At 38.1% G+C, this 119,174-nt stretch overlaps 2 protein-coding genes and 1 long non-coding RNA gene across 8 annotated transcripts; 1 reads left to right on the forward strand and 2 right to left on the reverse strand.

Moving 5' to 3' along the window:
• The first annotated feature begins 4,177 nt into the window (after positions 1 to 4,177).
• LOC127435151 (6-phosphofructo-2-kinase/fructose-2,6-bisphosphatase 3-like) lies at positions 4,178 to 13,278 on the forward strand. Of its 3 annotated transcripts, XM_051688372.1 has the most exons (17): positions 4,178 to 4,439; positions 5,477 to 5,605; positions 6,452 to 6,548; positions 6,632 to 6,698; positions 6,790 to 6,864; positions 6,947 to 7,003; positions 7,340 to 7,464; positions 7,559 to 7,766; positions 8,239 to 8,385; positions 8,462 to 8,566; positions 8,653 to 8,782; positions 8,993 to 9,055; positions 9,340 to 9,404; positions 9,495 to 9,674; positions 9,837 to 9,859; positions 10,515 to 10,565; positions 11,669 to 13,278. In XM_051688372.1, exons 1-17 carry the CDS (start codon positions 4,358 to 4,360, stop codon positions 11,673 to 11,675), a joined length of 1,611 nt encoding a protein of 536 aa, XP_051544332.1. In that variant the 5' UTR covers positions 4,178 to 4,357; the 3' UTR covers positions 11,676 to 13,278. The 3 variants fall into 3 exon arrangements, with proteins under 3 accessions (XP_051544332.1, XP_051544334.1, XP_051544333.1); XM_051688374.1 differs by lacking the exon at positions 10,515 to 10,565; XM_051688373.1 differs by lacking the exons at positions 9,837 to 9,859; positions 10,515 to 10,565.
• Positions 13,279 to 27,406: 14,128 nt separating this feature from the next.
• Positions 27,407 to 28,907, reverse strand: LOC127435243 (uncharacterized). Of its 3 annotated transcripts, none has more exons than XR_007896159.1 (3): positions 28,767 to 28,907; positions 27,725 to 28,391; positions 27,407 to 27,543 (listed from the first exon to the last, which is right to left on the reverse strand). It is a non-coding gene; the product is annotated as an uncharacterized LOC127435243 (long non-coding RNA). The 3 variants fall into 3 exon arrangements; XR_007896160.1 differs by having other exon boundaries at positions 27,725 to 28,387; positions 28,767 to 28,860; XR_007896161.1 differs by having other exon boundaries at positions 27,725 to 28,139; positions 28,767 to 28,858.
• A 33,596-nt stretch (positions 28,908 to 62,503) lies between these two features.
• On the reverse strand, positions 62,504 to 94,850 carry LOC127435032 (protein kinase C theta type-like). 2 transcript variants are annotated; one of them, XM_051688154.1, is made up of 19 exons: positions 94,732 to 94,850; positions 87,217 to 87,240; positions 85,284 to 85,807; positions 80,836 to 81,035; positions 80,592 to 80,652; positions 79,286 to 79,466; positions 77,559 to 77,590; positions 77,371 to 77,456; positions 76,168 to 76,297; positions 75,001 to 75,110; positions 74,490 to 74,625; positions 72,301 to 72,461; positions 71,580 to 71,753; positions 70,123 to 70,214; positions 69,939 to 70,001; positions 69,700 to 69,838; positions 65,577 to 65,765; positions 65,297 to 65,425; positions 62,504 to 65,191 (listed from the first exon to the last, which is right to left on the reverse strand). In XM_051688154.1, the coding sequence occupies exons 3-19, from the start codon at positions 85,399 to 85,401 to the stop codon at positions 65,033 to 65,035; spliced, it is 2,160 nt and encodes a 719-aa protein (XP_051544114.1). In that variant the 5' UTR covers positions 85,402 to 85,807; positions 87,217 to 87,240; positions 94,732 to 94,850; the 3' UTR covers positions 62,504 to 65,032. The 2 variants fall into 2 exon arrangements, with proteins under 2 accessions (XP_051544114.1, XP_051544115.1); XM_051688155.1 differs by having other exon boundaries at positions 87,217 to 87,237; positions 94,732 to 94,808.
• Between the last annotated feature and the right edge of the window lie 24,324 nt (positions 94,851 to 119,174).

The following is a 119,174-nucleotide window of genomic DNA, read 5'->3' on the forward strand; positions in this document are numbered from 1 at the left end:
AATACGGTAATGCAAGGGTGTTTTGGTTGGTTGCCAGGCCATTGCTTTGTGGTTGCTTAGGTGTTCCGAGTTCATTTTAGTGAGTTACTATGCAGTTGCTACGGTGTTCTGTGAGGTTGCTAGGGTATTTCTAGGTGGTTGCTGTATTCTGTGTGGTTGCTCACTTAGCCCAAGTCAAAGTATCTTTGATTCTAGTCCCAAAATTTGGCCCAGGTCCCTCCTTCAATGTAAGTCACCCTGTAAAGTGTTTTTTATGTGCATTTAAGATTTAATATTGTTTGTTCAAATCCCTAACCCTATGTTTGAAAAATAATTACTTTTACTGTGTGTATACACTGAGAATGCCAGTCTGATATTCAGTTCAGTTGAATCTGTGCGCCCCAAATAACACCCAACTAAAAAAATCTTTGAGAACTGAACCCGACAGCTGGCTGAAACTGGGTCAGCACAGCACCCTGATGGAAAACAGGTTCACCCTGCAATCACAAAAGCTTCAAAGAGGGGAAAATAGATACCTGGAAGCACAAGAAAATGGCATAATGCTTGGGAAACAGAAACTACTCACACATGACTCATTGTGTTTCATGTTGCGCTTTTCAGTAAGAGTTTTCCTGATAGTTTACACTCACTGAGCACTTTATTAGTAACACTGTGGTCCTAATAAGGTTCCCGATGTGGCTATTGTAGCCCATCCGCATCGAGTTTCAACATGTTGTGCATTCTGAGATGCTATTCTGCTCACAACAATTGTACAGAGTGGTTATCTGAGTTACTGTAGCCTTTCTGTCAGCTCCAACCAGTCTAGCCATTCTCCATTGTCCTCTCTCATCAACAAGGCATTTCAGTCTGCAGAACTGCCGTTCACTGGATGTTTTTTTGTTTTGGGCAGCATTCGGAGTAAATTCTAGAGACTGTTGTGTGTGAAACTCCCAGAAGATCAGCAGTTACAAGAATCCTCAAACCAGCCCATCTGGCTACAACAATCATGCCACAGTCCAAATCACTGAGATCAATTCCCCATTCTGATGGTTGATGTGAACATTAACTGACGCTCTTGACCCATATCTGCATGATTTTATGCAGTGCAATGCTGCCACACGATTGGCTGAATAAGTAGGTGTACAGGTGTTCCTAATAAACTGCTCAGTGAGTGTATATGGCCATTAGAAGATATAAATTAAACCTTTTAATGCATTCAAATAAGTGCGTGAATAAACTAACTTACATGAGAAAACGTTTTAAACACAAAAATGAAAAATGTGGTTTCTTCTTTATTGGTTTTAACACTGATGAATAGAATAAGCAGATACAAACTCGTTTTCTGTTGATTATTTCATTTTCTATTTTAAAGGGAATAAAGAGAAAAGGGGAAATGGCTCAATTTACATTTTCTTTCATTGTTTAAAAAATTTATTTACTGCTTGAATATTTGATATGCACTGAAACGCCCCTTTTATCTGATTGGTGAACCCGTCCCGTGTTCTATACTGCCTTAATCCTATCAAACAGAATTAGAGTTGGGATTGCTCTGCAAATTTGTCTCAATTTTCATCAAATATTGTCCCGAACCACCGCTAACTGTAAACTATGCATGCCATATGTATTAGAATCTTGCTGCTTGGCACATCATGGTGTGGTCTATTATATATTATTTTTATTTTTATTAACATTGTATGATTTTGTAGTACCTGTGTATTCGTGTCCCATTGATAAATGTAATGTTGCTTTGGATAAAAGAGAATGATACATTAATGTTTAGGCATCATGAACATGGATTGGAGTGGACATCAAATTCTAAAGCTAAGACTATTCGGACACAAGGCGTCCCGACTGTATGTCCGTCGGGACGTGGGACACGGCGTGTAAAATCAGGACTCTCCCTGTTATTGGGACGTCTAGTCACCCTATCTCCATAAGTGCAATGTTAATTTCTGCAAGCCGTAGACTGCTGATAGAGTGTTCTGCCGACATAATTGCCTCAGCCTGGATGAACATTTAGTAAATATATTATTAAATGTCACAAATAAATTTGTGGGGCTTTTATACAATGTGACGCAACCTTTTTCTTACATTTATCAATGGGACGCGGCACTACAGTCACTACAAAATCATACAATGTTATTAAAAAAAAAAAAAAAAAATCATATATAATAGACCAACTCCCAGTCAGCATGCCAAGTGATGTGGCTTGTGATCTCTCACGCATCGTCCATTAGAGGCACCTTGCAACAACACTATGATGTGCCCAGCAGCAAGATTTTAATACATATGGCATGCATAGTAAACAGTTAGTGGTGGTTCGGGACAATAGGCCTATATAATAAAAATTGAGACAAATTTGCAGAGCGATCCCAACTCTAATTCTAGCTGAAGGCAGTAGGTTACAGAAGACGGGGCAAGTTGACCAATCAGATGAAAGGGGCGTTTCAGTGCCGCTCACATGTGCATATCAAATATTCAAGCCGAAAATTAATTTTGAACATAAAAACACTGAAGGAAAACAAAAACTGAGCATTTCCCCCTAATCTCTTTATTCCTTTTTAAATATAAAATGAAATGGTCAACAGGAAATGAGTTTGTATCTACTTATTTTATTAATCAGTGTTAAAACCAATAAATAAAAAAAAAAATAAAAAAAAACATTAGTTTTTCATTTTTGGGTTAAAAACAGAAAAAAGAATGGACGCAAAAGTACACGGACCCGGACGAACTGGTTGTTGTTTTTCTTCTGCTGGAATAGTCTGAACAGTGAAACATTTGGTCAAGAGAAAGTATGAGGTGAGGTTGACACAGTGATGTCACGCCCTCAGTTTTCATCCCGTACGTGCAGATGTAAGAGTCACCAACAGCAATGAGCATTCACATGAAAACCATTCAACTTCTTATTTAAACTTCTTAAATAGAGGATCAAATGCATCGTATCTTATTTCTTAATAAATGCGTTTATGTTACATCTTTATCGCTGTATGCAACCTATTTGTAGCAAAAAATAAAATTAATAAATAAAATTAATTAAGATATGAACGTTCAGTATAATCATCGGAGCAAACCGTGAAATATTGTCTTGTAACGTTAGTCAGCAAAAGTGCAATGCTCCAATTTTTTTTTTTTTTTATTATTATTTTTTTTTTTTTACAGACATCTAATATTTAAAACACATAAATGGAATATATGTTCATCAGTGATTTTCGCTGATACACACACACACACACACACACACACACACACACACACACACACACACACACACACATTTATATATAGCCTATATTTCAAAATGCTACACACGTTGCCATTTTCGTATGTTGCAACATATGTTGCCAAATACAGTGGAATTGAATATCTGCACATATGCTCAAATATGAAATATAATTTTAAATATATATATTCATGCATGGCCACATATCAGATTTCTGTGGAGGACAGGCTGTATATATATATATATATATATCGGTAGTTCTTTTGTTCTTTCATATTTGTCAAACAAAAGCCTAACAACGTGACCGGTGGGATATCCATTAACCTAAATCAATATACACTCGAAATTAATAGAACACATTTGTTCTCTTAATCATGCATCTAACTTTAAAACCTTAAAACCAAACATCTCATATTATTTGCATGTAATAATTGACCAAACCGTGGCATTAAGTTTTATTACTACTTTTATTACAAGAGATATGCCTAAAAATCAACAAAAAAAGGAAACGATTTATAGTTTGATAGGATTCTTACTGTTATTTCTGATTTATTGAGCACTGATGATGGATGTGTGAATTTTCTATCCGAGTGTGATGGAGTGACTCCCCGCACGTAGGCATTTGTGGGGATGCCCACTCCAGGCGTGACCTGCATCTTTAATGCTCTTCTATTGTCCATCATTCTCATTTATAATCTCAGAACGGCTATTTGTGTATTCCGAGCATGCACAAATATCGTATAATAGCAGAATAAGGATGAATTGGTTTATGAATAAAAATATATCAATCCAAATGATGAATATATTAGCTTTTTATGTCAAAATTTTAAATGGACCAGTGTTTTGTATTCGACCACAGGGTGGCGATGCGCTCAGTCTGAAGTGTTAGACACGCCCATTTGCTGTTGCGTCACTGTCACGTTGCCGGCTCCGTATATAAAGCGCTGCCTGATCAGAGACGTGATGTTAAAGATTACAGAAGCGGATTCTTGAAAATCAGCGAACATCTTTAAACAGCAAGAACACATTTCTAATACGTGAATTTACCGAGAAGAACATCTGAAGTCTTACGTTTATTGATTTTTTTAAATTTCTGCATAAGTCTGGGAATTCCCGAAACCAGCAGTTTTCACACTGATATTTTCACATCTTCAAGGAATGCCAAGGGAACTAAAACAAAACAAGATCCAAAAGATCTGGATTCCCTCTAAGGATGATAAACCTTCAATGCCCCGCGCATGTAAGTGACTATAGAGAATATACAGGTTTATATTGTCATATATATAGGCTACATGAGATTGTTTATGCTTATAGGCTACTTTTCTTCACTCTTTCATTTTCGATTATTTTATTTTATTCTATTATCTTAAGTAGCCTAGTATTTTATATTATTATTATTATTATTATTATTATTATTAATAGCCTACTATCATAATACGGATTATTTTGTAACAATAAAAATTAAATAAAACAAAGTGCAGTCCACATATACAATTAAGTGAAATATATGGTAACAGTCATCTTGTAATATGATGGTCATTGGTAACCATAGCAACCCAATCTTTTGGCACGCTCTCGAAACGCCGGCAGAAAACTCTCAAGTGATTCAGTTGTCATGGTAACCGACGGGCATCGCCTTTGTAAAGACTTTCGCATTGAATGACCCTTAAGCATAATGGACAATTACAATATATTGTGGCAACTCGTATGAAATGTTAAACATGCACACAAACATATACTTTGTATTAGGTTTAACTGTCTTGGTGAGAAAGCTAGACTTATCTGCGTCTGACCCGGTTAACGTCTTGCTGGCAGCGGTGTGGAAATTGCATTTTATTGCATTATATGTTTAGTTTTGAAAGTGCATCTGCGTGCACATGACCGGATCACGGCTGGCTGGGTGGGAGGGGAGATTCGCGGACAGACTTCCCAGGCACGTGCTGAAGTATCACGTGGGCAACCGCAGGAGCGAGTGAAACTGAAAGGGAAAAAAAGCCAATAAGATTTCAATGAAACATCACGATGCACACTTTTAGGCTACATACGTATACAGGCAGTGACCTAATTCTACATGTTAGGTGTCTCGTGTTTGGAAGGATAGCAGTTACACTTATGTAAACATAGAAATCCTTTCTGGGCCATGCGCCTGATTTATAGCACATAAAATAGGCTAATGGCATCCCGTGATTCTGTTTATACACATTTTTATCTAAGAATGTATGTTTGATGTACATCTTTTTTTTAAAATTTATTTATTGTTTTTTTTTTACATTTCAGCAAGTGGAGGCCCCCACCTGGCAAATCCCCCAACGGTCATAGTGATGGTTGGGCTTCCTGCTCGGGGGAAAACCTATATATCAAGGAAACTGACACGCTACCTCAACTGGATTGGTATTCCCACAAAAGGTACAAAATTAAACAAAGTTCAGATATAAAAAATAAAATCATTACAATCGTTATGTACAAATATTTAATTAGTATATTTTTAACAATGTATTTATTGGTGGTTGAAATGACAATAATAATGGACAAAAAACAATATTGTTTAATTAACCTCAATAATAGACAAAATCAAATAAAAAATAAAATACATATATATATATATATATATATATATATATATATATATATATTATATATGTTTTTTTTTCTTTCTTTTTTTTCTCACTAATTTGGAATGCCCAATTCCCAGTGCACTCTAAGTCCTCATGGTGGCGTAGTGACTCGCCTCAATCCAGGTGGTGGAGGATGAATCTCAGTTGCCTCTGCATCTGAGACCTCAATCTGCGCATCTATCATGTGGCTTGTTGAGCGCGTTACCGCGGAGACGTAGCGCGTGTGGAGGCCCACGCTATTCTCCGCGGCATCCACCCACATCTCACCATGCGCCCCACCGAGAGCGAGAACCACACATTATAGTGACCACGAGGAGGTTACCCCATGTGACTGTACCCTCCCTAGCAACCGGGTCAATTTGGTTGCCCAGGAGACCTGGCTGGAGTCACTCAGCATGCCCTGGATTCCAGGGGTGTGGTAGTCAGCATCAATACTCGCTGAGCTACCCAGGCCCCCAATACATTAAATAAATAAATAAATCATTTAAATAAATGTTTTCATAAACAAATAATTGAAAATAAGTTATTGTATTTAAATAAGAAAAAAAAATATCCATTTATCCATTCCCTGCCTAAACACAATTGAACCCTTTTGCAAGAAGGATAATTTAAACATGTTGCATGTGTGTATTTCTAGTCTTTAACGTTGGAGAGTATCGCAGAGAAGCGGTGAAACGCTACAGCTCCTTTGATTTCTTCAAATCGGACAATGAAGATGCCGTCAAAATCAGACAGTGAGTTGTGTGTTTAAACTACACAGTGTCATAATATAAAATGATCATATATGGGAGTAATTAATTATTTTGTTTGTCCTCAGTCAGTGTGCCTTGGCTGCTCTGAGAGATGTCAAGATTTACCTCACTGAAGAAGAAGGTCAAGTGGCTGTAAGTATCTGCTTTAAACATCTAGACATTTTGCGGAAGACTTAAATCATTGCAGAGAAGTGCAGATCATCACCGACTTATCTTCCCGTAGGTTTTTGATGCCACAAACACAACCAGAGAGCGTCGGGACATGATCCTGGAGTTTGGTGCTGAAAATGACTTTAAGGTTAGTCATATTATCTTGATGATCACATTTGATGAAGTTCACAGTGAAGAGAACCACTATTACAAACTTGCATCTTTCGCAGGTCTTCTTTATTGAGTCTGTTTGTGATGACCCAAATGTAATCGCCTGTAATATCTTGGTAAGTTTAACGATAACTTTATTTATTCCGAATATTTGATTCTGATTGGTCAATACAGCCATTCTGTGGTCATTTATTTTTGCATAATGACTATTAAACTGTGTAATTGACGGTTGTTCCAGGCAACCGCTTTCCTACATGTCTCTCTTATCACTGCGTAGTCTTTTGCTTCTGACATAATTTCAGATCAAATCAATATTTCATCAAATATGTCCTTGGAAAGTCATTTTCCTCATATATATTTTAGGACATAACTACTAAAAATCAAGAAATTGTTTGATCTACATGATGATAATGGCTACAAGACTTCTGAATATTATTTTCATGCCTGAACAGGAAGTGAAAGTGTCATGCCCTGACTACCAAGACTGCAACAAGACAGATGCTATGGAGGACTTCAAGAAAAGAATCGAATGCTACAAAGTACAGTATCAGCCCCTTGACCCTGACCAATATGACAGGTACAAAAACCGACATACTCAAATCCACATTCTTCATCACCTAGATATATTTAATATTACAGCATTAACCAATTTTCCTTGTTTGTCCTCACAGAAATTTGTCCTTTGTCAAAGTGATTGACGTCGGTCGCAGATTCCTGGTGAACCAGATTCAGGACCATATCCAAAGTCGGATTGTCTACTACCTGATGAACATCCATGTGCAGCCGAGGTCTATCTACTTGTGTCGCCATGGCGAGAGCCAGCATAACTTACAGGGCCGTCTGGGTGGAGATTCTGGTCTTTCTACACGTGGACGAAAGGTACTGAGATCTTAAACTTGTGAGGTTGGGAAATTGCTTTATAAAGGTGAAGTGTGTTATTTTTTCAGATTATACTAAAAACACTTTTTCGCATCCTTGCTTAATATGCAGAGTCAACTGTAAGTAAGCCTTTCATGGTTGATTTCCTCCAAAAGTGGATATCTCAACCAGCCCGACATTGCAACATTGGCCCAACCAATAATGTGAGTTTGGGGTGAAACTATCAGTATTTTTGTAATTTAGTTTGGTGACGCTAATGGCGCAAAAACTACACACTTCACCTTTACTGCCACTTGCCTCATTTAAATGACATATTCCTTTGTGAGCCTTGATAAATAGGCCAGATTTTCCAAGAAGCTCAATTTGATGCCAAGGACTGTATTAGTAAAACTCGAAACAGTGTGTGCTAGCCAAGGGTCCTAAATTACTCTTGTCTAAACTCTGAAGAATAACAAATTGTCCTGCTCTGCAGTTTGCAGGAGCTCTTGCGAACTTCGTGGAGGAGCAAAACCTGAAGGACTTGAAAGTTTGGACCAGTCAGCTGCGTCGCAGTATCCAAACTGCCGAGGCCCTCAATGTGCCGTATGAGCACTGGAAGGCCCTGAACGAGATTGATGCTGTAAGTTCCCCAGTATGCATCTCTGGTTTGGTTTCCCTGCAACTGTCTCCCTAACACTTGTGTGTGCTCTCTACAGGGTGTGTGTGAGGAGATGACCTATGAAGAAGTCAGGGAGAGGTTTCCAGAAGAGTTTGCTCTAAGAGATCAAGACAAGTACTACTACCGCTATCCTTCTGGAGAGGTATGAACAGTTAAAACTACTTTGTTTTACTATGACAAAGCAGACCATCGAAGTGTCCTTCATAAATTGCATCTGTCTTTCTCTAGTCATATCAGGACTTGGTTCAGCGTGTGGAACCTGTCATCATGGAAATGGAGAGACAGGAGAACGTTCTGGTCATCTGTCACCAGGCTGTGATGCGCTGTCTTCTCGCCTACTTCCTGGACAAGAGTGCTGGTGAGATTCTAAAAGAATTATTTTTTTAACCAAAAAAATAAAACTTCTGTCATTATTTACTTACTATTTATTGTCTTTCCATGTGGGTGAGTAAACAATGACAGAATTTTTGTGTAAACTAATCCTTTACATTCCCAATTAATTGAGCATTTGCATGCACTTTTCCATCCTGAGTAGCATTGTAACCTTTCTTACAACTTATTTTTTCAGATGAGATGCCGTACCTGAAATGTCCACTGCATACAGTACTGAAGCTGACCCCTGTGGCTTATGGTAAGAGTATTATATATTATTTCAGCCATGTATAGAAGGGAGCTCTCGCTTCAGGAAAGCCTTGCTGCTAAGTAATTTTAGGGTTAGGTTCAGGGGTAGGGTTAAGTTTATGGATAGGGTTAGGGATAGGGTTATACTAAGTGGTAGGGGTAGTTGTAGGATTTCTAGGGTTGGGGTTAGGGTTAGGTTATGGTTTTGTTTAGGTTGACAAACACAATCTGAAAGATATCAACAAGTTTAATGTGATGCAATTGTGAGATTTGTTATATTTTGCTGTTTGAAAGGGTGCAAGGTGGAATCGATCTCTCTGAATGTTGAGGCAGTGAACACACACAGAGACAGACTAGAGGTAAATACAAACTGACACACTTGCGTACTTTACACAAAATCTGTATTTCAGGGTCTGATCACTTGTTCTGTCTTATCTCTATGTTTATAGGAGATAAAGAGAGGCCCAAGCACTCTGATCAGAAGAAACAGTGTTACACCTCTCACTAGCCCTGAACCCAATAAGAAGCCTCGTATTGAGGGTCTAGATGAACCAATCATCAGAGAGCTGACGCCCACTCCGCTCACCCTATGCTCAAATTCACACACCACTCTCACCCTCTCCACACAGGTTAGTCAAAGTTAATGAATATGTATCTGATTCCTGTGTCATTTCTCCACTCTCACAACCATATAGTCAAATACTTACCATTATACGCTCCGCCCAGTCAAAATGTCCTTTTTCTCTGTTCCTTTCCATTTCTCCTTTCTTGTTCATCTTAATGTGCTACAGCACTGGCTTAGTGAAGCTTGTCTGTAAGTATTTCCTCAAACATTTTTACTTCACGTACTTACCCATCTTGCCCGACTTTTATTATTTCAACACCTTTAAAGGGGCTATATCATAGAAAGCAGGATTTTTCTTGCTTCCTTTGAAATAAAAATGGTCCACTCAGACCTTTTATTGAAACTAAGCTGTAAAATGGGCCAATCATAAATCTTTATGGTTATGACATCACAACCATTGGCTTATTAGCAAATGAACACCCACATTTACATATCCATGCCTTTTCAGTATTCCACAACTTGCTGATGAATGATGTTGTGAAGTACACTTCTATGCAGAGGTTAACCAATCATAGCCAAGGTTATTTACATACTGCATGTGAGTCTTAAAGGTGCAGTAGCAAAAATTGGCATTATAATTCTTAGAGTGAAAACAATAATGTAAAACTTTGTATTTTGGTGCCAGAAACCGTATATTTTAAGCAGACATTCAGGAAAAGAGAATGGCCCTTTTAAAGGTGATACTGCTGGAGATATGTATACACAAATATTACAGGTAGTTATAGTGTAGCTATACTACAAATTATTTGTGTATCTTTAACTTACCTAGATTAATTCCCCCCTTTGTGGTTTGTTCTTCAAATGGTCTTTCTCTGTCTCTCGCTCATCTTTTGCATGTTTAAAGACGCACTTTTTTGCATTACCTGCAAGTGGTGTCAGTGCTGCTCTTTCAGAGGTAACACTCATAGATCCTTTAATCTAATAAATATTGTGAATTAGATTAGCTAATTAATATTGTACAATAGCTAACAAGAATGGTGAAGTATTAATAATGGAATGTAAGAATGAAGATGAATATGGTATAAAACGTGTTGTTCGTTTGGCTGTGTAATACATTTTCGATTTTCCGATATTGATCGCGATCTTCATTGGGAAGATCCTGATATAAATTCTTTAAATCTCAAGATTGACCTTTGCTTTTATTTTCAGGTTTACTTCAGTTTTGATTGTGTTGATTATTGTATATGTTAAATAAAAAAGCAATTGGTCTGCATAGTTAATTTTTTAAGGTTCCCTGTATAATTTACGGCATTAACTGTGTAAGAAATTTCTTTTAGATGAAAACAAAATGGACATTATAACTAAAATATACCAAAATTAATCAGAATTTAATCAAATCGTATAGAAATCAAGAAATCTGTATCGATATCCAGCCCTAGTTGTTCAGCAACTAATCCAGCTCTCAACCAAACCAATGACCTGGCCCTGGTGGAAACAGAAAATGTCCGCATTTTGCCTCCGCTTCTGAGACCGTCAGTCCATGCATTTTATCACGTGGCTCGCTGTGCATGACACCACGGAGACTCACAGCACGTGGAGGCTCATGCTACTCTCTGCGATCTACGCACAACTCACCACGCGCCCCATTGAAAACGAGATCCCCTAACCACTACCACGAAGAGAGGTTACCCCATGTGACTCTACCCTCCTTAGCAGCTAGGCCAATTTGGTTGCTTAGGAGACCTGGCTGGAGTCACTCAGCACGCCCTGGATTCGAACTCACGACTCCAGGAGTGTAGTCAATAACACATCATTTTTAATAAACTAACATACAAGGGTTGGGGAAGTTCTTTAGAAAACTTTGGAATTCTGCCGGCACAATTTTCATGTGGGCCTGCCAATCCACAAGCATGTAGATGTTAAAGTATTTGTAAACTATTCTAACAATTTCCTGAAAAAAGAAAATTAGAATCGTCTGCTTTCCTGCTAGCTAGAGGTACCTTACCGACTAGAACTATTTTGATCATTAACCAACCGGTCTACGTTCTTTTCCAACAGAACCTGAAGAAATGCTCCATGGAGTGCCATGAAGTCCCCCAGCTCTGCCTGTGAGATTATTCGGCTGTATTGCTTTATTCACCATGGAAGCATTTCCTGCAAGCTGCTTCCGCTTTCCTCATGCAGAGGAGTCCATCTAACAAAAAACAAAACATAAAAGGGACACTAAGTGCCACCTGGGCTTTTCTGTTCATCCTTCATGCATTTGTAATGAATGTATGTGCAGTGCAGTTTGTACGAGTATGGAGTTATGCTGTTCGTATTTGTATAAGTGTATGAAGGGAAATCTGAGCCTTGCAGCAGGGATTAAACATTCAGCTAAATCATATTTTCACTCACCCCTACATTTTTGGACACTATTTCCATTTTTACGTAAGAGGATTCAATCTAGATCCTTTTATTCTGGTCTAAGCCAGTTTTTAACACTGACTTGGTAAGGACATGCCCCTGAACTTTAAAGGATTGACCTGAACACCTGCTGTTATTTGTGGGTTGATTCTTGTATATTTTGCACTGTCTTTAAAATACATGCTGCAAACAATTAGCACATTATAATTGCACATTTAGACAATTTGCATATATATGTCTTAATTTCTGCAGGCAATAATGATTCGTACCAATTTTGAACACTGCTGGCAGTTTTGAAGGCTGTTTAAAAGTTCTCATGTTCTTCATTTCAATTGCAGAATCATTTGTGTTATGGCTATGGATTGTAAAATATGGATTGTAAAATATGGATTGTGAATGTGTTATTTATGAAATTGTGTGTTTCGAAGACCTAATGACTAGGTCAGTGTGCAAGGTTGTAAACACAGGGTGTTTTATGTGTGTTTGGATGGGACGAAGTGAAACAGTGTTTATATTTGTTGTTATTTGATGTTGTTTATGGTGTGTTGGAGATGAGATGAATTTTTTACATTATTCATTTATTAAATCCCTAGAGTGCCTAGTGCTTGAGCAATCAGGCCAGTGCTGCTTTTTTACGTTTTAATATAAACATTTAACATTTCAATTTAATTGTAGTTTTATAATAAAAATTTGGACTTTTTTGTTAGCATGTCTTGTTGTGTGTTGTCTTGCTGCCTGATCAAGAGATTATAGGATTTGATATTGTATGCAGAGATGCGTTTACTGTAGAGATACGTTTACTCTTGTAAACCAAATGTTTACAGTTTGAATTCTTAAGAGATTTCCGGTAACGTGTAGAAAAGAAGTAAAACTTTAACGCGGTAAAACAAAGGGTTTCTTTTATTTAATTTACCAGCTTTAACTATTAACACTCGCGCTGTGTGACATGAAATGTATGGGATTAAGTAGACATCAATGTTATTATGCTTTGTAAAACATTTTATTCATCACATGACTACATGCAGTGTTGTACATTGGCTCTTAACGGTAATTCATTGGTTTGCATCTGATACTTGAACCATATTTTGTAATACCTTTTTTGTTAAAATATTTATTTATTTGTACTAGATTGTGTATCCCTTTGTGTTTCAAGCACTTTGTTCACTGAGATTGTAGAGCATATCAACAAGCCTAATTGTCTCTTTCTGAAGAAAGTAAGCCATTTATATTGCATTTATTGGATCAATAAACAGTCTAAATGAGTAGTTGTGGGTGTGTATTTGCTTCCCCAGAACTGCATTTCCTTGTATTTCCATTGTCCATGTATGGTCAGAACTAGGCCAGCAGTTTCCTATCCTACTGAGCATCCTTTAACATTTGGTCAGTTTGCCATTTTTATTAGGTCAAACAGTCAGTCCCTATCCACTTCACCCTCAAACACATCCGTATTACTTCTAATGAGCTATATCTATAGTTTTATGGCCCTTCTATCACACGTAGGACTAAATATTATCTATTGCTGTCAATGTAAATTCTTTGTATAAACAGAAAGCCATTCATTTACCATTCAAATGAATGTAAAATGATGCAATTTACATGTAACACATGGTCACATTGCATACCAGCTCTTCCATGCAACAAGAGGCAATATTAGATTAGACTTGAAATCATCTGATTTGTAGAAACATTTTAATTGCCAATGCAAACAAAGACACAATTAAATAAAATTCCTAAAAAAACAAACACATTTGCAAGAAGTTAACCAATTATTGGTTGCGTGACTAGTAGGTATGAGAGTTTAATTCTTTATACAGCGATGATCATGCATGGCCAGGATGTACTCTAGTCCCTGTTTCGTCTAACATACAGTTTTCTGTTGAAAAAGGGTTACATTTGAAAATAGCTAGAGATATATAAATATAAAAGAGAGGTATGTGGAGATGTAAAAGAGATAGAGATATATATCTGGGTCATTCTCTGATAATGGTGCCATTTGTGTGCTGTGTGCCCCCATGACTTACAACTGATATAATTAACATGATACTGAACTTAGTCACATTATTTGATGGATTTGTCTATGTCTGGCATATAATGCAAAATAATGTTATAAGCATACTTTTTATTTAAATTTTTTTGTTTGTAATTGGAATATCAGCCAATTTTTATGTCCCCATTCATCACCATTATATTTAAGTGGGTTCTATAAAATAAAATAAAAACAATGATTAAATTTAGCTTTTATATATATATATATATATATATATATATATATAAATCAGACATACATTTTTTACCAATTAATTGCATCTATCAATATTTGAATAAAATATTGATAGATGATAATAAAGATAACTCAATACTGTATAAAATAATCAAAGTAATTATAAATATTAAATAATACATATTATAATATTAATTTAAAATATTATTAATAATATCAGATCATTAAAAGACATTACATTATTGTGGCAGACGAGTAAAGCACTGATTAAAAAAAAAAAAAGAACTCGCTATAGAAGTCATAAATAATAAAGAAGTTTGGTTTATTACTATATCATTGAACCTAAGGCCTATCTCTGTCCACCTATAGTCCACAGTGATCCATTTTTCGATTGAGTTCATCAATCTATCAGAGGTAGACTTAAAAAAATTCTTGCAGTTCTTGCATTCCGTCTAAACACATGCATCAAACGGACACTTTTGGTATGTCTCACTGCGATTGCATCACATTTCACTGGTTTTCATAATCTCTAGCCAGAAACGTTGCATTCTGGACAGTGTGTCAAGTTAAATGTAGTTTCACTGTACATCTGGTGTGGCGCTCACTGCCCCATGCTGACTGAGACTCACAAAAAACATTGAGGTGCGACTTCAAGCTCGAATTTCTCTGTTAGTAGAAAAATTCCTTATTACAGTGGTGTGATTATTTGTTTACATTTTAACACTTAATTTGTTTTATAATTAATCGCACTGAAGTAACGTGTTAAATCGACAGCTTAACAAAAAACAAAAACAAAAACAATTCTTAGTACAAAGCACAATAATATTAACTGTAGGTAATGCATTGTGCAATGATATTTGCTAATAGAGGCAATCATTAGCCATTTTTGGGCTGATCTTCAACCCCATAACATTCAACCCTGAAACATTTTGAATGCAACACGGCTGAAATCATTTGCAGCACTTCAGGGTTATGGAGTTATTAACAATAAATAACTATTGGTAGGCCTACTTTGCAAAGCTGTTACCACACATTAGAATTAGGGTTTTTAGTTTAGCAATACAGTAGGCAAATGAAAAACCCAACTGTTGACCACTAATCTAAATATTGTTAGGGATGCGTCTCCTTAAGGCGCAGTCACACAAACTTTCGCAAGGCGAAATTCCGCAGCTAAAATACAGTCATCTCAATGTGAATCCGCAATCATGAATTTCGTGCGATGGACTTTCTGTGGCGAAGAATTTCCCCTCGCGGATTTTGCATGGAGTTCAAGTTTGGTGAATTTTGACAGGCGAATTTTGCTGTGTTGACCAATATGTAAAAGTTGGTTGGTTTGGCAGTGACCACTGTGTGGGCGATGCTTCGTACACAGCTACACTGAATATTCACAATGGACAAGGATATCATTTTAGCGGTGAGTTTCTTTTTAGCTTAAGTCTCACTGAGTATAAAGTGCAGCATTAAAAATAGGCTACTTGACAATTATATTTTTGCTGGTTTCACACGCGCTCATCGTCTGCCCACACCATCTTCGCCTGCGGGATTTCGGTATGTGTGACTGTGACTTTAGGTGAGGTAGTATGTATAAGTATGTATACCTTCGCCTGGTGAAATTTTGCAGGCGAAATACAGTCATCTTAATGAGAATCCACGTGGTCGTGAATTTCGCGCAATAGACTTCCGGTGGCAAAGAATTTCCCCTCGCGGATTTCGTGTGGAGCTCAAGTTTGGTGAACTTTGACAGGTGAATTTCGCCACGTTGACCAACATGGGAAGTTGCTTGGTTTGGCAGTGACCTCTGTGTGGGCGGTGCTTCATACACAGCTACAATGAATATTCACAATGGACAAGGATGTTATTTTAGCGGTGAGTTTCTTTTTAACTATAATAAAGTGCAGCATTAAAAAGAGTCTTTTTTTTAAAAAACTTGGCAATTATATTTTTGCTGGTTTCACACCCAATGTCTGCCCATGCCATCTTCAACCGCAGAATTTCGCCCAGTGTATTTGGTGGTTACTGCCTTGATCCTTTGGGTGTGAACTGGAAAAATATTATTTCTTAGAATTTTTTTTTACAAAAATAATCATTTTTAGGCAAAAATGGCACTGCTTCCTGAGAATGACCCATTGACAGTACCAAAAGAAGTTATTGCACAGAGATTAAATAAATCAGAATATCCCTGAATTTTATTTTAACTTATGGACTTCATTATACCTCTTTATTGAAAATAAACTTGTAAATAATATAATATGCCACATGATTAACTGAGTGCATTGGATTCTCCATTGGTAGTTCAGTGTATGTGACTTGGATCAGGCATGCCATCATGAGCTCTGGTGGTTATTTATAGCTCAGTGCTGAGTCTAAGCTCCAGGCCAAAGAAATGCAGAACACATCGGCACACTGCAATCAGATCAGTATAATGTCAATCAGGTCATCAATGTTACAGCTCATCACGTGAGATGAACCCAGTGCACTCAGTTAATCATCCAGAGATACAGTCGGGTTGTACTGCAAAGGATGGAAAAATTCCACCAGCTGTGTCCTTTTGTTTTGGAAATGTCTACAACATCTGTGGGAATGATTGTGGAATGTGGCACATATTTAAAATGAAAGTAGCATGTTATTATTGAGCATTAAACTGTCTCATTTTGACCAAATGGTAACTGAAAGGAGTCATATTTTCTTAGAACTAGAAGATGTGCTTTGAGTGAAGGAAATTAGCTCATGATCATGATAATAATAACGAAACCACAAAGCTTCCTGTGGGCAGAACTGGCAAGAAACTCAACCTTTTTTCCGAAAACAAAGACGTAATTTCTTAAGTAATTACTTTGGCACTTTTTGCTTGTTAATTTATCTCATAATTTCTGCCCACGGCACTACATTTTTCCAAATTTGCACAGAGAGATGTTAGGAAGTCTGAGTTCCTGTGTGGTGGTTGTTTGGAATATTTTGGTCTATGTCTACATGGACTCCGGAAAACATTCATAAACTGTAATATTCAGTATGCAAGTGGTGGAATGTGAGAGACAGGGAATAGATGGAAAGAGCTAAAGGGAAAATATAGAGGTTAGTTGCTACTTAGCCATCTGGAGCATTTACAGAGCAATGGTGCTTTATTCTGTAAAGGTTGTTGAAAGCCTGAGCCATCCATCTATAATTATGTATGTGTATGTGGTCTTGTTTGTATATCGATGTGTGAAAAATTTGGTCTACAGGAGGAAAGCACCTTAATAAAGGTAATAAAGGGGTTGGGGGAAGTATACAGTAACTAATAATGCAATTTATCACAAGAGGATGTGCATATCTACATAAAATAAACCTCAGTAACAAAGTGGATCCATTTTGGAATTATGAGTGTTGCCGTAAGATCAAATTGTTTCAGAGTCAGCTGATGTGCGGTCACTTGTGTTTATATATTAGCAATTTATATTGCCTTTAAATGTGACCCATCCCATCAGAATTTAAAGTTAGAACTATTTGTTTCATAAAATAAATCTAAAAACAATATGTCAATAAGAGGTCCACCCAGATATAAAACTTGTGTGCAGGTGACATGAATTTCTGTCTTTTCTTATTGCATTTTGAATTTCCTCTTTTTGCATGTAACTTCCTTATAGTGTTTTATTTTATTGCATTATGTTTGTGTAGCATGGACAGCTTTCTGCAAAAGAAAAACCACTAGCTAACTGAGCACACTCAGAAAAAAGGAACCGTTTAACTTTAAGGTACTGTATAAGGTACATCACTGGGGTGGTACCCTAAAGGGGAATTTTCTGTACCTCTAGTTAAAATGTAAAACTAATTTCAGGTTCGTAATTTGTAAAAGGACCAATTGTGTACCTTCAAAGGTAAATTTGTATGTTTTGTTCCTCTGGGAACTAAAAAAACTATACTTTTTGTCTCCCTAAAGGGATAGTTCACCCTAAAATCTAAATTCTCTGATCATTTAGCTACTGACTTTCACACATCCCAGATGTGTATGACTTCCTTTTTTCTTCTTTTCTGAAGAATTTCTCTGCTCTGTAGGTCCATACAATGCAAGAGAATGGTGACCAGACCTTTCAAGCTCCAAAAATCACAGAAATGACCCCAGTGGTTTAATATATGTTTTTTAAGCGATGCAATTACTTTGGGTGAGAAACAAATCAATATTTAAGTAAATTTTTACTATAAATCTCCACTTTCACATCCTGAAAGTGAAAGTGGAGATATATAGTAAAAATGGACTTAAATATTTATTTGTTTCTCACGCACACCTATTTTATCGCTTATGAAGACATTTGACCACTGGAGTCATATGCTACCTTTATGTGATTTTTGGAGCTTAAAAGTTCTGGTCACCATTCACTTGCATTGTGAGGACACACAGAGCTGAAAAATTCTTCTAAAAATCTTTGCTTGTGTTCTGCAGAAGAAAGAAAGTCATACACATCTGGGATGGCATGAGGTTGAGTAAATGATGAGAGAATTTTTATTTTTGGGTGAACTGTCCCTTTAAGGGTACAAATATATACCCAAAACAAGGGTACTACCCAGTGACGGCTTGTCGGCTTCTCACACGTGTCATTGTCAATGTAAGTCTCTAAGCTCTTAAAAAAACTCTTTCTGTCTGGTGCAGCTGAAATAAACATATAGCAGCTCCAATTGCTTATTTGACATGATCCCGCTAAGCTCTCTGTGTCTTTATATAGAGCCATAATTCTCTAGCAGCAGATTAGTTCACTGAGGTGACTTAGCACAGCTGGCCAACAACGCATTTACAAAATACCCATGGACCCATTCCCACGGTATCCCATTTAGTACCACAATGCTTGATCACATAATCAATTAGCATCAATTATAAAATGAATAGTTCCAGTCTTGGATGCTGATTGGCTAATACAGTGATCTAGTTGTACTAAAATACATTATATAGTAACAGCTGTTTACCTACAGGTAGCTACTGTTTATATCACTGCAAAGCACCTATAGATGCAAACATTAACTTACGTTTACATGCCAGGAAATATATCATCTACCGTAGTGGTTCTCAAATGGTTTTGAATGCATGTATTTTTTTATATTTTATTTTTGCAGCACAAGGTGCCAATGCTAATCTTTAAACACAGACAGCTGGGTACATTCACATCTCACCGTGATGGTTTGGGTCAGTTGTTCTCGTAAAACCCTGAGTCAGTTCTTTTGTCCCCATGCCGATTAGTTCTCATGAGGACAGGAAGAGCAGTTTCTAATCTTGTCAGTCAAAGCTGACCCAGGTACAGATTTACCTGCGTCACAGACCTAAAAAGACAACAATGCTACGTGCTCCGTAAGGCCTCTCAGGAGAGACAGAAAGCGACCTGACTACAATTTTATCTTGATAGAGACTGAATTGCACCTTGAACTCTACACAAAACTCCTCTGTGCCACAGGGTCTGTTAAAGGAATGGTTCAGACTCAATGCAAGTTCTATTACCTCAATGACAAAACAATTGCATTGCACTTTCAATGGAAGTCTATGAGGCAAAGCATTCCAGAGGGCCTTAAAGACCAAAATGTGAAGCTTGTATTTTTGTTAAAGCATTTGTATTATTTCTTATGAACAAAAATTTTGTTATTTGAGCTAAAAAAGTCATCCTTTTATTTATTAATGATCTACATTTTGATGTTGTCAATACGTCAGTATTGTACGTTTGCAAACAACAAAAGCTATAGCAAATGTATGTTTGCAACAACCACATTTAAAATAAGAATATATATGAAAACTCAAGAGATAGCATTGTCATATAATCATGATTAATTATCATGATGGCGCCGCGGATGGCTGCCTCGGTGTGGAGCTCCTCAGTTCTTTTGTTGTTTTTGTTTGTTTGTCCTGTGTTTAGTAATCTTTTTCCAGTCAGTTTTAACAGAGACGAACTGCTGAACATTCAACAGCATATATCAGACAATCTTTTCCCGGTTTTCGAATATTCAGACGTTTTGCTAGACATCTTAGTTGGAGGCGCAGCTCTGCTATTCAAGAGACGCAGGCAAGGGAGACGAGCCGGTGCGCTGGTCAAACTCTGTCGGCACGGATTTCGAACAGCGCTGCCGAGTATTCACTTAGCGAATCTCCGCTCTCTTCCTAACAAAACAGACGAACTATATCTCCTCACCCGCACAAACAAGGACTTTTCAATCTCTGCTGCCTTGTGCTTCACAGAAACCTGGCTGAGTGAAGCCATTCCGGACAGCGCGTTACATCTGCCGGGCTTTTAGCTGTTCAGAGCGGATCGCATCGTGGAGTTAACGGGGAAAACGAGAGGCGGTGGAACATGCTTTTATATCAATGAAAGTTGGTGTACAGATGTAACAACGTTAAAGAGGATGTGCTGTCCTAATTTGGAAGCATTCTTTATTAACTGTAAGCCTTTCTACTCGCCACGGGAGTTTTCCTCGTTTAGCCTGGTGAGTGTGTATATCGAACCAAACGCGTGTTTGAACACAGCGCTACAAAAGCTGACTGATCAAATCACAGACTTGGAACAACAATACCCGGACTCAGTTATTATTATTCTTGGGGATTTTAACAAAGCAAATCACACACGTGAACTGACCAAATACAAACAGCACATCACATGCCCCACCAGAGACAGGAACATACTGGATCATTGTTACACAACAAAAAAGGATGCATAATGCTCCATCCCTAGAGCAGCTTTGGGACTCTCTGATCACTGTCTGGTTCATCTTATTCCAACCTACAGGCAGAAATTAAAATCAACCAAGCCAGTAGTAAGGACTGTAAAGAGATGGACCAATGAAGCAGAGTGGGAACTACAAGCCTGCTTTGATTGCATGGATTGGAGTATTTTTGAGGCTGCAGCCACAGACCTGGATGAGCTCACATGTGCATTCCTACTAGGACTTATTTAAAGTTCAACAATGACAAACCGTGGTTTACAGCAGAGCTCAGGCAGCTTCATCAGGCCAAAGAGGATGCTTATAGGGGTGGGGATAAAGTCTTGTACAATCAGGCCAGGAACACACTGAACAGGGAAATCAGAGTGGCTAAACGAACCTGCATCAGTGTGGAGTGGCATGAAACAACTCACAAATTACAGGACTCCTACCCCCAACCCTGTAGGGAACCAACAACTGGCTGATGACCTGAAAGTGTTCTACTGCAGATTTGAAAGGCCCAATCTCACACCCCACACCCATTCTGACCTTCACTTCACACAAACACCAACACCTCCTGCAACCCCCCTCCTCCCCCCTCCAGCTACTCAACCTGCACTTAAGATCTGTGAAGATGATGTGAGCCACGTCTTTCTGAAATAAAAGACGAGGAAGTCTTCAGGCCCAGATGGCGTCTCACCAGTGTGTCTTCGATCCTGTGCTAATCAGCTGGCCCCCATCTTCACACAGATCTTCAATAGATCACTGGAGCAGTGTAAAGTCCCATGCTACTTCAAATGCTCAATCATTATTCCTGTCCCAAAGAAACCAAAAATCACAGGACTTAATGACTACAGACCTGTCGCCCTGATGTCTGTGGTCATGAAATCATTTGAGAGACTGGTGTTGGCCCACCTGAAGAACATCACTGGACCCTTTCTAGATGTCCTTCAATTTGCTTATTGAGCAAACAGGTCTGTGGATGATGCAGTCAACATAGGATTGCATTATATCCTGCAACATCTGGACAGACCAGGGACATATGCAAGGATCCTTTTTGTGGACTTCAGTTCGGCTTTCAACACCATCATCCCAGCTATACTCCAGAATAAATTACACCAACTCTCTGTTCCCATGTCTATCTGTCAGTGGATTACCAGCTTTCTGACGGACAGGCAGCAGCTTGTGAGACAGGGGAAATTCACTTCTAGCACCTGTACAATCAGCATTGGTGCCCCCCAGGGATGTGTGCTCTCCACACTTCTCTTCTCCCTCTACACCAATGACTGCATCGCCAAGGATCCCTCTGTCAAGCTCCTGAAGTTTGCAGACGACACCACTGTCATCGGCCTCATCCGAGATGACGATGAGTCTGCATACAGAAGGGAGGTTGAACAGCTGGCTGTCTGGTGCAGTCAAAACAACCTTGAGCTGAACACGCTCAAAATGGTGGAGATCATTGTGGACTTTAGGAGAAACACCCCAACACTGACCCCCCTCATCATTCTAAACAGCACTGTGGCAGCAGTGGAGTCATTCAGGTTCCTGGGCACTACCATCTCACAGGACTTGAAGTGGGAGACCCACATTGACTCCATTGTGAAAAAGGCCCAGCAGAGGTTGTACTTCCTTCGCCAGCTGAGGAAATTCAACCTGCCACAGGTGCTGCTGATACAGTTTTACTCAGCAGTCATTAAGTCTGTCCTCTGCATGTCAATAACTGTCTGATTTGGTTCAGCTATGAAATCAGACATCAGAAGACTACAAAGGACAGTTCAGACTGCTGAGAGGATTATTGGTTGCCCCCTGCCCCCCCCCCCCTTCAAGAACTATACACTTCCAGAGTGAGGAAAAAGGCTGGAAAAATCACTCTGGACCCCACTCACCCTGCCCACTACCTTTTTGAACTGTTGCCTTCTGGCCGACACTTCAGAGCTCTGAGCACTAGAACCATCAGGCACAGGAACAGTTTTTAGTCTTTCTGATATTTATCCAACACATCCAACCACTTCTGCCATTTCATTCCTCTGAAAAAAAAAAAAACATTTGCACTGTACATAACAGATTTGTATTTGCACTGTACATAACAGATTGTATTATATTTGCACTACCCATGTGTATGTGTGTATGTATGTATGTATGTATGTGTGTGTCTGTACGTATGTGTATAATTATTTTTTATTTTTTATTATTATCTATGTCTTGCTGCTGTTTTTGTATTGTTTTTGTATTATTGTACACTGGAAGCTCCTGTCACCAAGACAAATTCCTTGTATGTGTAAGCATACTTAGCAATAAAGCTGATTCTGATTCTGATAAAAGGAGGAAAAACATTGAATGTAGCATTGCACAGCCACAGGAAAGGCTAGTAAGCGAGTTTATCACAAGTCTCATGTTAGCGCGTATAACGTGGCTATATTTTTCAATACGGTGTGTATTTTAATGTTTATCCTGCTGCAATGTCTTGCGCCATAGACCTCCATCATAAGTGCATTACTGTAAATACTATCTGCTTGTTTTCACAAACTGGAAAGTGTCAAAATGATTGTCTATGGTATTCAACAGCATGTCACAAATACGATCGATAGAGAGTAATTTCATTCCAGGTACTGAACTCAGAAAATTCATTTATTCAAATTCAGGTCAGAGGGTGCAGAAATGTGTCAGAGGGAACATGACAAAGAGTGAGAGGCCACCAGCATCAACTGCGTATGACTCCATTATCAGCTAGAAGATGACATCTTTTATGTCTTTATGGTCTGTTATGAGGTACCTATAGAGGTACTAATTATTGGACCAAAAACCTCTAAAAATAAGCCGCTAAAATATAATTTGACTCTCGATGAATGTACTGTTTCATAGTCTTCAACAGCGAAGAACTTAGGTGTTATATTTGATACCAATCTGTCCTTTGAAGATCAGATTACCAATGTTTGTAGAACAGCATTCGTCCTCTCGGTCGCTGATGCCGAAAAACTAATTCATACGTACATGACCTCAAGATTAGATTATTGTAATGCATTACTGGGAGGATGTCCAGCAAGATCAATAAATAAACTTCAATTGGTTCAAAATGCAGCAGCCAGAGTGCTGACTAGAACCAAGAAATATGATCATATTAGCCCCATTTTATTAGTGTTACATTGGCTACCAGTTCAATTTCGTATTAATTTTAAAATTCTGTTAATTACGTACAAAGTTTTGAATGGTCTAGCTCCACAGTACTTAAGCAACCTTCTGACACGCTATATTCCATCACGTTCATTACGATCGCAAAATTCTGGCCTGTTAAATGTTCCTAGAATATCAAAATCCACAAAAGGAGGTAGATCCTTTTCATATTTGGTTCCTTAACTATGGAATAGTCTCTCTAACACTGTTCGAGATGCAGACACACTCACTCAGTTTAAGTCTAGACTAAAGACTCATCTATTTGGCCAGGCATACACCTAATTTATCCTTCAACTCACAATTAGGCTGCTTTAGTTAGGTCTGCCGGAACCAGAAACCAGAAACATTGATCGTGATCTATAACTCTGCATTAAATTGAATGGCATTGTCATGTGTATTTTGTTGACTCATGTCTTTTATTTTGAAAAGTATAGTTCCTATTCCCTTGTCATGTGATTTCATGACTCCCCTCCATGTTCATGTGTCATGTTTTCAATGGTTTATTGTTTAATTATCTTGTTATCAGTTCTGTTTGTTCATTGGTTTATGATCCCTCATGTCCATGTATTTAAGCCTCATGTTTTCGGTTGTGTCTTTGTCAAGTATTAAATGTGTATGTGCATAGTAACATTGTTTATAGTCGAGTCATGTTATAGTCAAGTTCATGTTTATGTTTTATGTTTCACGTTTGTAGTTAGGGTTACTGGTTAGCATTTTTGTACATAAACTGCACTTGGGTTCTTTATCTTCACGTCTTCGTCATTGCCAGTGCCAGCACACGTTACAGGCATCTACGCTAATATTATTCTGTTTGTTTCCCTGTCTCAACCTTGGGACTCCTATCCTGAGGTAACCAGAACCAGCTGGATCCAGCTCCATTCCTGCTTCGTGTTGGACTCCACTGCTACGTGTCACTGAGTGATGATGACTAATAGCAGCCGGTGCCAGCCAAACATCACTTCAGTCTATTACGATGGACTTCAGAGGATGAACTGATGCCATCTCCAACCATAAGACATGGGATACTTCATATGCCATTGCCTGAACCTTGGACTTAGGATAGACCTCACTGAAATTACCAGCCAGGTTGAACTGCGATGCACCTAACTGATCTCTACTTACATCACCTCGGTCTAATGATGGACTACACTCTTAAAATGGAATACATAGACTATCAATTAATTGCCAACAAAACACTTCATCAGCCAACTAACAAGGACAATTGCTTGTATGTGAATTTCTGCAGTTAATCCAGGATGGACTTCAAAGACATTAGTCATTAATCTTACAGTTCATACAAAATCTTTGTTTAAACACTGACCCTTAACACTTACTTTAGTTTAATCATTTTAAACCATGACTTGCACTGTACATATATAATATTGGCATTATATTCATGATGTTAGCCAGAGGGGAACTGGCCCCCACAGTGAGCCTGGTTTCTCCCAAGGTTATTTTTCTCCATTAACCAACATCTTATGGAGTGTTGTGTTCCTTGCCACAGTCACCTTCGGCTTGCTCACTGGGGTTATAAATACAATTATTATTTAATTACTTATTTTTAAACACAATTCACAATTGTATTTTATCAAACTACACAATGACAACTCTAAGACATTAGATATTACAGTTTCATTTTCTGTTAATGCATGATCTTCTGTAAAGCTACTTTGAAACGATGTGTGTTGTAAAAGGCGCTATACAGATGAAAGTGACTTGACTTGCTATGGCCAAATAAGGAAGCCTCAGTTCAGTTACACAGCATTTGTGACAAGCATGAGTCAAAAATGAAACCAATATGATTAAGAGATTAAAGGTTGTGCATTCAATAAAGAGATAATCTAACATCCGTCACACGCTACTGCGGCCACCTCGTACTATACTGTAAAACAATAAATTCAAAACAAGATGCACAGTATGAAAAAAAGATGCAGTGGACAGATGCATAAATGTGTTTATTTAATTTTTTTTTTTTTATCTATGGGCACTTTTAGCCCTATGCACTTTAGAAAATAACATCTCACACTTTTCACAATCTCACTAGTTTATTTAATTTGTCTACTAAAAGTGTCCAACAGTGGATTTACATGCATCAGGAAAATTTTTCATTTTTGTTTATTTCCATAACATCTCAAATTATGTATGTTGTTGGATAACTTTTTGCAATGCAAATGACATAGTAAACATTATTTGGAATAAAATGATGTTGTGGTGAAAATTACACAACAACTGAGGCACAGTTTTGTCATAATTTGTAAAAAAAAACAAAAAAAAACTTTTTCACACAATACAAAGTAAATTTGGTTTATATTCATTTCACTTGTGTAGATTATTATAGTTTTACAAAATGCAATATTTTTTAATGATTTTCATATTTTAAGATTGAAAGTATGGGTGGGACAAGGGTAAGACAATAAAATCAAATCAATACATAAAAAAATCTGAAAAGCTGCAAAAATGATGAAGGCAACTGCAAAAAGTTTCCAGACAGTTTAAATTTACATTTATTCATTTAGCAGACACTTTTATACAAAATGACTTACAAATGAGGAATACAGCAAAAGCTCTTTGTCATAAAGGAGGCAATAACATGAACAGTACTGCAAAACAACATTTCAAAGAGAAGTACAAGTAAGAACATACGAGACAGTGGTGAAAAAGTGAGTTTTTTTCTTTCTTTTTTTTTTTACGAAAAAACTAGACAGTGCATTAGTAGGATTTGGCCAAGTGCTCACGAAACAGATGCTTCTTTATATGTTTCTTGAAAATAGTTAAAGGAACCAGCTGCCCAGGCGGAGTTCGAATGGTCATTCTACCAGCGAGGAATGGTGGAAGTGAAAGTTGAGAAAGCCACTGTGAGATGACACCATGAGGCCCCGTTCACCCACCAGTTGCAAGCTTCTGGAGGGTACATAGACTTGAAGTAGTGAGTGTACATAAAGTGGTGTCACACCAGTGGTTGTTCTGTAAGACGAGCTTCAATGCCTTGAACTCGATGCTAAGAACCAATGGTAGCCAGTGCAGTTTGATGAAGAGAGCTGGGAGATGATAAACCAAAAGCGACGCAACATTCTGGATTAATTGCAGAGGTTTAACTGTACATGCAGGAAGCCCAGCCAGAAGAGCATTGCAGTAGTCTAGATATGACAAGAGCTTAGACAAGAAGTTGTGTAGCATGCTCAAATAGGAAAGGTCTGATCTTTCTAATGTTGTACAGTGCAATTCTGCATGATCGAGCTGTCTGTGCAATGTGGTCTGTGAACTTCAACTGATTGTCAAACACAACACCAAGATTTATGGTTGTCCTGGATGGTGGAATCATTGACTAGTCTAGCTGAATGGTGAAGTTATGTTGTATAGCTGGGCTCGCTGTAACAACGACAAGTTCCATCTTTGCTCGGTTCAGTTGGAGCTGGTGTTTTTCCATCCAGTACGAGATGTCTACCAGGCAGGCTGAGATCCGTGCAGCAACCATAGGATCATCAGGCTGGAATGAGAGGTAGAGTTGTGTGTCATCAGCAAAGCAATGACAGAAAAAGCCACATGTCTGAATGACAGGTCCCAGTGATGTCATGTAAATGGAGAAGAGGACTGGCCTAAGCACTGAACCCTGTGGTATGCCGGTAGCTAGTCTGTGTGACTTGGACAAGACACCCTGAAGGACCTACCTGTGAGCTAAGACTCAAACCAGCGGAGTGTGGTTCCCGTAATGCCCATGGTTGAGAAGGTGGAAAGGACGATCTGGTGGTGTACCATGTCGAAAGGAGCAGACAAATCTAGCAGAATGAGAACAGACTATTTGGATTCTGCTCTTGCCAGCCGTAGAGCTTCGTTGACAAACAGCTATTTTTTAAGCCAGATTGGTTGCTGTCTAGCAGATTGTTCTGGATGAGAAAAGAGGAGACCTGGTTGAACACGGCTTGTTCAAGTGCTTTTGCTATGAAGGGGAGGAGAGAAACTGGTCTGTAATGTTCAAAGAGTGCATGGTTCAGCATGGGTTTCTTAACCAGTGGGGTTACTCAAGCCTGCTGTAAGGTGGGTTTTTCAACTACAGTGGTTCAAGCTGTAGGAATGCCATGGTGCCTGCGGAAATGTTAACAGCAAGATGGTATAAAACTGTGCATTTCTTGTCTATTACCACCTTCTGCTATATCAATGGCAGAAATAAGTGCAGTTTGAATAGGTAATTATTTGGGAAAGCACTGTTTAGAACTAAAAAGTAAATGTTTAATACCAGTAAAGTCTCACAAGTTTACATCAGATGGTTAAAATTTAGATATAATAGTTACAAATTGGATGTATGAAATATGTATATGAAACCAGTGTGTATACTACCTGAGTGAGAATGAATGGAGGATAGAAAGAGAGAGAGAGAGAAGGTAGAGAGAAATATGCCAATGTTAGATGCCTAGGCCACACATGAGCATAAATGCACACTTTGATAACACTAAAACATTAAACATTAAAACATTTTGTTTTGTTTACACCATTTACTTCTGCATTTGTGCGTACTTTTGTCAGTGCATCCTCAAATGTTTGTGAAAGACAGGTTCGGATGTTTTGTAACTCAGTTAAATCAGTTTTGCTTGTGCAATTGTAGTTATGACAACTGTACATCATTTAAACACAGTTAACCTGGGGTCAGTGCTTCATAATCAAATACCCGTTCTTATTTTCATCCATTAGCACGGCTGATAAGTTTGCACTCACCTGAGTTTTGACAGCTCAGGACTCCAGGGACAGTTGTTAAATGACATTCAGAGACTGGTTTGGATTTACTGATGCACACAGTCACTCCTTTGAGGCTGGATGTGAAGTCAGACAGAAAAAAAGGAGGAACTAAACCAAGCCTCATCTAGTGAATGTGAGAAGTGTCACGTCCACCTGAATGCTTGTACTCCACTCCTTTCTCCATCCCTCTCTTTCACTCCTCCCAGCTTATTCTTCCTCCACTGTAAAAATGTAGTCACTTATCGAGAGAACTGGTAAAGCTTTGGAGCTAATGAGACCCAAACGTCATCTTTTTTTCCCTCAGCACTGTAAAGAAATAAAGAAAAAGAACAAACTTTGTTGTTGGCATGGCAAAAACTTTAAACAGTAGATGGATGGATGGATCTTCCATGGAAACCCTGAAAGATGGCAAGTTATTACTATACTATACATATAGCCCCTTGTGAATAAAAAAGGATGCTGACTAAGCTTTTCTGTTTCATTTGTGTGTTTTCATTGGCAACGTGCAGTTGAAAGCGGGTTTACATTGAGGCGGAGAGACAGAGAGTGAGTACGTGAGTCTGAACACTCTGGGATTAATTATTCAGCCATGAATGACGGATAAAGAGAAAAAAGGAAGGGCAAACGTGAAAGAGAGCAGCATGCCACACGAGGACAGTTGTGCCAGCTTGCCATCTCTGACTGTATCTTAATACCCAATGAACCCAGTGATCTATTAATCCTTATAGACTGAGGGAAAACAAGGATTCTGTACATTTCAGTGTATTACACATACATTATTTATACTGTTTTCAGACTATTTTTTTTTTAAACTACAGGCACTTTTATTTACCAGGGGTTGATTTTTATTAAAACTAAAAGATTTTAACGTTTAGTTATACACTGTAAAAAGTGGAAGCATGCAATTGTTCCCTTAAGGATGTTTTTATTACCTGATCTAACCCTCTAAAAATGACTTGGCCTAATTTACCTTGATTAAGTCATATTAAATGATGTTTTTAAATATTTTAAGAAATTATCCAGTTTTTGAAAATAAAATAAATTCAAGAAATTTAACAAAATCACCATTAAACCATGTTACCACATGAAGCACATTTTTAGGTTTCTGAACAAAACTTTTTTTCTAACATTGTAATGTTACATTTACAATGGGCACCTCTTTTATTAACCTCTATTAGGTCACATTTCATCTCAGCCCTCCTCCTCCTCCTCCCACATCCTCTCTATCAGCTGATGGCTTTGCCACTTTTTTCACAGACTAAATAACATACATTAGTTCAGTAGTTCGTATGTTAATGTAATCTTGTGTAAAAGCAGTAAACATATTTGGCTTGCTGTCTGTATACTGGAGGGCTCGGAGCTCGAGACTCAACTCGAGTCCTGATTACCCCCCTGGACTTTACTTATTTAGATAATGAATCTAGAGAATAGGTGGAGATGGGGTGGAGGTGGGATGTCAGGAGAGTTGTCACAGGAAGCAGGTAAGCAGCAGCTTATATACTCCTGCTCGTTGGCTGTGATTTGTCAGATTAAAATTAAAATGCTCCTCCCGAACCTCTGTTAATTAACTCCATTTCAGTAGTTCGTATATTAATGTAATCTTGTGTTAAAGCAGTAAACGTATTTGGCTTGCTGTCCGTATATTGGATGGCTCGGAGCTCAAGACTCGACTCGAGTCCTGATTACCCCCAGAAGGCATTAAGATGAAAGAACTATACCATGACTATGGCAGGAAGTATTTAGGACAGCAAGCCAGCAACAATTCTATTTGGTAAATTGGCTTGGCGGATGCTTCTGAATTGTTCTTTCCCCCAAAATCTGTATAGAGGGAGTGCTTTACACGTTTGTTTGAAGATGCATTCTTGTACGATGGCTGGTCGAGAGGGCTACGCTGCAATTCGAACAAGAGACCACCACTCATCGTAGAAGTGGATGGGCTCACGGTATGCGAACAGGGAAGGTGAAAATGAGAGTTGGCTTGTGCTGCGTTCGAAAGGGAGGGTTCACACTGTGATTCAAATGGGAGACTGTTCTAAGAGAGAGAGCTTTAGCTCACAGCATTTGAACAGGTAAGCCCAGCATGCATTCGAATGGGGAAGGTGAGAATGAGAGTTGGCTCGCACTGCATTCAAAAGGGAGGGCTCACACTGCGATTCAAATGGGAGACTGCTGTATGGAAAGAGAGAGCTCAAGGCATTCGAACGGGTAAGCACAGCAAGCAATCAAATGGGGAAAATTGGAACGAGAGTTGGTTTGCACTGCATTCGAAAGGGAGGGCTCACACTGCGATTCGAATGGGAGACTCTTCTATGGAGAGAGCGAGCTCACGGCATTCGAACGCGTAAGCCCAGCAAGCAGTCGAATGGGAAAAATGAGAGCGAGAGTTGGCTTGCACTGTGTTCGAAAGGGAGGGCTCACACTGCGATTTGAATGGGAGACTGTTCTATTGGGAGAGAGAGCTCACAGCATTCGAATGGGTAAGCCCAGCAAGCAGTCGAACGGGGAAAATGAGCACGAGAGTTGGTCACGCTGCATTCGAAAGGGAGGGCTCACACTGTGATTCGAATGGGAGACTGCTCTATAGACAGAGAGAGCTCACTGCATTCGAACGGGTAAGCCCAGCAAGCAATCGAACTGGGAAAATGAGCACGAGAGTTGGTCACGCTGCGTTCAAAAGAGAGGGCTCACACTGCGACTCAAATGGGAGACTGCTCTATAGAGAGAGAGAGCTCACTGCATTCGAACGTGTAAGCCCAGCAAGCAATCAAACTAGGAAAATGAGCACGAGAGTTGGTAGCGCTGTGTTCGAAAGGGAGGGCTCACAATGCGATTCCAATGGGAGACTGCTCTATAGAGAGAGAGCTCACTGCATTCGAATGGGTAAGCCCAGCAAGCAATCAAACCGGTGCCACTCTGCGTCTAAAATGGAAAGCCAATCGATAGCCTCGGAGGGGAGAGCCCGTGATACAAGGACGTGGATGAGTTTGTGTGGCATTTGATGGAGAGGGCTATGCTGTGATTCAAATGGGAGGACTTCTAATTTAAACATATATACACATACATACACATACATATATGCATATATACACACGCACATATACATACATACACACGCACATACATGTGCACACGCGCCCACGCACACACATGCACGCACAACCGCGCCTATACGTATGTGTGCGCGTATGCACGTGTGCATATAGAATACATCGACACGGCGGCGGGTGGTGACGTGTGATGGTGACAGGTGGTACTGATAAGGAATTTAGCTGATTAGTGATTGATGAGCTTTCCTGATGTTCCTGATAATTCGTACAGGGCTGAGGAAGCTGCTGATTGTGGCAAGCTGGTGAGCTCTGGGGACCAGGTGGAGGCAAACTAGCGACCTTGGTAGAATCCCCCGAAGCCTACAGATGGAGCAGCATTGGTGAAAAGTTGTATGTCTCCAGGCAATGAGAGGCAGTCCTCGTAAAAGAAGGTAAGTCTGTTCCATTGTTTAAGGAATGTTAACCATAACTGGAGGTCGGCACGGCAGTATGGGTTTAGGGTTATTGTGTCATTTAATGCAGCAATGGATGAGGCGAGGGTGAGGAGGTCCAAGATGAAGATTTTCTAAAGGATTCAGGGCTGGGCTCTGGCTGGGCCATTCCAAAACATTAATCTTTTTTTGCTGAAGCCATTCTTTTGTTGATTTGGATGTGTGCTTTGGATCATTGTCATGTGGAAAGGTGAAAGATCTCTTCATTTTCAGCTTTTTAGCAGATGCCAGAAGATTCTATGCCAAAATTGACTGGTACTTGGAGCTATTCGTGATTCTCTCCACCTTCACTAAAACCCCAGTTCCAGCTGAAGAAAAGCAGCCCCAAAGCATGATGCAGCCACCACCTTGCTTCACCGTGAGTATGGTGTTCTTTTGCTGTGTTGTTTTTGCAGAAAAGTCTTGGTCTTGCCACCCTGCCTCATAGCCCAGACAGATGAAGAATACGAGATAGTTGTCACATGCAGGGAGCAACCAGTACTTGCCAGAAAGAACTGCAGCTCCTTTAATGTTGCTGTAGGCCTCTTGAAAGCCTCCCTGACCAGTTTTCTCTTTGTCTTCTCATCAATTTTGGAGGGAGGTCCTGTTCTTGATAATGTCACTGTTGTGCCATACTTTCTCCACTTGTTGATGACTGTCTTCACTGTGTCCATGGTATATTTAATGCCTTGGAAATTTTTTTGTAGCCCTCACCTGAGCGATACATTCCGTTGATGCTCTGTATGCTCTTTGTGGCCCATGGCACTTGTAGTAGCATGCAACCAAGAAGATGTCAGAAAAATCCTACAGGTACAGCTGAGATTTATTTGGAGTTAATCAGAGTCATTTCAGGTGAAGACAGGTGTGTATTATTTCACATGAGCTTGATGATTGGTTGATTCTGAACACAGCCACATACCCAATTATAAAAGAGTGTGCACACTTATGCAGTTAAGTTATTCTAAGTTTTTATTTTTATTTTTTTTCTCTGAAATGTGTCACTTTGGTTTTGAGTGGCATTGCATAGGTTGTAATTTTTACATTAAAGGTGCAAAAAGTCTGATATGATTTATCTTTGTTTCATTTTTTACATCACAAAAACCTGTTGTTTTAAAAGGGGTGAGTAGACTTCTTATATCCACTGTATAGACATCTCCTGTCAATCAATTTGAAAATGCGAATGCATTCACTAGTCGGGAAATTGCGTTTTTTAGCATTATCAGCATACTGATTCCCCGCAGCGCTTTGGCAGGGTTTGTGTATCCTTACAAAGCAACTGTATGTATATTGTTTGATATAAATATAAATATATATATGTGCTCACGTCTTTTTTAAGATGTCGTTCCGTAAGTGTTCCTTGTGCGAAAGGGCATATCCTGCCGTCAGATCAGCATGAGAGCTGCGTTTAATGTCTGGGCTGTACCCATGCAGAGACAGCTCTCATGGAGACAGACTGTCCTCACTGTGAGGGCATGAGTCTCAAAATGCTTTGGTCATGAATCACCCTCGTTCTGGGGGACGATTCAGCCTCACGCACCCTCCCACCCGAGAATTCACACGAGGAGGCACGGCGGGGCTGCAAGGTCGAGCAGGATGACTTTGAGGTGGTCCTCGTGGCGGCACATGCCCCACGAGCTCCTGAATCTCAACAAAGCACGTTTTCTGATACGCTATGTGCGAGACGAGCTCTGGCCTTCTGAAAGAGCAGGTAGCCTCGTCTCGTTCAGCGGTTCTGACACTGGGGATTATAATGATGATGTCATGTCTCTCGCTGCATCAGGCGAGTGGTCAGTGGATGATGCTGCTGCCCCTCCCCCAGGCGAGGGCGAGGAACGTGCATGTGCCACTGACAGGGAGATGCTCTGCATCCTTACAAGGGAGGTAGAAGAGCTTCACCTTCGAAGAGCTTCATCAGCTTCATGGCAAACCTCTGCCTAACGAGTAACAGGCCGTGGAAATCCCGCCCCATACATCCTTCCAAATGTCCGCACTGGTGGGAAAAGCTTACTCAGTGGCAGGACAAGCTGGATCAGCACTCCACGCAATAGCGGTGTTCCAGGTATTTCAAGCCAAGCTCCTCAAGCAAATGGACAAGCATGGCTTCGATCCAGAGACATTCAAAGGGCTTTGCACCACTACAGACTTAGCGCTGCATGCCACAAAAGTCACTGCGCAGGCCATCGGCAAGTCCACGGGCAACCTGGCAGTTCTGGATCGACATATATGGCTGACCATCACAGAAATTAGTGATAAGGAAAAAGCCACTCTGTTGGATGCTCCAGCATCTCCAGCCGACCTCTTTGGTGGCTCTGTGAATACGTTTGCTGGGTGTTACATCGTGACTCAGCAGCAGTCACAGGCTATGAAACACTTACACCCAAACAAAGTACATCACAGCCGGTTCGCCCTCGCTCTGTTTCGAGCCAGCGCCTGATTAAAAGCCCCATACCTGCTGCCTCACCGGCACCAGCGTATCAGAACGCACAGCAAAAGCACTCCTGACAGGCACAACCCTTTGAAGCAGAAAACAGCCTGCGGTTCCCTCCGGGTCTGCTCCAAAAAGGCTCGAGTGGAGACACAAAACACTGTTCCCCATCTCCCCACTACTCGTTGGTCCTTTGTTGGGAAAGGAATATTGTTGTTCACAATATTGTTCGAAATGTTGTTTCTGTGTCTTGCACTCAAATAAATGCAATAAAAAATGCAATAAGTGTAAAAAAGAATACAGCATTCGTTGCAAATTCTCGAGATGCTCACATATTCTCAATAAAGAGCCTTTTTCCTTTTTCCATAATGGGTGAAAATAAATGATCGAACATGGTTATATGATCCAATTTGCATGCTGGCCACCCTGTTTCAACAGCGTTCTGCCTTCCACGGTTTTGTCCGAAGATGCGCCAGTGTTACGAGCCGAAATACACAATCTCCTTGTAAAAAGTACGATAGAGATTGTGCCAAATTGTCAAACCCAAAAAGGGTTCTTTTCTTGTCCCAAAGACGGCAGGCTTTGGCTGATCCTGGATTTGAGACATTTAAATCACACACTCACAAAGCGCCCATTCAAAATTATTACTCAGAAATGGATCTTATTGCATGTACGCCCATACGATTGGTTTGCGTCTATAGATCTAAAGGATGCGTAATTTCATATCCAAATTGTACGACATCACAGGATGTTTTTGAGATTCACGTTCAAGGGAACAGAGCATCAGTTCAAGGTCCTGCCCTTTGGACTGTCTCTGGCTCCTCGCACATTCACAAAGTGCATCGATATGGTTCTCGCCCCTCTGAGACTGAGAGGCGTGCTCATCTTGAACTACCTTGACGATTGGCTGTTACTGGCGCAATCAGAGCCTCTGTTATGCCAGCACAGAGACTTACTGCTTCAGCATCTAAACAGCTTGGGCCTCAATGTGAACTGGGCGAAGAGCACGCTCTCCCCCAGCCAACAAATCTCCTTTTTGGGAGTCCGCCTTGACTCCACAAGCGGCCACATGCACCTCACAAGTGAGTGCATTCAGGCCATTCTACAGTGTCTGTCTCAGTTCAAACTGGGGAGAACACTTCCACTGAAGCTGTTTCAGAAAGCATTGGGATTTATGGCAGCGGCATCCGCCATCATTTCATTAAGTCTCTTACACATGAGAGCTCTTCAGTGCTGGCTGAAGCACCGTGTGCCACGACATGCTTGGGGCCAAGAGCTGGGGCAAGTTGTCAGGCAGAAAGTGGTGATTATGGATGCTTCCAACACAGGTTGGGGGGCAGTATGCGATGGACGCCTGACTTTTGGCACCTGTACAGGGTGAAGAAAGTGTGGCACATCAACCGCCTAGAGCTATCGGCTGTATTTCTAGCCATAAAAGCTTTTCAGTCAGAAATAGCAAACTGTCATGTCCTGGTTCACTCAGACAACATGACAGTTGTGGCATATATAAACCACCAAGGTGGAATTCATTCACCGCCACTGTTGAGACTGACGTGCCACCTCCTCCTATGGAGCGAGGGTCATCTCATCTCCCTGAGAGTGATATATGTCCCAGGCCACCTGAATTGCAGTACGGACCTAAATCACGCCAAGGGGTGATACTGGGCAAATGGAGACTTCATCCTCAAACTGTATTGAGGATTTGGGAAATATTCGGCAAAGCAGAAATTGATATATTTGCCTCAGTGGGGAATACCCACTGTCCCCTCTGGTACTCGAAGTCACAAGCCCTGCTGGGAGTGGACGCAATGGCACACAAATGGCCAGTGAAATGCAAAAATGCGCTTCCCCTGGTATGCCTGATTCGCTCTGTCATATGTAAAGTCTGAGAGGACAAGGAAGCGATTCTATTGGTTGTGCCGAAATGGCCCAACCAACCATGGTTTCCGGAAATGATAGAGATGCTGTACAGCTCACTATGGGAAATACTGCTGAGGAGGGAACTCCTCTCTCAGGAGCAAGGCATAATCTGGCATACCCAGCCCCTGCTGTGGAGCCTGCATGTGTGGCCCCTGAACGGAGCGCGCTAAACATGTCAGAACTGACACATTCAGTCATGAACACCATTTTACAGGCCAGACCGCCATCCACGAGACACCTTTACACGCTAAAATGGAAGGTGTTCACTGATTGGTGTCTCTCACATGGCAAAGACCCAGTAAACTGCCCCATACATGAAATTCTCAAGCCGGTGCCTCTATAGACAAGCATGATTTAATCATAAAGTTCCTTAAAGGAGCAAGATGATAACCCCCCCTTGGCCGGCTACAGTCCCGACTTGGGACTTAACTTTAGTCCTAAAAGCTCTCGCAGGGCCCCCCTTCGAGCCTTTGGACTCTGTTGATTTGTGCATGCTCTCCATTAAGACTGCACTACTGCTGGCTCTGGCCTCAGGAAAACGGGTCGGTGACTTACATGCACTATCAATCGACAGTTCATGCCTGGAGTTTGGCCCCGGTCTTTCAAGAGCCACTGTCAAACCCAAAAAAGGCTATGTGCCTAAGGTCCTAACCACTCCCTTCAGAGCACAGGTGATTCACCTTCAGGCCTTCTTCCCCCCTCCATTTAAATCTGATGAGGAACAATCATTGCAATTGTTATGCCCTGTGCGGGCACTACACACATACACATGCCAGTTCAGACTGTCTGATCAGCTCTTTGTATGCTATGGAGGACGCACAAAAGGGATGTCCATCTCTAAGCAAAGACTTTCTCACTGGATTGTCGATGCAATTGCCCTGGCTTATGAGTCGCAGGGCAAGATTTGCCCAATTGGTGTTAAAGCACACTCAACTAGAGGCATGGCCTCCACATGGGTATGGACGAATGGTGTGTCCTTAAAAGACATATGTTTTGCAGCAGGATGCTCCTCTCAAAACACATTCACAAGGTTTACAACCTAGACATATGTCTCTCTCTTCACAATTCCTCTCTATTTAGAGCGCTTGCTATCCATTGGCCAAATATATATATACTTATGCTCCTCCCTTTTAGGATGAGCTCCCCATCATTTACACAACCACCTGCATTAGGCCGTTGTAATTTACCATAAGTCACAAGCACTTACATTATAAATAAACTCCATTCCCGACTGGGTTTGTGAAGGAATGAATTCATACTATATGATTATAGTTCATATATTCGTCCTGAGTGCTCCCCTCCTGGCCCAACAAGAGGGTTACTCTCTGCGGCATACTCATGTAGGTCATCATCCCACGAGACTGTGGCGTCATGCTTCATTTCTGGGAGTTTATGTCATGTAATGCAGCGTGATGGGATTCTGTTCCCCATATGCATTAATTAACGAAACCTCGGTTCCCTGAGATGAAGGGAACGAGTCATTACGAATGCTAGCCGCACTACAAGACTCAGAGTTCTTGAGGTACGAGTGATGCGCTCCTTGTTATCAGTCAGAAATTCTGAAGAAAGATAGCAGACAGCTTGGCACCAAAACGGGCAGGGCTCAAACACCATAGCCAATATTAGAATACTGGTGTTATTGTAGAGAGTTTTCAACTAGGTCGTGTGGAAGGCACTCCCCATATTCGTCAATAAACATGGTGTCTCATTCCCTTTATCTCAGGGAACCGAGGTTACATATGTAACCAGGACGTTCTTTGATCTTAATCTTGACCAACCGTTTTGGAGACAGTCTTTCCCATTCAAGCAGATTGGAGCTGCACTTTTATGCCACTTGTTTACATAGAAAAATAATTGCCCGGGAGTGTTCCAAAGATCGCCTACAGTGGACTGACTTGCTAGAAAGACTTTGCTAACACCTAGTAGAGCTTTCAATTAACATCCACAAAACCTGGTAAAAACCTTCAGACTGTTCTGGAATAGTGAGCTCTGTCTTTTCTAACTGATGATTAAGGTTTTTGCACAGCATTACATTGGCAGAATGTTCAAAGTACACAACGGAATGCTTGTTAATTCAAACTTCAACTGTCAAAATTCAAAAATAAACAAACCCACAAAAGGACTTTAATCTGCTTTGCTCTGTCTCTCTCTCTTTCTCTGTCTATTTGATAGCTTATCTGACTAACTAGCTAGTTCGCAGTTTGTCTTACTGTAATGTCTGTATAACCATTAAACTGGAAACTATTAAAACTAGTTTAACTCTGGCCCGGCTCTAGCTCTAAGATGTAAGGTGGTCCGTAGGACTCACTGGGTGGGCCGGACTGTTGGGGATGTTGTTGGTGGGTGGTTGTCAGAGTGGGCCAACCTCATTATAGGGTGGGCCAGGTCCACCCAGTCCCTTCTGTGGAGCCAGGCCTGGTTTCACTTTCAGACAAGGCTTTGTCAAACCAACATCAAAGTTTGTCTAAAAGAAAAAAAATATTTTCAATTACGATTTTGGCTTCCAACGATTATGAAAACAAGATAATCGAGATAAAACTATTATTGTGCCGCATTCCGTTTCTCATTGAAACACCCCAGCATCATATCTTTAAAGCATCCTTTATTAAAGTTCAAATAATAAGGAAGCGTGTTATGAAAAACGCAGAAACTGGCATTTCTCTGTGAAGTGCCGCATCTATGAGTTGCATGAAGTGACTGGGGAAGAGATTTAATTTTCTCCTGGCTGATGCACACTCTGGCATGGGGAGGCTCGTCACTCGTATGTGTTTGCTGCAGCTAGATTATAACGTGATGGCTCGCAATTTAGTGAATCATAATATATGTGTCACGTTCACTGTGTGTATCTTATCATGAAGAAAATCGGTGATATGCTCTATTAAGAAGAGAACGTTTATTTTTTGTGAGTTAAAGATGGATCGACGTTAACATAAAGGTGAGAGAGTGTAGTCTTAGCCCATTATACACTGGAACAAAATACATTTTTGATTAGTCTTTTTTGGCTTGTTTTGCAAAATATTATCGAAAACTCCTTTAAAACAACGTACATTTACTTTAGGAGCTATACTGCAGAAGAAAAAATTGTTATCAGAGCATGTTGAATACAATAATTAATCAGGGCTCAACACTAATGCTTGCCAGAACAAGTGGACTTTTGAAGGGGAAAGTGAAAGAGAATTTTACTTGCCCAACCGGACATCAGAATGATTAAAATATCAATAACGAAGAAATAACCGGCTATATTTGTGATAGCCTAGGTCTGTCTCACTTATTAGAAAGTTCATATTCCTATTCTGCTGTTGAAAGTAATCCAGAGCACATAATTGTATAATTCACTAGCGATCTAGTAACAGCTGCGCCCTGTTTAATTGACAGGCGGCGTATGTGTGTGTGCTGAACATGCGCGTATTCTGAAACTGATCTAATGCGCACCTGAACAGTCATATACATTTCAAAATTCTGCTAAAATGCCCGTCTTGGTGAGGTATTCATGTGAACATAGAAAGTGATGTCCAAAGTGAATGTAAACAGCGAAGAAAAAAGCAGATTTGTATTAAAATGTCGGACTTGTAAGTATAAATGTAAATTAATAGACCTGCTGCTGTCTAGTGTGTCATCATAATAATCAAACAACCATAACAAGAAAACATTCACTGCTCTTGACTGGGTAACTTTAGTAGCTTTAAAAAGTATTAATGTATTACAATCATACAGTGAAAACCAGTAGTAGTTTTATGTTGCATTTCATTCTGAATGTTACATGAATACTTGATAGCCTACTGCTGTTAAAAACTTTTAAAGCTGTTAATAAAACACTGATTTTTTTTATTTGTATTTTTTGTTCTATTATTTATAATCTAATTCAATTCATTGCTGTTTTTATTGTTATTTTATTACTGACTGTTTACTAGTCTTGAATAATTACTTAAGAACTTGAAACTAGAGTTGGGGTACTCGAGCTTGGACTCGGACTCGAGTCTATTAAAATTGGATTTGGACTTGTCATGGACTCGGATGCATTTTTACTCGGACTTGACTTGGACTAGAGTCTTTGGGACTCTGGATTTTTTTGCGAGTCCAGCCGAGTCCATGACATATGTGATGCAATTAAAAATAAAAATAAATAAATAACAAAACAGAAATGAATGAACGCATCTCTGTCTGCATGCAGCTGTATTAGCCCCTGAAGTCATAGACGTAGCCAGAGTTGTTTCACTGCAAACACACATACACACACATACGCACATGTACAGGCACACTCATCAGTCAACCAATACGCTTGAATGTTACTACAGAGACTACTGTATAACATCGACTACCGAGGTGGCTGGCACGACGAAAACATAAAGATGGGTACGTATCCAATGTAATAGAAACTAAACAGTTTCACACAACATGGGACCTGACAACTGGTAAAATTGCGTGTGGCATTTGTGCAGCCAAAACGGTGCTCGCATTGCGGTTCTATTGTGGTTAAAAACTTAAAATCAAGAACTTCATTGAGTCACTCACATCATGTCTCTCACAGTTTACTAAGAACAGCATATCGAAATAAAAATACATAAAAATAGTATTAATATTGGATATTAAGTCTTTTTAGGTATAATGTATCTACACATGTATGCTTCTGTAGTCTCTTGTGGTTCACGCAGTGTTGTCAGCTTGAACTGGTCCATAATAGCTTGATGAATTAACTGTGTAACTTTTTAAATAGTCTGGGGAATAAAGCGTTATTGCTAAAGCAGACAGCAACTCTAAACAGATAATCAGCACCTATTTATTACTGATTGACTATTTTCAAAGCATTCAAAGCAAAATACATTCTTTTACAGCATTTGTCCACCATTCACCACATTCAACCATGCACAATAAAATATTAGGTATTTTGGGCAGTGAAATGTTTTTTATTTTTGTTTATAATTTTATAATTTTATATAGACTATAAAATTAATGTATTATTCGATGACAGAGTTTGTGTATGAAGCTAAACTTCATGATACGAGATTAATTTAATTGGTTATGATGTTTTTATTTTAAATGTTTATTTTATTTTTATTGTAAACCACCGGGTAACTTATGCACGTCTTTTTTTAGCCTATATCTCTGACACTTTTGAAGGATAATTCTGTTAAATTTATGACTCAAAATTATTATTCTCCATGATTTTGTGGTTAAAGAAGAGCTCAATAAATTTTCTTTGCTTGGTATGTAAAGATTTCAGACTGATTGCAGACCAACACAGCTGCCGCTCAAGAAAATATCAATTATAATTATTTTTTTTATCTTTTGTGGCAGCTGCTGCGAGATGTACATGGACACATCAGGGATTGAGGTAAATATTAAATGAAACAAATGACAATAAAATGCAAAGTAATCTCTTCAGTAATCAAAAAACTTTTTGAATGTAACTGTATTCTAATGACCAATTATTTAAATTGTAACTGCATTGGAATACAGTTACTTATATTTTGTATTTTAAGTATGTATTCCCTTTACATGTATTTCGTTACTCCCCAACCCTGCCCGCAAATGAAATAGAAAATCATATCTGTGATGACATGGCGCTAATATTATCAGTGGGCTTTTCCAGTGTTTTTTGATGTAGCATTTGCAGTCAAATCGTGAGATGTAACTTCTCAGCGAGTGCTAATTAATACTGTGTTGACTCATTTGTATGTACTGTATTTTCCCAAATCAGTCTGCAGAAATCTCAGTATAGACTATTATTTCTTTAGATAGGGATCATTTTAAATTAAACTAAATTAAATTGAATTGACAAATTGAAAATGAATTAAAATAAAAACTAAATTAAAATTTGGAACATTATAACCTTGGTTGTAATGACTAACGCAGCTTTCACTTTCTTTAATCGATGTTTGAGTGGAGGAGAAAAACCAACAAATAATTGAAATGTCAACAGAACGCAATAAGAAGTGTGCTGAAGGACAGTTTTGTCTTCATACACCTAAAGCATATGCTTTCATTCTGAAACCACTTTGAAGTCTGTTCAGCAGGATACTAATCATAAAATGTATATATAAAATGCAACGGAAATGCTTTTGTTACATTTATATTGACAATTAAAATATTGATGTTGAGTTTACGGTTACAATTTTAATTCAGATTCATGAACAGATTCATTCGGACTCTGACTTGACTCAGAATTGGCCTGTTATGCACTCGATCTTGAGTCCGACTCGGCCCCTTTTGGACTTGGACTCAACTCTGACTCGATTGTTTAAAATCTCGGACTTGACTCGGACTCGAACCCAACACTACTTGAAACCATTCTTCCATAATTAACATATTAGTTAGTGTTATTATTTGTTGTGGTATTGTATGTTGAGAATCATCAAATTCCACAATTTTGGAATTGTGATAACGTTTAGCCTTTATTGTACATGGTAGATCTTGCTGCAATAACATGATGAAAAAGTAGATCTCATCCCATAGAAGTGTGAGCAACCCTGCTGTAAATGGTGGCAGTGGAGGCTTTCATTTCATTGACTACCATACGCAACATAAAATAACTTTCAATAGCCTCCTCCCCTACAGTGCATGTTCAAAGAAATCCACTGTTAAAAAGCCACGTTTTTTAAAGTTCAATAAATGCATGATGTTTCCAAAGTCAATGAGTAATCATGTTAAATAATCGTGATCTCAGTATTGACCAAAATAATTGTGATTATGATTTTTGCCATAATCATGCAGCCCTAGTACCTATCTAGTTTTATTTTTTTCTTGTATCATAGAGAGCAGAAGCAACATTGATGTGAATATGCGAGTTTGTTGGTGAGCTCATTAGACAGCTAGTAAATTTCTTTGCCCTCTTTTAAGATAATGTCATTGGCATGCAGAGAAAAGGAGGAAAATAAACAAACACTGCATCTTCCAAACTATTACATCACAATCACAAGATTACAGGCACTATTGTGCCAGATATGGTATGGCAATATCTGTAACAAGATATTTCTTAATACACTGGAGTTTGCAATAAAAAAATATCAGAAATGACGGAAATTACTTGATGTATAGAAAGTAAGTAGACATTCAGCTTTGAACATTTTTAAGATTTTAAAATGTTAAAACTCCTTCACTGTAAGTGTATGTGAGATTATTGTTTAATTTTTTGCCAGGTGAAAATAGTATGATTGATTAGAAATAGTATCATTCATGCCAAATGATGTGGGACAAGTTAGGATGCAACATTTATAAATTAGGGTTGGGGTCTGTTCAAATCCCTCACCTTAATTATGAGCAATAGTAATAGTGTTGCTTGCCTTAACAGTAAATTTGTTTTGTAATCAAGTAAGCAAATAACATTTTTGCAGTACTTTCCAGACAAAGCAGATATAAAGCAAGAGATAACCAAAAGTTAAAGGTCACATCATGAGACTAGCAGGACCTTTTTCAATATTACAAAAAGCACTGTAGGAAATTCCTGGGTTCAGTCCTGGGTTAAACCGATGTTCCTGAATACTGACTCCTAAAGCTGCTGTTATTGGTGTCTGTTTGTCCAGAGTTGCCACACTGACAAACTTGAAGCAGATGTTTGACAGTTTCGTATACATCCCATCAACTAATTTTTACAACAAGATGAAAGCACATTGTGTGTGGTAACAACCATCTAAACTTCCTGTTTCTACTTTTCTCACTTTCTCAGGGCATCACATTTCTCACACTTCCTTTTGAACCTTCAATCAACATTGAGAGTTTTAACAGTGACCCTAAATGGCCTTCTGGCAATGCAAGTGTGTTAAGTAGGGCTAGGGAAAAATATAGATTTTCTTGAAAAATTGCGATCATCATGTAAACAATCCCAATAAAGTTTCTTTAAATCAATCTTTTACTTTAAAATTTACTTCAGTTTTGGTTGTGCTGATTATTATATCTGTTAAATAAATAGTAACTGAACTGCAAAATTTGGGGCTGCTTCATATTTCCGTCATGTACCAAGTTAGAAGTTTCCCTGTATAATTTACAGCACAGTTTTAGTCTAGAGAGAATTTCTTTCATAAGTAAGCAAAATGGACATAATACTGAAATATACCCAAATGAATCAGAATCGAAGAAAATTGTTTTTCTAAACACTTTAGAAAAACAAAAAAGAATTATAGCAAAATATGTATCAAAGCTGTTTCCTTAATAGCACATAACTTGTAAGTCAGAATTTGTAACTGCAGACACTCTTCATTAATTTAACTAGTCACTACTCACTTGGCTCAACTAGATTAAGTGGACAAAACGTTAGTCAATATCTCTGAAGAGTGGAAAAAAAAATTGATACTTAAAATGTTTTAGATTTACTGACAGTTGTTGAGGGGAGAAAGAGCTCTGTTTTTCATGTTGTGCTACTATATTTTAGCATTATAATTGTTAATTTAACGTAATTTATTTAAAATTAATTAAGACATTTTGGAAGTTTACAAAAATTTCAAAGTGAATTCGGTGACAGAAGGTTGAAAATTCTTCAGCTAAGACTGGTCTATGCTTACCAAAATTCAAACCACTGCCCCCAGTGGCTGAAGCTGGAAGTGTTTTTGAACATATGGGCACTTGTGAGCTCTAGTTTCCAAGTGAAATGTTCACAGAGTGGTGCCAAAAGCAGGTTGTAAAGCAAGTTGTTTTTAGTTGTAAATGATGTATAAAGTGAACAGGAATACATATTTTAACATATGTCCTAACCCAAATGTTTTTTTTTGTTTTTTTTTTTTTTGAGGTGGCTTAACCCTAACAATGTGTGGAGGGGTGTCCGCTGAAACATAAAAGCTAGAAGTGGGGGTATTGGGGAGACGTTTACCGGAGATCGCTGATGTAAGCATGTCCAGTGGGAGACGCTGTGACGGTGCACAGCAGTGAAACTTGTCCATGTAGCACATAGTTATAGAGTAACAATGTTCCCCCTGGTGTGACGGCTGGCAGGACCCAGTGAAACTGTATGCCCCTGGGCCCCGGAGTACCTTAATGCGGAGCAAGGTGCATGTGCGCTTAAAACAGTGCAGCTCTAGACGAATATAGTGGAAGTTCTGATGTATCACAGACTGGGACATTTTCTTTCTTGGAATTGGATGTGCCAGAAAGCAATGCCAAGGTGCCAAAATGCAAATGCAGGCTGTTCCTCCGCAGTTTAACCCCTGGCTATCAGTATAGCACCAAAGGAAAAGCTAAACATTCCTAAATTGATGCAAAAATATCTGATGGGAGATGGCACTTATCAGTGATTTGGCAGAATGGGGCCGTTGTCAAGGTACAGGAACATTCAAGCAACATGTCGATTTTCCATGTGATCATGTTGCGTGGATCACAGCCGCCCAAGTAGAGAACCAGTATGCTATGAGGTGCTGACGCTTTAGGCCAGCACATATCCTTTAGTTCAGCTGACACATAGTTATCCTCCCTGTTAACCTTGTATCATGCCAACTCAACCTTAACCCCAAACCCGTTACTGGATCAAAAGAGTAATGGATCACTTCCTATACATTTCATGTCATGCTGTTGGCTGTTGACCAGTATTTCAGCCTAACAACAAAGACCCCATAATATCAGTTTATTTTCTATCTGTGTAATTTCTAAATGTATAATCCCATTAATGTACTGACTGCAGTATACAGTATCTGGTATATTTTGTAATGTTACTTTTCTAAATGGTCGAATTTTGCCTGGTGCACGATATAATAAAATCCCATAAACTTCCATTAAAGTATGGATGCAAGTCATATCTAGAGAACAGAAAATCATAGATTTAAGCCAAAATTACACTTAGCGGTCAAATACTAGCCTTTTAAAGTATACTTCATTTGACTGTGCACACATACACAGGCAGTCTGCGCATGTGCGCTATGACTGCTATGACAGACTGGACTATTAATCTTCAATTGTTTAGGCCCATAAAGATGTCTTTATATTCTTTCAGAATTGAGTAATACAAATGCAGATGTCTCCTGACCTCCTCACACATGAGCTCTTGACATGCATACCCACTGTTGTTTCTACATTCATCTCCTGATGTTTAGCAGCAGATATGTCTTCTAGCGCTTATTCGTGACAGCAATGGCTCAAATGTGAGTGTTGCAACCTTGTGGACATACTAATTAGTGCAAATAATTCCAGGCACATGCGCATACTGGGCATTCAGAGTACGCCCTGTTAAAACATCAGGCCGCTCAGGTTTAGTGCTCCAGCACTCTGCTGATGGCAAAATTTGCATCATGTGTCCTGTATGCAGACACTTAGTGATCGCGTCTGATCGAAGTTTACTTTGGGCTTTAGGTGTGGGCTCTTTAGCCAGTAAGCAACCATCCAGAGCACACTAGTAACTGCATAGAAACATGCTAACAACCACAACCACTCAGAACATCTTAGCAACCACATATACAGTGCATTCAGAAAGTATACAGACCACTTAATTTTTTCACATTTTGTTATGTTGCAGCCTTATGCTAAGATGCTTTAAATTATTATTTTTCTACATCAATCTACACTCCATACCCCAGGGGTGGGGAACCCTGCTCCTGGAGGGCCACTGTCCTGCAGAGTTTAGCTCCAATCCTAATCAAACACACCTGCCCTTAATTTCTTTCAAGTAGTCCTGGAGACCTTGATTAGTTTGCTCAGGTTTGTTTGATTAGGGTTGGAGCTAAACACTGCAGGACAGTGGCCCTTCAGGAGCAGGGTTCCTCACCCCTGCCATAACCCATAATGACATGGCAAAAAAAAAAAAAAAAATATATATATATATATATTTTTGATAAATGTGCAAATTTATTCAAAAGAAAAAAACTTAAATATCACATTGACATAGGTATGCAGACCCTTAACTTAGAACTTAGTTGAAGCACTTTTGGCAGCTATTACAGCCTCAAGTCTTTTGGGGTATGATGTGACAAGCTTTGCACACCTGGATTTGGGGGTTTTCTGCCATTCTTCTCTGCAGATCATCTCAAGCTCTGTCAGGTTGGATGGGGACCATCGGTGGACAGCCATTTTCAGGTCTCTCCAGAGATGTTCGATTGGGTTCAAGTCCAGGCTCTGGCTGGGCCACTCAAGGACATGTGTCTTGCACTGAGGAGAGGCTTACATCTAGCCACTCTGCCATAAAGCCCAGATCGGTGGAGTGTTGCAGTGATGGTTGTCCTTCTGCAAGTTTCTCCCATCTCCACACATGATCTCTGGAGCTCAACCAGAGTGACCATCGGGTTCTTGGTCACCTCTCTTACCAAGGCCCTTCTCCCCTGATTGCTCAGTTTGGCTGGGCGGTCAGCTCTAGGAAGAGTCCTGGTTGTTCCAAACTTCTTCCATTTAAGAATTATGGAGGCCACTGTGCTCTTGGGAACCTTCAATGTATCTGACATTTTTGTGTAGCCTTCCCCAGATCTGTGCCTCAACATAATCCTGTCTCTGAGCTCTGCAGGCAGTTCATTTGACCTCATGGCTTGGTTTTTACTCTGATATGCATTTTCAGCTGTGAGACCTTATATAGATAAGTGTGTGCCTTTCCAAATGATGTCCAATCAATTGAATTTGCCACAGGTGAACTCCAGTCAAAGTGTAGAAACATCTCAAAGATGATCCAGAGAAATAGGATGCACCTGAGCTAAATTTCAAGTGTCATAGCAAAGGGTCTGAATACTTCTGTCAATCTTTTTAATACATTTGCAAAGTTATCAAAAATCAGTTTTTTGCTTTGTCATTATGGGTATGGAGTGTAGATTGATGTGAAAAAAAATAAATACAGTAATTTAAAGCATTTTAGCATAAGGCTGCAACATAACAAAATGTGAAAAAATTAAGGGGTCTGAATACTTTCTGAATGCACTGTAAACGCTCAGGCAACCACCCAGGACACCCTAGCATTGTGGCAGTGAGCTTTGCACGGCCAAGCACCACATTTAAAAAAATGTTAAATATACTTATTTTCCATTTGGTGCAACTAACGGTGAAGAAATTACACAAACACAGAAAAATCACCATTAAAAATTGGAATGTTAGATAAAGAAAATGTGGCTTAGGCATACCTCCAAAGCCCACTGTCAGGTCAGTTTAGACTGTCAGTCATACATCATCTGGAGCCGCTTACCCAAGTGTAAGAAAGCATGACAGACTAATTAGGACAGCGGATCACTAAGGTACTTTGACAGGACTCTTCAATGGCATCTTAGTGTTAAACACGTAGCAAGGCTAATCTTGAATGTCTGTAGGCTGGATGTGTGTGATTGTTTCCTGCTCTTGAACCCTGTTCCCTTTAGATCCCATTACTTTGCACAGTGACCCTGACCCCCATCCAGATTAATTTACGCTCAACACTGCACTGTCAGACAGGCACGTTGACCACATTCGAGAGGAGAAACACAAGCCTACGTTAAGCTACACTCAAACGCGCACAAACACTGAGAATGTTGTTTGTGAATTGTGTATGTGACATATTCATGTGAACACTAAAAGACACCAACCTACATGCACTGAATCAAGCAACATCCCAAATTATTGCTGCCCATATATCTTTATATCCTTGACCAAAGTAACTCCTATGTGCATGTGTACATGTTTTAGAGTCATTGAATATACAGTTTATATGTGACCTGCAGGCTGCTCCAGCATTTTGCGTTTTAAGCACTAAAGTAAAAAGTAAAGTCTCTTCCAACATATAAATGATTATATCTTATCCAACATAATAATTATATCATTAGAAAGTTGAGACTTTGATTGGAATTTAAAGTTCACAATAAACACCATTAACTAAAAGGCAATTCATTTGTAATAACCGATACAGGAGTAATTGTCATAATGATCAATGTATTGTGGTGACATGGTTAGTTTCTTTATCCTTCACCAAAGAAGCTCCTGTGTGCATGTGTATATGTTTTTGGAATCTTTGAATATCTATCTGTAGGCTGAATTTTTAGAATGAGAAATAAAGCTGAGATATGTATGTAGAGGAGTTGAATATCAAAGTGCTCAAAATACAACTACTGAATGGTGATATGGTTACTTAACCTTTGAACGAAATATCTTGTGTGTGCATGTGTATATCTTACTTCGAATATACAAACTGCTCAATTGGCCCACACTGAAATGAGTCATTTAATTCTGTTACTCTTTTTACATGTGATGCAGGCTAAAGAGTTGAGATGCAAGGAGGCAAAGAGAGTTTGCATGAATGCTGTTGCGTATAATATGTTTTTTGTCATTACAATTTGTATATAATAGTATAACAATTTGAATGAAATTCGAATTGAAAAATTTCACAATATATATAGTATTTGGTATGATCCTTTTTTTTTCTTTTTCTTGCAATTTTGATTTCATTTCTCACATCTGCAAGAAATAAAGTCGCAATTGTGTGACATAAACTTGTAAAGTTTATACTGTATCATGCAGTTGCGAAAAATACTCGCAATTGCAAGTTTTTATAATGCAAATGCAACTTGATTTCTCACAATTTCAACTATTTCTCACAATTACAAGAAATAAAGTCACAACTGCGTGATATAAACTGGCATTTGTATAACATGAACTCGCAACTGAGTGACAAACTCGCAATTGTGACTATTTCTTGCGATTGCGAGTTTGTCACTTTACGCAAAAGTATTACTATTACGCAAATGCGAGTTTACATCATGTAGTTGTGACTATTTATATAGTTATGACTCGCATTTGCGTAGTATGAACTCGCAATTGAGTGACAAACTTGCAATCACGAGAAATAGTTGCAATTGCGAGTTATCACGTAATTATGACTTTATTTCTCACAAATTTGACTAGGCTATATCATGCAATTGCAACTTTATTTCAAACAATTTCGACTATTTCTCACAATTGCAAGAAATAGCCACAACTACATAATATAAACTTGTATTTGCATAATATGAACTCGCAATTGAGTGACAAAAACTCGCAATCGCATGAAATAGTCGTTATTGTGAGATTAAATCACGCAAATGCAATTTTATATATTGCATTTACGAGTTTGTCAAACAATTGCGACTTTATTTCTCAGAATTGTGAGTTGTAAAGTTGCAATTGTAAGAAATAAAGTCAGAATTTCCTTTTTATACTTTTTTATTCCATTGCAGGATTAAAGCACCATATGTATAAACTCCACAAGTTTGTGTAAAACTTGTGATCCATGTTATCCAGCCTGATTTGAGAATCTTCCAAAGTGTAAATATGGTCACAAATATAAAATATGGAGCAAAATATTAATTTCTTCTTATTTATTTCATGTTATAATGTTTCTATTTCAAAATTTCACAGTCCAAAAACCTTTAGTTTATTTTCAGGTTAGTAAATTAGTTTTGAATCCTGAATTTTCAATGTAGACTACTAAATAATGAGTCCACTAAACTATACATACTGTAGATAAAGCTTTACAGTTGTGTGCATGCATGTAGTTAAGTAGAGAGAAAAATTAGGCCAACAAATATTTGTTGGGGGAAAAAGGTACATAGGCTAGCAAATGTTAACATCGTACAAGCATGTATCATTGCAAAATTGCAGACTGAGAGCACGGGAGAGACATTTGCAGTGAATAACAACCATTTAAGGTCTTACACCTGCATAACCATCATTATCATAAATATGACTGTGTGGTGCAAAGGGTGTGATGTAGGGGAAGTGTCAAACGGAAGTGTACTAATATACAGTACACCTGAGTATATAAACTCAAGGTGATGAAATATGTCATCTGAAGGTGAAAGATAATGTAGTCTGTCTGGTCAGGGCATTTGCCGAGACGGTTCAGACAATAATCTCTCACTGGGCCAGGCTCATACTGAATATGCCCGTCTCTTTAGGCTTTAGCTATGCAAAACCACACAAATAGGCCTACTTCAGTCAGTTGAAGAAATCCAAGACTGCTTTGTTCTTGTGCAAGATGGACAGAAAATCACATGGGCAAGTGTAGTTATATAACATTAATATGGGACACTTACTCATTTCCCTTGGCTTTGATGACTCAGTCGGCAGTCATGTGCACTAAAGCTTTGTCCTTGTGTTTCCTGTGGCCCTGAGAGGATTCGGAAGGAAATACTGGCCTCTAGCAGACAAATAGTGAAGTTGCCCATTTTGTACCTGAGGATGCAAAAAAATGCAAGGTTTTCTTCATGTACTAAAAAGTATGCAAGTTTGAAGCTTAAAGATTTCAAGTCATTGTTCTACAGAAAATGTGACATGCAAGTAACTTTCACTGTCATGCAGCTTTTCAGATTTGGTAAGTTTGAATGTAATTTCCTTTATAAGTAATTATCCATTTTATTACTTATTAGAGACAAGCTGACATAAATTTACCTTTGGAACTCTATTTATTTGGTCCTCTGTAGAAAACAAATTGGCTATTTAGTTAGTAGTTAACTAAATTTCCTTTTGTCAGCCGTGTTCAGTGAAGGAAACTTGATCCACTCTGTGGATCAACGAAATTATCACGAAGGGCCTCGTTTTGAAAATGTAGCTCAAATCTGGTTTATGTTTTAGCAGAACAATAATTTACAGGCCCAAACTGACTTTAACGGGAGAACAACTCAAGGCAAAACAGGTGAAGGTCCTACCGGACCGGCTTTTCAATTCGATGAGTCGGTTAGAGAAAAATGGCTCGTGATTGATTCGTTTGAATCATTTCTCGGTGTTCTCAAATGCTTGCGTCACTTGTTATGCTGTTTTCTATTTAAATATACAGTATGTATTTTATGTAAAGTAGGTATGTTTATCAGTGTTTCGTTGGAATAGTTAAAATGTGCGACTAGTGTAAATTCGTGTGTCATGAAACTAGAGTTTGTGAAAATGGAACTTAAAGGAATAGTTCACCCAAAAAATGAAAATTCTTTCATGACTGACTCATCTTTACGCCACCCCAGATGTGTATGTCTTTCCTTCTTTAGCTGAAGCGAAATGCAGATTTTTATCAGCACATTTAAGTTCTGTATGTCCATACAATGCAAGTGAATGGGTGCCATCAGGCTGCTGGCTGTTTGACAGTCAAAAATTCATATTTAGGCAGTATAAAAGTAATCCACATGACTCCAGTCGATCAATTAATGTCTTCTGAAGCAAATCGATAGGTTTGTGTAAAAAATAAATCGATAATTAAAACCTTATTAACTTGTTAAAAAACGCTTCCTGCTAGGAGTCGACGCATCACGGAGCTGTTGCGTGACATAAGCGTGATAGCTCGTTCATACGAGAAGTCGGAAGTGCGCTCTTTGTTTACAAAAGAGGAACGAATGTCACGTGAGAGTTAGGTCATTTCAAACAGCATCCCAGCGCTGGCCGGAAGTAAAGATTTAAAGTTAAAACCATTTTAATTATTGATTTGTTTCTTACACAAACCTATCAATTTGCTTCAGAAGACATTAATTGATCAACTGGAGTTGTGTGGATTACTTTTATGATGCCTAAATATGACTTTTGGACCATCAAACAGCCAGCAGCCTGATGGCACCCATTCACTTACATTGTATGGACATATAGAACTTAAATGTGCTTATAAAAATTTTGAACTATTGAACTATTCCTTTAATGGTCGGGTACGATGGGTACATTATTTAGGTGTTAACGCATATAGATGGTGTGGTCAATTGGTACCTTGGTGGTAACTTTTCTTAACGCTGGGTAGGATGGACCAAACGTCATTTTTGTGTAAAAATCTGACTTTATGTATTTATTCACACATTTCTGCGGCGGATTTACTTTTGTAGGTCAGATACAAATGCTTAGGATTATAGATGTAAATTATTATTACTTATTAGTGCATAAGCATCTCTAATAATAAAAAAAAAAGTAACAAGTTTTGAATGCAGATGTGTCATTATATTACTCACCCCTGTTGTTGATTCAAAAGCATTTGCTGTTATTTTATTTTCATGGAACATAAAAGAAGAAATTTTGAAGAATCTTTACAGAGTCCTTTTCCATGCAATGGCATGGCTGTCAATAACAAAAACACACAATAAAAGCACCTCAAAGCAGTGGTGGCTGGTCGGGGGCACTGAGGCGCCACCCCCTTCAAGTTATCCAGAGAATTTTTCCCCTTTTTCACCCAATTTGGAATGCCCAATTCCCAATGTGCTTTTAAGTCCTTGTGGTTGCGTAGTTATTTGCCTCAATCCGGTCTCCCAGCTGCCTCCGCGTCTGAGACCATCAACCCGCGCAACTTATCATGTAGACATAGCGCGTGTGGAGGCTTCACGCCATCCACCGCGGCATCCACGCTCAACTCACTACGCGCCCCACGAGAACGAACCGCATTATAGCGACCACAAGGAGGTTACCCCATGTGACTCTTACTCTCCCTAGCAACCGGGCCAATTTGGTTGCTTAGGAGACCTGGCTGGAGTCACTCAGCACACCCTGGGATTCGAACTAGCGAACTCCAGGGGTGGTAGCCAGCGTCTTTTACTACTGAGCTACCCAGGCCCCATGTTAAACATAAGTTAATTATATATTTCAAAATAATTATGAAATACAATTGTGGCAGTGGGGGCGTGGTCAAGTGTCCGTCCGGAGAGAGAGAAAGCGGTAAGGGTGCTTGCACCTGAGCTAGATTATGTCTAACACCTGTCTCTAATTCCAGTGACCTTGTGGAGAGAGTGGCATATAAACAGCCAGCAGAGAGAAAGAGGGAGAGAGCCTGGCACAAAGAAGTCCATGGTGTCTGTGAAGCTGATGAGTTTGTGAAACTACGTACCTGTGAAGCTAATGAGTTTTGTGAAGCTGTAAGGGTTGAAGTTGCCAATTAAAAATCTTACCTGTGCCAGGAGAAGCCCGTTTCCCTGTGTCCTCCTTTCATTCTGCTGTGGATCCTTCTACAACAATTATTTAGTCGTACTATGTGCCTGGTGGTCATGTTAGCATTTAATTTCTGTGTGAATACATAAACTATACTTCCTGTGTGCAGGGCGCCGGTCAAATGAGTTTTATGTAAGTCCTTAAACTTTTGGCAAGCAGGTGACCTGAGGCTGCTCTCTAATTGGTTGCTTCAGATTTTCCCACGCCCACTTTTGTTGGTAGCATATCAATATTGTTTTTATTTTTTTGACCTCATGTGACTGGACAATTCTCGATCGTTCTCAATGACACTCATTAGTTGACTGATTGTTAGTTGAGATTGTTAACCCCTTGAACTGTCAAGTTTCAGGATGGCTCAGAATTTCATCCAAATGAAAGAAAATGCAGTTTTATCTTGAAAAAAAAAAAAAAAACATTCACAAGGCGTTCACCTCAAGAAAAAAAAAGGATAAAGGAGATTGGACCAGATCGACCCAATTTACAAATTCAGCAGCAGTCAAGTGATCTAGGACGAGTTTACACCTACACACACACACACACACACACACTATATATATATATATATATATATATATATATATATATATATATATATATACATGCATATATATAAAAAAAAAAAAAAAAAGAAACGTCCTCACTTTCAACTGCTTTTATTTTCAGCAAAATTAACATGTGTAAATATTTGTATGAACATAAAAAGATTCAACAACTAAGACATAATCTGAACAAGTTTCACAGACATGTGACTAACAGAAATGGAATAATGTGTCCATGAACAAAGGGGGGGTCAACATCAAAAGTAACAGTCAGTATCTGGTGTGGCCACCAGCTGCATTAAGTACTGCAGTGCATCTCCTCCTCATGGACTGCACCAGGTTTGCCAGTTCTTGCTTTGAGATGTTACCACACACTTCCACCAAAGCACTTGCAAGTTCTCTGACATTTCTGGGGGGAATGGCCCTAGCCCTCACCCTCCGATCCAACAGGTCCCAGATGTGCTCAATGGGATTGAGATCTGGGCTCTTCGCTGGCCATGGCAGAACACTGACATTCCTGTCTTGCAGGAAATCATGCACAGAACGAGCAGTATGGCTGGTGGCATTGTCATGCTGGAGGGTCATGTCAGGATGAGGTACCACATGAGGGAGGAGGATGTCTTCCCTGTAATGCACAGCGTTGAGATTGCCTGCAATGACAACAAGCTCAGTCCGATGATGCTGTGACACACCACCCCAGACCATGATGGACCCTCCACCTCCAAATCAATCCCACTCCAGAGTACAGGCCTCAGTGTAACACTCATTCCTTCAACGATAAACGCGAGTCGGACCATCACCCCTGGTGAGACAAAACCGTGACTTGTCAGTGAAGAGCACTTTTTGCCAGTCCTGTCTGTTCCAGTGAAGGTGGGTTTGTGCCCATAGGCGATGTATTTGCTGGTGATGTCTGGTAAGGACCTGCCTTACAACAGCCCAACAAGCCCTCAGTCCAGCCTCTCTCAGCTTATTGCAGGACAATCTGAGCACTGATGGAGGGATTGTGCATTCCTGGTATAACTCGGGCAGTTGTTGTTGCCATCCTGTACCTGTCTCGCAGGTGTGATATTCAGATGTACCGATCCTGTGCAGGTGTTGTTACACGTGGTCTGCCACTGCGAGGATAATCAGCTGTCCTTCCTGTCTCCCTGTAGTGCTGTCTTATGTGTCTCACAGTACGGACATTGCTATTTATTGCCCTGGCCACATCTGCAGTCTTCATGCCTCCAAGGCACGTTCACGCAGATGAGCAGGGAACCTGGGCATCTTTCTTTTGGTGTTTTTAGAAGGTGTTTTTAGTCAGTAGAAAGTCTCTTTATTGTCCTAAGTTTTTATAACTGTGACCTTAATTGCCTACCGTCTCTAAGCTGTTAGTGTCTTAACGACCGTTCCACAGGTGCAGGTTAATTAATTGTTTATGGATCATTGAACAAGCATGGAAAACATTGTTTAAACCCTTTACAATAAAGATCTGTAAAGTTATTTGGATTTTTACAAAATTGTCTTTAAAATACAGTGTCCTGAATAAGGGACGTTTCTTTTTTCGCTGAGTTATATATATATATATATATATATATATATATATATATATATATATATATATATATATATATATATTTAACTTGAGGAGCTATTCTTTGCTATAAGATTTAAGTAATAATAATTTAAAGAGTCCATATTATGCTAATTTACAGGTTCATAATTTTATTTTGGGGGCCTACTAGAATAGGTTTACAGGCTTTAATGTTCAAAAAACACATTATTTTTCTCATTCTGTACATTGCCGCTCATCCTCTGGCTGAAACACTCTGATTTGGCTCCTGTCTCTTTAAAGCCCCCTTTTCTGAAAAGCCCAGTCTGCTCTGATTGGTCAGCTGGCCTAGTCTGTTGTGATTGGTCAATTGCATAGAGCGTGTGTCAGAAATGGAACGCCCCTTAACATAACTGAGTTTCAGGATTCCTTAACAGCTGTGTAGGGCTTTACCGGTTGTGTAGATCAGTGTTACTATCAGAAATAATTAATAATTATTTCTGTAGTTATTAATTAATATTTTAATTAATTAATTGGATCTAACTCATTAAAACCTCATATGGGGCTCCAGTAAATGTAGTGTGCTAAGTTTAGGAGCAAGTTTGGTTATTAGCAATAATTAATAATTATCAAAGATAATTATTAATTATGAAAATCAATAGAACATTGATGAGAATCAATGTTAGCTTTTTAAAATCCTTTAAATCAACAATTATCAAAGGTAATCGTTAATTGTTAACATCGATGAAACATTAATTAAAATTAACACTAGCTTATTGATCATTCAAATTCAGTCATCAAAGATAATTATCAATTATCAAAAATCAATAGAATATTAATAAGGATTAACATTGACGGGGCACCACCCTGGAATTAGGGACTAATAACCAAATAGTAAAACAGTCTCAATATTAGATTGTTTTCTTAGGAAAATCGACATCCGAAGAATATCGATTTTCGGGAAAAAAAACAATGAATGAAGGTTTGAATCCGAGCACTGACATCCCGTCAGCATGACACAGGCGTATGCAAAACAAACCAAAACACTTCTCTTTGTAATATAAACAAAAGTTTATTTATGCAGTAATATCAATTAATAATTAATACAATGCAGTCAATAAACTTCCGACTTACAACTACAAACTAAACAGTGATATGATTAGATATGGAAATAAAAATAATCCTATAACACATTAGGTGTGTGTGTGTGTGTGTGTGTGTGTGTGTGTGTGTGTGTGAGATTAGTAAGAGAGAGAGAGAGAGAGAGATGATTAAGTGACAGCCCTAAAGCTGATTTTACGATCGTGGGAGAGAAAACAGCTGTCAGTTTATCACTCAGAGATGCGGTGGACGGCTCGTAAACAGTCCCGTGTTATTTGACTCTTTAATGGATGAACTCAGTTGCTGTCTCACCCGCGATGGCGAAATTGCACAATAGTCCAGTTTGGTTGGACCACAATACAGCAAAACAAATTTGTTATAATTAATACCCTGAGTATTAATAATGAGCAGACATGGCGGTCCGTAAACTGTACAAGCAAAAACCCTGAAACACAAGAATAACACACTATAATATTCTATCTCTGCCCAGACGTAAACCTCTTACTTGAATCGCATGAGGACACAGGTAGAATGTGTTTTCCTCCGTCCTTTAACTCTGACCTGGTTCCTTGAGGCTCGTGTGATGACGGGAGGCTGTTTCCTCGCTCTGTCGGCGGGCGGTACGGCTATTGATTGTCGGCGGGCGGTACGGCTGTTGATTGTCGGCGGGCTGGTGGAGAACTCAGAAATGTCAACTTGATTGAAGATGGAAGAGAAATCTTTAATCTCTTCTGTAGGCAAACGGATGAAGATGCGAATTGCTCAGCGGTCTCCTTCGGATCCGTTAGAGTGTTCGGTGGAACACAGAGTAATCTCAACTCGTCCAGAGAGATGGAGATTGTATGGCCACAGTTTCAAGTCGGACATTACTTCCTTGTGCCACGAGGTTGCACCTGAGAGCAGCAAAGAGCTACGTCTATATTCGGTGAACGAAGTCGCTGGAAGTAACTCACGAAACATTTCAAAGGTATTTCAACTCCTAATGATGTCATGTTTGAGGGACGTTCTGTTGTGTGCCTCATCCAATAGGAGTTGGGAGTTCGATCCTTTAGTGAGCAAGGCTTCATGGATTTGTAGTTTGTTTTGGACTCCCTTTGTTTGATTTTGGAGTGATTTTTATCAGTATAATTTACGACTTGGAAGGTGGTGGCTAGAGTTAGGTTTTTACAACTATATTAGGCCTGCCTTTGTCTTCTATCTGAATACATGAGGCCCAACAGCTGTAAACAGTATTGTAACTATGGTAACAGTGGTGTCGGTTTTTGCCATACCAGTTTGAGTCCAATAATGAAAGTTTGGAAGAACAAGCTGATCGATCCTGAACCACCTTCACAAGCACGACTTGAGCAGGACGTTTCACAGTGGTAGGTTTTAATTTTGCAGCTTTCTTACAAGTACACTGTTGATTATTATGAACCTAACAAAGCTTCAAGTAAAAGACATGTAGTGCAATCTATGTTAGACATCTTTTGCTGGAATGGGTGTAGCCAATCTTTTTCGCCCGAGATATGAACGGAGAACAGAGGCTTACTCCCGGTTGGACATCACCAGGTGTATTAGAGAGTTAGCGAGCAAGTTAGCCGTGGACTACCGATAGCGGACGAAACATTACAGCTTGTAATTATATAATTATATAAGACTCTTGAGATCTACCATTTTACACAGTTTTAGGTAAAAGCCGGCCCACAGCTGAATAGTAAACCCTTACCAAAACAATAAAATTAAATAGCACGTTAGCCGAGCACTACCGTGGATTGCAGACGTTAAATTACCGTTTGTAAAAAATAAATCCATCTCCACACTTGATCACTATTCATGATAGTAAGAACGACAAACAATCTACATAATTCTACACAGTTGTAGGTAAAAGTGGGCCCACAACTGATTGGCAAAACTATTTCAACACAATAACATTAGTTAGCAGGTTAGCGCATAACCGAGTCCTAGAGCTGTGCACTTGATGTACACCGTAGCAACAACACAAAACTCAGCATTTGAACACTTGGTAGCAGATACTGTAAATCCACAAATAATCAAACATACTTAGAGGTTGTGATCCTGAAGCGCCAGATTGTCCCATCAAAGTGGGAACTGCACCATCTTTCAGGAATAACCATCTTGAAAATCTGGCATTGGTTATGGTTGTACTGTTAGATAATTAAAATAAATTTGAACCCTTGATTCTTCAATTCGTCTGCCTTTGGAAGTCCAAACAAAGAGGTTTTGCTTTCGCAGTGAAGAAAACACTGACCCAACTCATCTTGGCCTCTGCTATAACTAAGTTTGTTTGAGGGCAGACCAAAGTAGCCCTTAGGCAGGCATTATGCAACTGTGTTACATAGTGACGTAGATACTTTACAAAAGAAATGGCTGGACTACAAACCAGGAGTTTCATGTAGTTCTTGAGCAGTGTTGTCTGTGGGAGAGAAATTTACAAATACCCAAAGAAGGTAAAACAGGACAATGCAGTTTAATTACAGGCATTTTCATCAGAAGTAACAACCTAATTTGTTTATTGTCTTTTTGATGTAGCATTGTTAGCTTCATTTGTTCTTCAGCCAAGGTATTTTTAATATTCTGGTTGCACTGCACATTGTAGGTGTGAAGATGGGGAATAAAAATATTTTCTCATAACATTTGGTTCCAAAATGTGTATAAGCTTGTCCCAAAAAAACATCCCAAAATGCTGTAATGAAATTGACATTTTGTCATCACTACATCATTTTTATGTTTTTATCCTTCTCTCTGTAGGTCTGCGATACCATTCTGGGACACACCAGGGAACGGTTCTCCTTCACAAACCACCTTGTTAGTGCCACCTTGCTTCAAGGGGACAGGTTTGAACTGTACAAGGTGGCATTTCCTGAAGATGCACTGAGCAACACCTTGAAGGCCTATCCAGTGTTCAGTGGAAGTAAGCTGAAGACAGAGCTTAGTCTCTTCTACAGCAAGGAAGAGTTCAGAGCCCGTTGTGGTTCTGTGAACCTACTCTAGCTGTTTATGGAGAACAAACTTGAAGAAGTCTATTCAGAGATTATAACTCTCCTAAAGATCCTCATCACCACACCTATTACCACAGCTGAGCTGAGAGGTGCTTCTCAACCTTGAAAATAATTAAGAATTTTCTGAGAATCAACATGACCCAGGAGAGGCTGAATGGCCATGCTGTCAATGGAAAAGAGACTGGTGACTGAGATGACTGACTTTAACCAAAAAGTCATTTAAAAATATGCAGGCCAGAATTTAAGTAGGGTAAAATTTATGTTCAAGTAGTGCTACTGGCCAGTGTTTAGGCAACATTACAGTGTGTTTTTTGGTTTTTGGTTTGTTTTGTTTATTATAACAGGCCATTATAGACATTAAACTGATTTAGTAAAAATTAAGGTTTTGGCATTAAAAAGTCTTAAATTTGATGCACTGCACTGGCATTAAGTATTTTCCTCTGAGTTTTCAAAATGTGCATTCCAACTGATAATTTGATTGATTGATTTACAGTTCAGTTATTTAAATGTAATTATTTTCTATGGTGTCATATATTGTTGGTGCTTTTACATGGGTTAAATATTGCTTTGAGCGGGTTTGGTGGTGTTCACACTTTATTACTGATAATAAACCCACATTAAACTCAAATTCACTGATTAGTGGTACCTTATTACATGCTTTAACAGTTGGATTTTTTTTTTTTTTTTTTTTTAGCTAAGCAGTGATGATACATGGTTATATCACCTGTCATATGGCTATTTAACAATTACATTCAGTCCTGCATTACTGACGGTGTGATTTTCAGTTTGTTTGCGCCCAAGTCATCTGAACTCCTACGATAGCTTTGTGTGAGCAACAGATCGAAAGATTTAAACTATTATTTACTAAATTTTCACCTCTTTTATAGCTTTTTCCTGTCCTGATCTGTCACATGACCCACAAGAACCAATGGCCTTTAGCATCAATGCGGGCACAAGATTTGTGAGCTCCGGGAGTAGAAAATGAATAGATTAGCCAGCTAATTTTGATATTAAACTCAGACTTCAGTCACAAAACGTTTCTTAGCTTTCTTTCCCGTTAATGTAGCTGTCAGTGCAATAGTGTACTTTTTTACCAGTGGTTCTAATGCTGCCTTCACATGCTGGCGGAATACGAGTTTCCCACTCGGAAGTCACACATGACCTCTCAAGTGGTAAATATGACTGGGAAACCCGTAGATAAATTTAATACCCGAGTTTCCAAGATGGGAGAAGTCATAAACTTTCAACATGGCGGAGGAGAGCACGGTTTCTGTAGAGAATCACAGGTTTTATTCATTTTCCTAAATACAGCTAATTGTTAGCGCTTGCCGTTTCTGTGATATATATTTGCATTTTCAACCATTTGATACATATTGTACATTTTTACACCGTGAAAATAGCATGTATTTGACCAAAATTCTATTATCGTCAGCAAGCTTAGTAATATGTATCATGGTGTCAGAATAAAAGTTCCTTTAAGAAGTATGTATGAATGAACCTGGCATCATCCATGTTTCCTGTTCTTTCCAACAACAAAGCACTTGAACACGACGTACTTGTAATTACCTCTTCAGAAGTGGGAAGTATGTTAATTCTGATAGTACATGAAGGCAGCATTAATCCTGATCCAAAATGTGCAGTTCCAGGATTAGGAACCGATGGTTTATTTATTCACTGTGGTTTTAAATTTTCCTGCTTCTAAACGAATCAACATGAATTTGGAATTAGAAATTATATATATATATATATAATTTCTAATTCCAAATTCATGTTGATTCGTTTAGAAGCAGGAAAATTTAAATTTTATCTCTTTTTTTTTCTTTCTAATGTTCAGTGTTTTATATACAATACACATTAGTTTTCTAGGATTCCACAAACATCCACAAACATACAGTAACAGGACTTCAATTCACAGTAACCTACAGATTTATTTTAAACATATTGTAACACAGTTGGATATTATACATTTGACACACTGCACTATACATGTTTCTATTAAAAGCCTTTACAATACAGTATAATTGAACACATAACAAAACTGGTTATTATTAAAGGTATTTCCATCATCGAGTTCCATGTTCAGTCACAAAGAAGCTCTTTGGCTGGCTGACACAAACTTTCTGTTATTCCAAATAATCCTAAAGCAAACACACACAGACACTACCACATTCATTCTGATACAATACAATGATTGATTATAAATGGATGTACAACTGGGCACAAGTATTTTGATCTAAAGTTAAATACTTTTCACACATGTACAAACGATGATTTAAACAAATGCAGTGTTAATTATGTTTCTGTTCTTACATTTCTTAAGTTCTGCCACTTTCCACTGTCACTTTTTTTTTCCTCCCCTTTTCTCCCCAATTTGGAATGCCCAATTCCCAATGTGCACTAAGTCTTTGTGGTGGGGTAGTGACTCACCTCAATCCGGGTGGTGGAGGACGAATCTCAGTTGCCTCCACATCTTAGACTGTCAATCCGCGCATCTTATCATGTAGCTTGTTGAGCACGTTACCACAGAGACGTAGCGCATGTGGAGGCCCACGCTATTCTCTGCGGCATCCATGCACAACTCAGAGAACCACATTATGACGACCATGAGGAGGTTAACCCAATGTGACTCTACCCACCCTAGCAACCGGGCCAACTGGTTGCTTAGGAAGCCTGACTGGAGTCACTCAGTACACCCTGGATTCGAGCTTGCGACTCCAGGTGTGGTAGTCAGCGTCTTTACTTGCTGAGCTACTCAGGCCCCACTTTCCACTGACACTTAATAGAGTGTGAAATAGGGATTGACAATAAAGTCAATTTATTGTTCTTTTTCACATCTGGTGGACAGAAAATACAGTTTAAAACTCAAAATTTTGATTTTGTAATTTTCTAGCAACAAAAATAAAATGTAACGGTTATAATATGCCAGAATGGATAACAGGGTTGCAGAATTAGCCCAAATGAAACTCAGTCACTCAGTAGGCGCTAGTTAGTTTAGCACCGAATGTTGGTTTGTAGTTATTGATAAACTAACGCCCCGAGTATAATTTGTTTATGCATGTTCCGGATCGGATCAAGCCTGACCGACCATGTTGCTTTTCTGAGTATACTTTTCTGAACGCGAACGAATAGGAAAGCGTGCGACACATGCGCACTACGACTGCTTTGTGACACTCTTTTAGTACAGTCAATGACCAGTGCATGTGCAGACGACACACACAGATGAGGACTGCGTGTGTGAGTCAAGAAAATCTAGGCGGTGCGCGGTCAATGGTGATGCTGATGATGGTTATGCTGATGATTTGCGTCACACATACTGTGCGTGGAGGGATCCGCAGCGCGGACACCAGAAGTATACTTTGGCCTTAAGGCTTAAATTTACTAAGGCCACATTAATCCGAATACATTTGAAAATGGTGTTTTCGTTTTCAAAACAAGCTTGAAAGTTTTGGCCACCATTCACTTGCATTGAAAGGACCTACAGAGCTGAAATATTCTTCTAAAAATCTTTGTTTGTATTCAGCAGAAGAAAGTAAGTCATACACATCTGGGATGTCATGAAAGTAAGTAAGTGATGAGAGAATTTAAATTTTTCTGTGAACTATATCCCATTAAATCCCCTCACTGCGCATGCAAAAAAATCGCCGTTCCATGTACAGTCTGAAACGCAATTGTACTCGTGTTCTGTCACCAGACAGCAATTCCAAGTAAACTTCCTGTCACCTTTGGAGGAATGCAATGTGAAGGTTGCACAAAGTAACATTTATCTTTAACAACGCTTTTAAAGTGAAAAGCAGGCACAACAATGCCGCTACAACATGGACCGCCATCTTAATTGTTTTGGGTTGAATGGATCACACGACTGCGTCACATGACAACAAATACAACATTTTCAGATATCTCCATTTCCCCTGTCCATACTACAATGCGAAGACGATGTTTTCAAATGTGTCCTCTTGGGAAAGCGTTTTCAAAAATCTCAGTTTTCGCTGTCAAAAACAGTGTCAAAATATGCGTTTCCAAGCGAAAATATATTAGTGTGGACGTGGCCTTATTTTTCCCACAAATCAAAGAAAACTATTTGCTTGATCATCTTACAACTCTGGTAACAAAGCTGAATGCTTGCGTACATCTACATTTTGTAATCTTAGCTCAAACTCTCAACTGATTAAATTCAATGGTAAAAAGTCTTGTGTAGACTGATGCTGAGAGTATGGAAATGTTTTACACTCTGTAGATGACTTTCTACAGCTAGCTGGTGTGCTCTACTGTGCTTTTCCTCTCCTTGGACTCTTCTGCAAGTTATTCACTGACCATGGCATGAAATGAGCTTGACTTGAGGGAGTTATAATATAAAGGTAAGTGTTTGCCTTTTGGTTATGACCTGTTCACAGTATGTTTGTATGAATGTCTTTGATAAATGCAGGTTTCTGGGTCAGGGGTTCTTGAGGCGGGCCATAACAGGGTTGAAGAAGGAGAAGTTGTTGAACATGCTCTGGTCCATGCTGTTAATAAGGGTGCGATCTGCGATGGAAAGTCGAGGTTTCTCATTTATGAACTCTTTGTCGAAGTTACTACAGTCACTGTCTGATTTCTGTGAATAGAGAAATACTCAACAAGTCAGTACTTCTTACTGTGTGTCAGACAGTACTATATTTTAGAGATAAATGCCATTGACATACAGCTGTAATGATCTTACCACTGTTGGTTTGAAGGGCGGCTCCACCTGCCGTTTCTCCAGTGCGTTCCAGTCTATATCTTTGAAGAATGCATGCTGCCGTATATTTCCTTTCACACCCAGCCTCTGCTCTGGTTCCCTCACAAATAACTGTAACCAGACACAAAATCCAGTTAGTGTTTATAATAGACCCACAGATAATAGAGCAAACGTGTATTTCTTTAAAGTTAGCTTAAGTTGGTATTTAAAAAGACAAACTGACAATGTCTCTACAGACAAATACTGTTTATTGAGGTTGCACCTTAACAAGAATGTCCCGTGCATCTCTAGTTAGCCAGCGCGGGTAGCATGGGTCATCTGTACGAATCGACTGAAACAGCTCTTCCTCATCATGTCCATGGAATGGTGACTGGCCAATCAACATCTCATAAAGAAGGACACCAAATGACCACCAATCTACAGAGGTCCCATATTTCTGCCCAAGCAAAATCTGTGGAAAAGCATAAAAGTTTCTAAGATGTTATTTTTCAGGTCATTTCTACAATTTGCTACAATGACTATGTTTACATTCACAAGAATAATCTGTTATTAATCAGAATTTGGTAATTTTCCAATTATGTACAGTAAGTGTCATGTAAATGTATTAACCTGATTGCCATAAACAGTTTAAACTAATGGACCCTTTTCACAGACAGTGATTTTTCTGGAAAGCTGTGAAAGTGTAATAGTGGATTTTTGTCTTTTGCTGTTTGAGCAAATATGTTAGCAAAAATTATATTTGCTGTGGTCTCCCATTCACCGCTATGCAAGCTTACCCTGCTATCCTTTATTTCTGAAATCCAAACCCGGATAAAGTATGTGAAAAGGGTAAATTTTCCAGTTTCAAGAAATCTATATTTATATATATATATACAGGTGCATCTCAATAAATTAGAATGTCATGGAAAAGTTCATTTATTTCAGTAATTCAACTCAAATTGTGAAACTCATGTATTAAATAAATTCAATGCACACAGATTGAAGTAGTTTAAGTTTTGGTTCTTTTAATTGTGATGATTTTGGCTCACATTTAACAAAAACCCACCAATTCACTATCTCAAAAAAATAGAATATGGTGACATGCCAATCAGCTAATCAACTCAAAACACCTGCAAAGGTTTCCTGAGCCTTCAAAATGGTCTCTCAGTTTGGTTCACTAGGCTACACAATCATGGGGAAGACTGCTGATCTGACAGTTGTCCAGAAGACAATCATTGACACCCTTCACAAGGAGGGTAAGCCACAAACATTCATTGCAAAGAAGCTGGCTGTTCACAGAGTGCTGTATCCAAGCATGTTAACAGAAAGTTGAGTGGAAGGAAAAAGTGTGGAAGAAAAAGATGCACAACCAACTGAGAGAACCGCAGCCTTATGAGGATTGTCAAGCAAAATCGATTCAAGAATTTGGGTGAACTTCACAAGGAATGGACTGAGGCTGGGGTCAAGGCATCAAGAGCCACCACACACAGACGTGTCAAGGAATTTGGCTACAGTTGTTGTATTCCTCTTGTTAAGCCACTCCTGAACCACAGACAACATCAGAGGCGTCTTACCTGGGCTAAAGTCCTCTTTTCAGATGAGAGCAAGTTTTGTATTTCATTTGGAAACCAAGGTCCTAGAGTCTGGAGGAAGGGTGGAGAAGCTCATAGCCCAAGTTGCTTGAAGTCCAGTGTTAAGTTTCCACAGTCTGTGATGATTTGGGGTGCAATGTCATCTGCTGGTGTTGGTCCATTGTGTTTTTTGAAAACCAAAGTCACTGCACCCGTTTACCAAGAAATTTTGGAGCACTTCATGCTTCCTTCTGCTGACCAGCTTTTTAAAGATGCTGATTTCATTTTCCAGCAGGATTTGGCACCTGCCCACACTGCCAAAAGCACCAAAAGTTGGTTAAATGACCATGGTGTTGGTGTGCTTGACTGGCCAGCAAACTCACCAGACCTGAACCCCATAGAGAATCTATGGGGTATTGTCAAGAGGAAAATGAGAAACAAGAGACCAAAAAAAATGCAGATGAGCTGAAGGCCACTGTCAAAGAAACCTGGGCTTCCATACCACCTCAGCAGTGCCACAAACTGATCACCTCCATGCCATGCCGAATCGAGGCAGTAATTAAAGCAAAAGGAGCCCCTACCAAGTATTGAGTACATATACAGTAAATGAACATACTTTCCAGAAGGCCAACAATTCACTAAAAATGTTTTTTTTTATTGGTCTTATGATGTATTCTAATTTGTTGAGATAGTGAATTGGTGGGTTTTTGTTAAATGTGAGCTAAAATCATCACAATTAAAAGAACCAAAGACTTAAACTACTTCAGTCTGTGTGCACTGAATTTATTTAATACACGAGTTTCACAATTTGAGTTGAATTACTGAAATAAATGAACTTTTCCACGACATTCTAATTTATTGAGATGCACCTGTATGTATATATATATATATATATATAAATAGGGATAACTAATTTGGTCATTTTCCGATTATGTACTGTGGGCATCATGTAAACACATTAACTTGATTTCCATAACCAAATTAAGTCAATATTCCTGTTTCAAGGAATCTGAATAAAACAATTTATGCCTATATTAATCAGAATATGGTAATTTTCAGATTATGTACTGTGGGCATCATGTAAACACATTAACCTGATTGCCATAACAGATTAAACCAATATTCCGGTTTCTAGAAATCTGAATAAAACATCTTGTACCTTTATTAATCAGAATTCTGTGTCAAGTAAACACCTTATTCGGAATATCCACCTTCCTTTATATTTGAGCATGTCCTAACAAAGGTGATATCAGTACAGTTGGAAAATGTCAAGCTACTAAAGAAACATGTTTTTAAGCAAGAAGGAGACTCTAAATTTAGCTAAACTTCATGCTCTTGTGTGTTACTATTAAGAATCTGAATGAGAAGTAATTCAGTTACTGTCCAAAATGACTTAAATTCAGCGTAATAAATGGCAAGAGTGAGAATCCTCAGTATTTTTTTAAGAAGAGAATAGCAAGAGAAGAGTGTGCAAATTTATTTAGAATATGTTGATTACATGTAAACAGGTATATTCCAATAACTGTGGCACATTTAAACATCTTTTAAAGAATAAAGGCTTAACCAGAACATGAACCTTTCAGAAAATTATGTGCTTGTAAACGTGGTTATTGACAGAAATTTATTTCTGCATAAAGAAAATTTGCGTACCAGCCACACATATTTTTTGGGCTGGGTATTGATACAGATTTCCAGACTTGATTCCGATTCACAAACTTTAGATCCGATTAGAGTTGGATTTTGATACAATTTGATTCTGATTCATTTGGGTTTATTTCTGTTGTAATGTACATTTTGCTTTGATATAAAGAAAAAATGATCTCAGCTAATGCTGTTAATTATACAGGGGACCTTTTAATTAGGTACCTTACAAAAATATTTTTTTTTACATTTTATCATTAGATTTTCTTCATTTTGGTCACATTTTTGCCTTTTAAAAATGTACAAATTCCATGTATTCCATCAATAAATATTTTTTGAGATTTTATACATTATATTGTTACATGTTTATTGTTTACATGCGCTAAAACAGTACTGTCTCTTTAAGAATAGTGGCAGTTCAGCGAGCATCTTACAGAAGTGTTTTGGTTGAGGACATATTAACGAGTGGAGTAAAATAGCTTATTTAGCGCATCAGTGCTATATGTTATTAGAATTAAATGTTTCTATTTTGTTGTTTTTGATCAACAACTGACTGTAAAGAACAGAAAGTATACTAAAAGAGACATTATTCAATGACAAATGGATCGCGAGGATCTCTTCTTTGGACACACATTACACGAACGATTCAAAGCAAATTTTACTCTCAACACGCAGTGAAAGGATCTCCAACCAGTGGCCTATCACAGACATTTTTAGTCGCAAAGCACGAAATTTGGTCACATGTGAGTGATTTATACGCATTGTAGAAGGCATAGAGTAAAAGATCGATCTTGGGATTTAAAGAAACAATATCAGGATCATTTAAATGAAAATCACGGATCACAATTAATCGAAAAATCTATATTTTTACCCAGCCCAACATATTTTTAATTAACTAATAAATGTTGGTTACACTGTTTCCTAACCAGGCACAATGCGACAGGTTTCCAGAGACAAGTACTTTTTCTGTTCACACTGAAGGCGAAAAATGCTACATGATGTTACACAATCACAGCCAATCAGAACATAATTGATGTTTAAAATACTGCTATGTGAAGCAGGTTTTTGAACAATGAGATTTCACTATGGGTGGGTGGGGCGCAACACCACAGAAATGGAAACCAAACGATGACCCATTTTACACCTGGTGGCCAATGGTAGTCTACAGTAGTTACGATATATAAAATTGATCACCTCAGGGGCAATGTAGTCTGGAGTTCCACAGAAGGTGCATGTTCTAGCTTCTCCAACCATGTTCTCTTTACACATGCCAAAATCTGCGATCTTGATGTGGCCATCTATGTCCAGCAAAATATTATCCAGCTTAAGATCTCTGCAGAGGGACAACATACACGTATGGGTTATAAATAATTATGAAAAAAGTCATAGCTCATAATTTGTGGTATATAGTTTGTTTGCACACTTATGCTTACCTGTAAACAATGCCTTTAGAATGTAGAAACTGCAGCCCACAGATGATCTCGGCAGCGTAGAACCTATTAGCAGAGAGTAGGAGAGAAGAGAGGAGGTGGAAGACATTGAAAAACATAGAAAAATAAGAATGGGCAGAGCCTCAGCTTTAAGAATTTGTTTGTGGGGGCTGCATGTCTGTCTCACGTGGATCGTGGGAGGTCAAATCGGTGGCAGGTCTGGATGTGAAACATTAGGTCGCCTCCGTTTAAGTACTCCATCACGAAGAATAGATTTTCCTACAGAGGCCAGGATAAACAGATCAGTTTGGACCAGTTAAACAAAAGTACATGACTTCAATATGTTGGAGTGACTCAACGGCTGTCACAAAATGTAGAAAGTCTGCAACAAAAGTTCCGAAAAACAGAAAAAAATCAGCATTTCTGACTAGCATGTGATTTGAAATCCAATTTAAAAATGATTTTTGGAATGTGTGTCAGTCTGAACGGCCTTATTGGATTTCAAGCAGTTAGCAATTAGCATTTGGGATGCAACAAGTACAAATGTCCTCTCTTTCTACTCTCAAATGTTGAGAAAGAAAGCCTCTTGTCATTATGCTGATGCTTATGTAAGGGTGGCCAGCTGATAGATAGCTGTGCAATGTGTATAAACCTCACTCTCCTGACCTCAAGAGGTGCACTAGCGACTGACGATAGAGGCTGTAGCCTTTAGCTTCCTTGTTAGCGCACCCGCCTCCCATGCCAGAGACGTCGGTTCGAGTCCCGTACGGAGTGGGTAGAACAGGAGCATCACAATGGTGCCTTGACCCGGACGGGAGTGAGGATTAGGGGGGTGAGTGTAATGGGAGCCAGCTGATAGATAGCTGTGCAATGTGTATAAACCTCACTCTCCTGACCTCAAGAGGTGCACTAGCATCTGATGCTAGCGGCTTTAGCCTCCTTGTTAGCGCACCCGCCTCCCAAGCCCGAGACGTCAGTTTGAGTCCCATACAGAGTGGGTGGAACAAGAGCATCACAATGGTGCCGTGACCCAGATATGAGTTGGGGGGGGAGGGTGAGTATAACGAGGGCCAGCTAATAGATAGCTGTGCAATGTGTATAAACCACACTCTCCTGACCTCAAGAGGTGCACTAGCGACTGACGCTAGAGGTTTTAGCCTCCTTGTTAGCGCACCTGCCTCCCATGCCGGAGATGCCGGTTTGAGTCCCGTACGGAGCGGGTAGAACTGGAGGGTCACAATGGTGCCGTGACCCTGATGGGAGTGCGATTTAGGGGGGTGAGTGTAATGGTGGCCAGCCTTACAATGTTTATAAACCTCACTCTCCTGACCTCAAGAGCTGCACTAGCGACTGACACTAGAGGCTGTAGCCTTTAGCATCTTTGTTAGTGCACCCACCTCCCATGCCAGAGACGCCAGTTCGAGTCCCAAACGGAGCGGGTAGAACAAGAGCATCACACTTACATCATTACTATGGCGATCAACAACGATATTGAGTACTCTGTCTGAACAAATGGATCAGATTTCATCACTTGCTAAATGACTGTGCAAACAGTCAGTCCTAAAGATTGGATTTAAAAACTAAATTAAATTTTTGGGGAGGGTGACAAAACCAATGTGTACTGAGAATGTCAATATGTGTTACCTTGGTCTGGAAGGTGCAGTAGAGGTGTGTGAGGAAGGGGTGTTCCCAGGCCAAAGACAGCACTCTCTTCTCCACCATAGTGCATTCAACATCATCATCCATCAGAACTACATCTTTCTTCAGTGCCTTCACCGCAAAGAATTGCCCTGTGCCCTTCAACTCAGCCAGGAACACCTACAAACACACACACACTCACACACATATGCACTCCAAGATTTGCAGAGAATTACATGGTTATGCATTCACATGGATGTGGGTTTCAGTCCCAGATGTAATCTATGTTGTGTCCTGTACTAGCTCTGATAAACTGACTGATCCAGTAATCTGTCAGACACATTTGGCCAAAGCATCTTACAGTGGATAAAGAAGGTTAACATGAAATAAATAATAAATAACCTGACTTTATATGGCAATCGCTTTGAAAGGGTACATAAGGACTACAACAAGAATGTGAGTTGAAGTGCTTGACTGTGTGTAATTTGTGTTGTAGAAGATAAAACAGAAAAGTATCTTCAAATAATGTAAACCTTAGACCTTATTTTACGTGTTAAAGGAAAACCAATAATCTAAAATGTAGAAATTCCACAGGGAATCCTTGGTCATTGGGTTTGGCCTACAAAACTATTAACAGAACTTGTAAAGTGCAGTCACTTTGATATACAGTTTATACAATTTAAAATGTCAGTATGCTGCTAAAATGTGTCTAGAGAGCTTCTCTTACCTTTCCAAAACTTCCCTTGCCCAGCATCTTGTGCAGAGTGAAGTTGTCTAGGACAAATTTGTGGTGCTCTTTGCGTGGGGTGCTGTACAATGGCTCAGGTTCTTCAGTTAGGCTTGGCTTGCCACCCTCAGTCGGGGCGTCCCATGCTATACCCTGCTGCTCTGTAGGGAGGAATAGAAAATCATTGGACACTGGATAACAGGACTGCATTAATACTGAATCAATAGCTCTGTTCCAATACCTTGCGAGCAGCCCACCTCAGCAACAGACTACAGATGCAAAGACTAGTCCATACAGTAGGAAGCAAACATATGAAGGAAATGTACACTGGCGGCCAAAAGTTTGGAATAATGTACAGATTTTGCTGTTTCGAAGGAAATTGGTACTTTAATTCACCAAAGTGGCAATCAACTGATCACAAAGTATAGTCAGGACATTACTGATGTAAAAAACAGCACCATCACTATTTGAAAAAAGTCATTTTTGATCAAATCTAGACAGGCCCCATTTCCAGCAGCCATCACTCCAACACTTTATCCTTGAGTAATTATGCTAAATTGCTAATTTGGTACTAGAAAACCACTTGCCATTATATCAAACACAGTTGAAAGCTATTTGGTTCATTAAATGAAGCTTAACATTGTCTTTGTGTTTGTTTTTGAGTTGCCACAGTATGCAATAGACTGGCATGTCTTAAGGTCAATATTAGGTCAAAAATGGCAAAAAAGAAACAGCTTTCTCTAGAAACTCGTCAGTCAATCATTGTTTTGAGGAATGAAGTCTATACAATGCTTGAAATTGCCAAAAAACTGAAGATTTCATACTAAGGTGTACACCACAGTCTTCAAAGACAAAGGACAACTGGCTCTAACAAGGGCAGAAAGAGATGTGGAAGGCCAGATATACAACTAAACAAGAGGATAAGTACATCAGAGTCCCTAGTTTGAGAAATAGATGCCTCACATGTCCTCAGCTGACAGCTTCATTGAATTCTACCTGCTCAACACCAGTTTCATGTACAACAGTAAAGAGAAGACTCAGGGGTGCAGGCCATATGGGAAGAATTGCAAAGAAAAAGCCACTTTTGAAACAGAAAAACAAAAAGAAAAGGTTAGAGTGGGCAAAGAAACACAGACATTTGACAACAGATAATTGGAAAAGAGTGTTATGGATCTTAAACACATTGAGCTTTTGTGGGATCAGCTAAACTGTAAGGTGCGTGAGAAGTGCCCGACAAGACAGCCACATCTATGGCAAGTTCTACAGGAAGCATAGGGTGAAATGTCACCTGAGTTTCTGGACAAACTGACAGCTAGAATGCCAAGGATCTGCAAAGCTGTCATTGCAGCACGTGGAGGATTTTTTGATGAGAACTCTTAGAAGTAGTTTAAGAAGTCATTTTTCATGTTATTAATGTCCTGACTATACATTGTAATCAATTGAATGCCACTTTGGTGAATAAAAGTACCAATTTCTTTCCATAAGAGCAAAATCTGTACATTATTCCAAACTTTTGGCCACCAGTGTAAATCTTCCTATATATTTTTTTCAAGTGTAGAAAAGTATTGTTTAAAAAAAAATTCTAATTAAAAATGAATTATTTCACCCAATATTTGTGTCTGCTAAGCAATTGTAGAGAAAAATAGAGTATCAAGTTCTTAGCGACATGCTAACATCAGGTAGTATCTGATGTGATTTGAAAGCGTCACCATCTTTGGTAAGTTGGAATACATTCAGACTGATCTAATGAAAAATATGTGAATGTGTTGATATTTTTGCAGAATGATTTTACTTGCTTTCTTGCACGTATCATGGCAGTTCTGAAGTGAAAATCCACTATGTAGCATTAAAAGCTAGTTACATTTTCTCCCAAACAGATGAGGATTTTAAGGTTAATGCTCTATGGAGTTTTAAATCAACAAAACCTACCTCCCTAACCCAAACCTCAATCCTAAACATAAACCTAACCGATAGTGCCATAAAAAGCAAATGTGAGATGTAAAACGCAACTGCTAAAGCAACCACTTCATTTTGTGGTGATTCTATGACACATTTGGCTTACGTGTCGACTTGCATGCTCTTCAAGACTCGTATCCCAGTCCTTCACATTGCAAGTGCAATGCTCTATCAGCTGAACTACTGCACAGTTTGGTCGTGCACAAATACAGCACAAAGTCTCAAACACGTACCTTTGCGTGGTATTGCTGGCGCGGGCGTGAGGGGAGAAATTGGTAAGTGGCCTGAGGGCTCTCGGGTGACCCCTGCCTGATCTACGCCCACCGGCCCCTCACGACCAATGATCTCAGTATCCCTGGAGCTCCGAGCCTGCGATTGACAGAAACACACACATATTTAATCCTCATCCGATTACACTATCTGTACCACATAATGTATGCAAATCACATTTAGGCTGCTTTGTTGTGTTGTGCAACAGTTATTTGTGTTGCAATATGGATTGCTTTCTAACATATTTTTGAACACAATGATGTGTACAATTCTGGCAACATTTGCGTTCACATACAGTACTTACATGTTTTAGGTCTTATGTAGCACTCATATGTATTGTCTTACTACTAAGCACAGGCTAGTTGTAAATAAACGCAAATCTGTGGTATGCTGCGGTAAATGGTGCAGCATTTCTAACATGACATGTCTAGCTATGTAGCATTTGTGGTTTAGCAGGTGTGTGAGCCCTCTGACCTGTTGAGTGCTCTCAATTATAGCCAGAGCCTCTGCCATTAGCTTCTGGTTGATGCCACAAAGGTTAGCTACTTTCTTCTGACATTTATGGTGAACATTCATGCCACACTCTGCAATGGAAACACATTCAAAACACAGCCCAACAGAGAAGTCAAACACTATTAAATTCAAGTAAGAAGGCTAAAAACAAAGGAAATATTTCTAAATTAAAATAACATCTACTGACAGCATCTGTGTTGATAACAATAGATTTATTTTTATTTTTTTATCTCAGTTAGTAAAAACAAACAAAAATTTACAGTAGGTAAAGCAACGTGTTTACAGTCATGCACTTATTAATTACTAATGGGAAATGTAAAGCTTGTATTTTTGCTAAAGTGCTTTTATTCTTATTAATTCTTCCATATACAAATGTGTGCTAATAAGGGCCATGCTCTGAAGGGGCGGATCAATACTGAATTATTCTTTTTTTTTCTGGTAAATATCAATATCGTTTTATTGCCTAGCCCTAGCGGAGGCCCAATTGAATCTGGTTTTATTCTTCAACAAAGCTGGTGAAGTTGACAAATATAATTGAATAGTTCTGTATCATAGACATTGATTATGTCTTCAGTGCTCATAATATCCAAGTAGAATATGCGAGTTTAGCATGCTAATCGGTTAGCATGCTAATCGGTTAGCATGCTAACTGTAGGGTATGCTACTGTATCTTAGCAGGAAACTGACTCCCAATTTGGTATGTATTCATAGTTGTGAACTACACCCAGCCTAGTCTTAAACTTGTACTTCTGTATTACTTGAACTCTTTGCAATAGCTTAGTGAAAATTGGCTGGCCTTGGCTTGGCGTGCTGCATGGAGCTATGTTTTGAGCTGTAAAGTTGTCTAAACTGAATTTATAGGTGGGACAACATTTCTAGGTGGATGAACAAGCTGTGTGATTTTCACACTAAATTAATGCATGGAACGTGTGTATTTTAACGTTTATCCTGGGGCATTGCCTTTCCACATAGACCTCAAAAGTGAATTTTTTTGTAAACTACATTTTTGTTTTACAAATTGAGGGATGAGTCGAAATAATTTTTTGTGGTAATCAACAGCATGTCAAAGATACTCATATTTCACATTCACAGTTGGCATAGTTCACATGTAGTCTTATAATGCATAACCTTCACATTTAAGGCCCTGGCGAGCGATACCCCACAACAAAGTCCCACAGTGCTCACAGAACGTCGGGCTCTTGTAGTTATACACCTTAAATCTGTGAGGCATGTCAATCTTAAAGCGCTCTTTGTGGATCTGAAACACATACATAAACAGATTTAGTGTTGACATCATTAGAAAACACACACTATTGCATGGAGGGTTTCCATGTGTCATTCATCACTGTCATTGTGAATCAGTTATGTCGCAAAAGTGGCACTTAATATTGGCGTCTGACACCTACTAAAAGAGGAAGGAAGCTGAGACAGATGATTCATTTTCTTTAGTGTTTCTTAAAATACTTTCCTCTGAAGCCTACTACAGCTTAGCTTGAGCCATAATTATATAACAGTTGCACAAGGGGTTCCAAAGGTCCCTTACCAGAAGCAAGTGTACCAAAGACCTAAATTGTAAACTGAATGTAGATTACACTTAAACTATAAAAAATAAAAAAATAAAATGAAACACTAAAAATACTACATCCAGCAAAAAAGATGTATTTTGCTATATGTTGTATGTAAATAACAAAATAACATTATAAATGATAAAATATAAAAATATTTTATATTGAAATAAAAATATAAAACTAACAAATACAACACAAGAAAATAAAGTCTGTTTTAGGACTATTAAGACTTTTTTTGTGACAAACTCATTTCCCCCTAATTCTCATTACTGTAATGCATCAGTAATTCCCATTGTTGTATTCCCATTTTTGTATTACCATTTTTTGTCAATTTGGAATTCCTGTTATTCTCAATGGTGATTTTTATGAGATTTGTATTACTGCAATACAGCTAGGCCCATTGTTTACTCTATTACAGTAAAAAAAATACTGTAAAACGATTACATTTTAATTCCCATGCTGTAAAACTTATATGTATAAATACTAAACATTTTTTTTTTTTTTTTTTTTTTTTTTAAGATTATTGTAATGAGATTTGAGAATTGGGAGGGGAAAATTTTATAATTGTCATGAGAATAATGCCAAAAATAAACACAAATGAAATAAGCATAATTATCTTTAATTAAAAAAAAAATAATAATAATTCTTATTTGTATCTTTTGAAGTGAAATTTGGAAATGTTTGACAGGTTTCGTGAGATTCACCCAAATGTACAAACAAAATACACAGAAATAGTTGAAAGTATTACAGTAAATATAGTTACCATGGTTTCTTTACTGTTTATTGCTGAGCCTGTGCATTTGGCAATGACTTTGTCGATACACTTTTTATGAATGGCAGCATTGCATTCTGAAAAAAAAAAAAGTGAGTTCTGACACTGGTTCAATGGAAACTCATTAAGAAACTTTCAAGGAACCACAACAACCATGAGGATGTAAAAAAATCACTTACGTCGACACTGATATCCCTGTTTATTCAGGCCCCTGGAGCAAGAGAATAGACCATGAAAAAATATTTTGTGCATGTGTTAAATGGCTAAAATATTCACCAATATGTTTCATGATGTTACTGTACACCAGTCAGCCACAACATTAAAACCACCTGCCTAATATTGTGTAGGTCCCTCTCGTGCCGCCAAAACAGCACCAGAATTGCATTCTGAGATGATATTCTTCTCACTACAATTGTACAGAGCGGTTATCTGAGTTACCGTAGACTTTGTCAGTTCGAACAAGTTTGGCCATTCTCTGTTGACCTCTCTCATCAACAAGGCAGATCAGCAGTTACAGAAATACTCAAACCAGCCCATCTGGCACCAACAATCATCCATGCGATTATCTAATCAGTCAGTCGTGTGGCAGCAGTGCATAAAATCAGATACGGGTCAGGAGATTCAGTTAATGTTCACATCAACCTTCAGAATGGGGGAAAGATGTGATCTCAGTGATTTGGAGCGTGGCATGATTGTTGGTGCCAGATGGGCTGGTTTGAGTATTTCTGTAACTGCTGATCTCCTGGGATTTTCACGCACAACAGTCCCTAGAATTTACTCAGAATGGTGCCAAAAACAAAAAACATCCAGTGAGCGGCAGTTCTGTGGACGGAAATGCCTTGTTGATGAGAGAGGTCGACAGAGAATTGCCAGACTGGTTCAAACTGACAAAGTCTACAGTAACTCAAATAATAATAATATCATCTCAGAATGCTATTCTGAGATGCGGGTTGGCACTGTTTTGGCGGCACGAGGGGTACCTACACAATATTAGGCAGGTGGTTTTAATGTTGTGACTGATCGGTGTATGTCAGTATATAAATCAATATTTAGTCCAGTTCAACTCCAGTTTAACTTATCCATTTTTTGTGAGAGAGCTAATTCCAAGCGCAATTTTCGTGCCAGTTCAAAGTGCAAGTGGGCGTAGGTGGGAGTGCTTGCGCTACTTCGGGTGTATGCGCGCAAACTGTGGGTTTGTTAATAAAGAGGTACAAAGCGCAATTTGCTGTTTTCCTGAGAGATAGGTCATTGCGCTAAGTCTGAGATCAAAATTTTTAATACTAGCTATAATTTGTGTGTCAGAAGTTTGAGCTTTCCAAACCTTAAGAACACTGTACAGAAATTAAACATAAAACATTAAACAGAGAAAAATATAACAAATAGATATTACAAAACAATGACTAATAGGAGAGAAGCAAAGCATGTTTCAAGCAGGTGGGACACAAGCGAGCAGGACGAGAGCCAACAGTCCCACTGTTATATAGAACATATACAACATATACAATGAGAACCGGAGCAGCACCGGCGACACTACAGTCACAGAGCAGGGAATGCATTGCATACGGACCATTTACATTACCAAATTTTTATGAATGGGCTGTCTTCATTTATATTGATGCCGCTTGACAGTAAATTAAATATATAATAGGACACAGATGGTGCAATAGCCAGAGAAGAACCTCTGAATTAAATTGCACTTGACCCAGCCCATTAGCACTTTGCACGTGCGATTTTGCTAACAAACTTGTTATCCAAAGTTAACCAAACTTCATGGCCATGCCCATTGACTTGCGTATTACATATCGCATAGTGCTGCGCTTAAGGAATAGTGCTCTTAAAATAGGGCCTATTGTCTAGAAGGCTGTGTAGAAAGTGTTTTAAATTTGATTGAAAATGTGGTCAGTACCAGACAAACTCCTTGCAGACTGAACAGAATGTAGGCTGAGGGAAAAAGGTGGCAGTGAACTCATGACATTTGACCACGTGAACTTTGGCCTGTTTGATGGCTCCTCGTCTGTGATGTAGTGCAAAAACCCCTTCTTTTTCCCGTTCACTCTCTCCATCACCTTCACCATGACCCGCAGCGTCTATGAAGCATGTGTGGAAGTGCAAGAATTACATTTGAGCTTGGCATTTATGCAGTCTATACAGAAATGATGTACATGTGTATGGAGAGTATAATAAATGATTTCTGCATGGACTTCATTTCAACATTTTACCAGCTCCACTGAGCAGAAATACAAATGCAATGTTAATAAAAATACATTGATTAATTTATATGAACTTTCAATAATGTTAATGTGCAAATGGATGAATCGCATGAAAAAAAATGTCCAGTCATATTTCACCCCAAATATGTTATTATGCAAAAAGGAAATTATGCATATTATTTAGACCATTAGAATTCTGTTGGATTTTTGTTTTAATATTTTGATAATTAATATTTCATTGTGACATTATTTTCATTCAAATTAACCTATTATTAATCATTTTTTATAATTGTATTATTCATGTTTGTATTAATTCTATTGTCATTTTTTATTCATTTTATTTATTTATGTTTTTTTTTAGGATTTTGATCATTAATATTGCATTGTTTCATGACAATTTATCTATTATTAATATTTTTTTAATATTAATATTAATGTTATTTCTTCTTATTATTATTATTAGTAGTAATAGTATTTGATTTTAAGGATTTTAATCATTTTATTGCATTGTGACATTATTTTCATGAAAATGTATCTATTATTATTTATTCTATTTTATTTTTAATATTTTATATTAATTTTATTATTTATTTAATTTTATTTTATTATTAATTCTGTTTTTATTTTGTATTACTTTTTATTAATTGTATTATTATTTTATTTTCCATCCATCTTCTATTACTGCTTATTCTATTATTTAATTTAATACATTTTTTGTTTTAATATTCTGATCATTAATTTTGCATTGTAGCATTATATTCATGATAATTAATATGAAATAAATATTATGAATTCTATTTGCATTTTTTATAACTGTATTATTAATTTTATTATTAAATAAAATATTTTTTTTGTTTTATTAATTGTACCATTTATTTTATTTTATTTTATTTTATTTTATTTTGGGGTGAAATATGACCTGATAATTTCTTGACAGTTCTCGTGAGATTTACTGAAATGTATTTGAAATGATTTGTGTGTCTGAAATAAGGAGACACTCACCACTTCTTTCTAGAAAGTAGCGTGCTTCCATCAGTAACCGACCCTGTGGCTTCAGCTCCACCTATATTTCACAAAAATATCTTAAGTTATCAAGTTATAACATACAATAACTTACAATCAATAGTTTATATTTTGAATCAAAATTTAGGCAAACCCCAAAAGTAGGTTTCACAGATATATTCTCATGCACACAATTAAACAGAATTTTGAAAAGTTCCACGCAAACACACACACAGTTGCTCACCCAGATCTCCAGTTTGCCGTTCTCTTTCTTGCAGCGTGAGGCTAGGGTGTCGAGCTGGACTGTGGCCTCCGTCTTCAGTTCTGCCGTCTTGTCCTTGACCACCACATGCATCACTCTTCCCCTGTGGACGTGAGCATCAAATGTGCTGCTCCAGGGGGGATACATGGTGGGCCGCTTCTGCTTGTACACCTGACCCTTTTCTATGGATCCGCACACACAAAAATAAACACAAATTTTCCACCGAATTAGTTGCACAGCACTAAGAACCTGACTGATTAAATACCAGCATGAGTAAAACAATTCACAGTGTGTTTTACAGCATTCTAACTGGATTTACAGCCTCGGAAACTAATACTGCTTTAATGACACAATGCAGGTACTGTTTGATAGTAATCCGATAGTTTTTCATGCAGGGAAACACATACAGAAACTCGAAAGTGGAGCATTTTTTATAAAATGTTAACACTTTCCCCTAAAGGTTTCGAGGTTAAATAATTTCTCCTATCCCAGCTTATTATGCAGAGACAACTATAAGTCATTTGCTGGTTGATTCTCCTGAGTAAACACTGTAGCTCTGTGGCGCTTTTGAATATTCTAATATTTTCGAATATTGATTGTTTAAGCATCCTGACACACCAACACTGGCTCAATTAATGGCATGATAAAACAGTCATTATGTTGGGTTAGGATATTTTCAAGATTCCTAAACCGAGACCAAACTTTCTAGCTGTAACTCGTCCTAGAGTTTTCAAGCAACATCCACAGACCATTCAGACCATTCAACCTAACCATAACCATCTATCTAACTAACCATCCATCCATCCATCCGACTATCTTTTCATATGTAGTTATTATGGAAATTCCATTTGGTCTTGCTAGTGGCAAATAAATGACACACTTCCTTGTGTTATTATGCACGATTCGTCAGTGCATATTATTCCTAAAAAATCAAAGTTCGTCTTTGTAATCAGGGGCATAGATTCTGGGGGGATGGGGGGAGGTAACACCTTCAATAATCCAACTAAATCTACACCCTTGTTTGTAATCTTTTATCAAAATTAAACAAATTTCTCCGCCTCTGAAACGACTTTCTTTTTCAGCTGACATCACCAATCCCTCTTATTTTTTAACCCCTCAACTCGAACCACCTTGCTCCTTTCTGGTATGGAATGTCCATTTTACACAATCCAATCAATTCTCATTGGATTAAATCAAGTCCCAGCCTACAGTTTTTTTCTCATTAATTATGTAAAATGGATTGTGAATGTAATTTATTGTTGACTTTACTATGTGATTTTACATCCAACATAGATACAAAAAAATTATATGTGTGGTCTATTTGACAGCGAAGAAGATGTAAACATGCAAGAGGTTTGAGACTGACATGGCTCTTTAGATTTTGACAGGTAAGTGTGGTTGTGGTTTGTTATACAGAATGAAACCAAGTTTTTGCTGTGAAATCCTTGTGTCAGCAAACTCTTCAGTTGTCATGTCATTGAGTGTACAAGTGTGTGAAAATGCTTACCATTTAATCTGTCTAATCATAATCAGCTCTTCCGATTTACTCCCACAACTTAATAGATCTTCAGGTTAATGCAAGCAAATAAAATGTGCAAAATAAATTTAATTGAACTGTTTTCAGAATTACAGTGGCCCCACATCTAGACATTTAAGCCACACTAAATAATGTATGAATGTCACTGCGTTACATAACAAAATATCAAACCAAGTGGCATTTATTTTAACCCTTAAATTCATACCTTAGGTCTTTAGTGACCCAGGACCTCATTTCACCCCATCTACCGCATCCATTATTTGGAGTTATGCATCCCCCTCTTTAGTATTCCTTAATATTTCTCTTATGAATAGTGTAATAAAAATGCCAAAATTTACAAAAATATATATTTTTTCTAATTGCTCGATTACCAAAAGTGTATAGTGTCGTTAGTGATATATAATCACTAGTTATATATAAACTGACTGGACCGTTACGGCCACTAAAATTTAGAACTGGATCGCTGATGCAACGGTAAACTGCCTACAGGAGATGAATCCACCGGAAGTGTTCAAGCGGCCATCTTGGTGTGCCCAGACTCTCATAGATCATCACTGACTGACAGGAGAAAACACCCAACTGTCTCTCACAGTTTACTAAAAACAGCATATCAAAATAAAAATACATAAAAAATAGTATTAATATTGGATATTAAGTCTTTGTAGGCATAATGTATCTACACATGTATGCTTCTGTAGTCTCTTGTGGTTCACGCAGTGTTGTCAGCTTGAACTGGTCCATAATAGCTTGATGAATTAACTGTGTAACTTTTTAAATAGTCTGGGGAATAAAGCGTTATTGCTAAAGCAGACAGCAACTCTAAACAGATAAACAGCACCTATTTATTACTGATTGACTATTTTCAAAGCATTGAAGAGCTGCTTAAAATACATTCTTTTACAGCATTTGTCCACCATTCACCACATTCAACCATGCACAATAAAATATTAGGTATTTTGGGCAGTGAAATGTTTTGTTTATAATTTAATTATAGATTATAAAATTAATGTATTATTCGAAGACAGAGTTTGAGTATGAAGCTAAACTTCATGATACGAGATGAATTTAGTTGCGTTATGATGTTTTTATTTTAAATGTTTATTTTATTTTTATTGTAAACCACCAGGTAACTTATGCACATCTTTTTTTTTTTTTTTTGCCTATATTTTTGAAGGACAATTCTGTTAAATTTATGACAGAATTATTATTCTCCATGTTTTTGCAGTTAAAGAAGAGCTCAATGAAAATTTCTTTGGTTGGTATGTAAAGATTTTAGACTGATTGCAGACCAACACAGCTGCCGCTCAAGAAAATTTCAATTATAATTATTTTCTGCGGCAGCTGCTGCGAGGCGCACACAGACGCATCAGGGATTTATGTACACGAGCAGCATGCAGAACTGCCCTGCATTGTGCGGTTCCCTGCAAATTAACTAGAAAATAATGTCCGTGACGACATGGCCCTAATATTGTCAGTGGGCTTTTCCAGTGTTTTTGGATGTAGCATTTGCAGCCAAATCATGAAAAGTAACTTGTCAGCGAGTGCTAATTAATACTTTGTTGACTCATTTGTATGTACTGTATTTTCCCAAATCAGTCGGAGATAGAGAAAAAGATTCAGAAAGAAATCTCAGTATAGACTATTATTTCTTTAGATGTTGAGTTTACAGTTACAATTTTAATTCAGATTCATGAACAGATTCATTCGGAATCGGATTTGACTCGGACTGTTACTCGGACTCAACTCGGACTTGATTGTTTAAAGACTCGGACTTGACTCAGACTCAACTAAAGTGGACTCGAACCCAACACTGGAAGGAAGTTTGCGTTGTAGGGATGTACATGCAGATTTCAGATATAAAATTGGTGATTGAATGATTAATGTTTATTTGCTGAAATTAGATGATTTCCTATTAAGTCAATAGGAACATTGGAATGTTTGGGCATAGCAATATGGCAGCATATTAGTATATATATATATATATATATATATATATATATATATATATATATATATATATATATATATATAGTGTTAACTTGTGTGAACTTAAGGAGAACTGACTTCATACAACCACTAAAATCACCTTGACACCAGTTAATTAAAAGTAATTGCAAAAATGGTTATGAAAAGCTAAGTTAGTTCTGAGAAAAGCTCTAGCATCATTTGCAAGTAATCTAATGCAATTATATTCAGACATTTGCAAGTGTGTCTTAAGTATCGAATTCTACTTCTATACTAATACTAATAATCTAATTCTTTTTGGGGCCACTGTATCTAATCCCTGAGTCCCATATACAAACATCTAAATTAACTAAATCCAAAGGTACTGCATATTTTGGCTGCCAAATACAATCAGACAGGATGCAAATGATATGAAAATAGAGAAATTCGAGAAATAGAGAAATTCTTTCATATTTTGATAACTGATCGCACTTGTTCCGCCATCATAAAGTGACATTCTACTGCTGAATGGCAATTATCTTATGACTAATAAGTACCCTTTCCTCTCTGAAACAGTGGCATGTGCATGTGATAAACCAGAGAAGTGTGCTGTATGAATCACAATACGAAAGGTGATTTTGATTGGAAAGAAACAGATACCTGCTCTTTACTGACAATGACACACACTTCCCTAAAGACAAAGACAAATATTCACACATACACACACACACACACACACACACACACACACACACACACACACACACACACACACACAGGCATGCAGAACCTAGAACATTGGCAGGTTGTAATTGTGTTCAGACATTGTTCAGGCACACATGCTAAAAGCAACTGGGTTTGATATTTTGTTATCTATTACAAGGTCATTTAGACATTTTTAAGTGTTGTTTAATTTTCCAGATACCTTTGGGGGGCTAAAGTGTCTTACCCGTCTCCACTGCCTCTTTCATGTAAACAGCGCAGTATGGACTCAGTACTTCCTCATGGTAGGCAAGTCCAGGATCCATCTCAAAGCTGGAAAAGCCAATCCTCAGGAACGGAGACATGACTCTAAACTCTCAGATCCAACAGTAATAGCCTCTGAAATATGGTGTTTAATTTCACTGTGGGTCTCTTCTGTACAATGATGTACTCTTATTTACTGCTTAATTTTACATTTATGATGTCCATTTATGAGTCCTTTAACTGAAACGGCTTCCAGTAGTGGACAAGGTAAGCACAAGATTGGACAACCCTGAAAAGTCCCCTGGAATTGTGTGTCCTTAGCTCCTTGCGTGTGTATTTTGTGTGAGTTTTTAGTGTTGAAATGTTGTTCTTTGTCCAACTGGTCCCCCACAAGTATCTCCTCAGATGAAGTGTTTATCTCGACAATCCTGTTTTTCAATGTTTTTTTAGAAGGGATGTTGGTGGGATTAAAATTTGATGGTGCTCAATCCCTGAAACACTAAAAGACTACAAAAATAGAATAAAGAATAATAAATGAATAGTACATAATAATAAATGAATAATAAAAAGTTAATAATACATAATCAATTTATAGTAAAAAGTACTGTATAATAAATATTATAACAATAGTATTATAAGTACTAATAATAGAAAAAAGTATGATAGTAAATTAAGAGTAAATGTATAATCAATAGTATATCATAAAAAGTACATTCATTATACATTTCAGTATAAGAAATAATAATAATAAATAAAAGTATAGTAGTATATAATAGTACGTGAATAATAAAAAGTGAATACATTATAAATTAATAGTAAATGGTAAAATAAATAATATAATGATAGTATAAGTGGTAATTTTAGTAAAAAGTATTAGTAAATTAATTATCAACAGTATTTCATAAATAGTAACTTTATTATAAATTTCACTATAAGAAATAATTATAGTAAATAATAGTAAATAAATAATAAATAAACATATAATAGTAATACTAAAAAGTTAATAATACACTGCAAATGAATAGTAAATAAAAGAAGAATAATAGTATTATAAGTAGTAATAATAGTAAATATATAGTATAATAATAAATTAATAGTAAATTATTAATTAATTGTATATAATAAATAGTATATTATTTATACATTTGAGTATAAGAAATAATGATAGAGACTAATAATTATTACTACTTATATATATATATATATATATATTTTTTTTTTTTTTTTTTTTTTTTTAATTCAGGAACACTTTATATGTATAACAATATTATAGTACTAATATATCAGTACAAGCACCTCTACAAAATAATAATAATAATAAAAAACAGTTAAGTGTACATAATTCATTAGTATTACTTAGCAATTACTTTGTAATTACACCATAACATGACCATAGAAATAAATGAACATATATTATATTATAAAATGCTAACAGATCATTAAACAAATTAAAATAGTTAGAAATGTTATTAAAATTCATCAGTGTCTTTAAAACTTTCAACAAACGACATATATTTTCACATATTTTAATGTTCATTTACTGATCTGTTCAGCATTATATAAAGTATAAATGAAGTTATGGTGATTATAACATTAGCCTGTTAAAATGAGTCTTGAAGAGGAAACATGACTTTAATGATTAACAGTGTACAAAATCATTATGATATGCTTTGTAACCAGACCAAAACAGCTGAAGGCATATGTTACCTTCTTTCCATACTATACATGCCCTTTAAATTGCCACGACACCAATTTATAACCACCTCCTAATGTCTCAACCATTAACATACAGTTGAAAACACATAACACACAGAACTAAGCAGAAAACGATTATGGAAAACTGTTAAACAGTTGAACCACAGGACAATTAATTAGCATAGGAAACACTTAGAGAGAGAGAGAGTTTTTGTACTTACCAGTTGTGAACTGTGAAGAAACTACTGTATGATGGGAGAGAGAGAGAAAGAGATCTATTAATAGATGTGTAATATAAAACTCCCAACCAAACAACCAGAATACACTTCCCTCCTGAGTCACACACACACACAGATTTGGGTCAGTTCTTGTGTGGGCACAAAGTCTTAACAACAAAAAATCTATAGAACATGTTACCCACATTGACACTATATGGGGGCATGTTGTCACATTGTATGGGGTAATTTTTCCTGAAACATGATCACACAAATTATATATACAATATATGTACCACTTTTTCCTGGTAATTTCAGCCCAAAATGACTGACTTTGCTGCAGATTTGCTCAAAATTTGCAATCCCACTGGCAGCGTTTTTTTTGTGTTATTTTGCAGTATAATCATAGTATACTTGGATAATTTGTGTCAGTGACAGTATAAGTGCAATTGCCTATAAATATTTTAGTGCGCAACGGCTTAATGTGCAGCTAGCAAACAAAAAATTATAAATACACACAAAAATACAACACATGTAAGATGTAAAACCCGTGATATGGCCAACATGAGTTCAATGGAAGAACCTTCATTATTTTTCAATAAAAATTTTCTGCCTCAGACATTCCAAGTACATTTTCATAAGGTTCAAATAGTAGACCTACATTAAAACTCCAACCTAAAAGCACAAATGCCAACTGAACGCACCATTTGAAAGTTTAGACAAGGCTTTCGACAGTGAATGCAAAACGTTCCAGTTAAACTTTAACATTTGTGTAATGACAAATGTTCTTGGTTGTTGCGAGTTCATACATCTAGGGTTAATGACATGCAGTGACAATGAACAGCAGCTGTGCAGTTGCATATATCTCAAATGCTTCAAGGTTTTCAAGCACTTGTTTTTCTGCAGTCAGTATGGAGAAAAGCATTCAGAGTACCTCAGTTTGACAGTTTATGGGGAAAATATTTGGAAATTATACAAAATTGCAAGCTACCGCAAATAATGGTTTGCTAAACCAATCGGGTTCAGTTCAGATTGCTCCAACCAGTGGTTATAGTCTTCCATATTTGGGTAGAGAGTCATGTGATCAATCACTCTAATTACATATGGCCACCAGGAGATGGCGCCAAGTACATGACACAGACTCAAGGATGACTCAAATGGCACAGAATGAAACTCATTCTGTGAAATCTCATTACTAAAATCATGTCTGCATGCTATGCTATGTTTTTTTTTATGGGTCTGCATGTATAATTAGTTCTTATGTACAATTCTTTAAGCAATAAGGCATGAGAGGCTTAAGAGCATTGTTAGGCACGACGTGAAGCAAAATAAAAATACTAAGGACACAAATGTTCATGAAAATGTTATAATTTGTCAGTAAAATCATTAAATACCATCCTTCCACCAGAAAATATAGTCCCTGGCAGTAATCAGTAAACAGAACTTTTTTTGGCAACAAGAATAACTGTCAGCTATGGGTGCTGCAGAGTGATACAAATAGAAGTTCCATGAAGAGGTCAGAGTTGTGCTTTATCATGAATAAAGCATGGCCGTTGACCAGTCAGCATCCAGAAATGGAACGATTCATTTTATATGTTTTATTTGTTTGGAGATGCTTTTGGACACTTGGAGATGTTTATGGACACTATGATAAATTATTTCATTTTTAGTATTTTATTATTAAATACATTTTTTATTTCTGTAAAAAAAAAAAAAAAAAAAAAAATGTGTCTAGTTATTAGACTTTAATTTTGGGGATGCCACTGAAACAAGAAATCTTTAAAAACATGCTCAGAGCTTAAAGGGTATTACACAATTAAAAACACATGTGACCTTGCTCCAAAATTAATTTTACAACATGATGTACGACATGATGACAAATACTATCGCGATTTATACCAGCAGGGTTGCCAACAATTTTTAACATGAATATGGAACGTTTGAGTATTTTGAGCCAATATGGGAAGGGGGTCCCCTTCAGGCGTTTCACTCTCCGACTGGCAGGTGGTCCCCTCGTGCATTTTACATTTTAATATGGTACATAAAGCCTTCAATATGGGACGTTTCACCATCTGATCGGAAGGGATCGGGGCAATAGGCGGCCCATATGGGACATCGTCATTTCGGCCAAAATAGGATGTCCCGGCTAAAATGGGACAGTTGGCAACCCTATATACCATCCCAATACATTGGCACAATTTATATTTTGTCTACAAAACTAATTTTAAGCATTTAAGCTTGAGCCTAAGATCAAAAGATCTAAAGAAACATACTATAAATGTATAAGTTTGTCCAAACTTTTTACTTGTAGTGTTCTAACACATTCATTTATACACACTGTACTCAAACAAATTGTTTTAATGAAAATTGGAAAAGGTATACAGTATAAAATCAAATAAAAAATTGCCTCTCTCTTTCAAATGTAGCTGTTCTTTTAAGGTAAAATATCTCATTATTCTCTTTGGCTGTTTGTGTGCCTTAAACTCGCTTTTTTTGCATTATAAATGGGTCTGCATGACTGCCAAGCACTTCCTGTCATTTGAGTGACAGCTCAAACCACACTTCCTGTACCATGGAAGCAATGCAGCACAGATAGCGAGTCGCTGCTCTTACCTGCTACTGCTACAAGGATAGACAGAAGAAAGACAAAACAGCGGCAAACAGATAAAAAGAACACAGCAGGACACAAACAGACACTTTAATGTCATGACTTTGACTCTGAATGTATTATTTAACATTTCATCAAACAGCACGCCAGGTCTATAAAACAGGTCAATACTGACTCTATGGTCAGTTGAACTGTCCCAGCGTTTGAGAGCGGCATGGGTGGCAAGAGTGTGGGATCAAACAACAAACTCTTCCATTGAACTACACACATGGACACACACTGGACTTTATCTACAAATACATTTGACCTTTCACATGCCTTTAGGTGGTTCGATTCATAAGGCTCGTGTGGGTTCACATGTGCACATAATGTAAAAATGATCACCAAGTGATTAATGTAAACAAATTACATTGACTATCACCGTCCAACTTGATCACACAGGAATCTGACATGTTGCTTCTGAAAGTTCATGTTCCCTGAAATCAAGCCCATACTGACAAATTACTAAGTGCCATCTCCCATGAGACATTTTTGCATCAATTCCAATGCGATTACTTTTCCCTCTAGTGCCACTGATAACACGTTCTGGTCCCATGGGAACCAGGAAGTAATCATGTTCACATAAACAATGGTGAGAGCATTTCAGAGGTTGAATTTTCATTCTAAAATTGCATTTTTACTCCACTGATGGTTAGGTTCAGGGTTGGGGTTTGGGGATACAGTTTATAAAATATGCATTCCTGATGACTGTATTACATCATTTAAAACTAAAAATGCAGCTTGCTTTTGGCACCACCCTGTGGACATTTCACTCAGAAACTGAAGCTAACGCATGCCCGTAAGCTCTACAACACTTTTAGTTTCAGCGACTGAGGGCTAGAGTTGCCACCCATCCTGTAAATACTGGATCTTCCCTTATTTTAAGATGAAATGATACGTCCCGTATCGAATTAATACAGGAAGTGATTCGTCCCGTATTTAAGCAGTTCTTATGGCATCACAGCGAAATCATTCAAGAACGTTTATTTAACCTTGATATTCGTTGGAAATTTTGCCTGCAGTGGGTAAGGGACCATCTAAAAATACCACACACTGTGCTAAACTGTGCTAAAACAGTTGAGGGTGTGGTAAGGGACCGTCTGAAAACATCAGCCAGAAACCCCACCGGTCAACAACTCTAAAGAGAATATCCCGTATTTTACAACATCAAAAGTGGCAACCCTAGTGGGGGCATGGATTCAAAATGACAGCACAGATTTCAGCACACCTATGTAGGAAACTGGCTGTTTGTAACAAAGGTCAACTATACAGTTGAGCAGTCATTAGAGCCATCAGAATCAAGTAATCCAGAGAGCCATGTAATTACAATGTAACTGTAGTATTGCGTATATGAGAGGTAAATGTATAAATGGGTGAGTTTGTGTAAACATTAAGTGTTCAGATCAGTCTTCTATATGGTGACTATAGACTAAGTGAGAGTGCACTAAAAAGAGGATCTATATAATCTCACATGCACGTAATTTGGTTGTTCTTTCAAAATGTTCAAACATATACAGAGTAGAAATTTCATGTGAATTTGTATGAATTTATGTCTCAATGTCTTTTAAACCTCCAAATATAAAGCAACTACTAAAATGACCAACCTAGTCTCAGAGAACCATGTTACTATACCTACATTTCTGCAAAATGATGCCAGTTTCCTGGTGAAATGAACACTAGAGGCGCTACAACAACAATTAATTTTATTTCCTTTTACACAAATCACGAGTAAAACGGAAGACTAATCAGTTCATAAGCACTTTACACCCTGATCCTCACACAATGCTACCTAATGACATCTAAACATTTTTACTATAGCGCATAACTTGTAAGGCAATACATTTTAACGTTTGCATTACATAACAAACCAAAAGGTGTCATTTGCGGGTGGGATAGGTGGGGCATGTCCATACCACTTTTTGCCTTTGCCGATTTTGTACCCGCCACTTTTTAAAATAGCTTTCGTCAGGTAAATGTCTAATGCAGAAGAATCATATGATTGAGTGCTGTTACAAGTGGCATTAAGTGACAGCGGTCAGTGATGTTATCTCATGCATCCAGACGCGCGCAGCAGTACTCACTCCACTGTTGCACAGCTCGTGCTCCTTTCCAGTTAAATCGCAAAGCAGAATGTAAACAGATATGTCCTCGCTCAAGATATACATTCAATGATGCACAGACGCACAGGGGGCCTGGGTAGCTCAGTGGTAAAGACGCTGGCTACCACCCCTGGAGTTCACTAGTTCGAAACCCAGGGCGTGCTGAGTGAATCCAGCCAGGTCTCCTAAGCAACCAAATTGGCCCAGTTGTTAAGGAGGGTAGAGTCACATGGGGTAACCTCCTCGTGATCACTATAATGTGGTTCGTTCTCGGTGGGGCGCGTGGTGAGTTGAGCGTGGATGCTGCGGTGGATGGCGTGAAGCCTCCACACGTGTTATGTCTCTGTGGCAACGCGCTCAACAAGCCACGTGATAAGATGCATGGGTTGACGATCTCAGATGAAGAGGCAACTGGGATTCGTCCTCCGCCACCCGGACTGAAGCAAATCACTACGTGACCACAAGGACTTAAAAGCACACTGGGATTTGGCCATTCCAAATTGGGAGAAAAAAAAAATGATGCATAATAAAAAGTTTTATTAGGGCAGTTTACAGACAGTCCCCACTACTTTTTAAAACAAAGTGATGCCCATGTAACCAACTACATTTACAAGCTTATAGAAGTAAAATCAAATTGTGTGATTGCACAACTGATAGAGCATTACATTTGCGATGCAGAGGACCAGGGGATGAGTCCTGAAGAGGACTTTAGTCGCCATGTGAGCCGAAAGGTCATAGAAGCACTACAAAATGGTGCGGTTGATTTAGCAATTTAATTTTTTCATCTGCTTTTCACATGTGCTTTTTATGACACTATTGGTTAGGTTTAGGTTAAGGGTAGGAAGGTAGGTTTTGTTGTTTTTAAACTTATTAACCTTAAAAGACTCATCTGTTTGGGAAAACATTTAACTCGCTTTTAGCACCACACAGTGGACATTTCACCTCAGAACTTCCATGACATGTTTAAAGAAACAACATAATATAATTTACAAAAATGTCGCCACAATCACATAATTTTCATGAAACTCAGCAAAACAACCTAACACATTCCAACGTTTAAACTTTTTTTTATGTTCACAGCCAGAAAGCTCATTAACACAACTCTTAAACTCAAAACAATAGTCATAATATCAACTTCACAGTGTAAGCACTAAAACCATTCTCGTAATGCATGGTTTTCTGTCACATACTGTAGAAGCCACAAACCATTATTGCACTGTGTTAAGCATCTGTGTTTGAGGTTCACTTCTTGCCAACCTTCCTAGGGTCAACATATTACAAAAGAGAAGTTTGTATTTGGTGATCATAAATCTTAGATCATCATACTTTTTGATGGCAAACCTTGTAGTTTGATGGTTAGATTTAATTAAGGGATTAAGGCTATTTTGTATTTAAGATAAAGTGCATGTGTAGATATGTATACAAAACTTGTATTATACGATTGTAACAAATGTACTGAGTATAGATACTCGAGTATTTAGAAACAGTGACTTTCAGTGACATCCTTTAAATTAAATAGTGTACCATTGAAATTATCTGGGTTCTTGGTAAAAAAAAAAAAAAAAATGTGGTTGGAAACTGCAGTCTGACGTAAGATGTTCCAGTGCTCGACATTTGAAGTTCCTCTAATTCACACCTATAATTTCACACTTAAGGAGACAGACTGAAGCACACATAGTACAGTATGTATGTTCTTTTATTTGAAGGTTTTGATTTTCTGGGATAATAGGATGCCACCCTTTTTCTGTAACACAAAGTTTAATGCAAGCGATTTTGTCTTAATTTGAATATGATACAAAGGTTGTATTGCTAGTTACAAACAAAGCTGTCCATAAACATCACACTACACTCACTTAGCATTTATTAGGAACACTATAGTCTTAATAATCCGCATCAAGTTTCGACATGTTGTGCATTCTGAGATGCTATTCTGCTCACAACAATTGTACAGAGTGGTTATCTGAGTTACTGTAGCCTTTCTGTCAGCTCCAACCAGTCTGACCATTCTCCATTGATCTCTCTCATCAACAAGGCGTTTCAGTCCTCAGAACTGCCAATCACTTGATTTTTTTTGTTTTTGAATGGATAAAGAAATGCAGTTCAAATATGGTTGAAACACTTGAAACACTAATTTAAAGTAGCTTGTTTTAACAGGTAAATATCCAATAACACACAAAGGGACTATTTGTTCTTCTCTGGGTAGAATTTTCACAAAGCCAGAACAGTTTAGCTGGTCATAACTGAATTAAAATTCACCAACTGTAGCAAACAGTGCTCAATTAAGGGATACATCTTCACTAAATCCTGCTATAGTAGACTTCAAATCCAGGCTTATGTTACAAAATGCTACAAATGCTTGTGATCCACAGCAGTTACACTGTTGATAAAACATGTTCTTTTCTTAAATAAAAAATCTCTTCTTGATACATCCTACACATTTTCTTTAAAGATCACATTATGTTTCTAGAAGAGCATAAGTTTTTAAATGAAAGGTAAACTTGAACACTGTTTTCTTTCAAAGTTTGTGTGGTTTCCTCCAACTGCTGAACCACCAACTAGAAAAGGTTGTAAGATGTATATTTTCTTATTACTGAAATGCTGGAGACTCAACAATCACATCTGCAGCACATACAGTATGTCTATCCATCATCCATATCTATTCAGTTCTATCAGATCTAATCACTTATTAAAGAGAAGTTAGCCTATATATAAATTAAGCTTGAACATAGCCTGAAGGCTCTTAAATACAGTAGAGGATATAAAAATAGCACTTACCCAAAGCAGTTCACATCAGATTTGGAAAGTCTGCCTGTGTGTAGAACTTCTCCAGAAGATCAGGGTGTCTTCACGTCACGCGTGGGTGTGTGTATGTGCGTGTGTTTCACGGTCACAGTTCTGACCGTTGCCGCCCCTTCTCACATACTAAAGGAAGCAAAAACAAGTGCTCTGTGGTTTGCAGAACTGCAAAATTTCAGGCAACCTGCTATCTGCACAAGTATAGTTCATGATCTGCTTTATTGGAATGCAGTGTTGACTGGATGCATTTATGACATTAAAGGGATAGTTCATTCAAAAATATAAAGTCTCTCATCATTTACTCACCCTCATGCCATCCCTGATGTGTATGAATTTCTTTCCTCTGCTGAACACAAACGAAGATTTTTAGAAGAAAATCTCAGCTCTGTAGGTCCATACATTGCAAGTGAATGGTGACCAACACTTTGAAGCTCCATAAAGTAGATAAAGTCTGCATAAATGTAATCCATTAGACTCCAGTGATTAAATCCATGTCTTCTGAAATATCCAATCCAGTTTTGGGTGATAGAAACTGCAAAAAGTGCATTTTTACAATGACATTAGAAGCTGAGAACTTCTGTTTTTGTGTGTTGCTGGATGTATGCTATGCTAGGTGGCAGCGAACATAAACAGAATATTTACTGAGTGCATCTAAACTCAGCACACTTTTTCAGGATACTGTATTTTAAAGATAATTTAGTAAAATCCAAATAAACTCTACAGATCTTTATTGGAAAGGGTTTAAACAATGCTTTCCATGCTTGTTCAATGAACCATAAACAATAAATTAACCTGCACCTGTGGAACGGTAATTAAGACACTAACAGTTTACAGACGGTAGGCAATTAAGGTCACAGTTAAAATAATTTAGGACACTAAAGAGACCTTTCTACTGACTCTGAAAAACACCAAAATTAAGATGCCTAGGGTGCCTGCTCACCTGCGTGAACGTGCCATAGGCATGCTGCATGGAGGCATGAGGACTGCAGAAGTGGCCAGGGCAATAAACTGCAATGTCCGTAATGTGAGACGACTATGGCAGCGCTACAGGGAGACAGGAAGGACAGCTGATCGTCCTCGCAGTGGCAGACCACGTGTAACAACACCTGCACAGTACATCTGAACATCACACCTGCGGGACAGGTACAGGATGGCCACAACAACTACCCGAGTTACACCAGGAACGTACAATCCCTCCATCAGTGGTCAGACTGTCCGCAATAGGCTGAGAGAGGCTGGACTGAGGGCTCGTAAGCCTGTTGTAAGGCAGGTCCTTACCAGACATCACCAGCAACAACGTCGCCTATGGGCACAAACCCACCTTCGCTGGACCAGACAGGACTGGTGAAAAGTCCTCTTCACGGATGAGTTACGGTTTTGTCTCACCAGGGGTGATGGTCGGATTCAGGTTTATCGCCAAAGGAATGAACGTTGCACGAGGCCTGTACTCTGGAGTGGGATCGATTCGGAGGTGAATCATCGGACTGAGCTTGTTGTCATTGCAGGCAATCTCAACACTGTGCGTTACAGGGAAGACATCCTCCTCCCTCATGTGGTACCCTTCCTGCAGGCTCATCCTGACATGAACCTCCAGCATGACAATGCCACCAGCCATACTGCTAGTTCTATGCGTGATTTCTAGCAAGACAGGAATGTCAGTGTTCTGCCATGGCCATGCGAAGAGCCTGAATCTCAATCCCATTGAGCACATCTGGGACCTGTTGGATCGAAGGGTGAGGGCTAGGGCCATTCCCCCAAGAAATGTCTGGGGGAGCTGGTGGCCACACCAGATACTTACTGGTACTTTTGATATTGACCCCCAGAACCCCCCTTCTGTGGTCTACATTATTCTTGCTTTTGAAAGAAAAAGCCCATTAAATAATGTTAAAGATTTTTTAACATTTTAAAAAAAGGCACAAAAGAAAATTTGTGCCTTTTATTTCATGTCTGGTAGCTTTTAGACTAACATTGATTTGCAAGTGCTCCTCAAAGTTTAAAATGTCCACTCCACACATTTAAAATGTCATTTTCACAAAAAATGTATTACAACATCTTGCACTCAGAGGACTCCAACTTCCTGTTTCAAAAGGAAATACAAATACAAATACACAGGAATAAAAAATAAATAAATAAATAAAAAATAAAAAAAAATACACGTCAAGTCATTTAATGTTTTTTTATTTTTTAAATATCAATAGTGCGTCCGAATATGTATCTTTCCCGACTATAGCCTATAATGTGCCAAAACAAATAATAATAAATATTTAACTACACATATTTAACTAACATGACTTCCGAGTGTTTAATGACTTCTTTCTGACTTCTGAGGTAAATCATTTTTGCACTTTGAAACGTACTGTCTGAAGAAGACTTCCCAACCACAGCTAGCAGTCGTAGTATTCTTCCAGCAGGCGGCGCCAAATCACAAAAAGAGGGCCGAAGATACACTGATGTCCTCAAGCAGACAGATAAATGTACATATTTATCCTAATTAGAAGAAATATAAGATCCTTTTTATTGATTCATTTCAAACCAGTTCAAAATGACTTTACCAACATATTCCTGAAAACTTCTATAAATCCTAAAAGGTGATTTATTGATCACACTGTGGTGTGTATGCAGGGTATTGCTTATAAAGTAGCTATAAAACATATAATAAAGTGAGCATATTGGCCTAATATAATAAAGTTATCTACAAGTTATCAGTGACTTCTGTAGCAATTTACCACAACTTTACCTGCCTTAGTTCTGTTAGAAATGATCTTAAGCTGAAATATGTCATTACCAGCGCCACCAAACGGAATTGCGAAAATAAACGTTGTTTTCAGAACAGATTTCTGAATACGCCCCGTCTGCCATTGGTCAAACTAAGTGATAGTCCCACCCCCAACTCACACCATTGGTTGAGTAACATTGTTGGGGCGGGTCTAAATGGGTCGCTTAAAATAAACAGAACAATTTTCATAGCACCACAGAAAGACAGTTGCTGAGTCCAAAAATGAGTACTGTCACGGTATGTACTGTATTTGATGAAGGATGCACTTATCTGCAGGCAAAACAATATGTTCTTTTAGGTATGCATGCAAGTAGTATGAATAGACTTTGGACATACTTCATCCGGGGACGTTGGCATCATCTCGTGACCCAAATATATGACATAAGAACAACAACCGTGAAAACTATCTGCGCAGGTTTTGTTAAACAAGCACCATTTAAGCACAGGGAACAATTATCTTGGTACAGTATATATATATATATATACACACACTACCGGTCAAAAGTTTTGAAACGCTTGATTTGAAGGCATATGATTAAATGTTTGAAATTAGTTTTGTGCCAACATATTAATTTATTTCATTGTAAAACTGAAATGTAATAAAAAAAAAAAAAAAAAAACAATTTTTTTTTGAAATTGATGACTTGGACCAAATAATAAAGAAAAGCAGCCAATAAGTGCCCAACATAGATGGGAACTCCATCAATACTGTTTAAAAAGCATCCCAGGGTGATACCTCAAGAAGTTGGTTGAGAAAATGTCAAGAGTACATGTCTGCAAATTCTAGGCAAAGGGTGACTACTTTGAAGATGCTAAAATATAACACAGTTTTGATTTATTTTGGATTTTGTTTAGTCACAACATAATTCCCATAGTTCCATTTATGTTATTCCGTAGTTTTGATGACTTTACTATTATTCTAAAATTTGAAAAAAAAATTATAATAAAGAATGAGTAAGTGTTTCAAAACTTTTGACCGGTAGTGTATATATATAGCACTTACAGTTGAGAAGAGCTGTCCGACTCGCGATTCACCGCCGTTCTTTTTAATCCAGCATTTTGAACGTGATGTCACCTCAGCTCCTGAGGGATTATGGGATTGTAAATTTTCCAGTCGATTCGCACTTCAGAATCTCGACGGAAATAGTAGGTCATCCGGGTATTTCTCGCTTACTACTTCACGAAAACTGTGGATTTCGGACATACTACTCAGTTGGCATACTGTTTTTGGCATACAATATAGTAGGGAAGTATGGATATTCGGACGCAGCAAATGTTTACAGTTTTTGAGGAAATTAACCTATTAATGACTCATTTATAATTGTTTGCATATTATGCTGAGATAGGAGAAAGTATTTTAACACTGAAAAGGTTACATACTGTACTTCAGCTTTAACACAAATATACCATTTAATTAAAAGTTCTATTTATTTGATCAAAATTATGACATTACATTAATGTAATAATTTTGATCAAATAAATAGAAAATGTAATTTTCTATTTAAAAATATTGAGTTTTGGGGTAGTGAGTGATAATCACTCACTTCCCCAAAACTCAGTATTTCATATAGATATAGACATTATTCACAGCTGCGCCATCTTTGATTTTTGACGGCAGTGACAATGAGGCTGTGTGGGACAGACGCACACTTCTTCAATGGGTTGTACTGCAGTTTAAAGTGTTTTTGGATCATACTGCGGAGAAAACATTGAAAAAGTATCTTTTCAAGAACATTCAGTAGACAAAAAACTCCAGAAAAATCAGTTGTGGAAAATCAGATGTTATCTAGGAGATTTTTACAGCTTCATACTGTTTGTGCCATTGAAGGGAAGTCTGTCCTTCACAGCCTCGTTGTCAATACCGTTAAAAGTTATCAAAGATGACGCTTCCGTGAATAAGGTCTATTAAACTTAAATGTGCACTCAGTAACTTTTGTCTTCGTGTCGTCTTGGATTTACACTGACACCTAGTGGCTTGGATGCAGCATCATTTAAAATCAATAGTTTTCAGTTTCAGATGCCATTGTAGAAATGTATTATTCACAATCAGCCATGATTACTTTAATCAGTGAGTGAAAGTGTCAAATAACAGGACGGTTACTAAGATTAAGTGAGTAGTATTCAGCCGGTCACGTGATTCTAATATGGCAGCCCCCATGTGCGGACCCTCTCCATGTAGAATAAAACAGCTTTTATAAGGTAACTGATATGACTGGAGTCTTCATTTTAATGTGAGTACTCATGATTTCCTACATATATTGCAAAATTACAATTCAAGTCTTTAGGAGTTTAACTTTTTAATGAGGAAATCATTTCTGAGTGCAGCTTTAAGAAAAACCGAATATATGCACCTTTTAAAGAAACATTACTACTGTGTTCTAAAAGGTTCATTTAAAAAATTTAGGCTACCTCATTTATAAAATCAGGCAATATCAAATATTCATCCTGAAGGTCTTCTTTCCAAATTTCACCTGCTGTTTGTTCAAAAAGGCCACAGAGGCTCTTGTGAGATTTATAGTTTTGTTTTTATAATTCTAGGTAATTGTGCTTATATTTTCTGACACAACCATGATATGAAAAATCTATCTAAATTGTAAAAAAAAAAAAAAAAAAAAAGAAAAACAAAATGGTGTGAGATATTAAGATAATTTCCCTCATTTAAAGTTGGTCCTGTTAATAGCTAGCAATACAAGAAATAATAAATAAATAAATAATGGCTTCTGCCTTTAATACATGTAAGATGTAAAATAAGATGTTGAAAATTTGTTAGAAACCATCCTGGATTCCCAATTCATTCTAAATTGAAGTTGAATGCTCAATTTCTCAATATTTATAGAAAATATTAGACAAGACAGTACACATTATTGTTGAATCTGATGATGTTGACACATATTGAGTGAAAGGCGAGGAAAAACACAAATTTTTGTGTGAAAATGGAAGAAATTGCACCAAAACGTTGGTGAATAACGTGTGTACCTGATTAATCCAAAACAATTCCTTAGTACATAAAATTTTATTTCTACACTTCTGTAGCATGGTTTGTCCCAGTACTCTAGTGAGCTGTTTTAGAAGAGGAATTTTTTTCACTTTTGTTTTTTTTTAGAAGGTGAAAGTAAAGGAGAAAGATATGAAACATGGATGGGGTGGGGAGGGATGATGAGTAAGAGAATTATAAATGTGGCATTGCATCAGGCCACCAACGTGCCTTTACTCTATATTTCTGTTGCCATGGAAACCAGTGAGCGAGCTGGCGTATGTCTGGGAGACCCCCAGCGAAAGTCATCCACCCTTTACACACACACACACACACACACACACACACACACACACACACACACACACACACACACACACACACAAATCCTGTGTAGCTGTGTGGGTATGTCTGAATAAATGTCATTTTAATTATTTGAATGGAATTCAGAGCTTTTGGAATGAAGCAACCGTTGTGTATCTAATTTAGATTTATGATAAAATCCCACAGATTTGCTAAAAGCCCCACTTAATCTCAGTGTGTAGCTAATTAATAAAAGCTCTAGGGAGAATAACTCATCTCTTAATTTGATCTATTGTAGTAATGATTTACATCACAACAGAATGGCATACTGAATGCTTAATGTCACAGTTAAAGATTCTTTGGATAATGATTTAGATGAATGTCATTTTGATTGCTAAGATCACATACAATATGATAATTAAATTTTGTCTTATATTGTATGTATTAGATCAATATTTAAACATGTATACTGCATGCATATATACATTACAATTTTGTTACTTAATCACCTACACAGTAAAACTCATATTTCTATTATCTCAGGTGCAAATGTGTAAAGGGATAATTTATCCAAAAATAAAAATTCTGAAATCATTTACTCACCCTCATGTTGAATAAGCCTGATTCAGGGCCAGCCATGTGTCTTCACGGCCCGGCCCCGCCCTCCACCTCGTCACATAGATGTTAAGCCTTTGTTCTCTTTTAAACTGGAAATTGACACAAAATATCAAAAACATATAAGCAGCTTTGTTCAACAGTATCTCTCGTACCTCAATATGTACCTACCCTGTGGGCTGATTTTGATCAGCAGGCATTAAAAGAATTCACATTATTTTACAGTCATGTTGGGTTTGAGTCCACCTTAGTTAAGTCCGAGTCAAGTCCGAGTCTTTAAACAATCGAGTCCGAGTTGAGTCCGAGTCCAAAAGGGGCCGAGTCTGAGTCAAGTCTGTGTCCAAATGAATCTGTTCATGAATCTGAATTAAAATTGTAACCGTAAACTCAACATCAATATTTTAATTGTCAATATAAATGTAACAAAAGCACCTCTGTTGCATTTCATATATACATTTTATGATTAGTATCCTGCTGAACAGACTTCAAAGTGGTTTCAGAATGAAAGCATATGCTTTAGGTGTATGAAGACAAAACTGTCCTTCAGCACACTTCTTATTGCGTTCTGTTGACATTTCAATTATTTGTTGCTTTTTCCCCTCCATTGAAACATCGATTAAAGAAAGTGAAAGCTGCGTTAGTCATTACAACCAAGGTTATAATGTTCCGAATTTTAATTTAGTTTTTATTTTAATTCATTTTCAATTTGTCAATTCAATTTAATTATGTTTTATTTAAAATGATCCTTATCTAAAGAAATTAGTCTATACTGAGAATACTCTATCTGCAGACTGATTTGGGAAAATACAGTACATACAAATGAGTCAACACAGTAGTAATTAGCACTCACTGAGAAGTTACGTCTCACGATTTGACTGCAAATGCTACATCAAAAAACACTGGAAAAGCCCACTGATAATATTAGCGCCATGTCATCACGGACATGATTTTCTAGTTAATTTGCAGGAAACCGCACAATGCAGGGCAGTTCTGCGTGCTGCACATATACCTCAATCCTTGATCCGTCTGTGTGCATCTCACAGCAGCTGCCACAGAAGATAAAAAAATAATAATTATAATTGATATTTGCTTGAGCGATAAGTCTGAAATCTTTAAATACCAACCAAAGAAAATTTCATTGAGCTCTTCTTTAACCGCAAAAACGTGGAGAATAATAATTTTGAATCATAAATTTAATAGAATTGTCCTTCAAAAGTGTCAGAGATATAGGCTAAAAAAAGTAAGTTACCTGGTGGTTTACAATAAAAATAAAATAAACATTTAAAATAAAAAAATAAAAAAATCATCTCGTATCATGAAGTTTAGCTTCATACACAAACTCTGTCATCGAATAATACATTTATTTTATAATCTATAATTAAATTATAAACAAAACATTTCACTGCCCAAAATACCTAATATTTTATTGTGCATGGTTGAATGTGGTGAATGGTGGACAAATGCTGTAAAAGAATGTATTTTAAGCAGCTCTTCAATGCTTTGAAAATAGTCAATCAGTAATAAATAGGTGCTGTTTATCTGTTTAGAGTTGCTGCTTTAGCAATAAGAGAATACAAAAGCATACATGTGTAGATACATTAATATTAATCCAATATTAATACTATTTTTATGTATTTTTATTTTGATATGCTGTTTTTAGTAAACTGTGAGAGACATGATGTGGGTGACTTGACTCAATGAAGTTCTTGAACCGCAATGCGAGCACCGTCTTGGCTGCACAAACGGCACACGTAATTTTACCAGTTGTCAGGTCCTGTGTTGTGTGAAACTGTTTAGTTTCTATTACATTGATACATACCCGTCTTTATGTTTTCGTCGTGCCAGCCACCTCTGTAGTCGATGTTATACAGTTGTCTCTGTAGTAACATTCAAGCATATTGGTTGACTGATGAGTGTGCCTGTGCACGTGTGTATGTGTGTGTGTGTGTGTGTTTGCTTAAACACAGTGAATCAACACTGGCTACGTCTCAGACTTCAGGGGCTAATACAGCTGCATGCAGACAGAGATGCATTCATTAATTTCTGTTTTGTTATTTATTTATTTATTTTTTTAATTGCATCACAAATGTCATGGACTCGGCTGGACTCAGAAAAAAATACAGAGTCCCAAAGGCTTGAGTCTGAGTCAAGTCCGAGTAAAAATACATCCGAGTCTGTGACAAGTTCAAGTCCATTAAAATTGGACTTGTGACTCGGACTTGAGTCCAAGTGCAAGCTCGAGTACCTTAACTCTATTTTACAGGTACCATAAAACAACAAAAAGAGCTCTATATGATAATTTTCCTAAGAACATGGTACCACAGACCCTGGATAATTGTTTAGGCTGAATAATCTTAGCTAATTTAAACTGGTGTTCACAAATATATATGAAATATCCAATCCTCTTCTTACAGCAGCTCTTGAGCTACAGAAAATGACAGATAAATAAAATTGGACAGAAAGATGACATTGTGCATATGAGCAATTGAAATTGGCTCTCTCAACTGCACTATGTCTAGGCCTGCCAGATTCTTCCAAATTGTTTGATCTGTTTGATTCTGAGAAAGAGGGGCTCATGTCCACAGTTCCAACCATACCCCTTGGTGACCGATGTCGCCTAAATGTGTACTTTCCCTGCACACATTCAAAGCATACAAACTGACCAAGAAAGTCTTGGTCAGGGGGGGTGAGAGTGAGAGGTGTGAGAGTGAAAGTGGAAGATGGTGTCTAAAGGTACACCAAGGCAAACAAGCAATTTTTGCTAAACCGTTTAGCCAAAACAGCTGTATCAAAAAAATAAAAAAAATAAAAAAAATAAAAAAATAGTGCCCATGGGGCAAAACATGCCCCAAAAACTTGGCTATTAATAACATGGATTGAGACATCCTGGGCTGATCCAGGATTAACAGCCATTTTTTTGGTGATGTAAGCAATCCACCCCACACGATTTTCCTTTTCAGCACATTATGATGGACTTCACTGAGCTGACATCGTGTCAAGAGAATAAATACTGTATTGTGATTTTGTTGATATTTTTTAAGTGGGCTGAGTGTTTCCCATGCAGAAAGGCCGATGCTATGACAGTGGCAAAGGTCCTGATCAGAAAAGTAATTCCAAAATGGGGGAAGTGCCTAAAATTGTCCACTGAGAATGGCACTGACTTTGTAAATAAAGTGATTACTGATTTGGCAAATGGATTGAGGAACATTTTATAACTCACTGTTCCTATCACCCTCAAAGTGGAGGGGCAGTGGAAAGGGTGAATCAGACTGTAAAAAACAAATTGTGTAAAGTAATGCCCATGAGAGCTTGAGGGGAAGCTTGGACAGCCCTCAGTCCACATACAATTTTCATAGGTTGCCAATATGAGGGGGAATCGAATTTCCTCCCCAGGAGAGTATTGCGGGGGCGAACAAGCAGTCAGAAAATTATATGTTGCCTTTTTTTAAACTTCTTTTTATTAACATTTTAACAACTTACAACACAAACATATCCAAGCAAACAAACAAAGCCCGGCACTTACAGCACCCGAAGGGAAGAGATATGGAGAGAAGAAAAAAGAAATACAGATCATATACAAGAGAGAAGAACATTATGACATACTATATCACAATATATTGCTTTAAGGGGCATCAAAATTATCAAGATATGGAGTCCAAATGCGATGAAAAGCCTCAGTTGACAAATGTATAACACATGTTAGGAATTCCAAAGGAATAATTTCTCTTATGATATATTATGCCAACCTTTCAAATAGGGGGGTTTGTCACTGATCCATGTTAACATAATATTTTTCCTGGCAGCAAAGGTCAGAATATCAAATAGACGTTTAACAAATTTATTTGGTTATTGCTTGACTGGGAGACCTAAAATCAGAGACAAGGGATCCAGCTCTAGTTCTAATCCAAATATTCGGCTCATAGCACATATAACTTTTGACCAGTAGGCCTTAATTATGCCACAGTTCCATATACAGTGGGTATAATCTCCCACCTCAACCTTACATTTAGAGCATAAAGAAGAATTACTTGGGTTTATCTTATTTCTAATGAACGGCAAAATATGTAGTCTATGTAGAATCCTAAGCTGAAAAGCTCTAGCCCTGTTGCAAACGGAGATCTTATTAGCCTGACTCCAGGCCAATGCCCACTCGACCTCTGTAATAGTCACTCAAAGCTCCCTCTCCCATAGCCTTCTAAGGTCCAGCAGATCCACTACTTCATGTGAAAGAAGAGCATTATAGAGACAAGTGATCTGCTTATAAGGCGAAGGATTTAACAAAATCTTCACCAGTGCCGAATTCTCAGGGCCAGCAAAGCCTTCTCTGCTGGCCTAACATGCCAAATAAATAAATATTTTTCATCCTTTCATTCTCAATCACATTTTTGCCTATGTATTTTCAATCTCTTTCCACTTTTAATTAATCCACAAATAAATAGACAAAAACGAAAAGTTTATCCAGTCAGAATTTATTCCTTCATGCTTACAAGCAAAGCGTGACAACTGTTTCACAAATCACATGCCCAAAGCCATGCTCGTTAGCTGAAGCAGTGCGTGAGTTTGAGCTCCACCCCATCAGGCCTTCAGAATCCCTCATCAGTGCAAATTAATGGGCAACTAAATTCAGATGGTCAGATTCATCAGCAAATCAGATTGATTTATTTGTTCTTGGTGGGTGTGATCTTTAGGATATGTCCCGGTCGAGGCCTTATACCTGGCCTTGAGTGATGCAATCACGATTTAAGTGATGTAATTTGAAAGCAAAGAACGCGAGATCTTGCTGACGAGTCGACTATCATTACTGCCGCAATTGCCATTGAGAAAGAGATCCTTATGGATTTACAAACCTGAGATGTTCTGCATGACTGTGTAATTGCTTAATTTATTAATCATGAAAGGAGGACTGATTTTCACTTCAAGCAAATTGGTAAGTGCTTTTTGCATTGTTATAGCAACATCAGGAGTTTTCTAAGTGTAAATTAGGCTGCTGGAGCATTCAGTGTCAGATCAAGTTTTGAAAAGAAGTGCTCAGAAAGTCGGATTTTACAACTTCCTACAACAAAAAGTCGATGGAATGCATCTTGAAGTCAGATTTACAACTTGTAGGCTCGTGCAGAAATTCTCAACTTCGATTTCACTGAGATGCAGGGGTATGTCACACAAACATGTCGACACTCAGGGAGTGTCATGAGTATTTTGTTGATTCATGTTTTTCATGTCTTTTATTTTGAAAAGTTTAGTTCTGTTTCATGTCATGTGGTTCCTTTGTCATGTGATTTCATGTTTCCCTCCAGGTTCATGTGTCTTGTTTTCATTGGTTCATTGTCTTGTTATCTTGTTATCAGTTCTGTCTGTTCATTGGTCATTTTTGTCATGTGTTCTCCCATGTCTAGTATTTAAGCCCTCATGTTTTCCATTGTCCCTTGTCAGGTATTGTGATTGTAACTTTGTTGTATAAGTCCAGTCCAGTCCAGTCCAGTCCAGTCCAGTGAAGTGAAGTCCATGTTTTGTTCACGTGTGGATTTATGGTTTTTTTTTGGATTTCACTACTGTAAATAAACTGCACCTGGGTTCCTACATCATCATCTTTGTCATTGCCAGCAGCAGCCAATCATTAGAGGGAGATATACAAAGTAAGTGATAAACATTCACTTTATTAAGTAATATCGATAAATGATTTAGTTTCCGCATTACATGATATTAAAGCTTGTTTAACAAATACTTGCAGAAATAGGTGTATAAAACATTATAATCTCTTTTGATAATCGTACACCTGAAGCACAAATGCTAGCGCTGCAGCATTGTTTATCGATTGGGTTGCTAAGAGACATTTCTAATGAGAGACAAACCCCTGCTAAGCTAACGGGAGCATTGCAGTTCCGAATATCGGGGAATGGGATGCATTTATGGTTGGAGATATCAAGTAGGAATATCCCACATCCAACTTGCATGGAACGCAGCATAACCGTGTACCCTGACGAAACGAAATTTATTGCAAGCAACATTTAAATCGCAAATATTACTAGATAGATTTTTCCAGGTATTTATAGACCTCCTTAGTAGATTCATATGAAAAATTATGATTTTTGAATGTCTGTTCGGGAGACGTTCATTTCACAAAACAGTCATGCTGCAGTTAAAATTAGGCTTGCTTGAGCATTAAGTGTCATTTCAAGTTCTGGCTTTCGTGCATGGACGTGTTTTTAAAATGTCATTTGGTATTACTAGTTAGCTGCGACATAATGTATGATGCTCAAAGGAATAGGGTGTCTTATTCATTGTGAAACTGTGTTTTCTTAATGGCATGAATCACACTGAAGGCCTAGACTTTTAATGCATGGCCAGCCACTGATCTTCACTATAATCGATATTGAAGAGTTAGTGACAAGGGTGGTACTTTTAAAAAATATAATCTCTAATTTGGAGAAATCTAAAAAAAAAAATAGATCTAGGTACATTATATTTTATAACCAACTCTTCAAAAGACATCAGGGAACTTTCATTAAACAGATCACAAAATCTACGTATCCCATGAGTATGCCAGATTTTAAATCCCGGATCTGAGATACTGGCAGAAACTCTAGGTTATTATGGACTGTGGTCAGGGGGAAGACGTATTAGCCCTGCTCTCTATCCTGTGTACAATAGACCAGGCCTTCAAAGTATTAAGCACGATTGGATTGTCACATAATGCCTTAATTACCTTGGGACTGCTAACAAATAATAGATTTAGTAAAAAGCATGATAGCTGTAAAGCCTCTAGATCATGCCAGATAGATTTATGGCCATAAAGCAATGAATCTGAGTTGGCAGGCAAGCTGGTACTTTCTGACATTTGGCAGGTCTAAGCCCCCCACAGAGCTAGAGAGCTGCAATTTCGAAAATTTTAGTTTTGATCTTTGCTTACTCCATATAAATGAGCTGAGCCATCCATTTAATTCTTTATCACTTTGTTCGGCAATAAAATTTGTATCATCTGTAGGGGTACAGTAGCCTGGGTAAAATATTAATCTTGACAAGGGGAAAGTCGACCACCTAATCAAATCATTGCGAATTTTATCAAGCAATGGGGTAAAATTGGCTTTGAACATTTGACAGATTATGGGAGTTATAAATAATCCCCAAATATGTGAAACCATTATCAGACAGCTTAAATGGAAAGGAAGTCATATTAATTACATGAGTTCTAGGATGTCCTACATGTAAAGCTGTAGATTTAGAAAAAATGATTTTATACCCTGAAAACTGCCCAAACGAATTAATAATATCTACCAAACATGAGACTGAAGAATCAGGGTCGGAAAGAAAGAGCAGGATATCGTCCACGTAAAGGGACATTTTATGCTGTCTGTCTTCCGCCGAAATCCCAGTCACGGCTGTCTCCTCTCCTCTCTTATCGCCTGAGCGAGTGGCTCTATTGCTAAAGCGAAGAGCAATGGAGAAAGGGGGCAACCCTGTCTTGTACCCTGAGATAAAGGAAAGCTGTCTGACCTATGACCATTAGTAATAACAGCTGCAAGGGGAGCTGAATAAAATATGCGCACCCATTTAATAAAACTTTCACCAAGGCCAAATCTTTCTAAAGTGTAAAATAAATAAGGCCACTCCTCATGGTTGAAGGCCTTTTCCGCATCTAGGGATAAAATAAGGGTATTAGTGTTGTGTTTACGAGAAAGCTCAATGACATTTAAAAGCCGTTTACATTGTGACTAGAACTTCTACCCTTAATGAAACTTGTTTGGTCTTCATTAATGATAGAAGGAAGTATTTTCTCCAGCTGCAATGCAAGAATTTTGGAGAGCTGCTTTAAATCCGCATTCAGCATGGCAATCGGCCTGTAGGACCCACAGCTCTCTGGGTTTTCCCTTTTTGAGAATAAGAAAGATGCTGGCCTCCCGAAACATAGCTAAAAGGGGATCTATTAACAGATGTTGAACGGAAAATTCAGTGTGATACAAATCGGAATAGAACTGTCTACATGTATATATTTATGACACAGGAATCAAATTATTGTATTCCATTAGAGTCCGTAATAGAAGTTATAAATTGTGGATTGGCTTTAGTCCGCAATAAATGAGCCAAGTATTTGCTAGGTTTATTACCGTATTTGTACAGCCTTTGCTTAGAAAATAATATGTTAGTGTTAGACTGATGTGATAATAAAGAGTCCAAGGAAGTGTGTATTGCACACAGTTTCTCTAGATTAATGGGAGAAGGATCATTCACATTATCGTCAGTAGCCGTTCTAAGCACTAGTTCTAAATGTTCCTGCTTCTCCCGCTGTTTCCATTTTTCAGTAATGGAATACATTGTAACTAGTATATAGGCTTTGATATAGGCTTTGCATGTCTCCCACAGCAGGGAAGTGTTGACCGTAGACTCTGAATTAACTGACCAAAAATCTTGAACTCGGAATTGAAATATGAAAGCAAATTATCATCTTTACCAAGCGTTGGAGATTTAGTACATTATTGCTTAGAGTTTGGATGCCCTACCACAGGTATATCTAGTTCAACCACAACATGATTGGAAATAACAGTATTACTTATAGTCAGGGTTGGGAAGTAACGGAATACATGTAACGGGATTACGTATTTAAAATACAAAATATAAGTAACTGTATTCAACTACAGTTACAATTTAAATAATTGGTCATTAGAATACAGTTACATTCAAAAAGTATTTTGATTACTGAAGAGATTACTTTGCATTTTATTGTCATTTGTTTCATTTAATATTTAGTCCTTTCAGATGGAAAACATTTAGATATATAGATGATGTGATCCAAAGTTCATTTGAACAGCGGTGAAACACTTTCTTATGATGTGTTACATTCATATGAGCAGACAGAGAAGTACGTTTGAAGTAAGTTTGGAGCAGAAGAAATAGAAATGAACCTTGTGAAATTGTCAGCTTTACGCTAAGCTAAAATGCTATTTCTAGCCATTTTACATGCACGTTACCAGGCACGATCATATTTTTTATCAAGAAAATTCACGTTAGATCATAATTAAAGACCTTTGATATTAGGGCAAAAATCATATTCTTGATGATAATTTTTGTATTGTTTTCCTGTAAAAATCTTCAACAATCTTTAAAACAAGATCAGTTTGATTTATCTTGTTTTAGAAACAACACTGCATAAGATATTTAGGTTTTTCAGAGAATGTATTTTTAACATGTGTATTTTGTCTTACTGTACTGGCAGACTTTTTATAGTCAAAACAAGTGGAAAAAAAAATCTACCAGTGCTGAAGAAGTAATCCAAAGTATTTAGAATATGTTACTGACCTTGAGTAATCTAACGGAATACGTTACAAATTACATTTTACAGCATGTAATCTGTAGTGGAAAACATTTCAAAAGTAACCCTCCCAACCCTGCCTATAGTACAACGGGAGACAGATTGCATCATTGCAATCGATTCTGGTATGACATTTATGAGGGGGCGAATAAAAAGTAAATCCTGTTTGCAAAGGATTGAGAGTACGCCATACATCTAAATATCCTAACACCTCACATAAAGTGAATAAAGTTTTAGCCTGCTTAGTGGGAATGAAGTTCTTGGCAGGGAGTCTATCCAATAGGGGATTCATCAAACAATTAAAGCCCCCTTATAATCACAGTACCGGAGGCCGTATCTATCAAATCAGAGAAAGCTTTTGTGAGAACAGACAGGTGCAACACTGACAAGGGTGACGGCGAACTACAAGGTGAGTAACATGCAATACATCCACATTGATAAATAACAGAAACACTGTTAACACACACGACAGCAAGCACGAACAGAAACAGTCACAACAACAGTAGACAATGATCCAGTGTCAAGGAAATGGCCTCACTGACCGTGGGTGCAGCCAGCATTGGGGGAATGGCCTCCATGGCCGTAGACATAGACAGTGGCAGCAAAACGGGCATCTGGCTCCTCCTCCTCGGGAGGTGATACGGGCACGGGCGTTCATTGTTCCACATGGCGACTCCCCAATCGGCAGCCCTTCCGGTGAGGCACAGGATGGTATAAGCCACCTTCATCTTCTCAGTGGGGAAATCAGAGGGCTGTGAAGAGAAGAACAGCATACACTGGGACAGAAAGGTGCTGCAAGATCCCTCACCTGAAAAGGGAGCTGGTGGAAGGATGCGTGCCTCTGAGTGCCAAGGGGTGTGGAGAGCTGCCAAAACCGATGGGGGCATGTCCCGGGGCAAGCCGAGATCAGAAACGGAGTGGAGCTGCTGAACCGCCGCAGTGAGCTCCGCAAGCTGCGACGCCATCCTCTTCAACACGCAGCTCAAAGCAGAGAGCTGATCCCAGTGCCGCCTCAGCTGTGTCTCTCGCTGCGAGAGGATAGAGCAAAAGTCAGTCAACTCCGCTGGATCCATGTACGGTCGGATTATTCTGTCACAGTTCTGGGGAAACAGAAATGCAGAGGAAAAAACAGTCAATGAGTCTTTATTAAATCAAAAACACAAAAGGCGCTCTAGCGCCAGCTTGTCCGAGCTCAAAGGAAAACTGCTAAGCAGGCAAGGGTTGAGAGTTTGTGAGATCGGTATGTGCGTTTCAAGCCCAGGTAAGTGATTCTCCCGACACAGAGGCACAGATCCAAGGAATCCTCCTCCAACAGACAGGTGCAACACTGGAAAGGGCAACGGCGATCTGCAAGGTGAGTAACACGCAATGCATCCACATTGATAAATAACAGAAACACTGTTAACACGCACACGACATCAAGCATGAACAGAAACAGTCACAACGGCAGTAGACATTGATCCGACATCGGACATGACACACGCAGGGGTTTAAATAAGAGAAACAAACACGGGCAGGTGTCGCTTACAGCTGAAGTTAGTAATAATTAGTGTTCCCATGGAAACATTCAGAGTTCCCATGGAAACACTGATTCAGCATGCCAGCGATCCCTGAAACACATAAGGGCAAAACTTAAACATGCTTTGACAGAAACAGACAAGGGAACGATGATGCCACCTGGCAAGGTGCCATAACCGTGACATCACACACAAAACACGAAACACAAGACAGACAGGGGACGATGATGTCATGGTCCTCGTCTACCTGACCGGTTGACAGAACAATGACACCACCAGAGAGCACACAGCAGTCCAAACAGCAGGACCCGTGCGCTCACACAAAGGGGGAACACAAAAAACAAAGGCAGGCTGATACTGCACGGTCCCAAAGTGGCAAGGTGACTGGACCCTGACAGTTATCTTCTCCCCATACAATGTTCCTTTACTATAATGTATCAGTCATGCTTGTCCTTAACACTGTTAGATATCTTGGTACACTTTTGTTGACAAGGATGGCTACCCCCCTACTACTCGTTGTAAAGGATGAGAAGGAAATTTGACCAATACATTTATGCCTAAGATTAGATTGCTCCTTGTCATTTAAATGGGTTTCCTGCAGTAGGGCCAAATCAATACGCTCTTTGTTCAGCCAGGCAAAAACCTTCAGAATTTTGAGTTGTCCATGCAAACCCCTTACATTCCATGTAATCATTTTTATAATAATTATATTTATTTTTCACACATTTGCACATATACAGTGAAACTCTTTTTTTCACATATCCCAGCTAAGCTGGGGTCAGAGTGTAGGGTCAGCCATGATACAGCACCCCTGGAGCAGATAGGGTCAAGGGCCTTGCTCAAGGGCCCAACAGTGGGGTCTTGGTGGTGCTGGTGCTTGAACCCCTGACCTTCTGATCAGTAACCCAGAGCCTTAACCACTGAGCCACCACTGCCCCAAATAGAAACTCTTAAATTACTAAGGACTATTTATACATCATTTATTCATAATTATACATATTAATGCATCAAAAGATCTGAAAAGATAAGAGGATAAATATGAAATAAAGCTCTCCCTTTATGCATTCTCCAACATTGAGATTTCACGAACAAAACAAGAATAATGGTGTAAATACAATGAAAGTACAAGTGTGCCCAGGCAATAGAACAAACAATAGAACACAAAAAACAAAAGAAACATTTGTTTAACGAATGAGAAGAAAAGGCACCCACCAAAAAAAACAAAACAAAACTTCTAGAAACAACTCGCCCAAGAAGTACACATGCATAATCACATAGTCAGCACAGTTCAGCAATAAGAAGGAATAATAAACAGAGAATGCAAAAGAAAAAAGAAAACAAGTAAAAATTTCAAGTCACCGCTTGAACATTAAGACCATGACACACTTTTTACGAAGAAAAAATACCACAGCACACCACTATCAAGTCGCATAGGTATGCTGTGCAATGAGGTCACAGGTGGCAAGAGCACAAATTGGGTAATGAAAAAACAACAAATTTGCTTCTTTTCTAATTTGTAAATTTGTCCTTACAAATTAATTATTGCAATGCCACAGCAAATTAAGAAATGCAAACTCATGAAGGGCAAAAGAGTTGACAGAATGTCTGGTCTACAAATTTTTTTATGGGAGTATTTTTATTAAGAATTAGCTAAAAGCACCAATTCCAGCGATTTTAATGATTCAAGTATAGCAAATTAACTGCACAATTGTGCCAGATTAGCTGCAAAAATAAAGGGTGTTTTGGTGTGGCTTGCTTCTGTGTCACAAATTTGTTCAATTTTATTAACTGATTAGTTCAGTGAACCCCTTTTGGAGATGTCAGTAGGCGGTGACAAATGAGCGTCTTACGTGCTGTGAGTGAGTCATTGAATCATTTTGAGATGTTAACTAGCGAAATCTGCCAAGAGACTTTATAGTATTTAAGCACTGAAGAACAAAGCAGATCTATAGTTTTCCTTCAATTTGAGCATTATATTTCATCCAAAAACTAGTCCAAAGACTATTATTTCATCCAATAATAGTCTAATAATAGTGAGTTTCAATAACGTACTTCTCCTTCATTAAAACTTGCATGACTACAAATCTACTGACTTCAGTAGAATGTTTAAGAGTTATAAACACAAAGCAGATCTACTGTATCATTTTCCTAAAGATTTAAACTGCTGAGCATGACTTTTATCAGAAAAGACAACAATAATAGCTTAATAATAATAATTTTGAGTTTCACTAATGTTCTTTTGTCATTTTAAAGCGCATTTTACATGAGTTGAGTTGAGGCGTCAACGCTCCGTTCAGCGCCAGCGTCAAGCGCCACATTGCCCTCCACATGACAAGCATTGCAGAAAGCATCACGGAGGGGCGATTTTACGAGTTTGCAATGCAAGAAAGCCAGAAATGTGCACAATAAACATTGTAAACATGTATTTGGAAGAGAGAAAAAAACTGGCAATTGCTTTGATAGCAGAAAGTAATAAAATGACTTGTTTATGTTTAATTCTTAGCGTTTTCTTAGTGAATTTAAATTAGTTCAATAACTGGGGTCTCTGATACACCGAAACAATAAGGTAATGTTTAATTAAAATAAATTATGAGACATTCGATGTCTCTTTACAAATTTGGAAGTTTTTAAATATTTTTTTGTTATAAAAATTAACTGATGTGCCAGTTGGGAAACACTGGTTTAAGGCACCGTTAGATTCATTTGTCCATCAAAGGCCTGTCCGTATGTGAACTGTTAACTGCCGGAGCTGCCCAAGTTGATCAGCCCCCACAATCAACTCTAAAACCACTGTTGGTGTGTCAAAAATCTTGGTAGTGTTTCCAATCTTAACTTGCAGCCTAGCGGGTTACAACATAGCATAACAGGCTCCGACCTCCTGCAGACGGTGTTTAACCAGGTCAAATTCCCTGCACCTCCTAAGCACTGAAGTGGAGAAATCTTGATAGAAAGACACCTTAGTGTTTTTGAACCTCAGATTACCATTCATAGACATTTTTCTGCTTGCATTAAGTATCCTCTGCCTATCTCCGAATTTATGCAAGCACACTACCAGTGGCCTGGGCCTCTCCTTGACACCTCGTTTGGGAGCTAGAGCACGGTGTGCTCTTCGATCTTGATGTGGCCTCCCTTGGTCTGCAGCTGAAGGAACTCAGGGATCCATTTTTGATGAAAAGTCACAGTATTCATACCCTTCGTCCCGACAAAACGAATATTTTTGCGCCGTCCTCTGTTCTCCAGATCGTCGTTATTTACAAATAATTGATAGCTAAGAATGTGCAAAGAAGGGTTAGTGCAAGTGGAATCTTTTAAGGGGAACTGGAAAATGTGATCCTGACATTGTTGAACCCTATTTTTTACTGGAACATGCAACTAACGATGACTGGAATTTTCATCATACTCTTTACTTATAACTATATTTCATAATGTTGATCTTTTGCCAAAAAGTTTAACTAATCCTAACTATGTCCAATTAAAATGAAGTAAACAAGTATTATAAGAGTTACATATGCAATAATGTATAAAAGCTCCTGAGTTATTTTGTTTGGAAGAGTCTACTGGAAAGAGATTGTTATTTTGCTGCAGCATAAGTTAAGATAAGTGAGTTGTAGTAACACAATACAACAGTCTCAGATTGAGTAAGTATTGTTAGTTAGGGGGACATACAACAATCTCGGACTGAGTGAGTATTGCACCCAAGAATTTCACACACCATTGCAGTTGTGTATATGGCTGTGTGACAATAAAGTGATTTGATTTGACTTGATTTGATTTGAGTATTGTCCGTGGCAGGATGCTGCCAACCTCTCAAGCAGATGCTGAATTGTAATATGCTGATGACCAGGTACCAGCGGCTGGAAACAAGCAACCAGCAGGTTAGTTAGTTAGTTCAAGGAATTTACTTCTATTTTGGGTCAGTCCTGAAAATTTCCATGACAGTAGTTAATCGGAAAAGAAAGAAAACATACAGTCAAGGATTGTGTACAGATAGTGGAAAGGAAGATCATTCTGTCAGGAAAATTGAGGAAGATTTTAAGGTAATGCTGAAATTTTCAGACCCTGATATTATGATAAACTCTATAAAACAAACTATTGCTCTGAAGATCTAGAGAGTGCAAGGACAATGAGGAATAGAGAGTACTAACCTTATGTAATGTTGAAAAACAGCAAAAGGTTGCATTGGGCATAAAATCGATGCTAGGACAAACAGTTTCATTCACTTTACTGTATAGGAAAGCTTGGATAAAAGGTGTAATCACTGGAATACCAACTGATGTATCCACTGATAGAATTAAAAGCTGTATTGAAGATGCTAAGGTGATTGAAGCAAAGCGTTTCCAGTATGTAAGAAACAAAGAAAAAATGTATAGCTTATCGTTTATGTTGCAATTTGTTGAGGAAAAAATGCCAGATAGAGTTTACATAGGTAAGTTACACTGTACAACCTTACATTCCTCCGCCACTTGTTTCAAATGCCAGAGATATGGATATGTCGCTACAGTCTGCAGAGGGAAACAACGATGTGCAATGTGTGGTGGCAATCACAATTATGGTAAATGTGAACAAGGAACTAAGGCAAAATGCTGTAACTGTGGGGGTGAGCACAGCACTGGATATGGAGGTCGCGCTGCTCACAAGAATGCTGTGTTCAGTGGTGCACAAGTAAATGTAATCCTGCGTTGAGGATAGTGTAAACATGTGGCTCGCTGTCCTGGGTGAAATGGGCTCGAGGCTCGAGACTTGACCCAAGCTCGAATACTCCCTGGACTTAGATTAGTTATTGATGGATAGATAGGAGGAGAAGGGGAGGTGGAGGGATGCCAGAAAACTCGATGTCACGTAGAGGTAAGCAGCTGTTTATATCCTCTTACTCTGACAGTGTGATTGGTCGGATTAAATGACTTGCTCCTCCCGAACCTTGTTAAATGAAACTCCATAAAATGCAAAATATCAGAATATCTGAGAAACTGACATATGCTGAGGTAATTAAAAAAGCAAAGCAAGATGGACCAATGCAGGGAGGTGAGGAAAATACTCAGGAGGAACCTGGAAAAGCTCAAGCTGTAAGAAATGAAGAATACTTGGTTGTTGGAAAAATTGTATTCATTTCATTTATGGCAGAAGTAATTAACTGTTCAGCGCAAACAGAAAGCAGAACTGAGAGAATTAAAATCATAGTCAAAGCCACAGAGAGATATCTGAATGTGGAGGGAGTTACACTGGAAAAAATAAATAAAAAACTTAAGGTTCAAATAACAAGCACGTAGACACCATGTGGAAGTATGTGGTGTTAATTATTATACAATGGAATGTAAGAAGTTTGTTTGCGAATGGGCAAGAGTTAAAAAAGTTTATAGATGAAAAAGAACAGAAACCACATTCAATATGTATACAAGAAACATGGTTAAAACCACAATTAGATTTTGTGTTGCAAGGATACACCGTTATTAGGAAAGATAGAAAGACGGGTAATGGAGGTGGTGTGGCCACATTTATTAAAAATTAATTAGGGTAGAGGGTTATAAATTAGAATGAAGAATATGAATCAGTGGTGGTTGAGATATTTGAGATATAATACAAAATATTAGAGTGATTAATTATTATAACCCAGAATAAAAATTATTACAGGGACAGGAAATTATAAAATAATATGGTGTGGAGATTTTAACGCACACAGCACTTTGTGGGGATGTAAAAGTAATGATTATAATGGTAATATTATAGAAGAGATAATAGATGATAATGGATTAGTAAAATGATGGCAGAGATACAAGAATAGATATTGTGCATGGTAGTATTTCAGCTATAGATTTAACGCTGGCTTCTGAATGTATGGCAAGAATATGTGTATGGGATATTTGTATAGGTAGCGATCATTTTGTTATTCATTGCAAAATAGGTTTGGATGGTACCTAGATGGAGGTTTGAAACGGCAAATTGGGAAGCATATAATTTCCTTTGTGAGGTAGGACTACTGTAATTAAAAAGAGTTGGCAGAGGGAATTGAGGAGACCAATGGAAAAATATGTGGGATTTTACATAAAACAACAGAAGTTATAGGTAAAATGAAAAAAGCAGTGCTATGGTGGACAGATCATTGCAGTAAAACTGTACTAAACAAGAACAAAGCATTTAGAAAGATCCATTCATTTGAAGATTTTATTACATACAAGAAAGCACAAGCAGAAGTAAGAAGGGTAATTCGAGCAACTAAAAGGAAATATTTGAGAGACTGGTGTAGCACTATAGGTGGGGATATAGACATCAATGAAGTATGGGGTTTGATCAGAAAAATGGGAGGAAGTTATAAAGATCAGAGTTTACCTGTCTTAAAAAATGAAGGAAGAATAGCTGACAGACATTGAAAAAGCAGAAATGTTGGCAGAAATATTTGTAAGAGTGCACAGCAATGATAAAATATCAGAAGATATGAAAAGGAATAGAGAACTAATTATGAGGCAGCACCCACATGTTCTGATTAAAAGAAATCCTTCTGACGACACATTAGATGTAGAATTTACTATGTATGAGTTAAAAAGAGCTTTTGGAGGGCAAGCATCTCCTGGTAAGGATGATATACAGTTGTGCTCAAATTTTGCATACCCTTGGAGAATTGGTAATATATGTACCATTTTTAAAGAAAACATGAGTGAGCAGGCAAAACACATTTCTTTTATTTCTTATGGGATTCATATTCAACTGTAGGTTATAACAGAATGGCACAATCATAAAACAAAACATGGCAACAAAGAAAAAATGAAATGACCCCTGTTCAAATGTCTGCATACCCTTAGTTCTTAATACTGTATTGCCCCCTTTAGCATCAATGACAGCATGCAGTCATTTGTATTAGTTGTCTATGAGGCCCCAAATTCTTGCAGGTGGTATAGCTTCCCATTCGTCTTGGCAAAATGCCTCCAGGTCATGCAAAGT

Source organism: Myxocyprinus asiaticus, chromosome 45 (genome assembly GCF_019703515.2).
Source record: "Myxocyprinus asiaticus isolate MX2 ecotype Aquarium Trade chromosome 45, UBuf_Myxa_2, whole genome shotgun sequence".
Classification (NCBI taxonomy): domain Eukaryota; kingdom Metazoa; phylum Chordata; class Actinopteri; order Cypriniformes; family Catostomidae; genus Myxocyprinus; species Myxocyprinus asiaticus.

Excerpts from the sequence above, each read along its gene's own strand:
- LOC127435151 (XM_051688372.1), top strand. The coding sequence starts at position 4,358 with ATGCCAAGGGAACTAAAACAAAACAAGATCCAAAAGATCTGGATTCCC. Across the intron at positions 6,699-6,789 it reads AAGAAGAAGGTCAAGTGGCT|GTTTTTGATGCCACAAACAC; the intron begins GTAAGTATCTGC and ends ATCTTCCCGTAG. Across the intron at positions 6,865-6,946 it reads GTGCTGAAAATGACTTTAAG|GTCTTCTTTATTGAGTCTGT; the intron begins GTTAGTCATATT and ends CATCTTTCGCAG.
- LOC127435032 (XM_051688154.1), bottom strand. The coding sequence starts at position 85,401 with ATGTCTCCGTTCCTGAGGATTGGCTTTTCCAGCTTTGAGATGGATCCT. Across the intron at positions 75,111-76,167 it reads CCAGGGCCTTAAATGTGAAG|AGTGTGGCATGAATGTTCAC; the intron begins GTTATGCATTAT and ends TTTCCATTGCAG. Across the intron at positions 72,462-74,489 it reads GCCAGCAATACCACGCAAAG|AGCAGCAGGGTATAGCATGG; the intron begins GTACGTGTTTGA and ends TCCTCCCTACAG.